At 40.5% G+C, this 144,179-nt stretch overlaps 3 protein-coding genes across 4 annotated transcripts; all 3 read left to right on the forward strand.

Annotated features, from left to right (window-relative positions):
• Positions 1-13,569: 13,569 nt before the first annotated feature.
• LOC115779881 (copine-9-like) lies at positions 13,570-68,693 on the forward strand. The gene is made up of 6 exons (XM_030728765.1): positions 13,570-13,734; positions 29,258-29,385; positions 42,481-42,583; positions 47,437-47,494; positions 67,742-67,815; positions 68,466-68,693. Exons 1-6 carry the CDS (start codon positions 13,585-13,587, stop codon positions 68,691-68,693), a joined length of 741 nt encoding a protein of 246 aa, XP_030584625.1. The 5' UTR covers positions 13,570-13,584.
• A 5,953-nt stretch (positions 68,694-74,646) lies between these two features.
• On the forward strand, positions 74,647-85,751 carry LOC115780500 (zinc finger protein ZXDC). The gene is made up of 10 exons (XM_030729720.1): positions 74,647-76,682; positions 77,226-77,378; positions 79,344-79,422; positions 80,184-80,314; positions 80,485-80,655; positions 80,986-81,770; positions 82,264-82,348; positions 82,444-82,616; positions 83,184-83,285; positions 84,666-85,751. Exons 1-10 carry the CDS (start codon positions 74,681-74,683, stop codon positions 84,750-84,752), a joined length of 3,768 nt encoding a protein of 1,255 aa, XP_030585580.1. The 5' UTR covers positions 74,647-74,680; the 3' UTR covers positions 84,753-85,751.
• Positions 85,752-110,488: 24,737 nt separating this feature from the next.
• On the forward strand, positions 110,489-126,529 carry klf15 (Kruppel like factor 15). Of its 2 annotated transcripts, XM_030729542.1 has the most exons (3): positions 110,489-110,633; positions 113,395-114,851; positions 124,718-124,886. In XM_030729542.1, the coding sequence occupies exons 2-3, from the start codon at positions 113,614-113,616 to the stop codon at positions 124,884-124,886; spliced, it is 1,407 nt and encodes a 468-aa protein (XP_030585402.1). In that variant the 5' UTR covers positions 110,489-110,633; positions 113,395-113,613. The 2 variants fall into 2 exon arrangements, with proteins under 2 accessions (XP_030585402.1, XP_030585403.1); XM_030729543.1 differs by lacking the exon at positions 110,489-110,633 and having other exon boundaries at positions 113,614-114,851; positions 124,718-126,529.
• The last annotated feature ends 17,650 nt before the right edge of the window (positions 126,530-144,179 follow it).

Genomic DNA, 144,179 nt, shown 5'->3' on the forward strand with positions numbered 1-144,179 from the left:
CAAGGTGGTTTAGCAGAACCATCTCAAATTTCACCTGGAAAGCCTTAAGAAGTTGGACTTACTGTGTTTTCAAAACTGTGACTTTTTGACAAAAGGGCGTGACCCTTATGGGACGGCAAAGTTCGATGATTCGCCATGAACACAAAAATGGCTGTAACTCAAAGCCAACTTGCCCAATCTGGCTCAAACTTCAGTGGTGTGATAAGCATGCTGCCCTGAACACATTCATATGCATAAAGTCCATAAACGTTAGAGCGCCGCCTAGTGGCAGCTCGGAATATCTTAAAATAGCATGTTTTTTGAGTAGCCCGGAGCTACGTTTTATCTACATGTATGAAAATGTACAGGCTCATGTAACATACTAAGACGTACAAAAAAGTCTCTTGGACCCATACCCCAAACCCTACAGGAAGTCGGCCATCTTCAATTGAAGGTGTCAATTTTTGCGATTTCCACGCCTGCTATTTGAACGAACTCGTCCTAGGGCATTTCACCCACTGACACCAAATTGGCTCCAGATCATCTACACAAGTAGCCCATCAAATATTGTGGAAATCTTTACAAAATATTAAACGGCCTTGTCACACCAGGCCATTAAATTTGGCCTTTGTTTTTCTCCCTCACCACCAAAATTGTTTGTGCACTTGTTCGCACATGCTTTGTCTGATCAGGCTGAAAATTTAATCACTCATGTACACACCCAGGCTGAATCCATAACTACAGATTCAAGACTGTAGGCGCAATAGCGCCCCCTACAGAAGCAAATGAAAATTTGTATGACCGTCCACAGAATTAGTTTTGCTCTGAAATACATGAAATATCTTTCACCATTCCTTACAAAATCCTCATCTATTTGATAAGCCTCCTGCCCTGAACACATTGATATGCATAAAGTCCATAAACGTTAGAGCGCCCCCTACTGGCAGCTTTAAATATCATAATATACCATGTTTTTTAGCTAGCCCCTGAGTTACATTTTATCTACAGCTCTGAAATTTTGCACACTCATGTAACATCCTAAGACATACAAAAAAGTCTCTTGGAGCCATACTCCAAACCCTACAGGAAGTCCAGCATCTTCAATTGAAAGTGTCAATTTTTGCCATTTTCAGGCCTGCTATTTGAATGAACTCCTCCTAGGGCATTTCACCCAGTGAGACCAAATTGGCTCCACATCATCTAGACAAACAGCCCATCAAAAAAGTCAATCAGACCCATGCCCTATTTTGCATGCTGGAGCCGTGACCACACCCCCAAATATTCCATTGCGTCTATGCCGAGAGCAAAAGATACCTTTTCCTATAAAAGAATTCAACTTTCTAGAGACCCATCACGATCACAAAACCTCCGAGTGCGGCACGGGTCGACGAGCGCCACAGGTCGACGCGCGCGGAGTGCGAGGGCCCGATATCACCGCTTGCGGTTTTAATTATTATTATTTTATTATTCAGGCAAATGAATTGGCTTTTTGGGGGCTTTATCATATTCAAAAACTCATGAAACTTTGCACATGCGTCACACCTGGTGAAAATTTAAGTATTTTAATGGGCTCGGGCAAGGGCGCGCCCAAATGGCTCGCTAGCGCCCCCTAAACTGGAGCCCCACCGCTGTGTTTCACGTACATGAATGAAACTTCATACACATGTATATCATGTCCAGGCGCACAAAAAATCCTCTTGGAGCCATGCCCTAAACCCAACAGGAAGTCCGCCATTTTGAATTAATTATGCAAATTTGGCGATTTGCAGCCCTCACACTTTTTCTAATAACTCAGAGGTTTTAGACGTTATCATCTTCATATTTGGTTTGTCTAACCTACACCCCCAGGGGAATCTAAATCTCGAAAATGGTGAGTTTTTGCCAAGGGGGAGGGGTCCTTATGCCCCTTTGAACTTTGATCATTCGCCATGAAATTTTGATTGCCTCTCATTCATACCTACATGATCCAATGTGCATCAAACTTCTCCAGTAGGATGAGGGTGCCCCTCTGAACACATACATATGACAATATTTAATATCAGTCGCAGCGCCACCTAGTGGGAACAGGAAATGTCATATTTTACACTTGGAGGTCCAGCTCCAAGGCGGTTTAGCAGAACCATCTCAAATTTCACCTGGAAAGCCTTAAGAAGTTGGACTTACTGTGTTTTCAAAACTGTGACTTTTTGACAAAAGGGCGTGACCCTTATGGGACGGCAAAGTTCGATGATTCGCCATGAACACAAAAATGGCTGTAACTCCAAGCCAACCTGCCCAATCTGGCTCAAACTTCAGTGGTGTGATAAGCATGCTGCCCTGAACACACTGACATGCATAAAGTCCATAAACGTTAGAGCGCCGCCTAGTGGCAGCTCGGAATATCTTAAAATAGCATGTTTTTTGAGTAGCCCCGGAGCTACGTTTTATCTACATGTATGAAAATGGACATGCTCATGTAACATACTAAGACGTACAAAAAAGTCTCTTGGACCCCTACCCCAAACCCTACAGGAAGTCGGCCATCTTCAATTGAAGGTGTCAATTTTTGCGATTTCCACGCCTGCTATTTGAACGAACTCGTCCTAGGGCATTTCACCCACTGACACCAAATTGGCTCCAGATCATCTACACAAGTAGCCCATCAAATATTGTGGAAATCTTTACAAAATATTAAACGGCCTTGTCACACCAGGCCATTAAATTTGGCCTTTGTTTTTCTCCCTCACCACCAAAATTGTTTGTGCACTTGTTCGCACATGCTTTGTCTGATCAGGCTGAAAATTTAATCACTCATGTACACACCCAGGCTGAATCCATAACTACAGATTCAAGACTGTAGGCGCAATAGCGCCCCCTACAGAAGCAAATGAAAATTTGTATGACCGTCCACAGAATTAGAATATCATAAAATAGCTTGTTTTTTAGCTAGCCCCAGAGCTACATTTTATCTACAGCTCTGAAATTGTGCACACTCATGTAACATCCTAAGACGTACAAAAAAGTCTCTTGGAGCCATACTCCCAACCCTACAGGAAGTCCGCCATCTTCAATTGAAAGTGTCAATTTTTGCCATTTTCAGGCCTGCTGTTTGAATGAACTCCTCCTAGGGCATTTTACACAGTGAGACCAAATTTGCTCCACATCATCTAGACAAGGCGCCCATCAAATATTGTGGAAATCTTGACAAAATATTAAATGGTGTTGTCACACCAGGCCATTGAATTTGGCCTTCATTTTTCTCAATCACGACCAAAATTGTTTGGGCACGTGTTCGTACATGCTTTGCCCAATCTGCCTGAAAATGTAATCACTCATGTACACAGCCACTCTGAACCGATAACTATGGATTCAAGGCTATACGTAGCTGCAAGAGCGCCCCCTACAGAAGCAAATGAAATTTTGTATAGCATCCACAAACTTAGTTTCTCGGAAATGTATGACAATGTGTTTCAACATTCTTGACATCATCCTGATCAAAACAGTCTATCAGACCCATGCCCTATTTTGCATGCTGGAGCCGTGACCCCACCCCCAAATATTCCATTGCGTCTATGCCGAGAGCAAAAGATATCTTTTCCTATAAAAGAATTCAACTTTCTACAGACCTTCTGTACACCATCGCGATCACAAGACCTCCGAGTGCGGCACGGGTCGACAAGCGCCACGGGTCGACGCGCAGGGAGTGCGAGGGCCCGATATCACCGCTTGCGGTTTTAATTAGGGCCCGAGCACGAACTGTGCGAAGGCCCTATTGTAATTGCTTCGTTTATTATTTTTATTATTATTAGGGCCCGAGCACGAACTGTGCGAAGGCCCTATTGTAATTGCTTCGTTTATTATTTTTTTTTTATTATTATTATTCAGGCAAATGAATTGGCTTTTTGGGGGCTTTATCATATTCAAAAACTCATGAAACTTTGCACATGCGTCACACCTGGTGAAAATTTAAGTATTTTAATGGGCTCGGGCAAGGGCGCGCCCAAATGGCTCGCTAGCGCCCCCTAAACTGGAGCCCCACCGCTGTGTTTCACGTACATGTATAAAACTTCATACACATGTATATCATGTCCAGGCGCACAAAACATCCTCTTGGAGCCATGCCCTAAACCCAACAGGAAGTCCGCCATTTTGAATTAATTATGCAAATTTGGCGATTTGCAGCCCTCACACTTTTTCTAATAACTCAGACGTTTTAGACGTTATCATCTTCATATTTGGTTTGTCTAACCTACACCCCCAGGGGAATCTAAATCTCGAAAATGGTGAGTTTTTGCCAAGGGGGAGGGGTCCTTATGCCCCTTTGAACTTTGATCATTCGCCATGAAATTTTGATTGCCTCTCATTCATACCTACATGATCCAATGTGCATCAAACTTCTCCAGTAGGATGAGGGTGCCCCCCTGAACACATACATATGACAATATTTAATATCAGTCGCAGCGCCACCTAGTGGGAACAGGAAATGTCATATTTTACACTTGGAGGTCCAGCTCCAAGGTGGTTTAGCAGAACCATCTCAAATTTCACCTGGAAAGCCTTAAGAAGTTGGACTTACTGTGTTTTCAAAACTGTGAGTTTTTGACAAAAGGGCGTGACCCTTATGGGACGGCAAAGTTCGATGATTCGCCATGAACACAAAAATGGCTGTAACTCAAAGCCAACTTGCCCAATCTGGCTCAAACTTCAGTGGTGTGATAAGCATGCTGCCCTGAACACACTCATATGCATAAAGTCCATAAACGTTAGAGCGCCGCCTAGTGGCAGCTCGGAATATCTTAAAATAGCAAGTTTTTTGAGTAGCCCCGGAGCTACGTTTTATCTACATGTATGAAAATGTACAGGCTCATCTAACATACTAAGACGTACAAAAAGTCTCTTGGACCCATACCCTAAACCCTACAGGAAGTCGGCCATCTTCAATTGAAGGTGTCAATTTTTGCGATTTCCACGCCTGCTATTTGAACGAACTTGTCCTAGGGCATTTCACCCAGTGACACCAAATTGGCTCCAGATCATCTACACAAGTAGCCCATCAAAAGTTATTCAGGGTTTTGTAGAATATTGAACGGTGTTGCCATGGCAACCCTCTGAATTTGGACTTTTTTCAATTTCAAATTCACAGAGATTCTAAACATCAGCCCCTGGGCTGTGCTTTCTCTATGTACCTGAAAATGTGCCTGCTGATGTAAGATGCTAACATCTACAAAAAACTCTCTTGGACCGATAGCCCAAACCCAACAGGAAGTCAGCCACGTTTACTTTAAAGTGTCATTTTTGCAGCATTTTTCGCCTTTTTCAGGCCTTTTTGCCTCAACTCCTCCTAGGGCATTTGACCCAGTGAGACCAAAATGGCTCCAGATCATCCACACAAGTAGCCCATCAAAAGATATTCATGGTTTTGTAGAATATTGAACGGTGTTGCCGTAGCAACCCTCTGAATTTGGACTTTTTTTCCATTTCAGGCCCAGATAGGTTCTAAACATCAGCCCCACGGCAGTGCTTGGTCTGTGTACCTGAAATCGTGCATGCTGAAGTAACATCCTAACACGTACAAAAAAGTCTCTTGGACCGATAGCCGAAATCCAACAGGAAGCCTGACATGTTCTAATTAAGGTGTCATTTTTGCAGCATTTTTCACATTTTTCAGGCCTGCTATTTGAATCATCTTCTACTACAGCTTTTCATCCAGTCACACCAAAATGGCTCCAGATCATCTACACAAGTAGCCCATCAAAAGATATTCATGGTTTTGTAGAATATTGAACGGTGTTGCCGTAGCAACCCTCTAAATATGGGCTTTTACTCATATACCACAGTGCACCAAATTGTTACATCTCTGACATACATTGTCCGATCTGCCTCAAACTTCACAGGCTTAATGGGAGGGTAAGGGAGACCGGACACACCCCTCTATCAGCTTTGTTTCACACTCATAACGCCACCTAGTGGCAACAGGAAATCAGTAGGACACTGATACTCATCATCCTATGGTCATTACAGTTTCATTGATGGCTGCAGGCATTACATAGAGCATTGTGACATATTAATTAGTGGGCACTCACCGACGCCACCTAGTGGAAGCGGGAGACGATCGACGCGAAGTACGGCTAGCCTGCTGAGCCGTCAGCAGCCGGGTGAGCCAGCTACTCTCTCGTCTGCGAGAACCTCCGAGCGCGGTTCGGCTGGAGCGTGCCACGGGTCGACGCGCGGCTTGGCTGGAGCGCGCCAGGGGTCGACGCGCGCCGGGTGCGAGGGCCCGCTCATCGCCGCTTGCGGCTTTAATTATTTTTATTTTTATTATTATTCAGGCAAATGAATTGGCTTTTTGGGGGCTTTATCATATTCAAAAACTCATGAAACTTTGCACATGCGTCACACCTGGTGAAAATTTAAGTATTTTAATGGGCTCGGGCAAGGGCGCGCCCAAATGGCTCGCTAGCGCCCCCTAAACTGGAGCCCCACCGCTGTGTTTCACGTACATGAATGAAACTTCATACACATGTATATCATGTCCACGCGCACAAAAAATCCTCTTGGAGCCATGCCCTAAACCCAACAGGAAGTCCGCCATTTTGAATTAATTATGCAAATTTGGCGATTTGCAGCCCTCACACTTTTTCTAATAACTCAGAGGTTTTAGACGTTATCATCTTCATATTTGGTTTGTCTAACCTACACCCCCAGGGGAATCTAAATCTCGAAAATGGTGAGTTTTTGCCAAGGGGGAGGGGTCCTTATGCCCCTTTGAACTTTGATCATTCGCCATGAAATTTTGATTGCCTCTCATTCATACCTACATGATCCAATGTGCATCAAACTTCTCCAGTAGGATGAGGGTGCCCCCCTGAACACATACATATGACAATATTTAATATCAGTCGCAGCGCCACCTAGTGGGAACAGGAAATGTCATATTTTACACTTGGAGGTCCAGCTCCAAGGTGGTTTAGCAGAACCATCTCAAATTTCACCTGGAAAGCCTTAAGAAGTTGGACTTACTGTGTTTTCAAAACTGTGAGTTTTTGACAAAAGGGCGTGACCCTTATGGGACGGCAAAGTTCGATGATTCGCCATGAACACAAAAATGGCTGTAACTCAAAGCCAACTTGCCCAATCTGGCTCAAACTTCAGTGGTGTGATAAGCACGCTGCCCTGAACACACTCATATGCATAAAGTCCATAAACGTTAGAGCGCCGCCTAGTGGCAGCTCGGAATATCTTAAAATAGCAAGTTTTTTGAGTAGCCCCGGAGCTACGTTTTATCTACATGTATGAAAATGTACATGCTCATGTAACATACTAAGACGTACAAAAAAGTCTCTTGGACCCATACCCTAAACCCTACAGGAAGTCGGCCATCTTCAATTGAAGGTGTCAATTTTTGCGATTTCCACGCCTGCTATTTGAACGAACTTGTCCTAGGGCATTTCACCCACTGACACCAAATTGGCTCCAGATCATCTACACAAGTAGCCCATCAAAAGTTATTCAGGGTTTTGTCGAATATTGAACGGTGTTGCCATGGCAACCCTCTGAATTTGGACTTTTTTCAATTTCAAATTCACAGAGATTCTAAACATCAGCCCCTGGGCTGTGCTTTCTCTATGTACCTGAAAATGTGCCTGCTGATGTAAGATGCTAACATCTACAAAAAACTCTCTTGGACCGATAGCCGAAACCCAACAGGAAGTCAGCCACGTTCACTTTAAAGTGTCATTTTTGCAGCATTTTTCGCCTTTTTCAGGCCTTTTTGCCTCAACTCCTCCTAGGGCATTTGACCCAGTGAGACCAAAATGGCTCCAGATCATCCACACAAGTAGCCCATCAAAAGATATTCATGGTTTTGTAGAATATTGAACGGTGTTGCCGTAGCAACCCTCTGAATTTGGACTTTTTTTCCATTTCAGGCCCAGATAGGTTCTAAACATCAGCCCCAGGGCAGTGCTTGGTCTGTGTACCTGAAATCGTGCATGCTGAAGTAACATCCTAAGACGTACAAAAAAGTCTCTTGGACCGATAGCCGAAATCCAACAGGAAGCCTGACATGTTCTAATTAAGGTGTCATTTTTGCAGCATTTTTCACATTTTTCAGGCCTGCTATTTGAATCATCTTCTACTACAGCTTTTCATCCAGTCACACCAAAATGGCTCCAGATCATCTACACAAGTAGCCCATCAAAAGATATTCATGGTTTTGTAGAATATTGAACGGTGTTGCCGTAGCAACCCTCTAAATGTGGGATTTTACTCATATACCACAGTGCACCAAATTGTTACATCTCTGACATACATTGTCCGATGTGCCTCAAACTTCACAGGCTTAATGGGAGGGTAAGGGAGACTGGACACACCCCTCTATCAGCTTTGTTTCACACTCATAACGCCACCTAGTGGCAACAGGAAATCAGTAGGACACTGATACTCATCATCCTATGGTCATTACAGTTTCATTGATGGCTGCAGGCATTACATAGAGCATTGTGACATATTAATTAGTGGGCACTCACCGACGCCACCTAGTGGAAGCGGGAGACGATCGACGCGAAGTACGGCTAGCCTGCTGAGCCGTCAGCAGCCGGGTGAGCCAGCTACTCTCTCGTCTGCGAGAACCTCCGAGCGCGGTTCGGCTGGAGCGTGCCACGGGTCGACGCGCGGCTTGGCTGGAGCGCGCCAGGGGTCGACGCGCGCCGGGTGCGAGGGCCCGCTCATCGCCGCTTGCGGCTTTAATTATTATTATTTTTTTTTTTATTATTCAGGCAAATGAATTGGCTTTTTGGGGGCTTTATCATATTCAAAAACTCATGAAACTTTGCACATGCGTCACACCTGGTGAAAATTTAAGTATTTTAATGGGCTCGGGCAAGGGCGCGCCCAAATGGCTCGCTAGCGCCCCCTAAACTGGAGCCCCACCGCTGTGTTTCACGTACATGAATGAAACTTCATACACATGTATATCATGTCCAGGCGCACAAAAAATCCTCTTGGAGCCATGCCCTAAACCCAACAGGAAGTCCGCCATTTTGAATTAATTATGCAAATTTGGCGATTTGCAGCCCTCACACTTTTTCTAATAACTCAGAGGTTTTAGACGTTATCATCTTCATATTTGGTTTGTCTAACCTACACCCCCAGGGGAATCTAAATCTCGAAAATGGTGAGTTTTTGCCAAGGGGGAGGGGTCCTTATGCCCCTTTGAACTTTGATCATTCGCCATGAAATTTTGATTGCCTCTCATTCATACCTACATGATCCAATGTGCATCAAACTTCTCCAGTAGGATGAGGGTGGCCCCCTGAACACATACATATGACAATATTTAATATCAGTCGCAGCGCCACCTAGTGGGAACAGGAAATGTCATATTTTACACTTGGAGGTCCAGCTCCAAGGTGGTTTAGCAGAACCATCTCAAATTTCACCTGGAAAGCCTTAAGAAGTTGGACTTACTGTGTTTTCAAAACTGTGAGTTTTTGGCAAAAGGGCGTGACCCTTATGGGACGGCAAAGTTCGATGATTCGCCATGAACACAAAAATGGCTGGAACTCAAAGCCAACTTGCCCAATCTGGCTCAAACTTCAGTGGTGTGATAAGCATGCTGCCCTGAACACACTCATATGCATAAAGTCCATAAACGTTAGAGCGCCGCCTAGTGGCAGCTCGGAATATCTTAAAATAGCAAGTTTTTTGAGTAGCCCCGGAGCTACGTTTTATCTACATGTATGAAAATGTACATGCTCATGTAACATACTAAGACGTACAAAAAAGTCTCTTGGACCCATACCCTAAACCCCACAGGAAGTCGGCCATCTTCAATTGAAGGTGTCAATTTTTGCGATTTCCACGCCTGCTATTTGAACGAACTTGTCCTAGGGCATTTCACCCAGTGACACCAAATTGGCTCCAGATCATCTACACAAGTAGCCCATCAAAAGTTATTCAGGGTTTTGTAGAATATTGAACGGTGTTGCCATGGCAACCGTCTGAATTTGGACTTTTTTCAATTTCAAATTCACAGAGATTCTAAACATCAGCCCCTGGGCTGTGCTTTCTCTATGTACCTGAAAATGTGCCTGCTGATGTAAGATGCTAACGTCTACAAAAAAGTCTCTTGGACCGATAGCCGAAACCCAACAGGAAGTCAGCCACGTTCACTTTAAAGTGTCATTTTTGCCGCATTTTTCGGCTTTTTCAGGCCTTTTTGCCTCAACTCCTCCTAGGGCATTTGACCCAGTGAGACCAAAATGGCTCCAGATCATCCACACAAGTAGCCCATCAACACATATTCATGGTTTTGTAGAATATTGAACGGTGTTGCCGTAGCAACCCTCTGAATTTGGACTTTTTTTCCATTTCAGGCCCAGATAGGTTCTAAACATCAGCCCCAGGGCAGTGCTTGGTCTGTGTACCTGAAATCGTGCATGCTGAAGTAACATCCTAAGACGTACAAAAAAGTCTCTTGGACCGATAGCCGAAATCCAACAGGAAGCCTGACATGTTCTAATTAAGGTGTCATTTTTGCAGCATTTTTCACATTTTTCAGGCCTGCTATTTGAATCATCTTCTACTACAGCTTTTCATCCAGTCACACCAAAATGGCTCCAGATCATCTACACAAGTAGCCCATCAAAAGATATTCATGGTTTTGTAGAATATTGAACGGTGTTGCCGTAGCAACCCTCTAAATGTGGGATTTTACTCATATACCACAGTGCACCAAATTGTTACATCTCTGACATACATTGTCCGATCTGCCTCACACTTCACAGGCTTAATGGGAGGGTAAGGGAGACTGGACACACCCCTCTATCAGCTTTGTTTCACACTCATAACGCCACCTAGTGGCAACAGGAAATCAGTAGGACACTGATACTCATCATCCTATGGTCATTACAGTTTCATTGATGGCTGCAGGCATTACATAGAGCATTGTGACATATTAATTAGTGGGCACTCACCGACACCACCTAGTGGAAGCGGGAGACGATCGACGCGAAGTACGGCTAGCCTGCTGAGCCGTCAGCAGCCGGGTGAGCCAGCTACTCTCTCGTCTGCGAGAACCACCGAGCGCGGTTCGGCTGGAGCGTGCCACGGGTCGACGCGCGGCTTGGCTGGAGCGCGCCAGGGGTCGACGCGCGCCGGGTGCGAGGGCCCGCTCATCGCCGCTTGCGGCTTTAATTATTATTGTGTTTAAAAAAAAGCACATTTTAAAATCCAAACCATGATCTTATTCAAACCTGTAATGAGTCAGTTATCCATGTATTTACTGATGCTGATACATGACAGCATGAATTATGTCTGCTTTCTGCCTTTTGCTCCATCGATGACTGTCAACACAGTGGACTACAGTACTTTTGAACTAGACACAGCCCAACCTCCTGCAGTCATGTCCACTGTGATGAGAGTTTGGCTGAGAGACCTGCCAGCTGCCAGGCAGGGTTAAGAGCTGAACTGCAGAAGACACACATTTTTTACTACTCTGACTACATGGAAATAATATGGACCAGAAAATACATTAATGGTAAATGAACTGGTTCTTATATAGCACTGGTGTGCTCTACATGAGCACTCGAAGCTCTTTATAACTCATTAAAGTGAAATAGCAAAAAGCAGAGGGATTAAAATCAGTGATGCTACAGTGAAACTGCTCTCAGAAACAACTGATGGTTATTCACGAGTCAAAAACTAAATTTAAAACTTAAGAAATATTAATGACTGTGAAAATTGAACAGAGGCAATAGTCATATCTATATCAAGATCTTAACAAAACACACTGGATTTCAAAGAAAGTGCTTCACTCCTGTACTTATAGTTGGTTTACTGATAACCAGAGATTGCATCAGATATGCCCGACAAGCGTAGCTGATGATGTTGGATTGCATCATCTGTGACTCTGAGCAACATAAGCAGTCTGAGCTGCATCAGCTGTGTCAGGGTCACACTCTGAACTTTTAATTTGTTAGCCATCTAAACCAATCAGCTGAATCAGCCGGGGCCTTTTACTAACATTTCACTCAAAAACTCTTTATTTTTTTATAATTTTATTTCTTTGTGATGAAAGTCATTAAACGTGTAAAGCATGAGAAAAACAGTTAGACCATCAGCGAGGCTTCTGCTGCTGCTTCACTACATTTGTTGTAGTTTTTCATATTACTGAATTTGTTTTTTCAGTCTTCCAGACAGCTCATGTTTTTATTAGTTTTTGTAATTTTTGTTGTGAGATGTAAGTTAGAGAAAACTAAAGAGTTCACTGAGCAGAAAAAAAATATTAAATACAATAATAATTTCTAGATTTCAGAGACTAGTTTGTTATCAGTGTTTCATAAATCCTGGTTATGGAAATATTTGAATGCTGTCACAGTTGTGTTTCTGGGTAGAACAAAATTTCAGCAAGTTGATCTGAAATTAGATTTTAAAATTTTGTGTCAGACTGACCTGGAATCAGTGACTATCTCTATGTAGAGCTGAATGGCATCACAGAACACTGGAAAACAATTTGAAAGCAGGGCTAGTGGACATGATGTACTGTTAGAATCATGCTTCACATCCCGTCTTACATTTTATAAATGACGTTAGTGTCCAGTTGATGAGTCTCTTGGTCTGGCCTGAAAATGTGCTCCTATCTGTCCACGCTGAGTGATACCGATGTGCTCAATTTCCCACCAGGACACAACTCAACTTCACTGTGGCCATAGACTTCACAGCATCCAATGGTAAGACAGCATTTCATCTTAATGCATGCAGGAAATGTCCACACATCTGTTTAGTGAGAAACTTGCTGCCCTCTTTGGGCAACAAAAAGAAAGCACTTTGTGATATTTTAATAGCAGTTCACTGTCACATTACACAGTTTGTTGTCTGTCTTGGTGTCTTGTATAGAGGGACACTACTTGTGTTATTATGTTCCCAACTGTCCATCATACTATTATTAATCATCACAAATATCTACAGTATACACTTCTATGGAAAGTGTGAAAACAGTGGAATATAGCTATATCCAAAACATAGCATAGCATATTAGCTCAACAGAAGAATGTAACACACAAGCTGCCTGTCCATTAATAGGACCTTCATGCAGTAACCTACGACGTAATCGGACCTCTCGAGAAATGCAACTACATGTCGGGTTGACGCAGGCCAGGATTGGTCTCACCTAGTAGGGATCAGAGGGGATTTCTGGTTACGTACCTAGGCCCAGACCCAGGCCTGACTGGGGAGCTAAAGAGGCACGTGGAAATATCCCTAGTCTGAGAGAAAATTGGCTACCTGAAACATACCAGAATCTGAGCCAGAGGCAGAGAGATCTCATGGAAAAAGTACATAACATCAGCTCTACAGGGGCTTCACAAAATTGAGAAACTTCATTAAAACTAATAAACTAATAAATCACTAATTATACTACATCGTGGTCCTGCATGATGTCTGCGTGCATGTTTTCTGCATGCGTCATAAATGTGTAATTGCTCTTCTTTCACTGATAAGAACACGATCATGCTAAAGTTGCTGCATGCTGTTTTTAATCCCTTTATATTTTCCATATGTATGCTGGCTGGGGCGGTGGTTTCTCTCTTTCTAGGTAACCCGTCCCAGCCCACATCTTTGCACTATATGAGTCCATACCAGATGAATGCATATGCCATGGCCCTGAAGGCTGTGGGGGAAATTATCCAGGACTATGACAGTGACAAACTCTTCCCTGCATACGGCTTTGGAGCTAAACTTCCCCCAGATGGCAAGATCTCCCACGCCTTTCCACTGGTAAGAGTCATGATTGAGACTGAGAGAGAGACCATTTTAATAGTTATTCCTTGATAGCAATGGATTTTGGGGCTATTTTGTTGATATTTTGAGCAATGAAAAGGGACTGTCTGTGTGCAGTAATTAATAAATTCACTCTTGGTCAGTCACATCACTGATATCACTGTTTGGATAACTGAGCTGATGTGGCAGCCAACGGATAGCTTCTTCTCCAGACATTACAGTTAGATCCATAAGTTTTTGGATGATGAAACTAGGTTTGACCCTGTGCACCACCACCACAGAGGATTTTAAATCAAACAATCAAGACGTGATTGAAGTGCAAACATTCAGCTCCACTTAAAGTATCACAGTAGATGTTTAGGAATTACAGCTATTATTATATTTTGGAGATCCAAACATAATTGAGCAGCTTAATGGCCAGGTGAAGCCTATTCTCTGATTGTTCCATAAAAAATGAATCGATAAAAGATCAGGAGTTGATCTGATTTAGGACGCCAAGATTGGGCTGAAAACCAGAATAAATCTATCAGAGAGACAGCAAAAACTTTAGGAGTGGCCAAGCCAACAATCTGGTGCATTCTTAAAAAGGAATGAAAGAAGGAATGCACTGGCTCAGCAGTATCAAAATGCCTGGAAGACCACAGAAGACAACTAAAGTGGATTATCACAGAAGTCTTTTCTCATTTAAGAAAACATCTAGCCTAGTTAAAACACAGTTTGTCAAAGTCTACAATCAAGAGACGTGTTCATGAATGGAAACACAGACGGTTTACAACAAGGTGCAAACCACTCAAGAACAAAACGGTCAGAACAGACTTTGCCAGAAAACATCTAACAGAGCCGCCTGACCTGTTATTGAAAAAAAATATGTGGACAGGAAAAACTAAGATGAATAATTTGTACCAGAATGATGGGAAGAGAAAAGTGTAGTGTTTATTGATGATGTGATTTTGAAAGAGGTAGTAGGATGAATTCTGAAGTGTATGGGGTTATGATCTCTGCTCAGATTCAGCCAGATGTTGAGAAACTGATTGGATGGTGATTAATAATGCAAATGGATAATGGCCCAAACCACAGCAACTCAAACTAGCCAAGCCAGTCACCTGAACTTCAATTCAATTCAATTCAATTTTATTTATACAGCGCCAAATCACAACAAACAGTCACCTCAAGATGCTTCATATTGTAAGGTAAAGACCCTACAATAATTACAGAGAAAACCCAACAGTCAAAACGACCTCCTATGAGCAGCACTTGGCTACAGTGGGAAGGAAAAACTTCCTTTTAACAGGAAGAAACCTCCAGCAGATCCAGACTCAGGGAGGGGCAGTCATCTGCCGAGACCAGTTGGGGCTGAGGGGAGATACAGCCTGACTGATCTTGACCAAACAAAGCATGATTTTCAGTTACTGAAGACAAAACTGAATGCAGAAACAAGCAGAAACTGAAGGTGTCTGTCGTAAAGGCCTAACAGAACATCTCAGGCGAGGAAATGCAGCATTTGGTGACGTCCATGAGTTCTAAACTTCTGGCAGTCATTGACTGCAGAAAACATTCATCCAATTATTAAAAACTATTTTTAGATTTATAATTGTTGCTTGTCCAAATAATTTTGAGTCTCTAAAAGTGGGCGCTACATATATAAACAGTCTTCAGCAGTTAATAAAATACTATTCTTAAAACTTTGTAATTAAAGCTGAAAGTCAGCCCTTCAGTCATACCTTGATGGTTGGATTTGAAATCCACTTTGTTGAAATATACAAATGACAACATGCATGCAGAAAAGCTTTCAAATTTATCTGACTCAAAAATAAATATTTACCACTGACAACAAACAAAAGTTTGTCATAACAACAAACTTGATCATGTAGTTGCCCTATTACAGAAGAATATTATAGAATAATATTATAGAAGACTGGGTTTCCCTTGAGGAAACCCCATAGGTAATGGCATCTTGTTTGTACACCTACTTTTGAGTGTATTTGCATGCACTTTGCACCTTATCTGAGTATTGATACCTCAGTATTTCTTTAGCACGAAGGTATTTCATATAAACTTTGTATATATATCTTAATAGTCATATTTTATTGCAAAATCATTTCATTAAAGGACTGCTTGCACCATAATGCATGTCATAAATAAAACATCAACCCTCATTCTTCCTTCAATCACACAATCATTTCCTGTATCATCAACAGAGCAGCAGTGGAATTTTGAGGGTTTTGTCAGAGTTTGGAGGAATTTGTTGTTCATGAAGGTAAACACAACAGGATTTATAAACATATGTTATATGTTCTGCAGCGTTTGGGTGGCTCCAGAGGAAAAGCTTTACATATAGCAGCTGCTGCAGCTGTGGATCATTCATTTAAATATACAAAAAGGTCTACTGTCTTTTCTATCTTAGCCATATATTACACACTTATATTTGATGTTAACCCATCTACTGGTTAGACCACATAAAGTCCAAGTATTTAGTATGAATGTTATAACATTCTGGCAAACAAATGTCAAAAAGGTTTACTAGATCAACCTCATTCTGAGATGTCTATTCTCAGTTCACGGCCATTTTCCAGCACTCTGCGTTTGGCAGTAAGTACTACGCTGTTGGAATGCTGAGTGATCCTTTAGGCTGTTTTAGTGCACTTGCATGTTATTTTGTAATATTCAGCGAACAGATGTTTCTGTTTTTGTGGAACCACAGAGACTTCAGTTAAACGTCTGCTTTCTCATGTTAACCACATTCTGCAAAAGCTTAAAAACAAGTGTGTCAAGTTGAACTAGCTTTTTTTTTTTTTTTTAAGGATTTATTTACATCTGACATGTGTCAGCTCTGAGTGAAAGCCTGCCAGGAGGTGAAATGTGTCCATCTGTCAGATGTAAGGTCTCATGGGCCACTGACAGAGAGCCCACTTCCATTTCTGGGACTTCTTCAAAATTCAAATAAACACACCCTCAAGGCAAAAAGGAGAATCAAGAAAAAATCTCTGCCAGTGCCCAACATTAACTCTGTTCATTGGTCTGGGAGCCCCTGCTGGATAATGACTTATGGGGCTTTCACTAGGAATGCACCAATCCAACTTTTCCAGTTTGGATCAAATACAGATACCTTGACTCACTGGGGAGTGAGTACCAATCTGATACCAGTGTTTAATTAATAAACTGTATTCCTCACTGTGAAGAAGAGACTGCGAATCATTGTTTTTATATCTAAGGCCTGATCAGGGTCAAATTAAACATTGCTTTCCTAACTTTGTAAAATAGCTGGGGTTCAGGAGGTAGAGGAGGTCATCTACTGATTGGAACGTTGGTGGTTTGATCCCTGGCTGCTACTGAACCCCAAGTTGCTCCTTATGCATTTATCGGGAGCAACTTGTTAGATACAGAAAAGCTCTTAGATGTAGAAAGTGCTGGCATGAATGGATAAATGAGACGTGCTGTATAAAGCACTTTGAGTGCTCATGTAGAGAAGAAAAGTGCAATAAAAGAACCAGTCGATGTAACATTTAAATAAATACAAAGAATACAAACTTACCGAATTGGTATTTATCAGGACCACAATAAATGACAAAAGACACAAGACAGATACAATGAAAAATCAAATCAAAGTCTCATTTCAGCTAACACACTACAGTCATGTGAAAAAGAAAGTACACCCTATTTCAGTTATAAAGCTTTTCATATCAGGGCATAATAAAAAATAATCTGGTCCCGAGGAGGTATTAAAATTAGGCAAATAAACCTCAGATAAATAAGAAAAATGCAGCATTGTAGCCTCCATTTCTACCTGTAGATGTTTCTACAGTAGAATTACTGTGGTGATCACTTTGAAATGTCTGTGGGCTGGTTTGTGTTGTCGGTTTTGTGTTCAAACCAAAAGAAAGACTCTAGTTGTCTTCTCATTAGAATAAGGATTTGTGTTGGTGTGTGGAACTGTAGCCTAAGGTAAGGTATAATATAAACTTATAACATATATTATATTATAATAACAAATTACTTTCTGCAGCAAGTAATTAAGTAACTTACTGCATAAATTAAAAAACAAAACAAAACGAGTAATGTGTAATACATAACTTTTTTTTGAGTAATGATCCGAATACTGATTACTATTAGTGGAAGCTATTTTAGTTCTCTCTCTGGGTCTGACCCAATGTGTTCTCCTGGTTGGACATGCCTGAAGTACCTCACTCCAGAGGTGTCCAGGAGCCATCCTTGTCAGATGCCCAAGCCACCTCAGCTGGCTATTTTTGATGCAGTGGAGCAGCAGCTCTACTCTGAGTCTTCCTGAATGACTGAGCTCCTCACCCTACCTGTGAACCCAGACTTTTGTCTCCTTTTGGAGAGAGCTCCTTTCTGCCACTTGTTTCCATGATTTTGGGCTTTCAGTCACTACTTGCAGCTCGTAACCATGAGTGTGAGTTTAAAAGTAGATTGACCATTGAATTCAGTGCTGCTGTCTTTTCGCCACAACAGTATCAACATCACTGTTGATGCCATACAAGTTTATCTGTCAAACTCCGGCGCAGCTCAAGGCAAAAAGGAGAATCAAGAAAAAATCTCTGCCAGTGCCCAACATTAACTCTGTTCATTGGTCTGGGAGCCCCTGCTGGATAATGACTTATGGGGCTTTCACTAGGAATGCACCAATCCAACTTTTCCAGTTTGGATCAAATACAGATACCTTGACTCACTGGGGAGTGAGTACCAATCTGATACCAGTGTTTAATTAATAAACTGTATTCCTCACTGTGAAGAAGAGACTGCGAATCATTGTTTTTATATCTAAGGCCTGATCAGGGTCAAATTAAACATTGCTTTCCTAACTTTGTAAAATAGCTGGGGTTCAGGAGGTAGAGGAGGTCATCTACTGATTGGAACGTTGGTGGTTTGATCCCTGGCTGCTACTGAACCCCAAGTTGCTCCTTATGCATTTATCGGGAGCAACTTGTTAGATACAGAAAAGCTCTTAGATGTAGAAAGTGCTGGCATGAATGGATAAATGAGACGTGCTGTATAAAGCACTTTGAGTGCTCATGTAGAGAAGAAAAGTGCAATAAAAGAACCAGTCGATGTAACATTTAAATAAATACAAAGAATACAAACTTACCGAATTGGTATTTATCAGGACCACAATAAATGACAAAAGACACAAGACAGATACAATGAAAAATCAAATCAAAGTCTCATTTCAGCTAACACACTACAGTCATGTGAAAAAGAAAGTACACCCTATTTCAGTTATAAAGCTTTTCATATCAGGGCATAATAAAAAATAATCTGGTCCCGAGGAGGTATTAAAATTAGGCAAATAAACCTCAGATAAATAAGAAAAATGCAGCATTGTAGCCTCCATTTTTACCTGTAGATGTTTCTACAGTAGAATTACTGTGGTGATCACTTTGAAATGTCTGTGGGCTGGTTTGTGTTGTCGGTTTTGTGTTCAAACCAAAAGAAAGACTCTAGTTGTCTTCTCATTAGAATAAGGATTTGTGTTGGTGTGTGGAACTGTAGCCTAAGGTTAGGTATAATATAAACTTATAACATATATTATATTATAATAACAAATTACTTTCTGCAGCAAGTAATTAAGTAACTTACTGCATAAATTAAAAAAACAAAACAAAACGAGTAATGTGTAATACATAACTTTTATTGAGTAATGATCCGAATACTGATTACTATTAGTGGAAGCTATTTTAGTTCTCTCTCTGGGTCTGACCCAATGTGTTCTCCTGGTTGGACATGCCTGAAGTACCTCACTCCAGAGGTGTCCAGGAGCCATCCTTGTCAGATGCCCAAGCCACCTCAGCTGGCTATTTTTGATGCAGTGGAGCAGCAGCTCTACTCTGAGTCTTCCTGAATGACTGAGCTCCTCACCCTACCTGTGAACCCAGACTTTTGTCTCCTTTTGGAGAGAGCTCCTTTCTGCCACTTGTTTCCATGATTTTGGGCTTTCAGTCACTACTTGCAGCTCGTAACCATGAGTGTGAGTTTAAAAGTAGATTGACCATTGAATTCAGTGCTGCTGTCTTTTCGCCACAACAGTATCAACATCACTGTTGATGCCATACAAGTTTATCTGTCAAACTCCGGCGCAGCTCTTCCCCAACAAATAAATGACAACCTAAGTGGTGACTGAGGGGTGGCTGTAGCTCAGGAGGTAGAGTAGATTATTTTCTAATTCTGAATACCAAAGTATCCCAGAACCCCAAGTTGCTCTCCGGTGTATCCATTGGAGTGTGAATGTGTGTGTAGAAAGAAGTACTTGTATGAATGTGTGAATGGAACGAATGAGGCGTGTTGTATAAAGAGCTTTGAGTGCTCAAAGTAGAGTAGAAAAGCATTATATAAGAACCAGTCCATTTACGATAACTGAACTTCTCTTGAGGTAGCAACTCCTCTCCAACCCACAACCATGGCCTCAGACTTGGAGCTACTAATTCTCATTCCAGCCATTATACTAATAATTTTTGTGAGCTGTCAAATCGTGTTTTCTAATGTCTAGAGCAACTCTGCCATCTCTGGATACCCTGAGGACATTTCACAAAATTATATATCATTTATAATCATTCAGTAATTGTTAGCAATTACAATTAATTTTAACTGTTATTACCTTTAAATCAGCAAGATAATATATTTGATGAGCTCAAATTACCCTTCACATTGTATGGAACATCAGAACAACTTGTCCAGTCAATGAAAAGCGAGCTTGTATAATCCCACAAGCTATAGGCATTGCGGAGTAGTCTTGTGAAGTGACTGAGACAGAGAAAAGGAACAAAAGGTGGGAGGGGAAAAAAACACAATGAATCATGCTGCACACTGAGAGAGAAGTTCATCTGTTTGATGGTTTAGGAGTGATGGAAGAAGAACAGACAGCAAACAGGAAGGCAGCTCCAGTGAGTGACATTTTCCAGAAGCACTGCTTAGCTCAGCATTGTCAGCCAGTCGGATGGCAATACTAACAATTAGAAAAACAGAAAAATGAAAAAAATATATTCACTTATGCTAGGATTCCAGGCAGTGGTCGCTTTAGACAGTTACTTCAGAAGAAAGGAGAGTCTTATTGTTGGTGTTGTTCCAAGGCTCCGGGCGAGGATTAGTAGGAGTATTTTAAGAAGACCATATAATGACCAAATCTTTTTATATGAGAGTAAATATCTCAGTGACACACTTTGTTTCATTAGCGTGCTGGAAATATTTTTTACCCAAGTTTTGCCTGACCTGAAACTGTCATTTCTAATAAGTTTTGCCAAATCCCAAGATCCCCTTGACTCTCCCCCAGTCAGAAGTCAGCGGTGTGTGAGTGAGTGTCAGCACATAGCTTGTCGAGATTCCTCACTTTGCACAACTTTTCCTCATTTCCATTTGAGCAGCCATTCAATCAGCTTTCCCAATTAGAGTTCACCTCAGCGTGACAAATCCCAGATCCACGCCACACGGGGGCAACTCTAATTAAGAATCTGTTGTTTAGAAACTGCTCCGAGCATGTTGGACTATCTAGAGTTCGTCAAATGTAAAGTTTTAGCATTTGGTCTCATTAAACATGACTTATGCAGGACAGATCATTGGTGCAGTGAAGTTTTAGTTGCTGAACAGCAAGACAATGGGATTTTTTTTTCCCAGAAAGAGACAACACAAAACCAAAAATATAAAAATATAAGTCATAAACTGACTTGCCTCTTAAGCAGGACAAAAAAAATGTCATGTGATAACAAAGCATCTGAACTTAGTATATACTTATATGCTCACATTTTGTTCTACAAAGTGCATTTGTCATTTACACATGCTAACCAATGAGTGGAGCTGCCACTGGGAGCAGCTACATAGGTGTCTTGCCCAAGGACATTGGATCAGGGGATCAGACCATCAACCCCAAGCTGCAGCTGACCAAAAAGAAAGAGCAATACTGTAAACCCAAAATACAACAAACTGAGTAATACTGGACTCAGACTGTAGAACATTTATGTCTATGTACAGTATTAGATCTGTTTTATTGTTTTGAATATTTTCATTCAATAATTTAAATTAACCCATTTAAAGAATATCCCAAACATGGTATAAATAATTTCTTATTATTATCAGTTCATAAATTCTCAGTGTGACATGCTGCATGCTGGCCCCTGACCCATTATAAGCCTGCCATTTATCATGCTGCCACTTCTAGAAAGAAAAAAACAGAGAGGAACTGTTTAAATGTACTTAATGCAATTAGCCTTATAATCTGTTTCCAGTGTTAAAAAGGTGTCTATTAAATGTTGCCTTTGAATCACATCCGTTGTATTATTGGATCATAACCAGTGATTCACTAATGTGCAGATAACTCTAATGTCACGGCTGGGTAGCTTTATCTACAGTAGGATCATATATTAGTAGATTTCTGTTCAAATCTGCAAAAAAATAAGTAACTAAAGCTTCAGAAGATATTGTCATTGTGAGACTGCTACAGTACTCGAGTCCAGTTGTACTGGTGTGGGGTTGCCCTTTCGGCCCCTCCCTTGGCACATTAGTGTTTCATTATATAAAATATACACTATATTGCCAAAAGTATTTACTCACCATCCAAATCACTGAATTCAGGTGTTCCAATCACTTCCACGGCCACAGGTGTATAAAATCAAGCACCTAGGCATGCAGACTGCTTCTACAAACATTGGTGAAAGGTTGCTGTCAGGAGCTCAGTGAATTCCAGAGTGATTCTGTGATAAGATGTACCTGTGCAACAAGTCCAGTTGTGAAATTTCCTCACTACTAAATATTCCACAGTCAACTGTTAGTGATGTTATAACAAAGTGGAAGCAAGTGGGAACGACAGCAACTCAGCCACAAAGCGCTAGGCTACGTAAAATCAGAGAGTAGGGTCAGCGGATGGTGAGGTGCATTGTTCAGTTCAATTCAATTTTATTTATGAATAGTCGCATCAAGACACTTTATATTGTAAGGTAAAGACTCTACAGTAATTACAGGGAAAACCGACAATAAAAACAACCCCCTATGAGCAGCACTTGGTGACAGTGGGAAGCAAAAACATCTTTTAACAGGAAGAAACCTCCAGCAGAACCAGGCTCAGGGAGGGGCAGTCATCTAAATATATTAAAATATATTTAATATATTTATCTCAATCGGACTCTGAGAATTTAGTCCTTACATTTATATCGAGCAGGTCAGATTATTGCGATGTTCTATTTGCAGGACTTTCCAAATCATCAGTGGGACAAATTCAGCTCCTTCAAAATGCAGCTGCCAGAATCCTCACAGGTTTATGACAATGTGACCATATTACCCAGTAATGAAGGCACTTTATTGGCTCCCAGTGCAATATAGAATTAAATACTTTTATTCGTTTCTAAAGCTCTCAGTGATTTGTCCTCCCAGAACATCTCTGACTTCCTCACTGTTTACAACCCAGTCAGACCTCTCAGGTCAGCAGGTGCAGCTCCTTTAACTGTTCCCAGAATTAGATCTAAATGTGCTGAAGGTGCTTTCAGTTATTGTGGTCCTGTTCTTTGGAACAAGCTGCCTGCTGACCTGAGATCAATTCCAGCTGTGCATACATTCAAAATCAAACTCATAACCTTATTATTTACACAGACCTACACTTAGTGTGGTGAACACAGAAGATAATGACATAAAAACCTGTACAGGTTTACAATGCCTTGAGACAGCAATAAATAAATTAATTAATTAAAAAAAAAAAAAAAAAAAAAAATATATATATATATATATATATATATATATATTTAAAAACCCGATTGATTGTGAAGTTTGCATGTAATGAAATCTGCTATATTAATACAATTATAGCTGCAAAGGGTGGGCGATATCATGGGATGTCACTCAAGTTCATATGTGTGTGAAGGCAGACAAGTGAATACTTTTGGCAATATAGTGTACCTCTACATCATAAGTTTATGAAATTACTATCAACAGCATAATGAAAGAATGCAGGTTTGTACAGCAATATATCAACATTGAATGTCAAAATGTTCTCTGCTTCACAAGGACACTAAATAAAATATTTGTCTCTAGTTAGGCTTCTAACTAACTAGTTCTTTGCCTCTACTGCTGCTAGCTGTTCTGTGCTAGTGCTTAAATAACAAAATCTTCAAAATCTGTTTCTGATACTTTAAAGAAACCTATATTAAACAGAGCCTTCAGTCTCAGTGGAAATAATTAAAAAGTATAGTCTTGGGGACAGATATCAGAAAGCCTCAGAGGTTTGAAAAAGAAGAGATGATTAACTGTGAGCAGCTACTGTATCAGGTCACTGCAACGGAAATGTCAGTATATGGTCTTTTAATATTATGTCACTAACAATGAGGGTAAAATGAGGTGACATGCATTCTGAATGGTTTCAGTTATTTTCACACTCACAACATAGAGGCCTGCTTCATGTTGGATAATCCCACTTTATTCAGCTTAGACTGTTTTCCTGCAATCTCAATATGAATAATATGCAAGGAAAATTTCAGCCATAACAGAGCACCAAGGACCTCAGCATTGGTAAACAAACACTGAAGATGTGTCCTAAATTTTATTTAGTGGGTTAATTCTGTTGCACAGTGGAAAATAGCAACATGTAGCATATGTAAAAATGATAGCACACAGAATAAAATCATGAAAATATAGCAGGAAAGCAAAATCTATTCATGCAGACAGTAGTGTGACACCCCCAAAATTATTCATTTTAAGGGAAGGTTATTATTACCACCATTTGGTTGTTATGGTTTTTCATTATTTCTTATCATCTATTCAGTTATTCCTAATAACTTATAAAGTTTTTGCTTGATTTCATTTCTGCATGTTTTTTTTTTCCCCAAAGGAAAACAGTTTAATTTGTTGTATCACAGAATATATCAAATTCAGAGAATAAACATCCTTACCGGCCTGGGCCCTGGTCCAGGAAGCAGGTTTAGCTAACATTCCTAAGTCTGAGATGAGGGAAATTCCAGGTTGTCTGTTCCAGAAGGAGCGTTAGCTTAAACTCAGAGTGAGCTACCAGGATTAGAGATTCTGCTACTGTAACACTCTGGTTCATTTCCTCATTTGTAAAATTGCTTTGAACAGCATAGCAGAGCAAATTCATTTCCATCCATCCATCCATCCATTCGCTTCCGCACATCCTGTTAAGGGTCGCGGGGGGGCTGGAGCCTATCCCAGCTGTCATAGGGCGAGAGGCAGGGTACACCCTGAACAGGTCGCCAGCCTGTTGCAGGGCCAACACAGAGGGACAGACGACCTTTCACACTCACATTCATGCTCTCATTCACACCTATGGGCAATTTAGATTAGCCAATTAACCTAACCCCAGTAAGTGCAAATTCATTTGCAGAAGTTTATGTTTTACAAACACTGAAATCCTGGTTAGACATTAGTTCACTATTTTTTTACTTATCATAAATGCTTTTATAAGCATTCAGTCATCGATATATAAGGACAGTGACAGAAATAACATTGCAGATTTATTATGAGCTCAGAATAAAATCTATAGTCTCTATTCTTCTAACTTTGTGATTGAAATACAGTTGTCAGTCAGTTTCTTTGCACTGGAAACAGTTACTGTACGTTATTGTTATTGGTTGGCAAAATGACTGTCACAGTTTGGATCTTAGAGACATTTATACTTGAGATGAGGCTAAATGAGTTTAAGGCTAAAACTGAACTAAATTATTTGAAAGTGAGTTTTTAAAAGCGTGTCGCAGACAGTCTGTCAGCTTGCTACATTTCATGTTGAGATTATTCACAGATTGAGATTAAGTCATTAAATGATGTGAAAAAAACATTTTGAAAAGTGCTGTATCTGTCAAATTGCTAGATAAGGACCCAAATGCACTCACAGGCAGGCAGATTTTACCTAAAACTTTGATTTTGGCCTTATTCCAGGATAAATGTTCAACAAAGCTGATTTAGTGTTAAACTCTAAATCAGCAGCTCAGAGTTTCCTGTTCCAGAAATGCTGATCAGAGTTAGTTCAATTAACTCTGAGTACGTTCACGTTGAGATAAACATGTGTGAGCGTAGAGAAAGAAAGCCACCATCACTGGAATCCCTGTCCCACGGTTCACCATGGCAACAGTTAAATAAAGAGTCTCCACTTTAATCCAGTGGACCGAGGAGCATGAACATGCGTCAGTGCTGACCATGATATTAATCTTAAAAATGGGCAGGAAGAAAAGAGTCATCATAGACAATGGAGTCACTTTACTGCCTACCGAGTTTGATATACTGTATATCATTTTTTGTACTGTCTGCGGTCATCATTCCCTCAGCCTGAATTTTGATTAGAAGCTGGAAACCTAATTTTACATTTAGTTTTCAAATCTTATTATTCAGCTGTAACCTGACACGGATAAAATGTGGGAGACAGAAACTGAAGATAAAACCTCGGAGAAAGCGATCAGACACAGTTTACTGATGGATCTGTGATATTGGTTACACAGACACTGATGGACCCAGATGAAATTATGAGTGGTTCGACTGATTAGAATTTTACTGTAAATCTCATTAAGCATTTTTATCCAGTAATGGCAGAAATTATGAAATTCACTGTTAAAACAAAACTGAGGCTGTTACGTCCCATCAGTACATTAAGCTTTTACTGAATAAAAAAAATAAGGAGAACGGCTCTGCTCCAGATTTTGTTGCTATCTGAGTAACTAATATCATAGGTCCATCAGTAAACTCTGTCTGTTTCTCCATTATTTCTATCTTCAGTTTCTCTATGTCGTTCCTGTCAGGGTCCTTAAATAATTAGCTTTAAAAATCAAATGTAAAATTAAGGTTTCAGCTTCATCTAATGAAAATCCACGATAGCTAAATAATGACCACTGACTGTATAAAAGAATGTATATAGCTATTTTATATCTAACTTTTATATTGTCTGTGATGATGACAGAGTTGACTAAGCTGTTGACTCTTTTCTTTCCTCTCACTATTTAAGATGAATATCACGGTCGTCGCTGACACATTCATATTCTTTGGGCCACTTCATTAAAATGAAGCCTCTGTTCTTTATTTACTTGTTGCCATGGTGAATCTGGTATCAGAGCTCCATTGATGATGGTTTTCTTCCTGCACTTAACTCAGGGTGAGCATACTCAGAGATGTTCTCTGATCAACTGCTCTGTCTGAATTCTCAGAGTTACTGATCTCAGAATTAATCAGCTGGGAGTTTGTGGTTAGACTTGGAGTTTGTTGAACATGCTTCCTGGAATAGGACCCGGGACTATATGTTCCTTTGGGAAAAAGCTCTGGATCCCTAATGACCCAAGGGAAGTGCTTAATAAAAATCCTTCAGGTCTGAGGACAGGGAAGCGCTGTGCAGGGTGCAGCATGACCTGAGGGTGATGGTATAACCAGACTTGTTCTTATCTAGCGCTTTTGTACTCGAGCATTCAAAGCACTTTATGCAACATGTCTTATTCACCCATTTATACAAGCACTTTTTTCAAAGTGCTTTCTATCTAACATCTACGTGCATCTGAAGCAACTCAGGGTCCAGTATCTTGCCCAAGGATACTATGGCATGCAGACTGGAGCAGCCAGTGATTGTACCACCAACCTTCCAATTAGTAAATAACTTCTAAGCCACACCCACCCCAAAAGGGGTGAGGCAGAGGAAATGCTAGGTCCCCCACAGGAGTAGTGATCAGGAAGAGGTTAAAAAGATGTTTGTGCGTTTAAATGTGTGGTGCATTATGATGAACTAAGCATTTACCAAAGTGATTGATCTCAGGAGAGTATATCAAGGAACCAAACAAAGCTCAACGCATATGTTTTCTCTGTACTTGTTAAAAATAAGAGGCTTAAGATGTCAATGCGATGTTTCTCTTCTCTGTCTTTTCATCAAATAAGATGAAAAGGATTCTAACAGGTCTGACACATGCTCGTCTTTAGGATTTGCTGTTAGCAGCAGACTTGTTCAGGCAGAACAAAGCAGAAAAACAGAACTGCCACAGTTCTTCAGATTAATACAACTGTTGTCAGAGAGAAAAATAGAGCTTATATATTACTTATTTTAGCCATGTGAGCTGCGTGGCTAATGTCAACATGAACTCCTCTCTGGCCTCTAAGGAATAGTTTCAGCATGTTGATGAATCCATGGCACAATCCTTTCAGGCTGAAAGAAACCATAGAAATTAAACCAGGTTGCTTGGGCTTGTGCCAGTGATCTTCCAGCTGAATACACAGAGCGTTGGAGAAAATCCTACCTTCAAAGGATTCAGCTGACCTGTGCAAGTTAATTAGCTACTGTCTTTCCTTGTTAAATTTCTGAATAAATAACCAAAATGTATCAAAGGTATGTGTCCCACATAGTAATATGTCCCAGAAATTGGTGTTATCCAAGCACTAAGCTTGTTTTAAAGATTTGAAGCGTTGTGTCTGGGTATAGGTGAGGCAGGGGAGTTTGGTCTGGGATGCTTTTATATTGTCATGGTGCCAACTCAGTGAAAAACCAGTTATTGTGAGGCTTTCTTTGATGATTCATAGCAACACTAGCAGCAACTTTGTAGCTAGACATACTACAAAACACAATGACTGTGTGCCTCTTTAACTGTAAACTTTTAAGGTCTAAAGGTTTCTACATACTGTGAGATTTTAGCAACCTTGTAAGTTAACTACAAACACTGTGAGAGCACAGATCTAATAAACTTAGGGCATCAAGTCTGAAACATGTAGACTACTCATTTGACAATACTTAGTCATGGCTGCAGTTCCTCTTCTTTTCTTTTCACTTTATATAGTTCTTGACTTGGTCATGATAACATCTGGAGGATGGAAGAAACAAACACATTTCTGCTGCCCAGTAGTGATGTGTCGTACGAGCCGGCTCTAACAGTCGATTCTTTATAGCAAACGAAAACAACCGAGTCCCTTCGGCGAACCGAATCTTCAGCCTCCTGCTCTGCTCTGCTGAGAATCCGTGCAGGCAGGGCCAGGACTTTATTTTGATGGGCACACCACGAGGCCAGTCACATACAGACTAGGATTATGCCATTATGTGAAAGAAGCAAGGGGGACAGACACTCGAAAGATTGCAAAACAAGCAGCCTTTATTTAGTTGATTTGTTTGCTATGGTTCTGTGTTCAGCTGTTTTAAAGTTTTGATTAAAGTGTCAAACAATGGTAACTGTAGGATTTTATGAAAAAGATGAATAAAAAAAAAAATTCCTTACCAACACACAAACCATTCATAACTGCTAAATTAGGCTCATGCAGAAGGCTCTGAATGAAGAGCCATTTGGCCGGCTCTTCCAAGGGAGCAGAGCCAAAAGAGCTGGACCTCCCGTCACTAAAACTCAACTAGATTTTGTTTTTAGTCAGAGCCAAACATTCGGTTTTGCATTTTTACTTCATTTATTCCTTTTGACTCCACCCCCCTTAATGCACCTTAAAAGTAAGAAAAAAGAATGGAGCTATCTGTAATGAGGATCACAGGTCAACGGTAGGTCAAAGCATCATTGAACATGGGCTTCAATATGAATGTTCTCTCACAATTTTTTCTTTCTTTTCTTTCTTACAGAACTTTAACACAGAGAACCCAAACTGTGTTGGGATTGAAGGTGTACTAGAGGCGTACTTTCAGAGCCTGCGAACTGTTCAGCTGTATGGCCCAACCAACTTTGCTCCTGTCATCAACCAAGTGGCTCGGTGAGAGACACGCCAAGATTCACTCACACACACACACACACACACTCTGTCATTGTAAGATAGAAATATGCCCTCATGCAGGAATGTGTACTGTTTACATTCAAACTCACACCGTGTGCACATAACTTCATATGTAGACACACTAATGAGTACATATCATCTCTCATACATAAAATCTGCAAGTTTCCATGTGCTTCACATGAACAGGTTATCTGGTGCAATCATGGAAAACTAGCTATTGTGTTATGCATATCATGAATATAAATAAGAACTATGTGAGCAAGAGAAAGCCAATAAAGGCATACCACAAAAACTGCCAATCTTAGAAATGACAACAAATGTTTTTCAGACTGTAATATGCTCCTTAAAGTATTCCTTCCATCCTCTTAACACACTCTTAGTCATCAGTGCATTCCAGCTCAATCGCTCTGCCTAGCCAATCAATACAAGTCCTTTTCTCTTTCCTAAGTGCCCAGCCTCACATACAGGCCTCTCCCTTTGCCTTTGCCACCTCTCTCTTTGCCATATACCTAGCCTCCCAGTACTAATTTCTTCATCTCTCTGATTATCCTACTTTGTCTTTGCTAACCTCTTTGAATACTTTCTTGTACTTCTTCATTCCCCCTCCAAGTCTCCTTGTCCTCTTACCTCTTCCCAGAGGACACACCTTCTTGGCATTTTCCCAGTCATCCGGGGACATTTCCCTACCACCCAGAGCATGTCTCATCTCCTTCCTGAACTCTATATAACATTCTTCTTCAGCTTCCACCATATAATCCTTGCTGCTGCCTTCACTTGTTTTCTCTTCTTGACTTCCAGAATCATCCTACAGATTACCGTCCAATGCTGCTTAGCCACATTCTCCCCCGACACCACCTTGCAGTCTCTTATCGCTTTCAGATTTAACCTTCTGGATAAAATGTAGTCCACCTGTGTGCACCTTCCTTCTCTCTTATACGTCACCCATATGTTCCTCCCTCTTCTCAAAATATGTTTTCACCACAGCCATTTTTTCCTTTTCTTTTCCTTAAGACCACTAACCAACACTTCCTCATTACCACCGTTCCCTTCACCTGCATGTCCACTGAAGTCTGCTCTAATCACCAATCTCTCCCCCCTGGAGACATTCTCTACCACTTCATCCAACTTACTTCAGCATTCCTCTTTCTCTTCTTACATTCAACTAGAGAAGGCATATGATTGTCATGGTCCTGGGTCAGGTTACTCAATGTTCGATTTGTTTGGACTTTCGACTTTTGTTTATTTACATATCCTATGTGATTCTTGATTTATTCAGTACTTATATTATTTCAACTATTTTCAATCCAATTTTATTGTCAATCAATTAATTTATCAACTTGTTTCATTTTATTTATATAACGCCAATATCACAACATCAGTCACCTCAAGGCACTTTATATTGTAAGGTAAAGACCCTGCAACAATAGAGATAAAACCCCAACAATCAGACAATCCCCTATGAGCAAGCACTTGGTGAAAGTGAGAAGGAAAAACTCCCCTTTAATTGGAAAAAACCTCCAGCAGAACCACGCTCAGGGAGGGACAGCCATCTGTTGTGACCAGTTGGGGTGATGGGAGGGAGACAGGACAAAAAACATGCTGTGGAAGAGAGCCAGAGATTAATAATAACTAATGAATAAATGCAGAATGGGATATAAAACAAAGTGAAAAGGGGTATGTGAAGAAGAAACACATCATGGGAACCCAGCAGCCTAGGCCTATTGCAGCATAACTAAGCGAGGGTTCAGGGTCGCCTGATCCAGCCCTAACTATAAGCTTTATCAAAAATGAGAGTTTTAAGCCTGATCTTTGATATAGAGAGGGGGTCTGTATTCTGAATCCAAATGGGAGCTGCTTCCACAAAAGAGGGGCCTGAAAGCTGAAGGCTCTGCCTTCCATTCTACTTTAAAATACTTTAGGAACCACAAGTAAGCCAGCAGTCTGAGAGCGAAGTGCTCTATTGGAGTGATGTGAGGCGTTTAAGATTAAAGATGGGACCTGATTATGGAATACTTTATATGTGAGGAGAAGAATTTGATTCTGGATTTAACAGGAAGCCAATGAAGAGAAGCCAATATGGGAGAAATCTGCTCTCTCTTTCTAGTCTCTGTCAGTACTCTAGCTGCAGCATTTTGGATCAACTGAAGGCTTTTCAGGGACTTTTTAGGACAGCCTGATAATCTTGAATTTGAATTTTCATCCTAGAAATAATAAATGCATCAATTAGTTTTTCAGCATCACTGTCAGACGGGATGTTTGTAATTTTGGAGATATTGTGCAAATGCAAGAAAGCAGTCCGCATTTTGTGTAGATTCATCTTTAAACATCCAGGTCACAGAAACTTTAAAAAAGGTTTTATTTTAAATAACTGGACTGAAAAAATACAAAACAAGATGTTCTGGTAATAAATACTGGGGACTGCACTCAAAAGGTAATCACACTGCTCAGTGATAACAATACAGTACATATGAAAATTTAAAGAGAGATCCCACCAACAAATACAAAAAGTAGGTGGACAGCAGTTTACATTTCTTGGAAAAACAGGAAGTCCTAAATCCAGAGGTGGGAAGTAACGAAGTACAAATACTTCGTTACTGTACTTAAGTAGATTTTTCAGGTATCTGTACTTTACTTAAGTATTTATTTTTCTGACTACTTTTACTTTTACGCCCTACATTTTTACACAAGTATCTGTACTTTCTACTTCTTACATTTTCAAACAGACTCGTTACTTTTTAACGTCAGAGAGAAGTTTGCATTTCCGGTCAGTGCGCCTTCAAACATAAAACGATCTGAGCCTAAATGGAGGAATAATAACATATAAGAGACAATCGTACTGCGTATCCTCCATCATCGGGGCTGATCTCGTACAAAGGGATTAAATACGCAAACCCATATAATTAATGTCTCATTTATAGCGTTATAATCGGGCCGGACCGAGTCCGTAAGTTGCGCTGCGGCACATAAACAGCTTAGCTAGCGCTACTGAAGAGGAGCGAGCATGAAGGGAGTAACGTGTGGCAGGTAAATGCAACGTTTCTAAATGCTCAACAAATATCAGCAAACACACAAAGTGTGTGCAGTTTGTCACACAGTGTGTCTGCTAGCTAAAAGAAGAGCTGCTGTATTTCAGGGAGAGCAAAGAGAGAAGTTCACTCAGAGATGGAGAAAGAGGACAGGAGAGGAAGAAGAGAGGTTAGATTTAAAGGTAAGGACTGGAAAATAAACTGAAGTATGCTGACTTTGTGTAATTCAAAGATTCTATGAAAATGCTGCAGTTTAGTGTTTAATAAATAGGTTAGTTTGTTGTACTGTATTTACAGTAAAGCTCTGTGTTGGACTGGAGCACAGTGTTTGTGTTCATGGTCAGAGTTACAGGTTACATCAGTGCAGCAGAGATGAGTTTGAATCAAAGCTGCTGATGCTGAGATTCATTCACTGAATCCAACATTTCTACAGCCTGTATGCTGTCAGTGTAGGGGATGGAGATCAGCTCAGAGAGCTGTGAAATACTGGGTTACATCTTTGTGAGTTCAGTTCATCCACACAGAGCAGTAAACCTCAGAGCAGCAGCAGCAGGTCAGCTGATCACAGCCTGAACACCAACATCATTTACTGCAGCTACAATACAAAGCTGTGATTCTTCTCCCCATGCAGAGCCACTACAGCTGATCTTAGGGTTCCTCCACCTTCTGAATCCCACTGTAACCCCTGAGTATCCTCATGTTTGTGTTTAGGTGGAGGCACAGTCACCCTCTACTATGGAGGACACAGAGAACAGAGCTGTGTTTAAATTCACTTTCACAGTTTGTGTCCTACATAACAGATTCAAGCTGAGTGCATTCATTAGGATTAAAGTTTAGATTGGAATAACATTTGTATTCTCATGTACTATTTTATATTATTACAATAATATATATATATATATATATATATATATATATATATATATATATGTTATGAGTCCAGTCCATATATATATATATGGACTGGACTCATAACACTGATGCGCTCTACAGGAAGGGTCAGAGCAGACTCTACCTGCTGAGAAGGCTGAGGTCTTTTGGAGTGCAGGGGACACTCCTGAAGACCTTCTATGACTCTGTAGTGGCATCAGCCATCTTCTATGCAGCAGTATGTTGGAGCAGCAGCTTGTCTACAGCTGAGAGGAAGAGGATAGACAAGCTCATCAGGAAAGCCAGCTCTGTCCTAGGATGTCCTCTCGACTCAGTGCAGGTGGTGGGAGACAGAAGGACTCTGACCAAAATAACATCACTGATGGACAAGGTCTCCCATCCCATGCATGAAACTGTTGCTGAGCTGGAGAGCTCCTTCAGTGACAGACTGCTGCATCCTAAATGCACAAAGGAGCGTTACCGCAGATCCTTCCTCCCAGAAGCTGTAAGACTTTATAACCATCACTGCTCCCAACAAAAACCACAATAACCTACACAATGTAGGATAATATATAATATACTGTAAATAGTCCTGCCTGTTAAGGTTCAACACACAGGCACATCATGTACATTGTATATAGTGTTATTATTAGTAGTATTAAGGTTAATCTTGTTTGTTGATTTTATATATATATATATTCTTTTCTTAATAGTGTAAATTATTATATTTTTATTTATATTTATAATAACTGCGGCTGCTGTTACACCCACATTTCCCCTCTGTGGGACAATAAAGGCTGTTTCTTCTTCTTCTTCTTCTTAATGAGGTTCGGTTTGTTTTACACAAAAATAGCAGGTAGAAACATCCTCCAAAAAACTACTTTTACTTTCTTACTTTGAGTACATTTCAGAGCCTGTACTTTTTTACTTTTACTTAAGTAGAGAAGTTGAACCAGTACTTCGACTTTTACTAAAGTATTTTGTAACATAAGTACTTGTACTTCTACTTAAGTACAGAATGTCAATACTTTTGCCACCTCTGCCTAAATCGGAGCCTATACTTCCACCATTGCACTGTAGAAATCATACTTTGTATAGATGGTCTTCCAAAAATGCATAAAGACAATATCCGTCTCAGACTAACTGTCAATTAACTCTAGCATTAACTCTGTGACATACAACATGGCAAAATACCTGGCCACCATTTTAACTCCACTAGGTGGCAACACCAAACATCACATTGAGAATTTTCAGGATTTTGTGAACAAGATTCATGGATAGATGAGATAATGATGTCACATGTCTGTTCAAATGTGTGCCAACAACGCAGGCAGTTGAAGTGGTGAGGGAACGGCTGTCCCAGGACCACACTTTAAATGAAAGAACAAAACTCACTCCAGAACAGGTGTGTTCACTGTTGGGACTGTGTTTGAACACCACCTATTTTAAATATCAGGGTATGTTTCACTGACAGAAACATGGCTGTGTGATGGGCTCGCTGATGTCCCCCAGTGTTGCTAATCTATACATGGAGGAAGTTGATGACTTCATGAAGCACATTACTTCTGTGGACAATTACATCAAAGTTCACTAAAGAGGAGATGAAGGAAAACTAACTCCCATTTCCGGACTATGGGATAAAGATCTGTGAAGGGCAGAGGTGGCAAAAGTACATTCTGTACGTAATTAGAAGTACAGATACTTGTGTTAAAAAGAAACTGTTGAAGTACTGGTTCAACTTCTGTACTCAAGTAAAAGTGAAAAAGTACAGGATCTGAAATCTACTCAAAGTAAGAAAGTAAAAGTAGCTCTTTGGAGGTCATTTTTGTGCAAAGCAAACTAAACCTTGCGCTATATTAATATAATAATAAAACAATATTATTATATGATAATGCAAACTTTATCTCAATCTAAATTCTAATTCTAATGAATGCACTCAGCTTGAACATTGTTATGTAGAACATGAGCAGAGACAGAGAGATTTTAAAAACAGTTCTATTTGCTCTCTATTTGACTCTGCCTCATCACCTAAACAGGGAAATGAGTACAGTCAGGGGTTACAGTGGGATTCAGCAGGCAGAGAAACCTAAGATCTGTTGTAGTTGCTCAGCATCGGGAAAAGAATCACTACTCACAATAATTTCTATTGTGAGCTACAGAAGATTTTCTTTGTGTGCAGGCTGTGATCAGCTGACCTGTGCTGCTGCTCTGAGGTTTACTGCTCTTTGTGGATTTACCCAGCTGAATTGAATTGAATTGAATTGAATGTTCTCCCTTGATTTTTTTTTTTTTTTGTTTATGGACATTTTCAATAACTAAAATATACAGCACACTTTCAGTTTAACCCTGTTTGCGTCCACACCTCTGCATTTGGGTCCTCCTTCACACTCCACACATTCTGAAGCATTTTCAGAATGTGAGAGTAATGGGGTCCCGGAAAAGGTCAGATAGATTTTGGGGTTTTATGTTATGTATAGTATAAGTGATCATGAATCTTATCTTACTGTGTAAGTAAAAAGCAAAACAAAACAAAAAAAATTATGGATAGATATATCCATAAGTTGTTTGAAAATACAAGTTAATGAACTCCATACAGTAATAACATTATTATAAATGTTACTTTTATACACTTTGTAAAACTCAAAAATCTTTTTATGACATCTGGCACAAATGCCACCTTCCTGGTATAAACATCATTCTTCAGAGATCCTGTTTGGGGTTAAAATACAAATAAAAAGATATTATTTTGACCATAAATTTTGTTAAATTGTGAGATGTTTATTTTATTGTGGTGTATTTTATAAGCACACTGGCAAACTAGTGGCTTTGTAGCATGTTGTTAGAAATGCGAAATCCAAACCACGGTCCACAATTTTCTTGCCTAAACCTTATCGTACGAGAGTGAAAATGGACAGCAAAAGTAAAGGAGTGTAAAATGAAACTTGAGTATTTGTGTCCTATGCATCACACACTAATTGAATTTTATTATTTTCCAATTGTTATGTTCTGACCAATCGACTTTATAGTCCTGCTGAAGGCTGCATCAGATCCTACCAACTCCTTGAAAAACAAATTAAATATCAAAACTTTTTCTGGAGGACAGCCGGTGTTATGTTTTTAATGGATTATGGCTGCTTATTACCAACTGTTGTATTTTTAGTCCCCATATAAAGCAATCATATCCTGTCCCAGTTAAGTGTGATTGTGGTTGCATAATCAAATGGAGTATAGCAGCACTGTTAAGCTGTGAGATTCAAAACTGCCAACGATTTAGAAAGAGAACAGAAAATGTATTCACTCTTTTTATTTTGCTTCCTGTACTCACACTTTTTTTTCTGAGTTTGTACTTTTCCTTTGATACATTTTTTTCTTCTGTCTCCATTTGCTCTTTATTGTCTTCCTCATTCTCCCACCTGTTTCTCATTTTCTTTGTACTGTGATTATTATTTACTGCATTTATACCACTCTTTTCGTTGCCTTTCTAGTACTTCCTCGCACTGCTCCTCCTCCGTGTCCTAATCTTCCGTCACCTCTTCACCTACCTCTTCTTTATTGTTATCTGTGTGGGAGGTGATGAAGACACAGAGCTGAGGAGGAGGAAGATTAATGGTATAATCCATATGTACATAAATACATATAGCCACACTTTCACCCTCTTATTGGAACAACAATGTTATTATCACAGACTATGAAAAATATGCTTTTTTTCTCAAACCAATGTGTGGTTTCACTTGTAGTTTTTATATGCTTGTGATGTTAGAGGTCACTTTTTGAGAATTCGTGGCAGAAAAGCTGGACTAATTATCTGTGATTTTCTATTAAAATATTGTTCTTTTAATGGACAAGTGTTTACCATGTTTGGCCATGTTTCAGAGACTATGAATGATGGTTGGGCATTGAATAAAGCCATTTACTATCAAACAATTGTGTTTGTGTTTCTAAATCATAATGACAACAGAAACAATCCAAATGACGTTGATCAAAAGTTTACATACCCTAGTTTTTAAATACTATGTATTGCCTCCTTTAACATCAGTGACAGCTTGAAGTCTTTTTGTGGTAGTTGTAGATGAGTCACTTTATTTACTCAGATGGTAAAGCTACCCATTCTTCTTGGCTAATGCCTCCAGTTGCTGTAAATTCTCAGGCTATCTTTCATGAACTGTATGTTTGAGATCTCCCCAAAGTGGTTCAATGATATTGAGGTCAGGAGACTGAGATGGCCACTCCAGAACCTTCACTTTTTTCTGCTGTTTCTAATGCCAGGTTGATTTGGCCTTGTGTTTTGGATCATTGTCATGCACAGTTTCTGGGCTGATAAATGCAATTTTTCTCCAGAATTTTCTGATAACCTGCTACATTCACATCTCCATCAATTTTGACCAAGTTCCCTGTGCCCATGTAGCTCACACATCCCCAAAACATCAGCGATCCACCTCCGTGTTTCACAGTATGGATGGTCTACATCACAGGCCTTCCTGACTCCTCTTCAAATATAGAGTTTATGTTTGTGGACAAAAACTTCAATTTTGGTCTCATCATTCCAAATAACTTTGTTCCAGAAGTTTAGAAGCTTGTCTCTGTGCTGTTTGGCATATTGTAAGCAGGCTGCTTTGTGGCATTGGTGCAGTAATGGCTTTCTTCTGGCAACTTTACTATGTAGCCCATTTTTCTTCAGGTGCCTCTTTATTGTGCATCTTGAAACAGCCACACCACTTTTTTTTCACAGTCCTGTATGTCAGCTGAAGTTATTTGTGGGTTTTTCTTTGCATCCTGAACAGTTTTCCTGGCAGTTGTGGCTGAAATGTTTATTGGCTTATTATCTTCTCCTGCAGATCCTTTGATAATTCTTTTCCTTTCCCCATGGCACAGAATCCAACAACAACAATATGCAGGGGTTTGTCAGAAACCCAGAAACTCACTGGATTTTTATACACACACTAATTACAAGCAAACAGATCACAGTGAGGATGGCGACCTTTAATAGCATTTAAACCTATGTGTCAACCTGAGTGTATATTATAATGACAAAACTTTCAGGTTATGTAAATTTTTGATCAGGGTTATTTTTCAGCTAGGTCATGTATTAAAAGATTAAAGAAGGTTATACAAAAGCTGGTTTTGAAAAAACGTTCACCTTACCCTTTACATGTATAGCTCCTTATTTTAAAGGGAGAGAAAAACCTGCTGACTGAATGGACAGATGGAAGGGTAGATTAATGGATTAATTAGTTTATGGATAGATGGATTGAATTTGAAAGAATCCCCAAATATATTTTTTTAAAAAGTCCTCAGGTCCCTCTTCTACCTACCATCTGAGAGGTGGTATACTGGTTGAGTATATAACCTGCTAGCCATTCACCAGATCCAACATCCACCGCCTACCTGCCCGAGCCTGCTTCCTCCATTCCAACACCTACTAAGAAAGATAGATAGATAGATAGATACCTTATTGATCCCACAAGGGAAATTATTGTGTGACAGTAGCAAGAAAATAGTATCATCTGCAATAATTAAACAACAAAGTAAGAATAAAAGTGGCACAGGCACACAGTGAGCCATTAAACTATGAGTGCAAAACTATACATATACAACAGTAATAAAAACAGAATTCATCAATTATAAAAATGTAGGCAAAGAAGAGTAAATGTAAGAGGAAGTGTATTCCTCAACAACAACAATGACTCATCTTTATTGTTGGCACTGAAGCAACCCAGCACCCTAGCCACACCTGGCCTTGCTGCTTCTAGGGCGACTGATGCTAAGGCCCCAGCCTGAAGCCTGGTTCACGCCAGTGTTTGAACAAGGGACAGGGTCTGTTTCAGCAGCTGGTTTCTGCCCTGCTCCACTTAGCCTCTGGAGGGTCTCCATGTCCTTCACCACCTGCCACCTGCCAAGCCACTGGAGGAGTTCTGTCTCCTCCACTGACACCGACAAGCCTCCAGAGGGGCTCCGTCACCGCTTCTGCCCTCCAGTCTTACCACCGGAGGGTCTTCACTGCTGACACCACTGGTCACTTCTACTTGCAATCAGAAGATCTTCACTGCCTCCCCCATAGAGGTCTATCAGCCCTGCTCTGTGTCCAGGCTGGTCTCCTTGTTCCTCCTCCAGATCAATCCCCTGAACTTTCCTTCTGCTCAGACTTCCCCTCAAACTCTTTCTCCATAGCTGGGCCAACCCCCTGTCATTCCTGTTCATTGGACTTTCTACTCCCTAATTTTGGTTTTGGTTCTGATTTGGACTTCAGTCTACACACTCCACATTATGACATCCTAAATCCTGGCAAAAGGGGGACATGGGGCAAAATAGTAATCATTCTAACAGACACACATAAACTCTATTCACTGCTCAAAAAATAATAAGGGAACACTGAAATAATCACAGATATCAACAATGATATGGACTGACAATTCTGGTATTCTATGGCAAATGCCGCTTGGGCTCCACAGAGCCAGGCAGTGAGCACAGGGCCTAATAGAGGGAATCATGTCCTCAATCCACCCTTGTGAATTCTGTTTCTCATTGTTTGATCAGAGACATTCACACCAGTGGCCTGCTGGAAGGCATTTTGTAGGACTCTGGCAGTGCTCATACTGTTCCTTCTTGCACAATGGAGCAGATACCGGTCATTCTCATGAGTTAAGGACCTTCCACGGCCCTGTCCAGCTCTCCTAAAGTAACTGCCTGTCCACTGTAATCTCCTAGACGCTCTCGAGACTTTGCTTGGAGATACAGTAAACCTTCTGGCAATGGCACGTATTGATGTGCCATCCTGGAGGAGTTGGACTACCTGTGAAATGTCTGTAGTGTCCAGGATTTTGAGCAGTATCACAATGATGAACAACTTCAAAGGAGTAAAAGAGAGAAACATAGCAGTCAAGAAATCCTCGATATTTTGGAACAAATTCAGCAAATGTTTACGATTCTTTTAAACTGTTTTGATATATGATGCATTTTTTTATGTCCCGGTGAAATTAAGATAACACTGCTCCTGCTAAATTTAGATAACACTAACCAGCAGGATGAACTTAGAGACTGCTAATCTGACTTCAAGCAAATCAAAGCATTACATAGCATTATGTCCTTGCTTTTCAGACCACCGCCAAATCACAGGGCATCTCCGTCTTGTTTTTCATGAATCTGCCTCACAACTTGATGATGTCACACTCCTTCAGTTGTTGCATTGTTGCTATAACAACAGGATATTCCATGCAAGAGGCATGCACAAAACATGTTCTGGAAACCCTACATGGAGAAATAAACCATGCACCCTAAAAGACTGTATTTTTCCCAAAGGTACACAAAAGAAAATGTCAAGAAATGGAGACCTTAATTGGAGAGTCTACAGCTCATGTTCCATTGTTTACCTGTTCACACACTTTTACATTATTCTGCAGATACAGGAAGTGATAAAGCAGGGGGGTTGGAAGCAGAGGATGAGAGAGAGAACCAGATAAAACCAAAGCAATGGATGTCAAGGCAGGCAGGAGAAAATAAAGAGAGCGAGCCAGCAGACAGGCAGGGATAGTTTGTCATTTTGTCTCAGCCTCGGGCCAGACTGAGAGTGTCAGCCAATCAAACAGTGAGTCAGACAGCAAGTTGTCCTACTCCCTGCTAGGAACCTACCATTACCTGTAGCACATGCAAACACACAAGCTCCAATGTAAAACAAAAATACTGGATGATGAAAAGCAGGTCATTCTTTTCCATGATACTGCCACATTAGTACAGCAAAGCTGCTGAAACTGAGGGTTGTGGGAGACAAGTTTTACTTGGTTCAAACAGCATATTTTTGCTCTCAGCTTGTCAAATGTTGACCCTTGGTTAGTATAGTGACAATGTATGATTCTTTTTTTTAAGCTGTGAATGTCTGATAAAAGTATATTTTATTGATGGTGGGTATGGAACGGGCTGTGTTATCAGCATTTCTTAAACAAAGAGGAAATCGTGAAAAGACAAAATATGAGTGAGAGCGCTACTCGACAGCTTTTTCCTTCAAGTGAGAAAAAGAATATTTTTATTTCACAGAAATAATCATAATCATAATCACTCTTTTAAGAGAAGAGTCAATCATCACTGAAGCATATTTCATGCATATTCTGGTACTTAAAAAATAGCTCTACAAAGAGGAGTTCTCCAAAGTCTAAATGACAGTGAGTCAATAAAATGCACCAGTTAGAATGATGACTTTTTTCTTCACCTGATTGTTCTTTCAAGTTTTGGAAATCTTTTAGGAAAATTAAAATGACATATTCTGATAGCATAGGGTTAGAGTGGGAGTCATCAGTGTTGACTTCAACCTCAGAGGGTTATCATCTTGGTGAATTAAATCTGAGCCCTCTGAGGTCTAAGTCATCATTGACGATGGCTCTGATGTTGTGCTATAAGAATATGTGCAAGTGGGTCTGTCTTTTCAAATGTCTTGCATGCTGGATGTATACCATCTAATTTATTAAGCTGAGATATTCATTACATGAAAGAGTTCTTAACCAGACATATAATTTTTCACCTTAGGAGCTTGCTTCAGGGCTTAGTATGCTTCATGAATAACTTTTGTCTAGATCAGGATTCAGAGCTGTTTAATGGCCATGCTATGATTCTAAGAATTTTCTTAGTTTCATAATGAACTTTTCTACTATACAAAGTATACCTGAAGGCTGTGGTTGTCACTCACTTCTTGTTTAGGGTTAGACGCAATACTTATGTTAAAATACATCCTTTCACAACATTAAACATATTAGCAGGTAAAAGCTTTTGCCAGCTTCACTGAGCTCCTCCTCCGCTTTCTTCATTACCGCAGTTACAAGTGCAGTAAAGATATGCAGATAAAGATGCAGAGAACATTTGGCTGTGGTCTCATATTGTGTATTTCAACCATCAAGGGACTTCTGCTACAGCAGAACAGACTAACCTTTGTGTTTATAAAGGAAAATAAAAGGTTAAAAGCAAAACATGTATCTTAGTCCCTTCAACAATTTTCCACTATGATTGAAAACTTTCAAAGATTAATTTAATCTTGTTTAACTTTACCGCGTGTGATGGTGATTTCCTTACACTAATTCAAACCTCCATTGGTGATCAGCTCTAGTTGAACATGCCCATATTATATACACATGGCTGCATGGAACATATTTGGGCTTAACTTCTGTTTGCATGCTTGTGTGTTTTATGATGTTAGGTGTGCTGCAGAAGTGACTGATGGCTCACAGTACTTTGTGCTGCTGATGATCACAGATGGTGTCATCTCGGACATGGCTCAGACCAAAGAGGCAGTGGTCAATGTGAGTAGATACAGCAAACTGTAGACAAAACATTAAATTGAATGTAGAAACAACACATAAGTGGGATACACATCAACCCAAGACATATGTATATGACATATAAAATACTGGATAATAGCATAGTCTGTAACAGATGAAGCTCTAACATAAGTCTAAAAAGTGAAGTCAGTATTTAAGTACTTCAAACCTGCATTCCTTTTGCAGGTACAGAAGTTATCCACTGCTAGCCTGAAGTCAGAAAAAGTACTTTTAACTCTGACCTAAATTTAAAAGATGAACCACAGAAATAAAAAAGTCTTGAAAAAAAAGAAGAAAATTCAGAAGCTGATGGCTGTGGGCCCATCATTCACAGAAGAGGCTGTAGGGTTTCAGTGCTTTGTGGGTCAGGCAGCAGTGAGAGACTGAGGTCCTGGTGGTCTGACTTTCGAAAGCTCACCTCTCTGGTGGGGAAGGCACCTGAGCTAGTGCATGAGGCTAAGAAATACCAGCTAGATATGATCAGGCTTGGGCTCTGGAGCCAGTCTCCTGGAGAGGGCCTGGACTTTGTACCACTCTGGAATTGCCCTCAGTGAGAAGCAGCAGGCAGGAGTGGGTATATCCTTCTGATTCAGTGCCTATATGATGGGATTTTTCCGGTGGAGGGTTGCTCATCTGCACCTTCAGGTCATAATGGGCAGCATAATGTTCTCGACAGCTTCTCCAGACCCCACATGTCTGTCACATGTGCTCAGGGTGAACCTGCTCTCATCTGTGAAAAGCATAGGGTGGCAGTGGTGGACCTGCCAATTCTGGTCGATGGTAAATGCCAATTGGACTCCATGATGCCAGGTAGTGAGCACGGGGCCCTCATGAAGTCAGTTTCTGATTATTTAGTCAGAGACAGTCATACCAGTTGAGGGTTGTCTCATTGGTTTGCCTGTAGTGCACCTGTTATTATTTTCAATATCACCAAATCAGCTGAAACTGATTAATAAACCCCTCTGCTAATTAAGTGACTGGACCTACATCCCAGAAGTTTAATTGATCTACTCTGATTAAAAAGTGTTCCTTTAATTTCATGAGAAACATAAACAGAAAAGTGACCCATATCTCAATCTAGCTTTAACAGATTGGTGACACCAAAATAATATATTGCATTTTCATGGTAATCACTTAAATTTACTGTAACTGAACTGAGTCTTTGTTTAATTATCCTTGTTATAAAACCCCCAATACCCTTTCATCCACAGATACAGTGGTTACGGAAAGTATTCAGACCCCTTTAAAATTTTCACTCTTTGCTTCATTGCAGCCATTTGCTAAAATCAAAAAAGTTCATTTTATTTCTCATTAATGTACACTCAGCACCCCATCCTGACAGAAAAAAACAGAAATGTAGGAATTTTTGCAAATTTATTAAAAAAGAAAAACTGAAATATCACATGGTCATAAGTATTCAGACCCTTTGCTGTGATACTCATATTTAACTCACATGCTGTCTATTTCTTCTGATCCTCCTTGAGATGGTTCTACTCCTTCACTGGAGTCCAGCTGTGTTTAATTAAACTGATTGGACTTCATTAGGAAAGGCACACACCTGTCTATATAAGACCTCACAGCTCACAGTGCATGTCAGAGCAAATGAGAATCATGAGGTCGAAGGAACTGCCCAAGGAGCTCAGAAACAGAATTGTGGCAAGACACAGACTTGGCCAAGGTTACAAAAGAATTTCTGCAGCACTCAAGGTTCCTAAGAGCACAGTGGCCTCCATAATCCTTAAATGGAAGAAGTTTGGGACAACCAGAACTCTGGAGCCTTGGTGAGAGAGGTAAAGAAGAACCCAAAGATCATTGTGGCTGAGCTCCAGAGATGCAGTAGGGAGATGGAAAGTTCCACAAAGTCAGCTATCACTGCAGCCCTCCATCAGTCGGGGCTTTATGGCAGAGTGGTCTGATGGAAGCCTCTCCTCATTGCAAGACATATGAAAGCCTGCATAGAGTTTGCCAAACAACACATGAAGGACTCCCAGACTATGAGAAATAATATTCTCTGATCTGATAAGACAAAGATTGAATTTTTTGGTGTTAATTCCAAGCGGTACGTGTGGAGAAAACCAGGCACTGCTCATCACCTGCCCAATACAATCCCAACAGTGAAACATGGTGGTGGCAGCATCATTCTGTGGGGGTGTTTTTCAGCTGCAGGGGCAGGACGACTGGTTGCAACTGAAGGAAAGATGAATGTGGCCAAGTACAGAGATATCCTGGAAGAAAACCTCTTCCAGAGTGCTCAGGACGTCAGACTGGGCCAAAGGTTCACCTTCCAACAAGACAATGACCCTAAGCACACAGCTAAAATAACAAAGGAGTGGCTTCAACAACTCTGTGACCATTCTTGACTGGCCCAGCCAGAGCCCTGACCTAAACCCAGTTGAGCATCTGTGGAGAGACCTGAAAATGGCTGTCCACCAATGTTCACCGTCCAACCTGACGGAACTGAAGAGGATCTGCAAGGAAGAATGGAAGAGGATCCCCAAATCCAGGTCTGAAAAACTTGTTGCATCATTCCCAAGAAAACTCATGGCTGTACTAGCTCAAAAGGGTGCTTCTACTCATAAATGAGCAAAGGGTCTGAATACTTATGACCATGTGATATTTCAGTGTTCCTTTTTTAATAAATTTGCAAAAATTTCTACATTTCTGTTTTTTTCTGTCAAGATGGGGTGCTGAGTGCACATTAATGAGAAATAAAATGAACTTTTTGATTTTAGCAAATGGCTGCAATGAAACAAAGAGTAAAAATTTTAAAGGGGTCTGAATACTTTCTGTGCCCACTGTATAGATATTTTTCTTTTTGCACATTTAGTTTTTTCTTTTTTTTTTTTAACCAACAAACCTGTTTGATAAACATGAGTATTATGATAAAATTGCATACATTTTTAAGGGTTTCTAATTTCTAACTTTCACTGACATCTTTACAGCTACTAAAACCTAATGATGGATATTATTTGCTTCTGTGGCTCTTGTCCATGTTAGGACATATAAGGAAATGACAAGACTCTGTGGAAGGGAATTGACCAACACCAGTCCTGTGCTGTGATTGTCCCCAGAAATCCTGGGGGATTAGCATTGGTGTCACTGTTTGGAAGATTTTGGAGTGATGGAGTCTCTAAGGATCATCTGAGTATGTGTGTGTGTGTGTGTGTGTGTGTGTGTGTGTGTGTGTGTGTGTGTGAAATAGGAGATTATGAGAATTAGCTGACATAAACACAGGCTTATAAAATTTAATCAGGAGAAAGCAGATGAATTAACATGGCGATTACTACAACAGTACCTGCTAAAACATTTGAAGAGAGGATCACAAAGTTTACTTTTTGGTATTATGCTCCAGTATGTTTCCAACTTATTTTGGATCAGCTAAATATGTTGGGTGTGTGGCAGGCAGAGTGTGAACCCAAATGCAGGACTCCAGAGGAAAATGTAGATTCAGCTTTATTGCTATTGTTAGCTGCAAATAAACCAAAACACACACAGAGCTAGGCAGGCACAAGCTGAAAACATGGAACTGAACAACTCACAACCATGAGGGCGAACACATAACCATGAGGGCGGACATGAAGAAGGCTGAGGACTTAAATACACACACAAGGTAATTAGGGGAAAACGGGTCACAGGTGAACAAAATCAATTGAACAAGACAAGGGGGAAGCAAAACTAAACACAATGCACATAAGACAAGAGGCTAGAAACCTTGGACCAGGCTCAGTATCAGGCAGCATAAAGACCCTCTGGCTTGGGCTTAGATTGAGCCAGAACCTAAGCCCGACCTAGGTTATGGGCTTTGGCTCATTGTCTACAAGCTCTGGACTCTCTGGCTCAGGCAGAGTGGGAGCCCTGGAGTCAGGTGGCTACAGCTCAGGCTCTGGGTTCTTGGGATGCTGCAGCTATAGTGCTCAACCCTGGGAACTGGAACAGGTGCAGGGACAAGCTGGGCCTTGGCCACACCCACCCTGAGAATTGGAGTTGGTGCAGGGTGCTCAGTCTCTAAGGAGGCCCTGGGTAGAGCTGCAGTCTCTTGGAGTGCCCCGAGCAGGACTACAGTCTCTAGCTGGAATGAGGCTTGTTTTGTGAATCTGCTGCTGTTGCTGCGATGAGGCTTGTGTGTGGAGCTGTTGGTGAGAAGTCTGGGCAGGGAAGCTACTGTTGCAGCAATGAGGGTGATGAGTGGCATCTTTGAGGTCCATGCCTCCTCTTAGGAGGAAGTGAGGTCAGGTAGGTAACACATGGCTGTCTTGGGGAGTGGAGTAAGGAGCCAAGGCAGGTAACGTGCAGTTTCTGTGGCAGCTGGGTGGTTAGCTGGCTCCATGCAGTCCACCGACTGTAGGTGAAGGGTGGTGATATTGGCCAGGCAACCTGCTGCTGCTCATACAGGTCTGAGTCTGCTGAGTCCATGATATGGTTGTGTTCTTCTGTCATATGTTGGCTGTGTGGCAGGCAGAATGTGGACCCAGATGCAGTTCTGAAAGATAAACAAATTAGGTCTCATGCAAACTGTGTCGGGTAAAGCTAGCTTGTCACAAGCATATCACAGCTACACAGTCATTTGAGAATGAGTGCAGGTGGTCTTAAAGAATAGTCAGTGGTTATCAGCGGAAATTGAAGTCACATGTAAGATGAGAGAAAGAAGCGTTCCAGAAAGTCACACCTTTTTTAAGTCATGCCTTTTATCCTTCAAGTTTTACAACAGTGATAAAATTTAAATGAATGTATGTACTGTACATACTGCATATTAGTGTATTTACCGTGCAAAACTGTGTTTCAACGAGTGGCGGAACCGTAGTTTGTCTCATATTCATTCTGTGCTTCTTCCACAGGCAGCCTCCCTGCCAATGTCTATCATTATAGTAGGAGTGGGCCCTGCTGAGTTTGATGGTAAGTGCTTGTGTGTGTGATGGAAGAAGATGTACTGATTTCTTTCATACTGACAGATGCATTTCAGAGATGTCATCATCTTTTTCACCACTACAATCGGGCATCTATTTTTTTGCTGTGCTCCATTATGGTGTACTGTTAAAATCAATCATGCAGGAGCAAAGCACATTTCAGCCTGTTTAAAGCATCATCCACAGCACAGATGTGTAAATTTGTTCCAGTCTCACCAGTTCCCACTTACAGCACATGTCTGTAGTATCAGTCAGTCCTCCTCATGGTTTAATAATTTAGAATGGAGCAGTGGTAACCCACAGAAAGACAGAAAATGTCAGCCTCAATACACCCAAAGAGATAAAAATGTCCCAGTGGAAAACCCAGCCCATTTAAAATGAATCGCAAATACGAACCTGCAGGAAAAGTCAAATGGCTCCAGGACATTACAAGAACTAATTAAATTTGGGCTCTTGAGAAAAAAAAAAATCACTGATGTAGTGGTTCCAAACAAGAGCTGAGATTTTCCTTATTAATCTCCTAATACTCCTGTGTTCTTAAATGTTTTATGGTTAATTATGGCAAGAGCGTGTCCTGAATAAAATTTCCTCTGATTGAAGCAAATACAAATTAATGACACATCTGCTTTTGACTCTATGACAGTTTTATATAACTTCTAAATTGTGTCAATAAAAACGAGCTCAGGTGAAGAATATTTTACATTGTAGTTGCTTCGAGCACTCAAGTAAAAAAGCACTATATAAGAACCAGTCCATTTACCATTTACCATAGGTCACAAATACAATGGGAGAAATTTGTCAGGTTTTTCATTCGTCCCATTCTTGTGCACAGTATCAAATTTGGCACTAATATCTGGTCGGACTACTCAGAATTAGGCTGTCAAAGGTTAATTTGAGTTCCCAAACCTTCATCCTATGGTCAGCAAACAGAGGATGAAGGTTTGCTGACCATAACTCAATGAATTCCTCATTCAAAGTAACATATCGTCACCCTCTTAAAATAATGGCCACTATCAGGTTTTTCAGAAAATACAAAAAAACTGATCCAAACACTAAAAATACGATGATTTAGGCAAAAGTAAAACTTTCGTTAAAAAAATTTAGGCCATAATTTTAGGACTGATATTGGGATATGTTTTCTACTTGAACTCTAGTGGTAGTAGAACTGTAGCGTAGAAGTAGTCTAGTAGTGTAGTAGTGGTCTGAGCTGTAATCTGTGGTGCTGTTAGTGATTTCTGAGGCTCTGATTCTGCCATCCTAACAGAGAAACCTTTGGTCTTCTTTTTCTGGCAAAATCAGAGACAGTTTTATCCATTTGAAGGTGCGGCAAAAACCTTGACAATTTACGATCTGCTCTGAGCTTTGTAGAACCTCCTCTTTCTAGTCATTCACACCCATGTAAGATAATTAACACTATAATTCAGAGAGCAGCTGGTAGTACCTGTTGGTTCATGGTCTTATCTTTAGATAAAGATTTCTTGTTGTTATCAGTCACTCTTAGATATGTTCCAAATGTTCTGAAGTTGTTGCTTTGACTGGCACAATTAAAATGTAGGATTTTCTATATACAGAAGTTGTATGGAACCAAGTTGTATGGAAAGAGTTTTTTTTAAAGTTTTTTCTTAAATAGTTTTACTGTGTTAAGATTGAAAAACTCAAATGTTGTGGTTTTATAATTCTGTAAAGCCATTGTGACATATTTTCACAATGGCACTTTTAAAAGTAAAATCTTTTTAGAATGCATTGGTTTCCCTTCATCGAAAGAGAGGTAAGATTTTACGCATGTCATCCGTGAACACAAATAAGCCTGGCACCCCTGCACTAAAGCATTAAAATATCACCTTTAGAACCACCTTTAAAAGTGATATTTGAAAACCACCTTTAATCTTTCAGTAATTAGAAATTTTGACATCTTAATACACTGGTTCAGATACCTAGAAGTATTTAATAAGCCAGTTTCTATGGAGATTTAAGAGGTTTGCTGCATAGACAACACATAGAAAAATGGGTTGTCTTTAGCACTAATCTGAAGAATTGCTTATTTTTCATATGGACAATGTACTACTTTATTCTCATAAAGTAGTACAAGTTGGAAATTGTGCAAAATGGTTTGAAGGCAACACAGAATATTTACTCCTCAGGCTTTCTGTCCTTGACATTATCTGTTAAGGACAAAGTACAAAGTTTTATTGTCTGTAAAACTTTGTACTTTGTTCTAATTAAAGCAAAAATGTGCTTAGACATTCTTTTGATCAGATATATGAAGCCAAGCACACACGGCTCTTTTTTCCCCTGAACAGGCATGAGCCTTATTTTTCCTCTCATCCTAATCGATGAATGGCTGTTCACAAGCTCTTGTTTCATTAACTGCATATAGTATCACAATGAAGTCAAAAACAGCACAATTTCACCAAGTTTGAAGCTGGAGAAATGTTTGTGTATTTGGCACTCTCTGATCATCAATAGAAGAAATACTACTGTACTACATAAAGTTGTAAAGTTTTTTTGGCAATGGAGAGCGACAGGAAATGGGAGAAAGATACAGGCAAGACACGTGGGCAAACCGGCAACGGGCCAGGACTCGAACCTGCGCCACCCGCACCGCAGCACGGCATCTGTATGTGGTCGCTGGCTTCACCACTAAGCCACCCAGGCACCCGTTGTAAAGTTTTTGTAGCATCTATAGTTCCCAGTAATAGTGTGATAATGATAAAAGGCCCAATTAAAATTTACTACGTTCCACAAAAATATTTGCAGTTTAAGTAGGAATAAGAATGAGGAATTAGAAATGCAGGAACTGCTTTATGAAATTTTCTGTTTTCTTTAACAATAAATTCTTTCACCTTTCCTTTTCATCTTCATCATATCAGGTTTGACTATCTCTGAAAAATGTGACTACACGTGATCTGTTTGTGCATTAAAATGTTTGGATGACATTTTTCTTTTATAATTCCCACTTTATGTGTGGGGGAACGGTGTACTGCCGTTTTATAAGAGATGTGATCAAAATATTCATTGAGTAAAAAAATTAAATTCATAAAAACCAGTAATGTTCCACTAAAAATGCAGAACTTTTCTGTAATTAAAATACAGAAAATTTGTTTTTTTATCCTTAATAAAAGCTATTTAATTTGTAAAAATGATTAAATGACCAAATAATATGATCAAATACTTCTGTACTGCAACTAATCAGGCTTAAAATTGCAGAAAAGTACTGTTATTACTTGGGTTTATTATTTAATTTTAATTAAATAAGCCAGATTTAATATAATAAAATGGCAAACCACTCAAAAAAAAGTCAAAATACTGGTGTAAAAATAGGTTCATAATTACAAAAATTGGCTGTTCATTGTTGATTATATCAGCTGTAATATGGGTCCAGTGTTTTATGTTTTTGTAGTTGAAGTCTGTTTAATTTCTCTAGTTGTGGTTCTAAGTTTGCTCACGGTTTAAGTTCTTAGTTTGTTATAGTTTTCTTGTTGTTGTCCCCGTGTTCTTGTGTTATCCCTCCTGTGTCTAGTTTTCAGTGTTTGTGCATCTGGTTTCTGTGTCTTCACCGTTTAGTCCCATGTGTAGATCCCCTCTGTGTGCCAGCCTCCCTATATGTCAAGTCTGCGTTGTCATGTTTGGTCACTTCCTGTTTTATTTTGACAGTCCTTTGTCCCATGTGCTTTGTATTTAGTCTCTGGAGCTTGAAAAAGGCGACTGGACTTCTTTTTGTTTCTTGAAAACGTTTCACCTCTCATCCGAAAGGCTTCTTCAGTTCTCAACCAAATGGTGGAGAACTGTTTGGTTGAGAACTGAAGAAGCCTTTCGGATGAGAGGTGAAACGTCTTCCGAAGAAGCCTTTCGGATGAGAGGTGAAACGTCTTCCGAAGAAGCCTTTCGGATGAGAGGTGAAACGTCTTCAAGAAACAAAAAGAAGTCCAGTCGCCTTTTTCAAGCTCCAGAGACTACTATGACCTGGATGACTGAGAATCTACACAGACATATTGCTTTGTATTTAGTTTGCTTCCTGTGTCTCATTAGTGTATTCTGTTCACCTGTGCTCCTCACCTGTTCCCCAATTATCCTCCTGTGGATTTATTTTCTCAGTCTTCCCCTTGTCTCTTGTTGGGTTCTTGTCACTGTGGCCGTGCTCTGTTCTTGTGTTCCCTGTGTTCCCTGTGTTCCCTGTGCTCCTTGTCTTCCTAGTGTCCCAGTTTAGTTTTCCTTAGTTTTGTAACCTGCCTTTTGTTCATTTTCTTACTACCATAATAAAGGTTCATTTTGTTCATTTTGAGTCCTGCATTTGGGTCCTCACCTCCACACACGCCACACAGTCTGCTCACACGCACCGTGACATAGCCATGCTCATAGCCCAGCGCCATGCAGGTCAATTGAAATTCCGCAGAGAATACTAGAACTGGCTGGTCTTCCACTGGCAAACTGTTGTCTGCACAAATGAGAGCATGGCGGGTGGGGGCTTTGATCGCCCTTGCTGTATAAAGTTTTTTGTTCTACTCTGCTTCTCCCTGTGTTATACTCATAGAAAACTACTGAAGCTTTCTATTTTCTGACAGGTGAGATGCTAATCAGTCATCAAAATGTGCTAATTTCCCACTGATTGTGTGAGTGGCATTACTGAATGTTTGCTAATTCTCCAAATCCCAAAGTTGGTATCTCTCTCAAATCTCTAACTGCCAACACGCAGAGCCATTCCTTTTTTCAAACATTTCTGCAAGAACATGATTAACTAACAGGCAGGAACAGCAAGCCTTTAATTAAAGTTTTTGTCTTTCATGGAGTGTTGAAGAAAAACTGCAGTTTGTTCCAGTTTGGGTTTTGTTTTTATAACTTCTGTTAATCCTGATAAGATTGTACTCATAGTCAAGAAAGTGTTGAAATCATTTAAAAAGAGATTATTGTACAGACCAATCATAATCAGCAGAATTGATGACCAAGGTTCAAAAAAGCTAATCATTATTTCTTGTTTAACAGTGGGTCAAAAGGTTTTTGGTGACAAAGTCCTATTGTGTGTGATATCTGCCTAGACACAAGAAAGTGGAGCATTTGTTTTACTTAGAGAGCGAAATAGTATACAATTTAAATATTCAGAGGGACTGCCTAACATTATTTGTGTTATGTAACTGTCAGATTACACAGATAATTGCAGTTATTGAGCCATAAGATGTGGTAGACTGCACAGTAAAAAAAAACAAAAAAAAAACTGTAATTTACAGAATTTATTCTATAAATTTTACAGAAATTGTTGAAATAAACCATTGTTCTGCAGACAATCAGATGTTTTACAACTACTCTGAAGAATTTTTGAGATAAAAGGAAGGCTGGAGATTGGCCTGTAGTTGGCTAAGACAGCTGGGTCGAGTGATGGTTTTTCTAAGTAATGGTTAATTACTGCCACCTAAAACGCCTGTAGTATGCAGCCCATTAGAGATAGAGAAGATTTCCACTCTCCTTTAACCTTTTAACTGGCTGCACCCAGTCTTTCCAGTGACTCACTCACACACACAAAATAAATAATTGGTATATCTAAAAAATGTTACAGTAAATGTAAACACTACATATACACATGGACTAACAAACACAATCCTCCCAAAAGTCCTTCTCTGATACACAACTTGCATTTGGAAGCACTACATACTTCCAACGAACGGGACGTAATGGGGGCGTGGCCAGTCAAAAGGTTAACCCTTTAAAGGCTCATTGAAAAACTTTGAAATTCAACCTTAGAGGACATAATTATTATAGACCTTATTAGAGGACATAACAAGACTTAATTACTTTTGTGACATTTATCAAAAGGTTTCATTTTTATATATAAATATCATAATAAGATCCAGACTGTGAATAAAGTGGTGAGTGGGCTCATTTACATTTTGAGAAAAACAAATTGAGTGTAATAATAGATTAAATGCAGTGTTGAGGCTGTCTGTTTCAGCCCCTACATGGATGTTAAAATCACCCACCATAATTATTTTATGTGAACTGAGAATTAAATCAGATTAAAAAGTTGGCGAAATCAGACAGAAACTCTGGGTAGGGTCAGGTAGATGATAGAGAACAACAACTGAAACTGTTTTTTGAGTTTTCCAGGGAGGGTGTACAAGGCTAAGAGTCAGGCTTTCAAATAAATCAACACTCTGTCTGGGTCTTTGGTTGATTTAATAAGCCTGAGTGGAAGATTACTGATACTACTACTCCTCGGCCTGTGCCTCTAGGATTCTGACAGTATGACTTGGGGGTGTTGATTCCTTTAAACTAATGTATTCATTCTATTGTAACCAGATTTCTGTAAGGCAGATTAAATCAATATGAAGCCATCATAGCTAAATAGATATTTTATAAATTAAGTAATGTAATATAATATCAGCATTTTTGTTTTTTCTATGAGGATTTCTGAAGGCAGACTTGAAGCTCATTGGTGTAAAATTGCTGGCTGAAGATGTGCCACACCATATATCTAAAAGTAACACTCATGGGAACAAACCAGTTACAAAAGTGTCCTGGCTTTAGGCTTGGCGTGTTGTAGAATCTGGTAGCTGAACCCTATTATTTATTGTAGACATAATTCTAGAATTGTGCAGATGATGAATCCATTTGCTCCCCACAGGAGTAAGATCTGTGAAGCCCTAAAAAAGTTCTTATTGCAATGTTAAGTCCATGTCAAAAGAGGCTTGTCGTCTTGTGCTCACCACCTGAGCAGAGCTATAAAGCGTTTAAAACGTAATTGGAAAAAAATATTGAAATTAAATTACTAGGTGAGGGAAGGTGAAGTCAGAATTTACTGAAGCTGTGCGGAGAGCATTTGGGTCCAGGGTGAACACTTGTGTGTGACAGGAAAAGTAAAAGTAAATCAAAGAGCTGAAGCCGTCTTCAGTTTGACTGAATTCTGTGTTGAAAATGTTGATTTTACTTGACAAGAAAAAAAAGCCAAGAGACTTAGGGAAATTAAAGTGACTAAAGCAGATCTTTGAATGTGAATTCAATAATCCTTTTACTGTCCTTCTATCGATGGCACTCTGGGCTCAACAAAGCAGTGCGCAGGTTGTGTCACTCGGCATGCAGCGCTTCATGGTGTGCGTCCCTCTGTGATGCATGAAAAGCTTCAAAAGCAGGAACACACTTAGGAAAGAGACTAAATCAAACACTCCTTGTTTTTGTGCTACAGAAATGTATTCAGCTGCAGTTCTACTCAGGTCTGCTCCTTGGTTGAGTAAAGCCTCCAAACAGTCAGACTGGACTCTTTCAGGGGGGTCTTGTGGGAATGAGCCTTTTGAAATCAAAATTTATAATAAACCATTCTTTTCTCTGTAGTTTCATCCTCTCCTTGTATCCTTTCTTTTTTTTTTTTTGTTGCCTCCATCTCATCTGCCTTCCCACGCTGCTAAAAATAACATCTTGCACTTATTTTAGAGATCTGTTCAAATGTCCAAAACTGGGCCACGTGTGTGTTTTATAATAGCTTTCATTCAAAAATTGTTGGATAATAGAAGATCAAAATGCCTTTTATTGATTCCTGTGGGCAGCTTGAGAAGAATATTTCACATTGGATAATGTTTCCTCATGAGAATTTATTATTTTTGAGCTATTTAGATAACTCATGTTATTATATCAATAAATGACTAAAAAAATAATAAAACAGCACAATATACATCTTTTTCTATGACTGTGACTCGTACACACCGATGTTATTGACAACGCTCTTGTGGCATCTCTTGATATATTCTGACACTTGCAGTATATCTTTATTTTGTGGGATTTCGTGTTTTTTGCCTTTTTTTGCCTTTATTAGGTCATCTGAGGTTAAAGGACACAAAGGACAGGATATGTAGGCTCTAACATGTGTAGGCTATACATGCTGTATATGGTGACCAAACCTTGTAGTTTGAATACATCACATTAAGGATGGAGGCAGGTTTCAGTATTTTTATAGCAGATCTTGTGGAAAAACAACAGGGATGTGGCTAAAGGGGTATAAAGATGGATATTACACTCACAGGTTAGTGTCTTATAGCTCACACAATAAAGGATACGCTGCTTTGTCCTCCTTTTTGACTCTAATTTATAACATGAACATCATGTTTTAAGTAAGGTAGTTTTAGGTATAAAATCTGATTGTGATTAAAGGTCTGAGTGGGCCACAGAGGATTTTGACATTTTCAAATGCACAGCAGTGGTCTTAGGTTTGGAAATGGATGACACAGGCTGCTATACAAATGGACATCGGTGAGAGGAATAGTTGATGTTTATTAGAAAGAAAGAACTATGCAGTCCTGTGAAAACTTTCTCTTTCACATGGCTGTGTATGGTAACGTGCAGAATAACAAATGGAAACTTATGGGGATAAAAGGAGACATGGAGTTCAATTTTTCTTGGAAAAATAGTGGTGTCCTCCTCAGTGCTTTATTAAAAATATAAAATAAACAAATACTCTTAATATGCACTGAAAGCTCTTTTCTTAAATATAGATGTTTAAGTTTTGAAAAAAATGATCTTATTGATTCAAAAGAATAATACATATCGATGATTATAGGCAGATGACACTTTGGTAGTTGCAGTACCTCACTGTTGAATGATGCATTTCACTGTGCCAGCAGGGCAGCCATGTAAACAAATGGATTTTTATCAAGGCTAGAAATTACTAGAATTCAGACAATCTCCAAGTGGTAGGATTTTGTAGTTGGTTTTGTATTGCTGAGACAGAGAACTGACAGAACTGGACCAGGTCAGCAGCATAAACTAGAAAACTCACTTTTAACTGCAAGGTCAAACTGATGGAGAGGCACACAGCGGGAGGAAAACCAATGATGATGATGACACAACAAAGGAAATGGGAAGACTGAGACAATAAATACACGGAGGGATAGTCGGAGAACAGGCAGCAGGTGGGGAGCACAGCTGAACGGAGTCACAGAAACAAGACCAGGAAGTAAACTAAACACAGAAGAGAAGAGACAAAGTCTGACAAGGTGTGAACGTAAACAAACACAGAGGCAGGAACCAAACTAAGGACAAGAAACCAAAAACCAGGAATCACAAAATAATGAGACAAAACCTCAAAACACAAGAACACTGAGCAAAAGGCCCAGGACCATGACAAACAGAGTTGGTAGAGAAGAACAGAGGTACTAGTGCAAAATTCAAACCTCTTATTAGCAAGAAAAATTCAAAAGCTGAATTTAAGTTTGAAAGAAAGAAAGAAATTAATCAATCAATCAATCAACCAAAGATGATCCAGGAAAGTTCTGGAGATGAGAACAAAATGAGCGTTCCCCAAAGTTAAGGAGAAGAAACAAAAACTGTTTTTTTACCAGTATCACAAACCATTTGTGGGTTGAGCTGCAGTTGAGTATGTGGGTTGCGCCCATGAAAAACTTGCCAAATCTTCTCTGCCAATACCAAACAGCTTATTCTGCTATTGACCCTTGTTTCAAGCTTCTGGTACCTCAGGTGCTGACAGGTGCTCAGGCTTGTGATCATTGGAGGCAATCTCAATGCACAGAGATCTCAAGATGAGGTTCTGCAACCAGTGGCATATCTACACAGTGTGGGACTGAACTCTACATCCAAGATGACAACACTCTCCCCACAGAGCGGAGACTACCTCCAGAATTTGGGACTGCCTGCAGTCCTGTCCTCATCCCCACTGAATACTTGTGGGATCGACTTGAGCGTGCTGTTCGTGCCAGAGTGACCAACACAGCCACATTGGCTGATTTATGACAAATGCTGATTGAAGAATGGGATGCCATCCCACAGCAGTGTGTGACCAAGCTGGTGACTAGCATGAGGAGGAGGTGCCAGGCTGTTGTGGCTGTGAATGATTCTTCCACATGCTGCTGAGGCCCCTGTTTATTAAAGGAATAACTTTTTTTTCTTCAGACTTCAATCATTCAATCCAATAAATGACACTAAACAAGAAATAAATTATAAAATGATACCCAGAGTGTCCCAAAATTGCTTGAAGGGCTTTATATCGGGCGAGTAATGAGGGCAGTCCAACACCCTGATGTTATTGTTCAGTTTGTTTTGCTATAGTTATTTGTATACTGTACATGAAAAATGTACATTGGTACTTGTTGTGTTTTTAATACCTCTTCATATACATAATGCACTTCAACAACAGACATAAGAAGCTTTTTTAAACAAGAAATGAGGAGGGCACAGGGGATGCCAGAGGAGGTGGAGAGTCGCTGTAGACACAGGACGTGAGATAATCGCTGCCTCAGACACAAACTCAGGTCAATGAATTAGAGTCTGCCAGTGCTTCTAGATGGCTTATTGTGGTAAGTTATGGCTGCCATCTCTGATGCACTTGAGGCTGATCCGGGTAGCTGACACGCTTTCATGTGTCCATTTTCTCATATTAGGCCTAATCAAAAAGCAAATTCATTGCACATAAAGATATTCAGACCATCAGGTGGATGACAATACTCTGACATTACTTTGAACAGCATGAATAAAATCATGCATGCTGCACACACACACACACACACACACACACACACACATTGAGGCCTGCATGTTATTCAGGGCAGCAGGAGGTTTTCTATCAGGCCCTGTGTCTCAGTGGGCTCCCCCCTCCCTGCCAGGGTTCACCCAACACACCTGAACCCTCCTTCACTACCACTTTTGAACACCTTCTGGCTGAATAGATTTCAGTTCTTTCTGTCTCTCTCATTTCCTCTCACATCTCTGTTCATCTGTCCCTCTGCCTTTTGCTCCCAACCACCATCTGCCATCTCTGTGTGACATGTGGAGCCCCACCAGCCGATCCTCAACATCCGTCACTCAGCATCTTCACACTTGTTCCTCTCCTTTATCTTCTTTGTCTTTCCTTCATTTCTTGTCCTTTCTATACCTTCATTTCCTTGTATTTATTTCCTTTATTGTTATTTCCTTTACATTTCTTATGTTTTGCTTTTTTCTATTGCTTTTTATTTCCTGTTGCGGTTTTGCTTTTACTTTCTCTAACTTTGCTTTTTTGCTTTTCCATTTTCTTCCTTTTCCTTCATTGTTTCCTTTTCTCTCCTTCGATGTCTTTCCTTCAGTCTTTTCTTTATTCTGACTTTCACTTGCCCGTTGATCTCCCATGTCTTTTTTCTTGTTCTTGTATTCTTTCCCTTCTTTTTTTTCTTTCTTTTATTTTCATTCCTTCTCTAATATTTTATTCTTTTCATTTCATTCATTTTCTTTTTCTTTCAGATCTTATCTTTTATTTTCATTGCTTCCCCTTCTTTATTTTATTATCATTTGTGTTTTCTTTTCTCCTCTCCTTCCCTCTGCTTTAAATTCAGATATGAAAAGATCTCTCTCGAGACTGTTGCAGATCGTTTGTCACTTGCTCATCTTGTTTGCCTTGTTGACAAACTATAAATAAAGTGATGTGGAGCTCAGGCGGCCCTCCACTCTTATATATTAACTTCCCGTGGCCTATATAAGCTCTAATGAGGCTGGTTTACACAATTTCTTCTTGTTTTCGTCCTCCACTTTGAGAGCAGCAGGGAACAGATGTGGTGCAGAAAGACCAAACCGACTTTGGTCTGTTCTTTTTGTCAGTCCCAGAGGACAGCTGAACGGCTTGTCAGTAGCTGGATCTGCATGTGTGCTCTCTCTGGATTTAGTTTGCATCAGCTTGAACATTGTGTTGAAGCTTCAGCATGAAGAGGACCTGCATGGATCTGGAAGAAAAACAAGATTAGGGCAGAATCAGCTCTGTGCTTGCTAACAGCTCATGATATAATCATATTGTCATCATATCTTCATGAGATAAAAGTGTAAAAAAGCCTAATAAAGTTTGACTAATTAAGTTTCTTTGTGTAGCACATATCAGAATCAGCATTTTACAGCTTAACTTAATAAGCACACGATAGAATCCAGTCATAAAGGCAGGGAAACAAAAAACCCCACAAGACTGTGTTGAATATTGTTTAGAGAACTAGTCCAAAGTAGAAGAGTTCTTTAAGTGAACTTTCTCCATTTTTCCTGTGAGATATAATTAATGTTGTTTACACGGGAAGTGAATCAACTTAGCCTGACAGCTGCTTATTTATAATGAATTTCTCTAATGATAAAGAAGCTGGATTCTTTTTGCAACAGTTGCAGCACAGAATAATGAGCCACACTGACCGCGGTGTTGGTTCATTTATGAAATGAACATCTGAAACAGCGATTCTCCACGGCCGTGCAAATACCCACACTGGCATTTATTCAGAAAAGAGCCGCAAACAATAAAAACACATAAACGACGACACAAAAATCGCACTAATGTGAGCTTCACTTTTTTGCTTCAAGCCAACAAAGCGGCACGACGGCTCCGTGTACACAAAGAGACGGTGACGGTGGAGAATTTCGCTAGTCGCATTACTAGCATACTTGCTAACGTATGCTAACATTCTTTCCATGTTCCCCCATGAGAATTAATCAGATGTTCAACATTTGTTTTGAATGACTTTTCTCCCAGGTTGTTCGCGCCCTTCCTGCCATGACCCTGCGCCCCACCAGTGGGGCGTGCCCCACAGTTTAATTAACACTGACTTAAATAATCTTAAGAGCACGGCCATCATCACCCATAGACCGTAAATAACAGACATAGCTTCTGAGTTCTGAGTTCTAGCTTGAACATTTACCTGATGACTTCAAACTCTAGTTCCGAGTCATACTGAACAAATGATGTTGTTGTTTTTTTTTTTGTAAATTATGGTCATTATTACAGTCAAGAAGGAGGATAATTCAGGGTGTGCTCATCAGGGTGTTCCACTGCTCATTTATCCACTTTCAAAACATGAAGCTAATGACAGTGACAATAATCAGCTTAAGGTTTCATAATGAGACTTCCACAATCAATCTGTCATATCACTGCGTCTTTTTACATGCATTCAGTATAGTTTTATAATATTAGAATCTACTAATAATGTCATAATGTAGAAGGGATCATTTTATAGGCCAATACAGAAGTTAGCTTCCCTCTGGTTCCCTCAACAAAAAGCCAATGAGATTTTAAACTCTGAGGGAAATAAAAGCTTTCTTTTATTATATTTTTTAGTTTAAATATTCTTTCCTAAAGTTATATATATAACATTAGGCTATACATAAATTGTGTAAGCCTAATGAGCTCCTGTATTTGGCATTTGACCATTTGTTACCAAACTTTAACAGTTATAAGGTAGGTATATATTTTTATGTTGTAGAACAAAACTTGAAACCATCTCAAGCTTTAATACGTCATTTTGTGCAGTGTACAAGAACGGTGCCAGTTATGTACTAAACTTTTTGTTAAGCTGAGTGACTTTTTTCTGACACCACACAAATGAACAATTACTGTTTTTATTTTTTCAACTGTCTCATATTTAGAGTCCAGTGTTTTGCATTGTTATGAATATTTATTCTTGACTTCACATCAAAAACATCATGAAGACAAAAAGATTTGGGGTTTTGTGTTAAAGAACAGATTCTTGCTAGATAAACCTACACTGCTATAATTTGCTGTATTTTAGATCAGTTTATTATTTTCTAGAAGATGGGATTTAATAAAGATGAAAAAGGTAAATAGAAATCTATTGTCATAAAAACACATTACTTCATTTTGAGATAAAGAAGTTAAAGAATTAAGATTAAGATGAACAAGCAGAAATATCAACCGTAAAAATTAAATTCATCTTCCTGGAGATTTATAATATATACTGTAGTTCACATCACAGGATAACATAATATAACATAATATAATATAATATAATATAATATAATATAATATAATATAATATAAATTAATATGTGCTACTCATACAAAAGCAGTCCAGTCCAGTGAGTAACAGGATTATTTTGTATATATTCATACACTGAAAAAAAAAGATTCTGCCCCATTTTAATTGTTGCATATTTTTAAGCTATTTTAAGCTTATTTCTTAGATTTAACATGTTAGTTTATTCTACACATATTAATTTATTAATTCCCGAGTATAAAACAAGCTAATTTTACTTGATTGACTGTAGCAAGAAAAGATTTGCAAAAACACGACGGGACTCTGTTTTCTTCATTTGCGTATGCCCAGACTCATGCTGCCATTTGAAGTCCCTTTTTTTCATGTGCTCTTTATTGAATGATGTTTTTAAATGTTTCTGAATTTGGTAAGTAAGCTCTTCATTATCTTTTTTTTTTTTTTGCATTAAGTGGGTCTGTTCTCATTTCAGAATGTGTTCTGATAGCAAAGTCAGTAGTTTCATCTGTGAGTTTCTCTTCAGCTAAATGTAGGCATAATCAGGGGTTAACTCTAGCACCACCAAGGGGGGGATTTTGACCCCTTTGCAGTTTAAAAATCATGTAACTCTGTTAAATTAAAACCCCATCATCTCTTATTTCATGACTTTTCCTAAAATGTGTTCATTCGTCATATAGTGAGTTTTGAGTTGTGTGGGACAAAAAGAAAAAAAAAATATGACCACTTATATCTAGAACTTCTGTCATGTCATTTTGAGCCCATAGAAATTGATGTATGATCCTGTATGGATTAGAGAAAATCCGGTATAAATTCACGTGTGTACACCCATAGGTTGTTTTTTAAAGTCATTAAAGATGCTGCACAATCATTCCACCCTGGAAAAAGAGCAGTTGAAAGAGATCATTAAAAGACCATTTTACATTCAGATGAGTGTATGTAACCTTTGACTATAAATGTAGTATTAGAAAAATAAGATGAATATTTAGCTTCTACATGAAATGACTTATTTGCCGTTACTGCTGCTGTAACATTTTTGTGTGTGTATAGCCTTTGATTAAATGACCTGCGCTGCTGCTCTCAGGTTTCCTGCTGTGTGTGGATTCAGCCAGCTAATTTCTACAAGATATAAGATGTTACATGTGGCTCATTTCCAACCCCTGGACAGTATCAAGCTGGTATAAAATGGTAACCAGTCTAACATAATAAACAGTGTAAATTTACTCACCACAATACTGCAGATTAACCAGTTTAACCTGCACTGAAGTGTACTAAACTCCTTAGCTTGCTTATTAACAACCTTTGAACAAAACAACAATTATACTTCAGTTTTAAAAGATATCTCACAGCAACATAATTCAGCAACACATCGTGTATAGATGCAGCATCTAAACTTTAAAATAAATTTGAACATTAAAAGTAAAATTTAAATTTCCAGTTTATTAACTTCCACTTGCTGAGCAGTCATTACCTTTGAAAATAATCTCTCATTTTCTTCTGCATTTCTCTCTTTCTTACATCTTTCTCCATCTCTGTGTCACACGTTAAAGTTTTTTCTCTCCCTGGGAAATACGGCAGCTGTAGATCAGCTAGCAGACACATTTTGTGACAAACTGTGCAGAAACCGTTTGTAAGCAGGATATGGGATGTCATTGTTTTCTTACTACGTGGTATATTGGTGCAGACAGCTGGAAGAAATGCCAGGCTGCAGCACACAAAAAAAATTAATTCACTTGACAGTAATATGTATTAACCTGCCCATCAAATGTAATTGCTAATTAACTGAAGGTGCCAGAGCACTGCTCAGGATCGCTCCGGCTCACTGCAGACCCTGGACGTAATGCAGACTAAATCTTTGTTTACAGTATAGGTTTGCTCTTATTTTCAGTGCAGTGTCTTTCCTGTTACACTTTTTTATTTTGTTAGTTTGGGGACAAAAAGAAGTCTGTTGATTTCAATTATTGATTCGATGCCTTATAGCATCATAACCGCTGTCTCAGCTTTTAGAGACGTTATTCCTGTCTGGCTGAAGGTATTTATCATCTTTGTTAATTAAGCATGAAAATGAATTTTGTGAAAATATGCACGTGAAAATATTTATGTGGGCTTTCTGAAAGTGAGGGGGGGGTAATGAGAATAACATCAGTCCTGTCACATCGTGAATATCTCCCCCATGTAGTGAAATGGATTTTTAATAACGTTAGGATGCAAATTGTTTAAAGCAAACATAATTTAAACAGTTACCAAAAGTTAGCTAAAAACATTTGTCTAAATTCTACTCAAAATAAATGAGCTAAATTAAGCTTAAGCAGAGTCAGCTAGAAAACTGTATCTGGAGTTTGATAAATTACTTTTGTGCATCTGGATCGATGCAATAAAGTTTAGTAATTTCAATGAAATTAGGTGCTATTGTAATTTTAAAAAAATTAAATCAATGTGTTAGGAAGACAAATCTATTTATTAAGAAGATCAATATTTGGATGCACCTTTTTCATGTCCTGTTGTAACTATAAACTATCCTTACACCAGTGAGTGAACACAGTTGTTTGTCATTCTTATCTGTCTATAACAGACAGCTGCCCCATCCTGCTACAGCACTGCTACAGATAACTTCATCGCACAGCTGGGTATTTTACCTCAGCTGTTTTCCAGCTTCCTGTTTAGACTGTAGCGTCACATCATCAACAGCTGCACAGTTTAAAAAGGTAACTATTTGTATACAGTGTTGTATAAAATTTTGAGATCACTGTCATACCATTTCATTTTCTCCCGTTTATCTGGGTCTGGAATTTGGGGCAGCAGTCTAAGCAGCGATACCCGGAACACCCCCAGCTCATCTGGGGTGATAGCTTTAAGTTCCTGAGCCGAAAGAGAGATATAATCTCTCCAGCGTGTCCTGGCTCTGCCCCAGGGCCTCTTCCTGGTAGGACATGCTCCTAAATGCCACCTTAACTGGTTTCTTTCAATGTGGAGGAGTAGCAACTCTACTCTGAACGCCTCCCAAATGACTGAACTCTTCACCCTCTCTCTAAGGTAGAGCCCACCTACCCTCACAAAGAAACCCATTTCTGCTGCTTGTATCTGTTACCTCATTCTTTTGGTCACTACCCAGAGCTCATGACCTTAGTTGAGGAACGTCGACTGACCGGGAAATCAACAGCTTCATTTTTACACTTAGCTCTCTCTTTACCATAACAGACAGCGTCTGCAACACTGCTGACACTGTACCAATCCATCTGTCAGTCTCCCACTCCACTCTCCCCTCACTCATGAACAAGGCCCCGGTAATCTTGAACTCCTCCACTTGGAGCAGCAGCTCCTCCCAGAGTGGTCATTCCACTCTTTTCTGGCTGAGGACCATTGCCTCAGACTTGGAGGAACTAATTCTCATGCTAGCCATTTCACACGGCTGCAAACTAGCCTAGTGGACACTGGAGGTCATTGCCTGATGAGGCCAGAAGAACCACATTGTTTGATAATAGCAGAGGCATGATCCAAAGCAGAAACCCTCTGCCACTTGGCTGCACCTGGAAATCTGGTCGCTGAAAATTATGAACAGAATCAGTGACAAAGGGCAGTCCAAGCACCTCCACTCAGGGAATCTAGTAAGGCTGGGTATGCTGATTTCTTGCTTGGTGCATTAACACAAATGACAGTCAGGACCTGTTCCTCAATCTAAAGGTGCAGTGGAGCAACCTTTCATCCACTGAGGAAAACCCCAAAGTACAGGCACATAACCGAGGGGGTACAAGTATACCCGCCCGTCCCCGCCATCTCCCTCACTGAGGGCAAATCCAGAGTGCCAGCCCTTCTCCATGAGACTGGTACTAGAGCCCAGGTTGTCCCAGGTTGTCCAGTATTTATCAACCTCATGCACTAGCTCAGGCTCCTTCCCCCAGCGGCGTTCCATGTTCCTAAAACCAGGTTCATCAGCTGGAGATTGGACCACCAGGACCTCTGTCCCGACTGCTGTCTGATCCATAGAGCACCAAATGCCTACAGTACCCCCTATGAGTGATGCTGTAGGTATATAATGCTTTTGGGCTAAGGTGAAGCCACTGGGTCTGACTCCAGCGTGGGGCCCCAAAACCTATCATGTCCCTTGGATGCCTTTTCATCATAGGAATTTTCTGAATCGCTCTTAATCTGGCCCTTCACCCACGACCAACTTGCCTAGGGAGACTCTACCAGGTGCAAATTAGCCCTGACAGCTTAGCTCCTGGGATCATGCAGGTGCACAAACCCCTGCACCACAAGAAGGTGACAATTCATGGAGGGGCATATAAAATGCAGTCATTTTTAAAAAGGAAGTTTTCACAGGACTGCACAGAGTCCTGTGAAAAAAATAAATACATGATTCAATAGCTTGTTGAGCCATTTTGTGGAGGAATTTTGGCCAACTCTTCTTTACAACGTTGATTCAGTTCATTGATGTGGCGAGAATTAATTTATGCACAGCTCTCCTAAGGGCCAAAACATTTCAGGGTTGATGTCTTGACTGGGCCATTGCAACACCTTGATTGTTCTTTTTCAGCCGTTCTGGTGTAGATTTGCTGGTGTGATTAGGATCATTATCCTGTTACATGACCCAATTTTGGTCGAGATTTAGATGTTGGACAGAGTTCATGGTTGACTCGATGACTGCGCAGTCCTGTAACTGCAAAACAGCCCAAATTATCCCCCCTTTCACCACGGTGCTTGACACAGCGTTGTGATGTGTTTGTGCTCATATTCTCTTTGGTTCTCACCAAACATGGTGCTGTGCATCATGGCCAAACATCTTCTCACTTTTCACCTTCAGTGACGAGATACACTTATAACATTAGCGTGCTTTCACCGTCCTCATTCAGACCTCTGAAATTGTAAAACAGACTGTGTCACAACTGTCATTTGTTAGTTAAATAGGAAAGGTCACTTACAGTTAATTTGACATCAGTTTGGGCAATATAAATATAAACTGATTTCAAGTAAGTAAATATATATTTATCAAATAAGTATAAATTTACTTTTTCTTTAAAATGTTACAAAGAGATGAAAATTTCACACAAATTTTGTCTTTATTTAAGATGTATTAATCATTTCACTCTCTTTACTCAGGCTACAAGTGATATTAATATGAAAACAGAAACACTTCACCTTCACTTTGAAAATGATGGACATCTAATTCAGGAATATATGGTAAGTCAGTGGAGTTGTATTTTCAGTCACATGTATGATGAAAATGTATTAAGGTTGTAATATTTTCTGTTTATTATAACACAAAGAACCTGTACTTTGTTCACAAAGTGAATAAAGCTGAGTTAAAGAAGTTAAAGAGTTACCCAAAATGTGGTCAGATTGTTTGATGCACAGGTGATTAAATAGCTTTTATTACCTGGCATTTTTGTTGTATTGGGCATATTTCAGATGTGTTAAAAATTTAGTGTTGTTGTGTATATGGCAAAACCAACATAGATGATTTTAATCTCTAATTTACACAGCATGAGTCACTCAATTTGGGGATTTTTAGGCATGTATGTTAGGAATGTTCATTATAAATCAAAGCTTGTGTCACATCATTTGTTCCCATTATTTTCTTGTTTTCTTTCTTTCTTTACATCCCAGGACCAAAACCATCAAGAATATTTATGTCATCAGTAAGGATCGAGTCAGTGGACAGAATGTTAAAGAGGACAATGTTTGTACTGCAGCCCGGGCTTGTGTGGTAATCACGCAAGTCAGTCAGAAAAGTCAACTTGGTCACATCAAGGAAATGAAACACTAAATTACCTTGAATTGTGCCCACTATGAACTACAAAGCAAATTCACTGTTGAACTCTAAGATTTCTTCAGCCACAATTTAAAGTATTGTTGCTGTTTCAGGTATTGCAAAAGCTTTGTAGTATCAATCTGATAAATCTAATACGCAGATCTACTTGCCGGGATGAATAAAGCAGCAGCTGAAAGTAGCTTTCTTTGCTTGATTCTGGTTTTGGGGGAAGGAGTACAGAACATTAGTGAGATGTCCAGTGTGAAATGCAGCTCCAGAAACTGTTGGAATATGATCAGAGGCAGAGTTAAAGATAGAAGTATTAATGCAGGTGAGAAAACCAATGTGCATTTTATACATGCTTGTGTTACTGAAGAAATGGTATTGTATGTGAAAACTGCTTTTATAGCTGTTATTGTTAAACGTGGCATATTAAAGGCTGAGTTGTTTAAATGTGTTGTCTCATTTTCTTGTCTAACTATTAAAAAGATAAAAAATCAGATGCATCTAAAGGTACAATAAAAATTGCTTCAAGCAAGCATAATTTATTTAAGTACAATTCCCATGATTAAGAAAATTCTACTCAAAATAATTGAGCTAAAACAAACAAACAAGAAAAAAATTAAGAACAGTTGATTAGAAAAATATATTTGATTTAGATGATTTTTCTGTTGTGTATCTAGATCAACGTAATGAAACAGTAATTTCAACTCAGTTTTTTCACTGTTTAGGTAAGTACAGTAATCATAATGCTGTTTGTTGTCTGCAGCTATGGAGGAGCTGGATGGAGATGAGGTCAGAGTGTCTTCCAGGGGACGCTTTGCTGAGAGAGACATCGTCCAGGTGCATTGTGTTCTACATCCACTCTTACTTGGTGTTTATCTGCAGAAAGCTGTTTAGAGTTCCTTTTTCATCAACTTCAAACTGTACAGAATACAGGCTCAATCAAAGTTCAAACTTTTTAATGTGCAAAACCTTCTGAAATATAATAAAAACACAGCCTTGGTAATACTTGTGAATCACAAGTTTTTAGCCAATGAGCATGCTGTTTCACAGTCAGCTCCACCCCTATTTCATTACATCAGGTTTCAAAACACCAACATGGCAACAGTGAAAATGCACATCTCATAGCTTCAGATCAGGATGTCACAGAAGTCACTGGTGACGTCACAGTGGCTGTGTCCATCTTTTACAGTGTCTGTTCCACGTCTGAAAATCGAAGCCCATTCGGCGGTGCCTTAAACCTGTAATTTTTTCTAGTGGCCAGCAGGAGGCCATTCCTTTCATTGCACAAATAATCAATAAAATGTTACCACACATAATCTGAACGCTCGCCATCTGAGTTTTAGTTGGAAGTATTGCTGTGTGCTGATCATCAAAATATCTGCACCATTAAAAATAATAACTCCTCAAGTAGATGGAAGAGTATTAGCAACATTGAATCTGCAGGAATCAGAGCGTAAACTGAACAGCCACTTTTCCTTCCTTTCCAGTTTGTTCCTTTCCGGGACTACATCGACCGGTCGGGAAACCAGGTCCTGAGCATGGCCCGTCTGGCTAAGGATGTCCTGGCAGAAATTCCCGACCAGTTGTTATCGTTCATGAAGAGTCGAGGGATTGAACCACGGCCCCCCCTGCCTGTCACCTCTGACTCCCCCTCAGTGTCCTCCATGACTGCAACCAACACTTCTACAATCAAGCACCACAACACTCAGGCCTGAGAGGAGGACAGCAAACAGTGGAGCAGGCTGTTTGAGCAAAGGAATGTGTGTGTGTGTGTGTGTGTGTGTGTGTGTGTGTGTGTGTGTGTGTGTGTGTGTGTGTGTGTGTGTGTGTGTGTTCCACAGTTTTCAAGGTTGTCTGACAGGAACCAAATCATCTGCAAGACAAGAATTCCTTCTTAAAGTGTTGATTGTGAGGATTTGTCTGCAAGCTGTGGACCAGAAGTATAGAAAATACATTTTTAAATCTTTATTTATGTTTCTGGTTCAGATTTCTGTCAACACCTACCACAAACACTGCAGGTACAACACACAACTCTGCACGGACACACAGGCTCCATTCAAATCAAAGGCTTCAAATGTTTAGCTCGTTCTCGTCACTCACCTCTTCTTTCATTTCCTATGTGTGTCGAAAGCCAGTGTGGACGTTCTTTGACTTCTCTTGCAAAGGGAAGAAGTCAAAAAAACTCTAGTACTGATCTTGCTCGCAGCCTGCTGTAACAGAATAATAAATGCTGTAGTCGCCAGCTAAACTGATTTCTGAAGAAAGACAGCGGTGAGGGTGATGTCCTGTCCTTGTCTGTTTATTCTCAGGGCATTTCAAAGGCTCAACAGTAACACAGAGGATCTGAAAACAAAGAATCATGAATTAACTCCTGTCTTGGCTCTGGAAACTGAGACCCAGAGAATACAAGCGCTTTTCATTACTTTCTTAAAATGATATGCTGTATATTACTGTAGAACATGGAAGTCATGTTTTGTTTTTTTTCTTTAGCAAAGGGGTGGAAATTGCTCTCCTTTTTTAAAGACGCTGCTAGAAGACAGAGCAAGTTTAAAGTAATCCCACATGGACATGAAGAGAGTTGCTTGTGAGCACCTCCTAAAAGAATGAAAGGACATGAAACCAGCTAGACATGGAGAACAGATTGAAATGTCCTCTGCTCCAGCACCTGCAACCACTGTTCAATTTGAAAATATGGAGGGGCAGATTTTTTTTTTTTTTTTTCAGCCCTGGCTGCAAAGTCGAACATAACCATGTCTGTGTGCTCTGCTGTCCCTAATCTTCCTCTAAATTGTAAATCTCCGGCTGGGGCTGTCATTTGGGATGAATCATGCATGAGGTAGGTGCCTCTGGTTCTAAAGCTGTCTGCAGCCTGTACCTGTTTAAAATGAAAGGGGTTGACCAGTGCAGATTTCACAGGGCAGAATCCTCATATGTAGCAGAAAATGTGTGAGAGGGTTAGGGTCAGCTTGAACTTTGAATTTTTCCAAGAGGGGAAAACACTGAGAAGATGAGTGAAAAGGAAAGTGAGGTTTGGTACTCGATGCTGCATCATTCAGTATGCACACTTTATCTTCATCATGAATGCAGATTTTTTTTTTTCTCACGTCTTGTATTTTTTATTTGCCCTGCATGAATGATTCAAGTAAAAGAGAGCAAGTGCTTGAATAGAAAATCTGCTTTGTATGGTGGTCCTGAAGAGCCCAACACTCTGCAGCTTAACATGACACAAGCAAATAGGGTTTTACGAGTTTGAGCTGAGTTATAAGTTAGTAATAAGCTATTTGGCGAGTTGATGGTGAAATATGATACTATATGCATGTAAAGAAATTTGTGGATCAGGATTAAATTTTGGTGTCAGTGAGGTAGGTTACAGCATCTGTGGATGCCTGAATCATAATAACAGTTACAATCATATAGAAAGAAAAAGAAATTACAAGTAGACACAATGACAGCAAAAAGAATGTCTGAGATGACATAATTTACAACCAGGTTAATAATTAATATGTTAATGTGTAGTTTGACTTTACACCCAAAGAGTAACAATCCTCAGTTTAATCTCTATATTCATATTATGGTTGGCAAGACCAGTGATGCATCTTTGCTGGAGAGTTAAAATATTAAAATAGACCCAAGTCCAAGACACAGTAAACCCAGGATGGGCGTAGACACTGCAACATAATCCATGCATTTGCATTTTGAGCCTCAACGTTAGCATTAAAATTACCGTCATGTCAGTTTTTGTTGGTATTTAGATAAAAGGCTGACTGCTAACTTATCAGCTAATGCTAGCAAGCTTTGTTTAGCAAACTGTATGGCTCAACAGGCATAGCACAGGTTAAGCAGTGACTCGAGTTCACTGTAGGTTACACATATATTAATCAAACCAGTATCCAGTATCCAAATGGATCAATAAAAAAAAAAAAAAAAAAAAAAAAAAGAACTACTATACAGTTTTTAATGAAAGGAAAACCTATTCATGGAAGCCAAAACAATTTTTAGTAGCAGGTTGTAAACATGCTTTTTAATGTTCTGGGCATTTTAACATGAGAGAAAATGGGGTTTGACTCGCTTTTGGAGCCAGCCTCAAGTGGCCACTCATGGAACTGCAGTTTTGGGACTTCAACAGTGGCTTAATTTTTTGAACCTCAGATATTGCTGCTAGTGTGTATACTGTCTGTTTTTAAAAGCCTGGCACAAAGGCATGCTACACATGAATACTGCTAGTAAAAAGGTTGCACTGTGCTACAATTAAAACCAAATAGTTTTTTTTAGGACTCGTGTCTTAAAACTGCAGCACGTTGAAGACTGAGAGGAACCGTCAATGCATTTGAGCTTCGAACCCAGAAACAGTCAGATCATAGCTGATAGTTGAACAGTTAAGAGGTGGAGACTAACTGACACAAGATCAGTTATCTTCCATTTGATCAGATAATTTATCTTTAAAGAGAATGAAATGAGATCTTATAAGTGAAAAGAATTTGATTTTGTGCGGGTTCTGACCAACTTGTAGCATTTTTGTATAAAAATGTGTTTTCAGTTTTTCAAATGCATTTCTGCATGTGCTTGCATTTTATTACTTTCTTCCATTTTTTTTCTCAGTGCTGCATGTGTTGTAAAATCATTTCATTGGCATTTGTTTTGTTCATTTTCATCTATATGTTTTAACATTGCACGGTGCTGAGCTTCTGTGGCCACCTTATCTTTACATTTAGATGTGCTCTTTTTTTTCCCGGTACAGTTGCACTACTCCACAACACTGTGGAGTTCCATCAGATCTTTCTGTCTCGGGCCTTTTACACTTGATGTAGGCTCAGCAACAATTTTAGAATGTTCAGCCTGGCCATGGCACAAAAACAGACAGTTGAGGAGGTCTGAACAACCAATAATAATGAATGGATTAAATGGGATTTATCTGGATTATTGAATATTTGTCACATTGTTTCAGGAAGGAAATGGATATGTGGCCTTATTTCTGTCATAATCCTGCAAGTATGTGCGAGGGAGGACTCTATTTTTATATGACATCACCAGGAGATATGTTATTTTGCATGCTTATATGGCTGTTATGCTGCCAATGATTGTACTATCTGTATTCATATCTGAAAATGATTTCAGACAACATTCCTATGTGTGTTGACTTGTGTACTGTGCAGGAGCAATCTTTCTATTTCTGCTGTTCGATTTTAGAACTGCCAGCCTAATAATCCAAAACATAAGAGATACATGAATATTAGGTTAGATTTGTATCAAACAGTGTTTAAAACATGCATGCATTTTTGTGTTATGATCATATGTACACCAACCCAAAGTCACATAGCCTGTTGGATATTTTTGTATGAAGCATGCTGAGCTTTCTACACAGTGTGTACAGTATGAGGTTATTATATACTGCTCACTAGTCTCGTTTGTTATGTAGAAGCTTTATGTAAATATGTTAAAGTGATGTACAGAATATTTTGTGAAGTCTTCCTTCTTTCCATTTTGCTCCACTCTGATGTTCCAAATATGTCTTTTATTTTTGTCTCCACTCGTGCTGGTCAAAATTTATAATTTTGTCACTGTTTTCTAGCTTTTGCTTAAAAACCAAATAAAGATATTATTAAAGGTTGAACTTTAGTCTGTGACTGGTTTACAGTATTATTGTGTTATAATGACAAACTTTGAATAATAACTCTCCATTCCTTTTTAAATTGATTTTTATGCTGTAAGAAATTAAATGTGTTAATAACATCAAACACATTTCACTATTACTATTGCATTAAATACTACAAAATATCCAGTTTTTGAAATATTAATTCTCCATGAACCAAATAACCAATTCTTTTGTTGTTGTTTGTTTGTTTTAATTACAGATAAACTTTTAAAAATTAGACAAATTGTTTTTTTCTTTTATTTTTTTAATAGTTTATTTAGGCTAGTGACAATGAAAAAAAAAGTTATTATTTACAGATTTTAAAAGGACCAAATTATTTCAGATGTATATAAGTTTGAAAATTGCAGTTTTTGAAATTATTGTACTTTATGTAACTAATTTTCCTCTTCTAGTTTTCAGCCAAAGATAAAAGAAGAGGAAAGGGGGAAGGTGTATTTTGAGGCAGTAGAGGCAGGAGTGTGGGGTGAGAGTAGGTGATGAGTGCAGGCAGGGTGCAGGAGGTGAAGATGAGTGTCGGGGTGATTGGTGACTGGACAGCAGCAAGAGTGAAAGGGAAGGTTTACAAGACACGAGTGAGACCTGCTATGATTTGCGGTTTGAAGATGGTGGTCTTAACAAAAAGACAGGAGGCTGAGTTGGAGGTGGCAGAGTTTAAGATGCTAAGATTTTCACTGGGAGTGACCAGGATGGACAGGATTATAAATGAGTATATCAAAGAGACAGCTCAGGGTGAGTGTTTTCGAGACAAAGTTAGAAAGGCAAGGCTGAGATGGTTTGGAGATGTGCAGAAAAAAGATAGTGGATACATTGGATAAGGGATACTAAATATGGAACTGCCAGGCAGGAGGAAAAGAGGAAGACCACAGGGAAGGCTCATGAATGTAGTTAAGGATGACATGCAGAGGGCTGGAGGATGCTGGGGATAAGGTGAGATGGAGACAGATGACCCGCTGTGGCGACCCATAAAAGGATCAGATGAAAGAAGAAGTTATCAGAGATTAAACTTGGCATTTTTATTTGTATTTTGTTTCATTTTTTATAAGGGAATATGAACATTATTAGCCAAATCGATAACTGTCAACTACTGCCCCTTGATCAGATGTTAAGTTACACTTTAAAACACATTAACTAATTCATATTAGAATGAATATGCATAAAATCTACCTTGTGAATTCAAATTCAACCTTTTTAACATATTACTTAAGTGTGGCGATTTTTCCATACAGTGATTTATTGCACATTCTCTATGTTCTGTAATACATGGTAATACCTGTGTCCAAAAAATTCATTAATACATTTTTTAAAAATCTATTGGTTTTAATACAGTGACTTTTAAGTGGTGTATAAACTCTTAGGAAATCGTGTTCATCAGATAAAGGTTTAAAAATGTAGCGGAATATCTGTAATGTTTCTTTAGAAGAAAAATATCCTGTTTTATAGCACTACACTGCCACTTAGTGGAAGAAACATCAACTAAAAACTGTACCAAACTGGAAAGGGTAATTTCTCAAGAGTTTTGGTTTCGCCTTTCAATTAAAAAAACAAACAAAAAAAAAAAAAAAAAAAAAACCTGCAGATTGGTTCTCTTAAATGTATCAATAAACGCTGCTGTCATTGACAAGAATCCGCACAAGTATCCACTTCTAGAATATCCACAATTTCACTATGGGATTCTCCTGCTGCCTTCAGGTACTCCTCGTGACTCCAAAAATTACTTTTACTGGACCTGCCAGCTGAGACATTTGCTTATCCCTGCATTGATAGTAGACTGTCAGTTTAGCCCTCAGCTGTGGCTTTATTAGTTTTCCTAAATGTAAGGCTTGGGTGGAGAAAACTGAAAAGTTGTTCTGCCAACCTTCACAAAGCTTTGGTAATTCCTAACAAGCACCCGACTACGCAGCATGTCGGTCCCTCCACCCCTAACGCTGAAATTTCAATGCCGGCCCTGAACGTAACACTCGGCCCGCTGGAAATCGCGTAGTGGCTCCATGGATCATATCCACTTAGTAGGGCGGGCCTTTTCCGTGTCGCTGCTACAGGGATACCAAGATGGAAATCCAGGGGCTTTCTGATGCCCAAAACATTCAGTCTCAACATGGCGCCCTACACAGAAGCATTTCGTCTCCACATCGATCAGCAGCAGGGTCAATACCTCATTTTATTTCCACCGAAAATGAAGCGGAAGGACTGTTGGAGTCGCTTGAGCTACACAGCGACAACAACAACAACACTAGGCCGAGAACATCACCGTTTCGCCTACTGGCGGAAAATGGTAGCGAGGTGGCTTGTTCGCCTGTCAGCACACCGCAAACAACTCTTAAAAGCGATTTACCGGGTAACAGACCGGGTGTCGGACTTCATAACGTGAACCCGGAGAAGGAAAATGACCTCAATGCCCTACTTGGTTCACAAGAATTTGTCAAGACAGCCTGGAAGTACGGATTAGATAGCGGGGATGTTGTAATGCAAATGGCGCTGCCTCTGTTTGAAGGGGAAGAGGAACCGATACCGCAGCGGCAGCCAACGTTTCCAGTTTTACGGCAGCAGCGTGAGGACGGTTCCTGCAAACAGCCTTCAGTAGCCAGCCATAGCATTACAGCCCCGGGGAACTCCAGCACGACAAACAGGCCGGAACAAACCGCCCAAGAATTTTATGTTCTTTTTAATGTCGTTCAAGAGGATGGCAGCAGCGAGACAAGCAAACATCAGCCGGATGTTTCTGAAGACAGCGATCAAATGAAAGGTAAAAAGCAAGACTGTTCCAAAGCAAGCCACTGTGGCTCCATGGAGGCTGGAAACAGCAGTAACGTTATTCTCTGTGAATCTAATGACAGCTTGAACTGCCTTGATGCACAAGTTTTGAAAACTGAGCATGTTTTTAATTTACTGAACGATAATTCCACGGTGGTTAATGTTAAACAGGCTGCGTACCACCACACAATCGAAGACGTTGTTTTGACTAACAAATATGGCGATAAGATTTGTGGCCAAATATGTACCGAAAGCAGCGACAGTAAATTGGTCAGGGAGCTCTCGTCGCAACCTCGCGTTGACGATAGCAGTGCCTTGATCTCAGGGACGGCGGGGATCGTGGAAGCCATGGACACATCGGACTTTATTACAGATTCAGCGGGGCCGCAGGGCGGTGCAAACCCGGTCACGGCCTCCACGAGTCCGCCTGCTAGCGAAACCTTTTCCGGAACTATCACAATAAACAACCAAAGTATCATAGTGACCATTGAAAACGGGGTACTAACTCTTGCTGCCCCGCCAGAGGGCTACGTGCACAAGGAGGATGATATGGTTAGCTTAAAGGAGCACTTGGGAATGAAAGATCATGAGGATATTGTCCTCCTCAACTATGACAGTGGTACTAAATCCATCGGGAAAATTAGCACGCTGGCAGTAGCCAGCTCCAGCCAGCAGGAAGAGCCCACGCCTGGTTTGTCTGTCAGTGACTCTGAGCTGGCTCTGGTGGATGACAGCTCCCTGTCAGAGCTAGGTACTTCACTGGACTCCTGTGCCATTGTCAAGCAGGAGGCAGGGTCGCTGTGTGCAGTCACAGAAGCTGATCTGGGCCCTCCACCCCCCGAAGCCACTGTGACAGGCTGTGGCAATGAGGACTGCCACTCTGTACCAATAATCAAGTCCAAGAAAGACACCGTGTCCACCTTTGGCTGCCCAGAACCAGGCTGCTCCTCCACATTTGACACAAGGCAGAAACTCAAGGTTCACCTCCTGAACCACGCGGAGGACCCACGACCATATCAGTGCACTGTGGAGGGCTGTGGCTGGGCATTTGCCACCTCCTACAAACTAAAGCGGCATCTCCAGTCACACAATAAGCAGCGGCCACATACATGCCAGTTTGAAGGGTGTGGGCGGCGTTTTACCACCGTCTATAACCTCAAGGCTCACGTCAAAGTCCACGAGCAGGATAACGCCTTTGTCTGTGAGGTCTGCAGCGAGAGGTTTCGCAGTGCTACCCGGCTCACCAATCACCAGAGGGTCCACTTTGAGCCACAGAGGCCCCACAAATGTGAATTCCCAGGTAACACATATTTAAATTTTGTGCTTTTAACATTTTGGAATTTCTACCATTTCGTTACACACTTGGAATTAGCTTATGGGCACTTTGCAACCTCACAATTACTGCATTTGGTATGAATCGGATTGCCACAAGGTTTGACCTGTTTCAAATTGCAGAGAGCATTTCCTTAAGTCCAGCCCCATATTTTTCTTCTTGTTCTCTGCTTGAATAGCTTTGCAAGCCTCACAATTCAAAATAATTGAAATTTATCTTGATGCATGCTTCAGTTCAACAAGCTGTTTTAACTCCCACACCCCTCACATTAAAGAAGCTCTTCTGATTGGGTTTTTGTCTTTTGTTACCTTCTATTTACCGTTCAGACTTTGATCATGTTTAATATAAGTGTACTTAATTATAACGGTTTATATTTAACAGAAAATAATTAAAAGCATAATATATATATATCGCTTTTTAGGATATTTACCCAGGACAATATATGCCTTTACAATACTGCTGTTGGCCTACGTTTTTGTTTTTTGTTTTGTTTTGTTTTGTCCTGTGCAGGCTGTGAAAAAACCTTCATCACCTTCAGTGCTCTGTTCTCCCACAATCGCACTCACTTCAGAGAAACAGGCCACTTCATGTGCACCTACCCAGGCTGTGACAAGACATACGACAAGGCCTGTCGCCTCAAGATCCACATGAGAAGTCACACTGGTAAGTTTAGAGTATATTCAAAGGTCAGTGATAACGATGTAACTCGTACCACAGCTGGGCCTGTTGTTGCTGTCTGTGGTCAATTCTTTTAAAGGCAGCATGTAGCCTACTAACATAACTCTGGCTTATTTACAGTAAATATTATATTTGATCGACGCTTTGTCTGTACAGAGGACAGTTGTTCATTTGGTGTATATGATGTAGTGATACAGAATGTATTGGTAGAAAAACAAAAATAAGAACGGCACGTTGCAGTTACGTTAACACTAAAGGTGTGACAGCACATATATTTGTTTCAAGCATTTTGATGTGACACTTCACGTGTCTGATGCGCCCCACAGTTTTTTTAAGTGGTGGAAGCTTAATGTTTCAGACTACTTTTGAGACGGGGAAATGCTGAAGTTATTGCTAGCTGTGCTACCAATAAATAAAAACACTCCTTTCTGTACTAGAACCCGCAACTTGTCTATTACAACATCCCTGTCCTCTGTTCATTTCACCATCTGACACTTCCTATAAAGAAAGGGCAGAGAAGATGGCTCTGACACCAATGTCAATTATCTTTGTTACTTTGCACATTTCTAAAGCAATCCAGGGTAATAACAGCCTTCAAACAGAATGATAGCAGAGAAAGCTAGATACCTCAAAGGCTTGTCAAATTTATGTATGGCCACAAAGTCTAGACAAACAAATTTATATCCAGTGCGCTCTAAAACACAGAAAATGTCAACAAAACAACCCTGAAATAGACCGATCAACATAACATTATGACCACCTGCCTAATATTGTGTTGGTCCCCCTTTTTGCTGCCCTGACTCATCGAGGTGTGGACTCCACTAGACCCCTGAAGGTGTGCTGTGGTATCTGTACCAAGATGTTAGCAACAGATCCTTTAAGTCCTGGATGTTGTGAGGTGGGACTTCCATGGATTGGACTTGTTTGTCCAGCACTTCTCACGGATGCTTTGACTGGATCAAGATCTGGGGAATTTTGAGGCCAAGTCAACACCTCAAACTTATTGTTATGCTCTTTGACCTACTCCTGAGCTATTTTTGCTTTGTGTCAGGCAGCATTTTCCTGATGAAAGATCCCACAGTGAGGATAGTTCCCGTGAAAGGGAGTACATAGTGTGAAACAATGCTTAGGTAGGTGCTACATGTCAAAGTAACATCCACACGGATGGCAGGATCCAAGGTTTCCCAGCAGAACGTTACCCAAAGCATCATGCTGCCTCAACCAGCATTCCTTCTTCCCGTAGTGCATCCTGGTGACAGGTATCCCCCAGGTAAATGACAGACATGCACCTGGCCATTTACATCCAAATGGCCTGCAGTTTTGTCGTCTAGTCATCACAATTTGTCCCATCTCAAACTCCCTCAAATCTTTACACTTGGCCATTTTTCCTGCTTCTAACACATCAGCTTAGAGGACAAAATGTTCTTTTGCTCCCTAATATATCCCAAACACTTAACAGGTGCCATGCTGAAGAGATAATCAATATAATCCACTTCACCGGTCAGTGGTCATAATGTTATATATATTCATAATAGACACTATGGACATTAAAGCAGTGAGCTGGAGATGTGAGGGGTTATTGCAGTGATTGCAGTGTAAAACAATTTGATAGAGATGCAACAATCGATCAGGACTGAAACAGCTGCCGTGCCACAAAGCAGAACACAATAGCTGCCACTGTTTCTCAGAATGCTAACACTAATGCAGCAGGAAGAACTTCCTTCTGAGATGTGACAGTGAGTTAGTGATCCATAAACCTGGTACAGTTATAGAGAAAATCTAAAGGTGTAAATTACTGAAAAGGGTCAATAATTGTTCTTTTTTTATGAACATTAAACTTTGAAAGACGACCTCAAATGTCTGAGGTGAGGCCCCTTGCAGTGATAGGTGTAGTGTACCTGCTTTATGTTGGTCACAGTTTTGGACCAAATGGGAATTTCCTTTTTCCAGGTGAAAGGCCATTTGTCTGTGACTCAGAGGGCTGCGGCTGGTCTTTCACGAGCATGTCAAAGTTGCTCCGACATAAGCGGTGAGTGCTTATTAATTTATGCTTCGATATTGGTATGACATACAGGAGACACAACAGTTACTGTGTGATAACATATAATAAAGGTAAAAAAAATACTGACTGTTCACATTGTGGTATATGAACAGAGCTTGTTATAAGCTAAGTTTTAGTTTTGTTAGTTTGGTTGGTTTAGACTATAAAAGTTGAATGTACTTGGTTATGAAAATATGAAGTGTTCTTTTGTAAAGGCCAGCGAGCGTCAAGTCTTTAGTAGAGTATGACTCTCATGTAGTAAATTATGGATATATGTAAAGCAATATAGAGTAAAGTAATGTTATGCTTTTAGGACCTTTTGATTGACAAGTTGCTACCCAGTCAGTGTGCATTAAGCTGTCAGATCTTTCCATCATATGCTACTTTTGTCTCAAAATACCCTAAATAATCTTAGCAAAATGTCATAATTGAGGCTTTCAGGCAGCATTCCAGTAACAACACAGTGTGTGTGCAATCTTCTGTGCTGTCCCAAATGGGAATGTTTTGCCACTGCATGAAGTGAGATGTGAACTAAGATTGCTGTTTTATACCTGTCTTTGTTTTACTGAACTTCAGCTTGTCACTGCAGTTGTGTTTTACTGGTGTAGCTTGGCAAAGCAAGGCTTTGGGTGCTTGTTAAGTTTAGCTTCCATTTGATGTAACAGAATCTAAATGAAATTCTGTTTTTTTAATATGACCTTTCTTACTTTGTTTTTACATGGGTTTGTGTGTATTTATGTGCATATAAGGAAACACGACGATGATCGACGCTTTGTCTGTACAGAGGACGGTTGTGGGAAGTCCTTCACCCGGGCCGAACACCTCAAGGGACACAGTATTACCCATCTGGGCACTAAGCCCTTTCAGTGCCATGCAGAAGGTACAAACAGTTGATTCAGGAATCACAGCAAAATATATCATAAGTTTCCCTGAGGCTGATTTTTTTTCTCCCTGAAATATTTACTTCAGTGTTTCATTGAGACTGACATCAGTAACATGTTCTGAGCAGCTCTTTACTTAAATGGCATTTGCCTCTTGTGTGTTCTTCAGGTTGTAATGCCAAATTCTCAGCACGTAGCAGCCTCTACATCCACTCCAAGAAGCATAAGCAGGATGCCAGCACCCTGAGGACTCGCTGTCCTGTGGCCAACTGCTCCAAGCATTTCTCCTCCCGCAGCAGCCTTAAGAGTCACATGCTCAAACACCACCACCTCAGTCCTGGTTAGTAACCACCTCTGCTGGATCATGACTGAAAAATTATATAGGGAGGACTTAAAGTTCTCCAGTACTGCTCAACATTCCAGTGTGGGTAAATGTGAGTCACCCAGCCATCTTGATGTGAGCACAAATCTTGTAGGAATAAACTTTACTGGAATTGTCATGTTTGCTAAAACAAACAACTTTTTCATGCTTTTAGTTTGAAGGATGAATGAAAGCTGCTTCTTCTTCCTTGTATGTAGCAGTTTTAGTGTCATTTATTGCACTTGCTTTTGTTTCTAGGAAAATGTTGACTGTCCTTTTAATCAAAGTTTTCCCCCTTCTCCATCCCAGATGTGCTTAGCCAAATGGAGACAACACCAACTTTGACTCCCAGCAACGAGCTCATCAGTTCCACACCTCCCACAGTTGTGGGGTCCGGTATTGCCGGGGGCGACCAGCTGACCAACTTGGACCTTAGCTCTCTGTTCTCTTCTGTGCCTGGAGGAACTGCACCCACTGCAGGTATTGGAGTGGGAATTCCAGTTGGTGGGGGCACCTCTAATGGCCCATTCACAATGGACCTCTCCTTGGTCAGCTCTGGCATCCTGACCATTGACCCCTCTTCAGTGGGGACTACTCTTGTTACCAGCAGTAACACCACATTGGCCAAGGCTGTGGACCCTCTTATACTGGCAGCCAATACTGACATGGGCCCCCACCACAACCTGGAGGGAACAGCGGGTGATGTCCTGCCTCCACAAGGCACCCTTAACCTGGATGATGTGCAGACGGTTACCCCAGAGGCCCTGGGAACCCTCACTTCTCTCACCATGCAGGGTGCTGGTGCCTCTGTGGACCCCACTCTGCAGCACCCACTCAGTTCATCCAACTCTCTGAGCGTGGAGGCCACAGCCTCCCTGGGTGTAGCCCCTGTTGCCGAGCTGCTGGCCTCACCCTCTAAGGTGGTGGAGGTGGGTGGCCAAGGAGGTGCGGGACCTCTGCTGGGTTGTGTGGAGGTGCTGGGACCCCAGGAGGGAGGAAAAGTGCTCACTCAGTTTGTTTTTCCTGGTCACAGCAGCAGCTTCAGCCCACAGAAAGAGCCGGAACTCAGTTCTGTGTCGCCAAGCAGCTTCCTGGTGAGCAGACGTACTCACAGAAAATATAAATAATTCGCAGCAGCTGAGACAGAAAATGTGCAGCTTTCAGACCTGCAAACTTTTCTATCTCACAGGGTACTTGTATGGGTAAAGACCTTGCTAACATTTCTGTAACAGACATAAAAGTCTCAATTTAATGAAGAAGATGACTGAAGAAGAGAGAATGCATGGTTCACAGCATTAACACTAGTTCAGCAGATGTCTTAAAGGTTTTTGTTAATCAGTTTCAGTCTGTTTGGGTTTTTTTTTCTTTCATCTAAAAATGAAAAAATATAGTGCTTCTCAGATTCTCAGATCTTTTTTTTTTTTTTTGGTCTTTCTAGCTTTGAATGAATATTTTTGGAATTGTATTATAAATATTCTTTACTGTTGGCTAACATTTATTAATCCAAACAATAGAGAAAGACATGAACAGGTTACCGGATGATAAATTTAGTTACAAACCTAATGTGCTCCTATTTTTCCATGACAGGAGAGTGGAGGCTCAGCTAGGACCGACTACAGAGCCATCCAGCTGGCTAAGAAGAAGAAGCAGAGAGGCCCGTCAGCCTCTTCAGGTAGCACACGTTCACCGTTTAATTCTTTGGTTTCATGATAACTAAAGCTGCAGTCACTGTGTGACTCATTACAGACTTCTTTTTGCCTTGTCCAGGGACTTCAAGCTCAAGTCAGAGAAAAGTTAAAGGAGCAAAAGCTGCCACAGCACCAGTGCCACTAGCTCCCTCTGGGGCTCGTTACAGTGATGGAGCTGCAGTAGCCAATGGGGGCCTGACCCTGCGTGACCCCATCACTGGGGCCCAATATGTCCAGATCCACCTGCTGCAGGTCAGATTTCCATGTATATCATTAAATGGCTCAGATTCTAAAACTTTGAGCTTTTGGAAACAAATGAGATGCTATTTGGGAACTAAGCAATACCAGTTAACAGTTGGTTCTGAGGTGTCAGTCCTCTACACCTCTGTGTGATGGGATACTGTAAACAAGCAAGGTGTAAATTAAAGCAGATGAGTGCAGTTATGCAGTAGTGACTAGGGATGCATCAATATTTTGATTGGATATTGACCCGAACCTGAGTCGAAAAGCAGGATCGTACCAATCTGTGAAAGATCCGTTCTGTGATGTTCGATGGTTACACGGCGAGGGCTAATATAGCATGGAGGAAGTTAACAGCAAAACGTCAGCTGTTTGGAGGCATTTTACTCTTCCAAAATCAAAAGCTTTTATTTATGTTTGCAAAACTGATGCGTGATGCTTTGGCTCCCCTCTCTTTCTCTCGCTTATCTGCTCATGAATTTCTGTGAGAGATTCTAATAGCTTAAGTACAGAGTGGATTGAACTGCTTAATGCACAGCTGTTGTTGAAGGGGAGTCTAATCAATGTGTGAACATGCAGGATGACCCAGCCAGTGATGGAGACCTGGCCTTCCAGTTGAGCTCTCAGCCCTCCAGCTCCCACTCTCAGCTCACTGTTGACCTGCCTGTCAATATTTTACAGGTGAGATTTCTGTTGCTACTCTTTTCTGTCTTTAAGGAGACATTAGACAGTATCTGTGATTTAACTATTTGTTATTAAATCTGTTCTTTGTCTTTGCATCACTGTAGGTAGAATTGTGTGGGAAATATAGACCTTTAAACATTGTGCCCAAATTGAAAGAGTTTATAACAGGACAGGTAGCTCCTTTGAGTTTAACACGTGAGATGTCACAAGCACTTTTATTCGATTAAACGGATCAATATAAAATGAAAAAAAAAATGTATTTTCATCGGTCATATTTAAAATTGGATGGTTTCTGTTAGGAGCTCCTCTAACTTAGAAAAACCATTTCCCATCTTTCTCTCGGCTATTTTAAAGTATGGTATGGTTACATTTCTTTTCACTGGGGTTGCATGACGTTCTGATCTAGTTACCTAGAGTTACCTGCAGCAGACACCTTAAGAGTGAGCTTGAAGTGCTGAGGGGGACTGCGAGCTGGGGAGAGCTGGCACAACTTTACTGAATAAATGCTTTAAGTAATGCAGCATCAGATTATATCAGTATTACAATATTGTTTTAATCTAAATCTCTTTGAATTGATATTGATTAAAAATTTATATCACCTGAGTGGAGTCGATATAAGGAAAGCGGAGACCACACAAGTGAGACTGTAAAAATGTTACACAATGGTAAAAATCTCAGATTTTTGTTGGTTTTATAAAGTGATTTGTAAAAGCAGGTGTTCACAGAAATGCATAATAAATGGCAGCCTAGCTGGTGGACAGAGAAGCTGAGAGTCGTGATAAATGGAAAGCCATGTACATGGGAAGAAAACTCTTTTCACGACTGAATAACAAACACCACGTACTCTAAAGGATGCGGGCAAACAGCAGAGCTCAGAGGATTGATAACAAGAGTTAAAAGCTTGTAAGACCAGATGGAGAGGGCCAGGTGATCACAAAAACATCCACAGAGTAACCGGGTCAGAGAGATGCCCATTTCTTCTGATTCAAAACTTCATGTAACAAAATATTTTTCACCCAAGTATGAAATGGGATGATTTAGTTTGTGTTGTGGATCTGTTCAGTTTTAACCCCCAACATGGTCGAGGTGTGTCAGGAGCTCCCAACGTGACTGAAGTTTCCATCAGTCTAAAAGCAGAGACTTTGCACACTAATCTCTAGTCATTGATTTTTATTTCAAGTATATCAAGAAAATAACTGTTCCTCGTTAGTGATGTTTGTTTGAGAGTTTAGTAAATGAAGAGCGCTGCTCACTAATGACTAAGCTGAGGGGAGCTATCACTTTTCCATCTGCTGAGTGACAGTGTGGTGGTTTCTGCTCGATTCGTTTTGATTGCTTCCATGTGAGAGAACTGAGCTGTGAGGCTTTTCTCTGCAGGAGTCTTCAGTGATTACAGAGGACGACAATGGCTCCGACAACTCCCAGTTCACAGGAAGCACAATCAACCTCCAGGACTTGGAGTGACCACCCATACTGCAGCGGGGTCAGGCGTCTACCAGCATTTGGCTACCATCCACAGTTTATGTCAACAAACATCCCCTGAGATGACAGATTTCATCAAGCAGTTGCCTCAACCTTGAAGGCCTTTTTTTGGACATGGGCTACGTGTAGTTTGTGGAGGGGGTAGACATGGCTCAGCAGATAATGCACCTTGAGAAAAAGAAAGGAAGATTCTTTGTTCAGAATATTGTCGTATTATTTTAAGTCCGGTTTGTACCAAATCAAAGCTGAGAGCACTGTTATGTCGGAGCCTCAGAGGGTGCTCCATCCTCTGAGGGTGTCAGCAGTAATGATGTCTGTTCCACAGTGCCACATTGCCACTCTCATGCGCACACACACAGTGCGCTGTCTTTGCTCCAGTTGCCTTATGGACTCATGCCTCACGCTGTGCACGCCTCCACAGGCAGGTTACCTGCTTTATTTGTTGATCTTTTCACTTTTTTTGTTTTGTTAGATTTATTTTTCTATTGCAGCAGTAATTCCATGTTGAAAACATGCCTGTACATGCATTTGTATACATGAGTAACTACCTTCTTATAATGATTTCAGTTTATTTATTAGCTACGGGTTTACAGAATGGCAGAGCCAAATACAGATGAATTAAAGACTCAAAGCACAATCAGAACAGTGTGTGTGGAACAGAGTCATCAAGGGAATAAAGTGTCTTTGCACAACCTGCGACCTCGAGAGCACTGGTGAAGCTTACCGTCAGCTTGTAGTCTCAGACTTGTCTACATGATCTTACGAGGTCTTGGAGCTGCATTTGGCACTGATGCCATCTTTACAGCACTGACTGAAGCCCTGTAGTAACTAGAAAATTCAACATTCCCAGGATGTCTCTCTTTGTCTGGCATTACTTGCACTGACCTCAACAGTGTTGCTAAGCTGTCACACAAAAGTATGCTGTCAAACACAGTTGTCAAACCCAGGGTTTCATAATTCAGCTATGAGCATATTCACATTAAAGAGGCGGAGTTTGGACCATGTGACAAATCACAGATATGAACAGTCAATGGCAGGAGATTAAAAAAAAAAATTTTTTTTTTAAAGAAAGCAAATCTGAGAAACATAATATAGACTGACGTCAAAGCAGCAGTGTGTGAGTGTAATGGAGAAAGTGCTGATAGCACACAAACAGCAAAGTTAGTCATGGAGTCACACAGGGTTTTGTGCTAAGTCCTATACTGTTCACTTTTGAAATGTTCAATTTAGCCAATATGAATAGAAAGCAATATATAACTGTACTGTTATATATTGCTGTGCTGCCAGCACTTAACTATGTTTATCTATGAACTCTAATTAACCCAGTTAAACTACAAGCAATTCTTGAAGATTTGGATAACCTTTATTTTTCCCCTGTCATCAGACAACATTGAAGTGGGCTTAAACACCCCAGAGATGAATGTTAATCCACTGACACTTTCAGGAAAAGGTTTGTGAACCCTATGGAAAGACCAGGATTGAGTCTTTAGAAAATGTTCTGATATTGATCTAAGTTATAGTTACAAACACAAGCTTACTGAGTCAGGTGTTTCAAATACTGAGATGAGATTGGAAGTGTGCGTTTTGAATTAGAATTTGGTAATCCTTAATCATAACAGGCGTGTCCATCAAGATGTCACCTATTGGTTATAAAGTCTCACCATTAGCATCTGGCAGTTGCCATGTTGTGTTTTGGAGACAGAAGTGACTATATTTGAATGAGAGGGTGGAATAAGTTATTAACCTCACTAGCAAGCCTGGTTGGGAAGCTACATCCATAAACTGTAGCACACACAAAGACACATCTGCAAACTGCCGCTGGAACAGATAAATGTCACTCACCAAAAACTGAAACTCCACAAAGCAGGTTATATTACTGGTCACATAATTCCAATAAAATTGCTCAAAAATACTCTAATGCACCAACAGCACAAACAAAAAGTAGTAGTCCAGTTCAGTGAGGTAAATGTGCAGTTACAGCTTCCTGTCTAGGTACATCTGTGAATTATGCAGCCACATGCCTAACTTTCAGCCTTTCCTGTATCCAGATGAGTTATACAAAAAAAAACAAACTTTGCTCTGTACAGTCTTCTAAGTCCCTTTGAAAATTGTGTTGCAGGCATTGTTCAAGCCAGACAGTCTTTCTTTAGAAGAACAAAATTTGTCAGGGTGAAATTATCCACAGATTGCATTTATTTTTAGCTCGACTGTTTAGAAGAAAAAGTCGTAGCTTTGGTGTCGGCGTCTGTTCCACAAAAACTTTAATGCTGCCCATAATTCGAGAACAATGTGACCTAGATTGTTCAGATTCACACCATAGATGCATCTGCTAAATGTCTCAGACGACTTTGAATCTCGGCAACCTTGAACTGAAGGTAAAGGTTAGAGGTCAAGTTCCACACAAACTTTAATGTTGGCTGTAAGTCCAGAATGTTATGACCTAGGATATTCAAACTCACACCATAAATGCATTCTGTTCAAGCTAGACCCATCAAACTTCACACACTTATTCACAGACTTTACAGTTTGACACACCCCTCCCCCTTCCACTGTTACAAATCTAAAACAGCCGAGCGTTGGCACCCGCTCAGCAATGCCCTTGTTGTACCATGCTGTGAACGTGCTTTTTAATGCTCTTTATTAGTGCATATCTTTGGAGATTTATTTGCTGTTTGGATCCAGCCTCAAGAGACCATTACAGGAACTAGTTTTTGACACGTCAGTGTTGGCTTCATTTTGCAGCCCTGCAGTGTGCTGCTTGCTTGTAACACCTCGTTTAGCATCAACAACTTGAAGCCAACATGTCTTGTAGCAGCAGAGCCTGTTTTCCTCCACACATACCAAAAAGTTCATCTTTTGTCACAGAAATGTTGTGAAAAATCCACGTTTGTTTTAGAGCAGTGACTTCCTTCATGAGTGTCCTTCCATTAACAACATTCTTATTGTTTTTCTTTCATTGTACACATGAACAAGATTTTAGGAAGTTGTAGAGTAGTAGAGATCTTTTTCATTTCTTTCATGAGTATGCACCTCTACAAGCAACACTTCCAATCTTATTTCCTTATCTTGAACACCCGACTCCAAGTACCTTATAGAGAAATCATTATCACAGATGATCACTTACTTTTTCCCAGTCATGTGTGACCAGGACGTGCCCTTTAACTTGCACTCAAAATGTGTCTAGGCTATCATCTTTCAACTGTGCATAATCACCAATGAATAATAATAATATTACGGACATACACATCCAAGTACTGGGAAAACCTATATAAGCCAAATATAACTGATCATTGTGCCACTGAATTAACATACCCAGGCTACAGAATGTAGTTGGGACAGACTCTGAATATTTGGAGTTGTTTAGAGAAATTTGATCACTTTCATAGTAATATTATCAGTGCTTGAGATTTTTTTGTTTAGATCATGTTTCTATATTTAACCCTTAAACTGTATACACTGTCCTCTCTCACCATTTCTCAAGGGGCCAAATATGTTGCAAATTATTTTTTGGTTGGTCTCCATCTTTTTCCATGCAGCCATGCCCCAGTACGTACAGTACTCATTTACACCAGTAGATGGAGTCCAAGTCATATGAAGCATCTCCATGACATCCATGGAGACAGCATCCGTCCATGTAAATCTTAATTAAAGCATCATACACTGCTCAAAAAAATAAAGGGAACACTCAAATAACACATCCTAGATCTGAATGAATGAAATATTTTCATTAAAACTTTCTTCTGTACAAAGATGAATGTACTGACAACAAAATCACACAAAAATCATCAATGGAAATCAAATTTATTAACCAATGGAGGCCTGGATTTGGAGTCACATACAAAATTAAATTGGAAAAACACACTACAGGCTGACCCAACTTTGATGTAATGTCCTTAAAACAAGTCAAAATAAGGCTCAGTATTGTGTGTGGCCTTCACGTGCCTGTATGACCTCCCTACAATGCCTGGGCATGCTCCTGATGAGGTGGCGGATGGTCTCCTGAGGGATCTCCTCCCAGACCTGGACTAAAGCATCCGCCAACTCCTGGACAGTCTGTGGTGCAATGTGATGTTGGTGGATGGAGCGAGACATGATGTCCCAGATGTGCTCAATTGGATTCAGGTCTGGGGAACGGGCGGGCCAGTCCATAGCTTCAATGCCTTCATCTTGCAGGAACTGCTGACACACTCCAGCCACATGAGGTCTAGCATTGTCCTGCATTAGGAGGAACCCAGGGCCAACTGCACCAGCATATGGTCTCACAAGGTGTCTGAGGATCTCATCTCAGTACCTAATGGCAGTCAATGCTACCTCTGGCGAGCACATGTAGGGTTGTGCGGCCCTCCAAAGAAATGCCACCCCACACCATTACTGACCAACTGTCAAACCGGTCATGCTGAAGGATGTTGCAGGCAGCAGATCGCTCTCCACGGCGTCTCCAGACTCTGTCACGTCTGTCACATGTGCTCAGTGTGAACCTGCTTTCATCTGTGAAGAGCACAGGGCGCCAGTGGCAAATTTGCCAATCCTGGTGTTCTCTGGCAAATGCCAAGCATCCTGCACGGTGTCGGGCTGTGAGCACAACCTCCATCTGTGGATGTCGGGCCCTCATACCATCCTCATGGAGTCGATTTCTAACAGTTTGTGCAGACACATGCACATTTGTGGCCTGCTGGAGGTCATTTTGCAGGGCTCTGGCAGTGCTCCTCCTGTTCCTCCTTGCACAAAGGCGGAGGTAGCGGTCCTGCTGCTGGGTTGTTGCCCTCCTACGGCCTCCTCCACGTCTTCTGGTGTACTGGCCTGTCTCCTGGTAGCGCCTCCAGCCTCTGGACACTATGCTGACAGACAGCAAACCTTCTTGCCACAGCTCACATTGATGTGCCATCCTGGATGATCTGCACTACCTGAGCCACTTGTGTGGGTTGTAGAGTCCATCTCATGCTACCACGAGTGTGAAAGCACCACCGACATTTAAAAGTGACCAAAACATCAGCCAGAAAGCATAGGTACTGAGAAGTGGTCTGTGGTCCCCACCTGCAGAACCACTCCTTTATTGAGTGTGTCCTGCTATACCTGTTGTCTATTCCATTTGCACAACAGCATGTGAAATTGTCAATCAGTGTTGCTTCCTAAGTGGACAGTTTGATTTCACACAAGTTTGATTTACTTATATTATTATATTGTGTTATATTGTGTTAAGTGTTCCCTTTATTTTTTTGAGCAGTGTATAAATCCAGAGAGGGCAAAAGTACAGATATGCTTTACTTAAGCAGAAGTACAGATAATTGTGTTAGAAAATACTCTCTCGACTGCTTTACTCGAGTAAAAGTGAAGAAGTGCAGGCTCTGAAATCTACTCAAAGCAAGAAAGTAAAAAGTTGCTCTTTGGAGGGTTAAAATCAGTTATAGTGGCTCAGCGTGGGGAAAAGAATTACAACTTTCTGTTGTAAGCCCCAATAAATTTTCTTTGTGCACAGGCTGTGATCAGCTGACCACTGCTCTGAGGTTTATTGTCCTGTGTGGATTAACTGAATTCAACAAGACCCCCTGCGACCCTGAAAAAGGATAAGAAGAAATTAGATGGATGGAAGCAGATATTTCACAAGCTATCTGATTTTATCCCCTACACTGACAGTACACAATTTATACTGTCTTTATACTGACAGTAGTACACTTGATGTAGCCTAATTCTGACCTTGAACACCACAGCTGCTCTGCACCAGTCCAACACAGAGCTTTACTGTAAATTCACCAAAGCACAGTAAGTAAACCTGCTCATCCTGCACTAAACTGCATGATTTTCATACAGCTGCTGAATAGCACAAGTTGGTATAGCTTTTTTGTTTTGGGATTGTATGAAAATACAAAACTTCACATCACACACAGATCCACTATCTGATTTATAAATGAGGACATTACATGCAAGCATGTCCCTGAGCAGTCCTTAGCTTTAAATCTAAGCTCTCTTCTTCCTTTCCTGTCCTCTTTCTTACATCTTTCTCCATCTCTGAGTAACGTCTCCCTCACTCTGGGAAATACAGCAGCTGGACCTTCAGCTCGCAGACACACTGTGTGACAAACTGCACACAAACAGTTTGTGTGTTTGCAGATATCTGTTGAGCTGATAGAAATTTTGCATTTGAAATTACCTCCATTTAAAATTCATTCCTCTCTTTATGCTTGCTCCTCTTCTGTAGTGCTAGCTACATGCTGAAGTACTGCAACCACAAATTATGGACATCTGCAGTAGTTCCCGCCCACTTTAACCCCTGAGTATAGCTATAAATGATACGTAAATTATATGTTTTTGCCTCTTTCATCTCTTTGTATGCAATAAGCTGCAGTGATGGAGGATACACTGAAAGGATTGTGTTTTATGTGTTATTGTCCCTTCATTTAGGCTCAAATCGATTTGATGTTGGAAGGCGGGCAGTGATGGGAAGTAAAAACTTCCTTCAAATGTCTTAAACCTAAAGTAACGAGCCTGTTCTGAACATGTAAGGAGTAGCTCTTCACTACTGTCTGTGATACTTCCACTATTCCCCCGACACTTAGGTATGAGAAATTGGTGACATCAGCGACCTATTATAGAGGCTTATCATAAATTCCTGCTAAATTTTAATGTATTGTCTTGCCTGACAGATGCCTAAATCTACATGCAGATCAGTGTACTACCATAGAATGTGGAGCCAAAGGCCAAATATTCATGAAAATGTTGGCGGTTTTCCCTCTTAGAAGCTCAAAATAAATACATTACAAAACACATTTTTCCTAACTCTAAACAAGCAATTTTTAGTGGCTAAATTTACACAAGTAGTCTTTGCTGCCTAAACCTAACCACAGTTGAAGCAAAAGTGAAAAGTGAGTGAGAAAAAAAAGCAAACTAAAGTGCACAATACAAACACGACGCTAGCCGCAGTTTCCTATGTGTGAATCCTGCAACTGTTGCTGCCACCACCCGTCAAAGATTATCTCTGAGCAGCTACTAGTAAAACAACACCTTACAGGCAACAAAAAGATGTAGGTGGTCTCTGACAAAACGCATTTAGTATTAAGTCCTTGGAAGAAAACAACAAAAGAAAACAATTTCCAAGGTCCATATATATATATATATATATATATACACACACATATTCCCATATGTGTGTCAAATATACATATATAGTTTTTAGTACCTAATTTGGTGAGAAATTGAATTATTCCAAAGGTGAACTTTATTGACACAAGTGCCATGTGAAAGAATGGCAGTTTTTGTCACCCTGGTGTGAGAATGCACTGGCACAACTATTACAAGGCCCAAATTTAACAAGGGACCTTGCTGAAAAGCATGAATCCTATTCTAGGGAGAAGTTGATAGTTTTTGAATGGGACTCAGTTGGAGGCAGCAGCTAACACCGGGCAGTGTTGCTGCATTTTAAGGTACTTCATCTTTAGTTTATACATTTTAACAGCTGTGCTTCTGTGCTTTCCAGCTGATACATAAGAAATAGAATACATGCACAAGATGACTATGCAAACTTGTTAAGATAGCAACATTTCCTAATGGTAAGTATTTGATGAGGCTCTTGTTCTGTCCTCAATACATGTGCTGTATATATCTCTGGACAGACAGATAAACTCTTTTCTACTTCAAGACTCTGAAGACGTTGTCAGCTTGTCCACAGGTTTATTGAAGACTCAGAAAAGTGTGAAACTAAAACACATGAAAACACAAATCAGTTATATACTAATTTCTCTTAACGTACGTAAGCACAACAGAAATATACACAATTACATGAACTGCATATCTTAACATCACTGTATCTATAACCTCTTCGGTCTAGAAGATATGTTAACTTTATCAACTAACAAGTTTAAACAGTTATCATAGCTTGTTGACACACTGAACAATGTGCTCCGGCACTAAGCCGTTCTGATCCAATTTCTCGTTACCGTCAACAAAATACACACTCGTTCCAAAAAATACACATCTCAAAATAAAGTTGTCTTAGTGTAAAGCGTACATACCCAAGATGCAATCACCACGCCTAAGATGAAAGGCAGATGTTACGCGATACTCTTACATGTGGTATCACAACTCCATGTTTCTTCCGTAGCCATGCTCTCACTTCCTGAGTTAGGTCACATGACCGGAAGCTCCGTAGCTCTCTTAAAGCGACAGTACAAAACTGAACTCAATACATCATGCACTAACGTATTCCGTTAATCGTGTAACAGAACACTCCCCGCCTGACGTGGTTACACGTCACCCAAACAGTTATCATCTTAACTAATACAAACATCTAAACATCAGGAGAAAAAAGAAGAACTGTCTCTGAAATAGGTCTAAGAAAGAACGCGTTTCCACCAGGTTTCATGGTTTTCACTTCCACCTGGCGTACTCTTCCGTCCTTACTCGGAAAAGTCTTGGTTACCAGTCCAAGGGGCCACTCATGTCTCGGTGCTTGCACGTTCTTGAGAAGAACAACACTTCCTTGTGTGATATCCGGATGAGTGGAATGCCACTTCTTGCGAGGCTGTAGAGTGGGTAGGAACTGCTTCCGCCACCTGTCCCAAAAGGTGTTGGACAAGTGTTGCACTTGACGCCACTGACGTTTGTAGAGGTCCGACTCTCCAAATTCTCCTGCAGGAACTGGAACACCGCTAACCTTCTGCGTTAGAAGAGCAGTTGGCGTAAGTATGAACCGATCATCAGGATCTGTTCCCACAGGAATGAGAGGTCTGGAATTTATAATAGCTGTGACCTCCGCCATGAAGGTCACCAACACTTCATGAGTGAGTTTGTCTTTGAGTTGAAAGAACATGGAATCCAGAATCCTTCGAGCAAGACCTATCATCCTTTCCCATGTACCACCAAAATGGGATGCGTGTGGTGGATTGAAGGTCCACGAACAACCTTGATTTGACAGGTAAGTCTTCACCTTCGTCCCGTCAATGTTCGAAGGAATCTTCAAGTCTTTACAGGCACGGACGAAGTTTGTGCCGCGGTCAGACCGAATGTGTTTCACAGGTCCCCGCACAGCGAGGAAGCGTCTCAGGGCGTTGATGAAACTAGAGGTGTCCAGAGTCTCGATGACCTCTATGTGAACTGCCCTTACACTCATGCATGTGAAGATCACCGCCCATCGCTTGCTGCATGAGAGACCTCCTCTAATATGCCGTGAGGCAACGACCCATGGACCAAACACATCCAAACCTACATTTGTAAAAGGTGGGTCTGTTGAAAGACGATCTGATGGCAGACTAGCCATTTTCTGAATGCAAGTTGGAGCTCTTAGCCGTCTACAGGTGACACAAGAGTAGACGATGCTGCTCACTTTCATTCTCCCGCCAACTATCCAATAGCCAGCTGCGCGGACAGCACCTTCTGTAAACAAACGCCCTTGGTGTTCAGTCTGTTTATGATAGTGTCTGATGAGCAGCGTAGCAACGTGATGTTTGCCAGGTATGATCAACGGATTCCTTTCATTTTGATCAAGGCTTGAATGGTCGAGACGTCCTCCGACTCTCAGAAGACCATGGTCGTCGATATAAGGACTCAGTTTCCTAATAGGATTGCTTTTGTTAATTTCCTCCTGCCTCTGGATGCATTTGATTTCTTGCTCATACTCTTCCTCTTGTGTGGCTCGGATGATGATTGTCAGTGCTTGTTCCGACTCGTCTGCTGTAAACTCTGAGTTGCAGTAATGCCAGCCCTTACAAGAGCCCTTTGCCTTCCCTGCGGTGTTGAAGGCTCGGACTATGTGTACAAGACGAGTAATAGCTCGAGTTACTGCCTTCCAACTGGAGAACTTGGCAAACCTTTGAGACCCAAGTTGGTTGGCTGAAGTTGCAGTACTCAGGGTAGACACAAGAGGTCGAATGTCTGGGTCTGAAGTAGGATCAACCAGACCAAAAGCATTTCCAGACTCGTTTGTTTTTCCTGAGGTCAAGAATGGTGGCCCGGTTAACCAGTTTGTGTCCGTCAAACGGCTTGCTGGGACAAAGCGTGTTGCATGGTCTGCCGGGTTTTTGTCCGTCGACACATAACACCACTGGTCTGGGCTGGAAGATCTCTGGATACGAAGTACCCTGTTGCTCACGTAGACGTAGAAACGTCTAGTCTCGTTATGTATATATCCCAAGACTACCTTGCTGTCTGAGTAGTAAGTCACTGCATCAAGCTTTAGGTCCAGTTCTGTTGAGATGAGTTCTGCTAGCTCCACAGCAAGTACTGCTGCACACAGCTCTAACCTAGGGATCGTGTGCTCTGGTCGGGGTGCTAGTTTTGCTTTCCCCATTACAAATCCCACGAAGTTGTTCCCAGCTGAATCTGTGACCTTCAAGTACGCGACTGCTGCGATGGCCTTAATTGAAGCATCACAAAACACACATAACTCTCTTCTCACAGCACCGGAGGTTGATGTTGGGGTGTAGGGCCTCGGAACTGAAAGTTTAGATAGCTCTGTCAAAGAGGCTCTCCATGATGTCCAAACTCCTTCCATCTCTTGAGGCAATGGAGCATCCCAATCCCCGTTCTCCGCTGTAAGCTCCCTGAGGATAGCTTTGCCTTGTATTGTGACTGGCGCTGCGAATCCTAAAGGATCATAGAGGCTGTTGATGGTGGACAAGACACCCCGTCGAGTGTATGGCTTAACCTCCTCTGAGACAGTGAAGAGGAAATAGTCGGTTTGGAGGTCCCACTTGATACCCAGACTGTGATCTTTAAAGTCGCTTGAATGATCGCTCTGCGGAAAAGCCTCCATGACCTTTCTATTGTTCGCTGCGATCTTGTGGAGTCTCAGGTTTGACTTTGAGAGAGTGTCTCGTGTCCTTCTCAACAAGCTAACAGCCTCCTCAACTGTGGGCAACGACGTCAAGCCATCATCCACATAAAAGTCTCGCATCACAAAGTGCTTGACATCTGGGTCCACATGGAAGTCGCTGAGCTGGACTGACTGGTGCAGGCAATGAATAGCCACAGAAGGTGATGGGCTGTTCCCAAACACGTGTACTCTCATGCGATATTCTACAACGTCTTTGCTAAGATCGTTGCCCTGGAACCAAAGGAACCGCAGGAAGTTCCTGTCTTCTTCCCTTACCAGGAAACAATAGAACATCTGTTCTACGTCTGCTGTGAACGCAATCGCTTCTCTTCTGAAACGAATCAGGACACCAAGCAGTGTGTTGTTCAAGTCAGGTCCCGTTAATAGGGTGTCGTTGAGCGACACACCATCGTATGGGGCGCTTGAATCGAACACCACCCGGATTTTGTCTGGTTTTCTTGGGTGGTAGACACCAAATATTGGCAGATACCAACGTTCTTCATCCTTGCCGAGAGGAGGAGCTAACTCCGCATGACCATTTTCAAACATCTGCTCCATGAACCTGAGAAAGTGATCCCTCATTTCGGGTTTCCTGTCGAGGTTGCGTTTAAGCGACATAAGACGTTTTAGTGCCTGGGGCCTGTTGCCAGGGAGACGTTGGCGTGGCGTTTTAAAGGGCAACGGAGCGATCCAACTACCGTCTGGGTCCCTTGTTAATCCTTCATCCATTATCCTTATGAATGCAATGTCCTGGACTGAGGGAGCCACTTGGTCATCATCCCTGCTGCGCTCAAACACTGTGCGTCCCAGGTGACCTGTGTCACAAGGACTGCTTTCTTCAGGTGATGCTGGCGGATGTTTGAGGACCTGAATGTCACTGTATTTCTCCTTAATGTGGAATACATTAGGACACGGATCAAAGAGGGTAGGACGTTCCAACTCTGTGGTGTGTGTATAGAACGCCCTGACTGTAGGTGGTCTGTGAACTCTTCCAAGACACACATTACCAACAATAACCCACCCAAGATCCAACTTCTGAGCATAGGGTTGGTTGTGCGAGCCATTCACCTGCTTGCGGACCTTATGGACTCTGATAATGTCTCTGCCCAAAAGGAGAATTATTTGAGCCTGTGAGTCAATCTCTGGGATGAGATGGGCTACTGATTTCAGGTGTGGGTGATGAACAGCTGCGCTGGGGGTTGGTATTTCATCCCGGTTGTTAGGAATGTCATTACATTCAATGAGACTTGATAGTGGGATCCTCACTGTTCCATCTAGTGATTCCACTTCAAAGCCACTGGCCCGTCTTCCCATAGTCTCCTTTTCTCCCGCACATGTCCTCAACACGTAAGGAGCACTTGGGCCTTGGTTGTTAAACAGATCGAAAAACTGAGAGCGAGCCAGCGAGCGGTTGCTCTGTTCATCCAATATTGCATACAGCTTCACTGCCTTTTCTCGCCGGCCGGCGGGGTACACATTCACAAGACAGATCTTAGAGCAAGATCTACCTGATAGATTTTCACCACAAACCTTAGTGCATTTGCTCGTGACTTGCGATTCCGAAAGGTTGTCCTCCTCCCCGCCGTGCTCTTGAGGCGAGGCTTCCTCTCTAGTCCATGGAGCAGGTCCGGGGTGAAGTGCTGAGTTATGCCTGTCACTCTTACATTCTGCACACTGGACTTTAGTTTTACAGTTTCTGGCGATGTGTGTGGATGAAGCGCAGCATTTGAAGCAGACATTCTTCTGTCTCAGAAATGTTTTACGCTCCTCAATGGTCTTTTCTCTGAATGCACGACATTTACTTAAGGGGTGTGGCTTCCTGTGGATAGGACACTGTTTCTCTATGTTTTCAGAGTTTGTTGGAGGCTCATCAGTCTCTGTCGCCGTTTTGAAAGACGTCTCAGTTTTGTGGACGGAGACCTCACTGTATTTGTTTTGTCTCCGGACTGACTTACCTGTCTTTGGGAGAATGTCTGTGTAAGAGGTGAATTTAAAGCTTGGGTCATTCCTTATCCTCGCTTCCTGACCGATGAACTCCACAAAGCACACAAAGGGTGGATAAGAAACACGATTTTGCTGCTTGTAACATGCACCAACTGAAGCCCACTTTTCCTGCAGATGAAATGGGAGTTTTTGAACAATCGGGTTGACCCCTCTTGCTGTGTCGAGGAAGGCAAGACCAGGTAAGTCTCCATCTGCTTTTGCTGCCTCGAGTTCCATCAGCAGATCACTTAACTTTGTCAGTTTTGAGTAATCCCGGCTTGTGATCTTAGGGAAAGAGTCAATACGCCTGAACAGGGCGTCCTCTATCGCTTCTGGTGATCCATATATTTGATCGAGTCTGTTCCATGTCATAGCAAGCCCTGCTGCTGGGTGGTTAATATGAATTGCTCTGATCTGCTCCACGTGCTCTGCAGACTCCTTACCAAGCCACCTGAGCAGTAGATCCATTTCCTCACTTGGCGAGAGGGTCAGACCTGCAGTCACGGTGAGAAAGGACCGTTTCCACGCTCTGTAATTCTGTGGCCTATCGTTGAACTGCAATAAGCCTGTAGCCACTAGCTCACGACGCGCTAAGTACTTCACAAAGTCGTTCGTGTTTATGCCACCGTCGTTGACGTCAGGAGATACTGGGTACGATGTCAAACTCGGGCGCTGCATGGGAGAGACAAAATCTCTATCAAACTTGACTTTACGTGATGCCGGGCTGTACTTATCTTCATAAGCGTAGGGCTGCTGTAAAGTAGAGTGAACTGCACCGTTTCGCCCTGGCACGAACGGTTTTGCTTTTGGCTTGAGGTGTGAGGCGCTGAAGCCTGTGCTTGGCTCTGCCTTTACGAGAGAAATGTCCTCGCCTAGCTGTTCAGAGTCCTGTGAAAGTTCTGAACCTTTGACTTTAGCCTGGTCGACCACATATTGTCTTGTGCGTTCCGTGGCTTCCAAGGGAGAGGAGTCGAGATTCAGTTTGCAGCTGTGTTTCTCACTTGCTCCATCGACAGCTGCTTCAAGTGCTTCTGCCTCTGCAATGGCTGCAGCAGCTTCTTTTTTATGACTCAGCATTTCTATGCTTGCTTCTAGCTTAGCTTTCTCCAGTTTTAAGCTTACTTCCTCTTCTAGAAAGGTAAGGCGTGTCTTAGCGGCCTCTGCTCTTGCCCTGGCCTTGGCTGCCGCTGAGCCAGTAGAAGATGCTCTGGATACTGATGTTGCAGCTGACACTTGAGAGCGTGTCTTTAACGATGAAGCTTTTTCTGCCATGGCGTAGGTTAGCGTTGTAGCTCCACTTTACTGCTTCCGTGATGACTATTCACATGCCACATGTGACCAGGTAAGTAACACTGCGCTTGTCTTGTCCGCTAGAAAGTCTTGGTTTCACTGTTCTGTCCTCAATACATGTGCTGTATATATCTCTGGACAGACAGATAAACTCTTTTCTACTTCAAGACTCTGAAGACGTTGTCAGCTTGTCCACAGGTTTATTGAAGACTCAGAAAAGTGTGAAACTAAAACACATGAAAACACAAATCAGTTATATACTAATTTCTCTTAACGTACGTAAGCACAACAGAAATATACACAATTACATGAACTGCATATCTTAACATCACTGTATCTATAACCTCTTCAGTCTAGAAGATATGTTAACTTTATCAACTAACAAGTTTAAACAGTTATCATAGCTTGTTGACACACTGAACAATGTGCTCCGGCGCTAAGCCGTTCCGATCCAATTTCTCGTTACCGTCAACAAAATACACACTCGTTCCAAAAAATACACATCTCAAAATAAAGTTGTCTTAGTGTAAAGCGTACATACCCAAGATGCAATCACCACGCCTAAGATGAAAGGCAGATGTTACGCGATACTCTTACATGTGGTATCACAACTCCATGTTTCTTCCGTAGCCATGCTCTCACTTCCTGAGTTAGGTCACATGACCGGAAGCTCCGTAGCTCTCTTAAAGCGACAGTACAAAACTGAACTCAATACATCATGCACTAACGTATTCCGTTAATCGTGTAACAGAACAGCTCTAGTGTTGAAATTTCTAAGTTAACCTCACAGTAGACATAGGACTGCTACCTTGGTTTGTCTAAGATTTAATTAGTGATACTGTCTGAGTAATTAATTATTTACAGCTGACAGTTTATCAAAGGATCAACTTTCCACGTGGAATTATAATGTTAATAATTGCTGCATTACGTTCAGGTGTGTCAGTTGCAGGGCTCCACTGGATATAACCCCAGATCGATCCCTCTCTTGCTCACAAAACTCCTTCACCCTTTCCAGCAAAACTGTACATGCAGTGTTTTATTCTGCAGTATTGCAAAAAAGCGTGTCTGAATATGGAAAAATGCCATTAAATGAAGCAAAATACAAAACTCAAAATCATCCAGACATGCATTAAATCCATCAGCACAACGCACTTCATCATACTCATCATGAAGCTCCAGTATGTGATGAAACATTTCCTTTAGAGCATCTCTCTTCTCATCCATTCTGGATGTGTATTGCCACCGCTTTGGTGCTACACAAGGAAGATGCTGCTGGCAGACTTTGTCCAGTAGTTACATACACTGAGGCGATCTGGAGAAAAACGCAGCAAGGCCACTGGGGTTTCCCTTATCATCGGTGAGACCCAGACCTGAAGTTGGTTGAATAAGCGTGAACGTTTGAGTGAAGCTGACCCGTCAGGATGAGGTTCTTCAGGTTGTGACATGTTGTATTTTTCAAGTACAGAGCCTGACAAAAATATCTCAGCTTGCTTTGACAAGCAATTTAAATGAGGTGGCAACAGCAACCAGCAATTTAGCTGCTTCTTACATACAGTTTACAAAAGGAATTCTCTATCAAGACAGCTTTTTACCACAGATGTTGAATGCCCGGTTTCTTTAAGTCTCAAGTTTGCAGTGTTCTAAATTTCCCTAAAAATATATTTTTGGAATTCTGAAAGGCTAGGCTGCTAACACCGAGACTCATTTGTCTTGTGCCATCCTTTGATTTTGACTTGCTTTTTTATTTTCCTGATATATTTTCACGAGAAAAATGAATGTTCACATAATTATTTATTTCTGTGAGATTGATAAGATGATAAGCAATAAGACTGACTGAGTTTTTAATTTTCTTAAAATCTGAGATGACGGTAATCCTAATATGAGATAGGATTTGTTTATGCTATTTGGGAAAAATCCTACCCTATACTCTTCCTATCTGAATTTAAGACTTACACAGGGCAGGCTGTTTGTGTAATGCAGTTCCAGATGGATGGCTACAATATGGCCTGAGGGCAGTGAGAGCTGGCTGAGAGGGACTAATTGTCAAATTTGAGCAGGTCTTGGTGGAGCTAAGATTGCATTTGCTGCTTCACTGGTGCTAACGACATTTCCAGACAGATTCCATCTTTTTATCTTTCAGTCTGATGGCTCTGTTGACTGAGTGAGGAAACAGAACTCATAAGGCCACAGACAAATCTCTAGCCTATGACAAAACATTCACTGTTTGCAGTTTTAGATAAGCATTTGAACTTGGCAGTATAAATCAGTAAATTACACCATAAACTATATTGCATTAGAATTTACCAAGACCTGCTGCAGCCTACTGAGGAATTAAGTAATGATGACCTTTAACTTGATCTCAGCTCACTAACAAAAATCAAAACTTGGAAAATGGGACATAATTACTTTATCCTTCAGTGTCATGCATTCAAGAACTGTGAGAATTTGGACAAGCTGACTGTGATAAGCATGTACAAACCTAAGACTTTGGATCAGTATATGAGCTGTATGGCTGCCATTACAAGGGCAGGAATAGATGCATCACATTAGTCCAGCATGGAGGCCTCCAGCATAGAGGCAGCTCTGTCTTGCTTTTGGGGTGTTTTACTGCTGCAGGAACTGGTACAGTAGATTATGTGACTGGCATCATGGACTTTTTGACTACCACTCAACTTCCTTATTGCTGGAAACCGCTGCAGTAAGTGTCTCAGACCTACTCTATACAACAACCAAACAAACTCGCAGGATTACGTAAAGTCATGTGGTAAGTTTAAGAGAGATATGTTGTCATTTATTTTAAAAGGAAAATGTGTATTTTTTGCAAATGCAGAAGAAGCTGGTGTGACTGACTTGGTTTACAACTGGAACATATCTGCAGTGGAAGCAGAAAAAAAAACACATTACATTTTTATTCTTCTATATTTGTCAGTGAATTAAAAGTCACTTCTTCTGCCTTGAAATCCCACATTTTGCATTTATTTAGAATACATCATCTCACATATTTACAACCAAAGCCTTTGGTCTTTACTAACGCAGCTTCCTCAGGCTTGTAGCCTCTTTGGATGAAAACAGTAACCAGATTTCAACATCCCACATGTGACAAGGAGAGACTGTATACATCCCTGGAGAAGCAAAGCAACAGAGAAAGAAGCAGGTCAAAGGCAAGTGACTAATCCTCGAACCAGCAGCATTTCCATCCCTCCTCAGTGAGCCTGTAATCTGTGGGCTAGGCAGGGGCAATCTGTAGGAGCACTCTTGCAGCTTTTGGCTTCAGCTGTTTGATGACTTAATAAGGAGGTCGAGTGGGATCAGTCAGACATGCTTTACTGCTTGTTGTAGGCTTAATAGCATCCAGTTACTGTAATGCTTTTTACATAGGTCTCATGCAGAGCCCAGTCAAACCCTTTACTTTATACTTCACTGGAGACAGTGTGAGATCAGAGGGGGAGGCAGGAGGTAAGTCAGCTGATTGCTGATTTTAGATTTTGCAATATTTGGATCACACTTGAATTTTTTAACTTTATTTACTCTTAACTTTGGTAGTATTCTATTTCAGTGAGCCACACTGATGAATTATATGTTCCAGCTCCACAGACAACATAATCCAATTTATTATGTGGTTTTATGTCCCATGCACTAAAGCAAACAATGATCATTCCAAACATGCATGGTCTTTAACAAGAACAATAATTCCTCCTGTTTGAGTAACACTTTTATACAGAAAGTAATTTCTATATAATAAAGTCCTCATCATTAACATGTTACCTGTCGACACATAAAATAATGTTATATCAATTCAGAATAGTAGCAAGCAATGCTGGTTGCTAACTAACCCTTAGATAAGTTGCAGCTAGCAACCTGTAGTGAATTCAGTCATGGTAGGAGCTGAGTGATGTTCCACTGTCAAAACAATCTTAATAATGCTTTATGAACCTGTTAAATATTGGTGTAGTTTTATGAGATTACTACAAACATTAGCTTGGGATCTGGCAAGGAGATATAACAAGGTGGGTTGGGGACCAATAAAAATCTGTTTTAAATTTGTATTATGGCGTCTCACAGAATGTATATGTGTTATATAACAGACCCTATTACATAATATTGTAGCCATCGTTTGTTGTACACATGTATTTTTCTACAAAGCCCTGTCTGTACACAAAAGAAGCAGAAATAATAACACAGACCAAGCTGGGAAGCTAAAACAAAGAAGGTATTTGAGACTTGCAGAAGAAAGCACTTTGAGTGCTCAATATTGAGGAGGAAGGTGCTATAGGAGTACACAACATCAGTCACCTCAAGGCCTTTATATTGTAAAGACCCCACAATAATACAGAGAAAACAACCAACAATCAGACAACCCTCTATATGAGTAAGCACTTGGTGACAGTGGGAAGGGAAAAAACCCCTTTCAACAGGAAGAAACCTCCAGCAAAACCAGGTTCAGGGAGGGGCAGCCATCTGCCACGACTGGGGGTGAGGGGAGGGAGACAGGGCAAAAGACACGCTGTGGAAGAGAGACAGAGATTGTTAATAACTAATGATTAAGTACAGAGTGGGGGTATAAACACAGAGTGAAAAGAGGTGAGTGAAGAAGAAACACTGATGCATCATGGGAAGCCCCCAGCAGCCGAGGCCTAATGCAGGAGTAAAAATGCTACTTGTGTGAAGTATCTGTAGGACTAGAAAAGTGCTATATTCTTAGTGCTACTGAATTACATGGAGACATTTTTCCCTACTTCTCATTAACCTCTTTTAGCTTGTTTTGGGTTTCAGGCCACTACTTTGCTGCTCTATTCTGTTGTGTTTCAGGTGAAAGGCTTTGATTTCCAGCTTCTACCCCCCAAAAGTACACAGGGTCACAAAGAACATTTAGCCATTGAAGAGCTAGTTTTCTTCCAAGCTGGTAGAGACCAAAACAGAGCTAAAAGAGGAGTTAACAGGTGGCCAGTAATATAGATTAATAGTAATGGTACATTGTGTCCTGTTACTGAGGAAACACATTAGACACTTCACCAACATGTTTTCTAACAAACAACAAGGTGTTTGTTTGCTTGTGTAGTTCAGTATGATATCTAATAATTCATCAGATCATATTCTTTGAATGAATATCAAATCTTGTATTTTACATGTGGCTTAATCAGTTGAAGTATTTAGCAGCTTAAGCATTTGTTGTATGTTTGAAAGTCTGTATATATTTCATCCTGTTAGCGTGCTCTATTTCCCTGCGGGAAAAAAAGAACAAAGGCTGATTACAAAAGATAAACTTTACTCCTGATCATCAAACCAATTATTATGAGGAAAGAATTACAAAGACAATGACACCTCAGAGGCTATTTTCAGCTCTTGTCCTAGCTGCTAAAATGTGGAACTGTGAGATAGAAAAACTCAAACACCTTGCAAGCCAATTATGTGGATACATCTAATTCCAGTTGCCATTCCTAAAACGATTCTCTCTCTCTCTATTTCTCTCTCTCTCACACACACACACACACACTCATTCTTACTCTTGCTCTTTTTATGATCCTGTGTCCTTCACAAACTTGGGCTGACTGCAAAACAAACAGCATATTAAAGATCAACCTAAAGCTTTTGTAACGCTTCCTGTAGAGCTGGTTCGCCCACATTGTTCCTGACAGAGTGAGTTCCTCTTTGTGTGAGGAAGTGTTGATGTTGCCGTGAGGCCTGCCTCACATGCTCCTGGTGCTTCTGACCCACAACGACTTACTGATAGCCAGTAACTGAGCTTATGTTACTGTTGTAGTGGTGCTGAGACAGATACATGGGGATAAGGTTACAGCAGAGAACTGGAAAAAACATTTCTGAGGTTGAGGTGCAAAGTTAATTCTTGACATTAAAAACATTCAGCAAAACCATCCCACCATGAGGACTGTTTAAAGATCAGAAGTGATTCCAAATAGTTTTTGAATCTACTGTGTATTCTATTCTCTTTATTGTGTATTCCCTTCTGCACACTGGACACAAACTTGCCGGGTAGTCAAAGGCTGTGATGACTACTTTAGAAAATGTAGAGTTTAGGCGCACAACAGCACAAAGCAACTTACAACCACACTGCATGTGTTACTTTGAACTTGTAGTTATTTTGACATATTAAATAATTGTTTCCATTACATTCTATATATAAAACATCTACAGCAGAACATTTACATTATTATGAATTTTAAAATCATGATACATTTTCGAGATCCCTTTACCTCAAACAATAATAAGATTTATACTGTACACATTAAAAAGATCATAAGTCCAACCACCTCCATTGGTTCCCATGTGGTAATCCATTTATGGTCTGTGCAGCATTCATAACTGACTAATATGTCTATGTTGAATTGAAGTATTTACAGTACATTGCTAAGTGAAACATAAACAGTGGAATATTCAAAAATGTAAAAATAACATGTTTATCCTTTGACTGCATAAAAGGCAGACAAATTACACCTGTGGGGAAAAAAAAAACACGCAACATGACCAAAAAGCTCCACTGGGGATTGATTTAACCTTTTAAGCTTCAGGTAATTTAGAAACTTTGTCCAGCAGAGTGCACTTGCAAGTTTTTACCCTCAAAAATGTCCTGCCCATTTTACAGTGTCATGACCAAAAGAGAAGAACAATGATCACTGTTACAGTACTGACATTAGTTTCACAGCTGCTAATGAAGTCATAGCTGGTTAAATAAAGGATAAAAAAGCAAAAACAAAAAAAAAAACATCATCTAAACTTTGCACGTGAGTAAAGAAGTGCAATAGCCACAGAGTCTATATAAAAGATGGACATAGCCATGACACATCAGTATCAAGAGGCACAGGTTATTTAAAACAAAATCTGCTCCATACAGTACAAAATCAGTTCTTTGGTTCTTCAAAATTGCTACCTAAATAGCTGGATCTACCAAAATGACCCCCGAGTGACAAGACCTACTTCTTGTGTTCTAAGGACTCTGGCACAGTCCTTAGAACACAAACATCAGAACCCAACAACAAAAACAAAACAAAAAACTAAAACTAATTTAAATGATGAATGAAAACTGCAGGTCAGGCAATGGCTTCTTTAATTGCTTTGATAAGATGTGTTGGTCCAGTGGTATCTCAGTCTGGGCAGGAGCCTGCAGCGCCTCTGATTGGAGGTACTTACAGAGGGTGGTGACGACAGCGGAGCGAATAATAGGAATCTCACTTTCACCCATTCAGGTCACGGCAACGAGTCGCTGTCTGAACAGAGCTCAAAACATCTACAAAGACCCCTCCCACCCTTACAACGGACTGTTTTCATTGCTGGCCTCTGGAAAGAGGCTCCGGAGTCTTAGACGCAGAACAGCCAGATTCAGAAACAGCTTTTTTCCATATGCCATAAGATTACTGAACACTAGATAAAATGCTGCTTATTAATCTTAACTACCTCATACAACTTACTTTGTGAAATATATTGTTGCTGTGAGCTTGCTGCTACCGTATATATTGTTATATTTTATTGCTAAATTTTTTGCACGATATTTTACACCCAACATTGACACTTTAAATTTTAGAATTTTAGACTATGTTGAGCCATAGCAACAAAATCTCATTCTGTACTGTGCAAATTTGAATGACACTAAAGTCTGTCTAAGTCTAAGTCTAAGGTAAGATATCTCTTGAATTGAGAACACGGGACTGGAAACAGGTTTTTATCTCCTTCATAGAAGGAGGCAGCTTCATATGAACAGCAGCAGGGTTGGGGATCTTTTTCAATTTCATTGGGACCAGTGAAAATACTTTTGCTTCAGAGCTGCTGCTCTGGTCTGTTGTGTTTCAGGTGAAAAGGCTTTGATTACCATCTCAGACCCTCAGTGAACCTTGGAGTTTGTTAGAGGACCATTTCAAAGGGATAGGCCAAACCTTCTGACCAGCAGTTATTGATAACCAATTGAGACTTCAAATCAATTGTGGATGAGGTGAATATGTTATGATCATTTCTGTCCTGGAAAGCCATGAGCTCCAGGAAGGAGGCTTAGTGGAAGCAACACAACATAAACCAGCTTCTAGTTCTTAATTTGCTCTTTTCATTCAATTATTTGACTGAGGGTGAAATCCAGAGTAGAGAATGACTTTTGCTCCTGCCGTTGAGAGACCATTGTCCCTGTTCCTGACATGGAGGCGATGCTGATCAAGATCCTTGGAAAGAAAAAATCAGCACAACAACAAGCACATTCAGGAAATCTCTGAGGACGTCATTAACAAGGACGTGAAATACTCAGGTGCATTTGTCAGGCCAAAAGACATCAGTGGGGTGCTGAACACAGTTGGTCCCCCTCTCTTATACAAACCACATGATAATCATTGCATAGAACTAATTTGGAGAAGATGGTAAACCCTGTGAAGAGGTTTGAAAGCAGAGCTGATTAATGTTAGTGAATATTTGTAATTGCGTATTTGTTTTGTTTGTACAAAGAAAAAGGCTTTATAGTGAGTCACGTGTGGTTTGACACTAAGAAAGGGGAAAAGGACTTGTATCAGTTGGCTGGACATAGAGATTGAGCTGGAAAAAATGTGCAGCTGGTTAGGGTGATTAAGGATATTGATGGAAATGTACTAATGAGTGAAGGAGTGTGCTGAGAAGGTGGGAGGAGGACTTTGAGGAGCTGATGAATGGAGAACGTGAGAGAGAGAGGAGGATGGATGGATTGATGGATGGATGGATTGATGGATGGATGGAGGACAGTTAGTGAATCAGGAAGTGCAGAGGATCAATAAGGAGGACGTGAGGGCAGTTATGAAGAATGGAAAGGAAGTTGGTCCAGATGACATACCCGTGGAGGTGTGGAGCTGTCTAAGGCAGAAGGCAGTGGACTTTCTTACCCTATGATTTAACACAGTTTTGGAGAGTGAAAGGGTTCCTGAGAAATGAAGAAAAAGAATCCTTGAGGAATGATACCAATTTTCAAGAACAAGGATAATGTGCAGAACTGTAGTAACTACAGAGGGATACAGCTGACAAGCCATATGATGAAGCCATGGGAAAGAGTTGTTGAAGCTAGATTAAGAAGCGAGGTGATGATCAGCAAGCAGCAGCATGGCTTCATGCCAAGAATGAGCACTTCACAGGTGATGTTTGCTTTGAGAGTGTCCATGAAGAAATATAGAGTAGGTTCAGAAGGAGCTGCACTGTGTCTTTGTGCAGGGGCGCAGCTATATAATTTCTGAGGTGTATGCGGACACATTTTTAGCCCCCCCAACCCTAGCAAGAAATTTCATCTGCACATTTTACCTTCCGTACTGCAGTTTTTCTCTATGTCACATGTGTCAGACTCAAGGCCTGCGGGCTACTTCCAGCCCACGATCTAATTTTATACGGCCAGCAAGATGATTTCATATAGCTATTATTAATAGCCAGTGGGTAAATGTGCTCCCACCACTTATACTACAAATCCCACTCATTGCAACAGTTGCCGGCAGGCCAAGAACTGTGCACCAGTTTTGCGTATTGCTGATTGATCAGCGGATAAAACATCAGTCAGCACTTTTTACAGTGACACAGGTGCGATGAGCTGCCTCAGGAAATCTGTCACTTCATAGAAAGTGAAGGAAACGGCACCAAACAATCACACAAACCAAACCAAACCAAACCAAACCACAATAGTGTGATTACCACCAGATTGTGGTTATAGTGATCGTTCTGGTGGCTACAGCTGATGTAAGGAAAAAAATAACAGCTGCCATTCTCTGCACAGTGAGTAAAACGACACAGACAATGGAGGCGTGGAAAAAACTTGTCAGCGATCATGCCTGAAATTTTCATTTGATCTTCGTTTTTCTTCTTACTTCTCATTCATGCTGGTTGTCATTTCCATTTCTGTAGCCGCGACATCAAGTGCGCGCATGACCTTAGGGACATCAGACGTGCACATTGTGAACTTTCCCTGCTGTGGTAGATTGTAAATTGCAGTGAAATAATAAAGGTGCAAGCAGCGATAAAAGCAGCGATCTAGCCGGTGCGGAGTCCGCGTGGCGGGCTCCTGTTTGCTAAATGCAGTGACAGCAGAGCTCCGAAAGTGAAGCGGTGAAATCCTCAGCCCGACTAAAGGGCGTCTCAGACCAGCGCTAGCTGAACACTGCGCGCGCGTGCCCGCGCGCACACACACACACACACACACCAGCCGCATCCTCTCAACATTTACTGTGTTCATGTGTGCAGATCACTTATTCATGGACTTATAAAATACAAGACTTCTATGACATAAGAAGTCATAAGAAGGGTGGCTGTAGCTCAGTAGGTAGAGCAGGTCACCTACTGATCAGAAGGTCAGCGGTTCGATTCCTGGCTACTCCAGGCTACATGCCAATGTATCCTTGGGCAAGATACTTAACCCCAAGTTGCTCTCCGACCGTCCCGTCGGAGTATGAATGTGTGTGAATGATAGTTAACTAAAAAGCACTTAGCTTAGCAAACATGGAAGTGCTTGTATGAATGGGAGTGCATGGGTGAATGTAAACATGTTGTAATAGCGCTTTGAGTGCTCATACTGAGTAGAAAAGCGCTATATAAGAGCTAGTCCATTTACCATAACTTACGACTGTCTTGAGGAGGGGAGGTGAAGGAGCGCAGGGGTGCCTAATCAGCGCCACGCCTCTGTTATTGATCATGTCATATGCACAGCTGTTAAATACAGAAAATGCAACTACAGAAATATTTTCCCACATTGTTTTGGCGCCCCCCTCTTGTGCGGCGCCCCTATGCATTGCATATAGTGCATACCCCCTTTTTGCGCCACTGTCTTTGTGGATTTAGAGAAATCGTATGATAGGGTGCCAAGAAAGGAACTGTGGTACTGCATGAGGAAGTCAGGAGTGGCAGAGAAATATGTGAGGCTGGTGCAGAGCATGTATGAGTCCAGTGTTTGTCCAGATTGTTCTGTCATAATTCAGACAGTAACCCAGAGACCAACAGCAGTTTTGAAAAGGTTTATTTATAAGAACTTTGATGCTTTTAAATCTAACAGCCATCTTTCTGTCTGTGGTAAGAAAGTTAAAAAAAAAATGAAGACCTCTTTAAAGGGACAGCACAAACATGCAAGACTCATTTGAGATTTGGTGCAATTTTTCCCTTATGGATTAAAAAAAACTATTCAATACTACAAATATTTGCTTTCTTTCTGTGAGTTATGCTGGGTTCAGATGACACAAAATCGGCAAATAGCCTGACCTTAAAGAGATGAGAATAAGAGTTGCATATGTTAAAAAAGATTGACAACTGATCATACATCATAGATGCTTTGTGATATTACATGTCTGACTTTGATTTTAACTTTTCAATCTCAGCAAGTTAAAGGTTGTGAGGTGCATCATGCCTCCACTTTGCATCCCTGAATGCAGCTGACCCACTTCTATAACTGCCCTTCCGTTAGTTATTCATCATAACAGGTTACCGTTCTGCTCCCTGCCTGCAAAACAGTCCCACATGCTGTTCCACGCAGCAGCACCTCGGAGTGACAGACCGGACGACCCGCCTCCCTCCCTGCAAAAAACCACCAATGAGGCTACAGAGCGGGGACGAGCCTTCAGCGGCAGCCTCTCGTTTCTCACTACGCTATGCCTGTAAGGCACACTGGCAGTCATGTGACGGTCATATAGTACAACTCAGTCAGCACCCAGTCCAGTCTGCACTCTGCCTCTCCCGCCGCCGCTGCAGCTGCATGGAGAACCTCAAGGGCAAATTGTGCCTTGTCGGATGCAACGGATAAAACAGATCCTCCTCGCGCATTTTGTATTATGGGATTATATTTTGTTTGAGAAATCAAGGTAAGGTGGAGTTCTTTTTTCCCAGTGTTGTTCAGAGCGCGCAGGGCGCGCGTTTCCCCTCCGTGCCATACGCTGCAGCAGGCAGGATGAAAACATGTTTACGTTGAGAGCGGAGACGCGTGCCTACTCGTGCGTTATGGATCGCAGAGGCGGACACACGGGAAAAACAAAGCACACAGACCTACATTGCGGACTTTTGGGGTTCACAGTTTGGTCAGTTCAAAACAGAGTGTAAATGAATGGAATCTGAATGAGTTTTACTGTCTTATTTTCAACTACGGCTGTGAGTTCTGCGGTCCACGCTGCCTGCGAAACCTGACGGTGTGGAAGAGTTAATGGTTAGACATGTCAATATAATTATTAAGGTAGTACAACCCCCCCCCCCCCCCAAAAAACAACAACAAAAAAACAAAAAACAAAACAAAACGGAGCTAAAATTACAAATTGAATGCGCCATTAAAATAAATAACCTAGAAATACGCACGAAACGTGACAACTGAAGAAACGGCATTCGGTAAATATGAATGCAGCATCCTAAATCTAAAATGATAATTTTTCCAATGTCAGAGGTGGCGCTGTGACCGATTTACTGATGTATTATCGTCCTGTAAACACGCGGAACAGGTGATTTACGCACGCAGAGGAGTGCTCCCGGCTGCCCCATGCGGTGTTTTTGGAGAATAATATTTTTTTCCTCTCTCTGGTCCGGGTTTACCCTCGGTCATTCAGACCACGCAGGGGCCCCTAAAAAGGGAGGGCTGATAGTTAATAGAGGGCAGCTGAGGGAGGGAGAGGGGAAGAGAGTATGTCCGACGCTCCTCGTTCCAGGAAAATAACCTATTTATGAAGTCTACACTAGGACATTGTGAACAATGTGATCATGTGAACTTTTACTGCGTACTATCAGCACCGATCTCCACACATGAAAAGAAACTACAGCCCACTGACCTGTGAACATATCTGATGCTTAGTAAAAATGATGTTATTGAACCATAATTCTGTTACGATATTAATGAAACTTCAGAAATGTATTCAAAACCAGAAATTTGTTTTTAATAAGTGTAAACAGTAGAGTGATATCGACATATAAAAGAAACCAAACTGAAGCAATCTGTTTGGTTTCTGTTCAATCTGTTTGGAACAACGGAAAAACCTCCGTTGCTCATAAATAAGCTTTGATTGTGTGATTGAAACACAGACTCAATCAGTTAAAGTACAAAGCTTTGTGACTAGTGTAAATATTGGTGATTCTATGGTCTGGGTCTGCGAAGTTAGCTGGATTTTATGTAGATGTTTGTTGCAGATTTTTTTTTTTTTTACAAATCTTCTAAATATCATATTGCAATCAAAAGTCATAGCACACTATTCCCAATCCAGCCACAAGTTTTGTTGTGTTTTGATGTCATTTTTGCACAGGGTTTCTCAGAACTACAGGATGAGTTACATTCCAAAATCAGCAAATGATCTGCAGTATTAACATATGTGCATTACTGACAGAATGTGGGTATTTATAGTCAATGTACAGGTATTGTGACACCTCTAGCAAAACAGGGAAAAAGAAAATAACACCCAATTAACTTAGTACTTAAGGGTTCCAACATTACTTTCACTATCAATGCAACTGAGCTTCTCAATTAAGTAATCAGTCTAAAAAAAAAAAGGAAAAACTATCCATCACCAAGAACAGAGACCTAAGAAAGTGTCCAAAACTAAAAGCCATAAAAACAACCTAAAAACTCACTTTATTGCACCATGTCTCTGATCTTTTGTACTTTGAACTTGGACCACTCAGGTTATTAAAAAGGTTATTAAAGTTTTTGCTTTCAGTCTTCCACTTTACATCCCCGAATCTAGCTGAATCCTGTGCTGGTTGTGTATTTGTATATAATAACATGTAGGACCAAGGAGCATCAAATTCAGGCATTTCTGCTATTATTGCTTCAAAAGGATAGGTAGATTATTAGTTGACCAATTGACTGATCATCAGCTAATTATTAAAGCTCTGCTTGTTGTGATAGTGTCTAAATACTGTTTTATATAAAAATGTCTACAGGAAACCTTGAGTCAGGACAAAATTATATTTTTCTTAATAATGATACATTACTGTATGCAGTAGGGCAGAGGTTCTTACCTTGAGGGCCAGGACCACCTCATGGAGGTTAAATGTGAGCTGTTAACTCAAAGTATTTCTGTCAGAGTCAAAAATAACCCTCAGTATTAGGCATTTTTCTCACACATATGTTCATTCCTATGTAGGCGTTTTTATGCACTTTAATAAAATGAATCCTTTTAAGAAGATAACACTATTCATCTGTTTAGACCTCAGAAATCTGTTAGCAGGGGTTATGAGTTGGCATTGTTTAGGCATTTGGGTGCAAGAGCAAGAGAAGCTGTGAATCGGTGCATTGTTGATACAGTTTAAGGAATTCTGTAACAATAAAGACATGGACACGATGACTTGGTATACATTTGTACATTTATCTTTTTTGTACTGACAAAATTTTAAGTGCTACAGCTGCATTTTGGAATTGGCACACACAAACTAGCATCACTAGCACATATATATATATATATATATATATATATATATATATATATATATATATATATATATATATATATATATATATATATATATATATATAGGCTGTGTATTTTCAAAGGCAATATAGTAACTTTATGCCTTTATTTTTTGTTGAATGTGCTGCTTGTGGCATGGAGATTAACTGACTTCTCATTATCTCTGTTTATTTCTTTTTAGATATATTGAATCCTGACTGGAGACCTTGGATTCTAAGCTTGTTTTTCCAGAGCTAACACCTGGAGTTTCACTGTCTCCCCTGCGTGAAAAGTGTGGCCTTCGTGACCTGGGTATATTTGGTCTAACTTCTCCACCAGCAGAAGGAAGAATTCTTTGCAAATCATCCCTAAACACAGACTCTGTGTCCAGAGAGAGACAGTGGTTTGGCAGTAATCAGGGATGGTAGATAACTCCCTTGTCAGTGAAGAGACTTTTCTTCTTTACAGTGGTGCTCCACCAGCCTACCAGCAATCTGACATGGTCACAGACCTGGGCTCCTATCAGGTTATGCCGTCACCATTTTCGGAGGAGGACCTGAGCGACTCATCCAGTCCTCGTTCCTGCTCCAGCCCAGACTCCCAGGTGCTCAGCTCCAGCTATGGTAGCAACTCCAGTGCTGAAAGCCAGGACAGTATCCTGGACCACCTGCTGTCCCAAGCCTCCCTAGGAGGTGCCAACAGTATTACTGCAGAATCCGAGGCCCCTATACCATTATCCACTTTCCTGTGGGACTCACGGAAAGAGGAGCCCTCCAAACGTGAGCAAGTAAAGGAGGAAAGTTTTGACTTCCTCACGTGGTCCCATGGGGAGCCAAAGGAACAGCTTGGAGGGTGTTTCCAGCCCACACTGGAAGAGATAGAAGAATTCCTGGAGGAGAATATGGAGGTGATGACAATGAAGCAGGAGGTTTGCCCAGAGTTGGGAATGACACAGGAGTCTTTTGGTCTAGAAGTTGGTCTGGAGTGGTGCAGGGAGGCCTCCCCTGAGCCTATAGTAGAGCCAGAGGCAAAGTATTCTGACCAAACTGTTCCCACTATCAGCACTGCTAGTCTGGTTGCTGCTGCCTCTAGTGAATCCAAAACCACAGCAGTTAACTCCACACATGAATCCAACGCAGGGGCCAAGAAGGAATCAACTAACAAACCTTCATCTGCAGACAGTGGTACAAATGGCAGTGGAATGCCGGTCATTCTACAAATCCAACCTATACAGATCAAGCAGGAGCCTACAGTGGCACCACTTACCCCAGTAGCCCATGCTCCACAGCCTGGCCCAGCCTCAGACATCAAAATTGCGCAGCTACTGGTCAATATCCAAGGTCAGACCTTTGCCCTGGTGCCCCACATCCTGCCCTCCCCCAGCCTTAATGTCTCCTCCAAGTTTGTTCGAATTGCTCCAGTCCCAATTGCAGCCAAACCTCTTGGGCACGGAGACAGCTCTACTAGCCAGGGATCAGGGATCCTTCTGGGAGGTCAAAAGTTCCAGAAGAACACAGTGGCGGATCTTATAAAAATGCACAAATGCACTTTTCCTGGCTGCACCAAGATGTACACCAAGAGCAGCCACCTGAAGGCCCACCTGAGGAGGCACACGGGAGAGAAGCCTTTTGCCTGCAACTGGCAGGGCTGCGGATGGAGGTGGGTACTGAGGAAACACAATTAATGTACATATAAACATGGAGGCTACCAGTTAACATCTCACAAACAAGATCTCTGCCCATACAACATTCCTGTACACTGCAGCCTTTTCTGTTTATGGGTTTGTTATCTTAGTAGATTAGATTCAGACACCGGCTCACTTATAAGTGGTTATATAAAACCTGTGCAAAGATTTGTTTATTTGCAGAGCAGAGCAATAAAGCAGCCTCTAGCATCCATCTGCATGATTTTAGAAGACTTAACCTTCATTTATTAGTCTGACCTGTCTGAAAGCAGCAGTGATTTTATGTCAGTGGGATGTACCTGTTCATCCAGTGTGGTGCAAAGTCCAACACTCCAGGCAACTTAAACTCTTACAGTCCACCAGGTTTTCCATCTAGTGTTAGTGTTAGGGTTCAATTTTGTTTTTGTCACATGTTCAGAGGGAAATTTTTCAAATAAATAGATGTTACATTTCAGGCTAAGTCTAATTCATTTTGGTATTACAGTTTTTCTCTTAATAAGTTTACTACTGTTCGGTATTTCAAACAGAGAGAAAACTTCAAACAAAATAAGAGGGGGGGGGGGGGGGGGGGGGGGGTGAATGTTAATCAAACCCTAAATATGGACGAGTCACCAGTTACAAGAGGTTAAAATAAGAGAAGCAGCTCTGCAGCATGAATGCCACTATTTGTAACCAAGTGAATTGCCCTTGTTGGTTTTCTGAAATGCCAGCAAAAATGTTGGAGCAATCAGACGGACCTTTCTCAGTTATTCAGGAATCTGTAGCAGAGAAGAAAATAGCTGCTGTCCTTTTTTCCTTCCCTTTACGCTCACCCATGCAGCTGAAGAGCTCTTAATGGCTGTATTTCAGTCTAGCAAGTGTTAATTGGAATTGTCTGAGGTGATGGCAACACAAACATTTTTCTTTGCACAATGCCATTTTGTCAGGTGGTGAGATATCTAGGATGGATAAAAATAGCCAGGGTGTCTTTTTCTGTGGATGCAAACTAAATCTGGCACAGTGCATGTGGCCTGGACTCACATGGTCACAACATGGACCCCTCCTGTTGAGACCTGACAGCTGTGCAGTTGCTGGGGAAGTATCAGTGTGTGTGTGTGTGTGTGTGTGTGTGTATTTGTGTTTTTTAAGTATAAAACAGCAAGAGCTCATTTAGAGCCTGCTGTGGGTAATGGCAGAGAAAGAAGGTAGATGTCTTCATCAGCGAGGCAGTTTCTTTGCTGATTAAAGTGTCTTTTTACTTTCATCAGTTTGAAAGTGTGTTTGCATGAATGTGTCGGGGTGTGGCTTGTGCTCAGAGTTGGCAGAGTTGAGCTGGCTGGTTCCCTAAGGACATCAGGTGAGGTGGTGAGACTGACTTCAAGGCAGTGAAGAGTACAACACTGACTTCGTGTCCTGTGTTCTTTTTAACCAGTATATTGAAAAAGGACTGGGAATGATTGGAAAAGTTAACCTTGTCAAAAACATTTTATTGTTAAATTAACTTAAAACAACCCCCTACTCTGCTCCGTCTGACTTGGAATTTTATATGATGCATTTTCCTTAAATGTTGCCAATGGATGACATATTCTTGCTTTTAAATGTTGATATCTTGTTGTTTATGGTATCTTTACAACCTTCAAGCAGATGCCCTGGCTGTTGTAGACATGATATTATATAGTTGGTGTAATGGTTTTTAGTGTCTGCCTTCATTCAGTGTGGACTTTGCTTAACTTTAGTGATAAATTATTGGAGCAGCAATACTTCAAGTTGAAAATTAATTCTAGCAACAACTACAAGCCATAAGACAAACCACCTCTAATAGATTTTTACATAGCGCAACTGATATTACTTTAAGCTTACATCTATCTATCTATCTATCTATCTATCTATCTATCTATCTATCTATCTATCTATCTATCTATCTATCTATCTATCTATCTATCTATCTATCTATCTATCTATCTATCTATCTATCTATCTATCTATCTATCTATCTATCTATCTATCTATCGTATATGGAAGGAGAGAGAGAAATGCATGCAGGTAATCTAATATTTCAAATGTTGCAGTGGAAAACAAAGCACACATTCGTCTATGCACTGCACACTGGGTGAGATTAGACACTTTCCCGTCTAATCTCACAGAAATGTATGAAATTAAAATAACGTGCAAACTTCACAGAAAGCAAGCTCCATTGTGTTGGTAGCCAGGTGACAAGTCCTGCCAGAGTGGTGGGGCTGGACTAGTCAAGGTGGCGACACCACCAGCTTTCAGAAAGGTTTGGCATTTAAGATACACGTTAATAGACGACTGCAATTTTGATGATCTATTTCTTAAACTAATGAAACTATAGCACCTTTCTAGTCTTACTGACCACTTAAAGCACTTAACAGTGCAAGCCACAGTCACATTTTCTAACGGCACTTTATTCTATACACTTAAATCTAAGTCTAAGTCATCATAGGCAATAACTGGTAACTAAACCTACCCTAACACTGCATTTATCAGAATGGCAAAACTGACCTTTAAAAAAAAAAAAAATAAATAAATAAATATTTTTAATGTTTGTTGGTTAGAATCATTGTTTTCTTTGTTCTCTGATTGCCAAGATTTGGGAGAACAATTTAATAAAGACAAAAAAAAAAAAAAAAGCATATTCTAATTACCCAGGGTTAGGTTGGGGTTGGGGGTTGCAGCTGTTGATGACTCAGATCTATTTAATTCAATTCAGTTCAATTCAGTTTCATTTATATTGTTCCAAATCACAACAAACAGTCACCTCAAAGCATTTTATATTGTAAGGTACAGACCCTACAATAATTATAGAAAAACCCCAAAAATCAAAACAAGCAAGTACTTGGTGACAGTGGGAAGGAAAATCACCCTTTTAACAGGAAGAAACCTCAGGGAGGGGCAGCCATCTGACTGGAGCTCAGGGGGAGCAAGAAGGAGGCTTAAGCACTTTGTGTACCTTGTATTCACACCTACAGCAAATTTAGAGTCATTAATTAACCCAGCATGTGTGTCTTTATACTGTGGCAGGCCATGCAGCCATGCAGGGACAGAGAGGCCATGCAGCCATGCAGGGACAGAGAGGCCATGCAGCCATGCAGGGACAGAGAGGCCATGCATACACAGACCATCCAACACAGAACTTTTTTTTACCTTAAGGCAAGAGTGCAGCACCCACCAGAGTAAAGCCCAAAAAACCCTGACCAACTTCTGACTACAAGTGAAAGTATAACTACTTGACTCAAAATAGTGGGCCCACAGAGGAGTTGAACTCCAATCTCCTAGGCGAGAGTCTTTCCTTTGGCTCAATGTACCACAATGCCCTCCACTTCTGAATGTAGCATTACGACAGCAAGCACCTATGTTATTTCCCACTGGCACAGTTTCTGTGGTGTAGCCACATAATTACAACATATAAACAAAGGTGGCAAAAGTACAGACATTCTGTACTTAAGTAGAAGTACACGTACTTGTGTTAAAAAATTCTTTGGTAAAAATTGAAGTACTGGTTCAACTTCTTTACTTAAGTTAAAGTTGAAAAGTACAGGCTCTGACATGTACTCAAAGTAAGAAAGTAAAAGCTGCAGGTTGTATAAATGTTGGATTCAGTGAATGAATCTCAGCATCAGCAGCTTTGATTCAAACTCATCTCTGCTGCACTGATGTAACCTGTAACTCTGACCATGAACACAGCCTCTGTGCACCAGTCCAACACAGCTTTACTCTAAATACAGTACAGCAAGTTGACCTGTTTATCATGCACTAAACTGCAGTATTTTCATACAATCTTTGAATTACACAAAGTTAGTACGTATACCTCAGTTTGTTTTGCTGACCTTACCTTTAAATCTAGCCTCTCTTCTTCCTCTCCTGTCCTCTTTCTTACATCTCTGAGTGAATTTCTCTCTTTCTTTTCTCTCCCTGGAAACACAGCAGCTCTTCTTTCAGCTAGCAGACACACCGTGTGACAAACTGCAGACACTTTTTGTGTGTTTGCTGATATTTGTTGAGCATTTAGAAACGTTGAATTTAAAATGATCTGCAGCACGTTATTTCCTTTATTTTTGCTCCTCTCCAGTAGCACTAGCTAAGATGCTGGACGTACCGCGAGCACAACTTACGGACATCTGTGGCCCTCTGTACCCCTGATTATAGCACTATAAATGATACATAAATTATATGTTTTAACTCTTTAATATCTTTGTATGCGATAAGCCCAGGTGATAGAGGATACTCCAGTAGGATTGTCTGTTATGTGCTATTGTTCCGCCATTTAGGCTCAGATAGTTTGATGTTTGACGGCGCAGTGACTGGAAATAAAAACTTTTCTCAGACGTCTTAAATCTAAAGTAACGAGTCAGTTTTGAAAATGTAAGAAGTAGAAAGTACAGATATATGTGTTAAAATGTAGTCAGTAAAAGTAAAAAGTAGTCAGAGAAATAAATACTCAGGTAAAGTACAGATACCTGAAAAATCTATTTAAGTACAGTAACGAAGTATTTATACTTTGTTACTTCCCACCTCTGCATATAAAATAACACCCACCATGTGGTATTTAAGAGGTCATGGTCATTTCACATATTTTTTTTAGGATCAGGTTGATTTTTGTACTGTATTTTGAGTGAATTTTGTGAAATTTGACCTCTTAGTACAATTTGCAATCACTGACAGTGCATATGATTATAATGTGATTTGCTCTGCATATAGCATGAACAGTAAAAGAAAATAAAAATACTCCAACCAATGTGTTTTTACAGAATCTGACTTCTACCTGTTACCCTTTACAAGAACCAGTCTTTCAAGAGACAACATGCAGTCACTCATAAACCCAAAGCATGCAGGTAGTAGGCAATAAATAATATCTTCTAAAAGCTTTGTGTTGACTGTATTCCCAACCTGGCAACCCGCCACCAGGCATGTACTCTACAGCAGGGCTGCTGTGTCCCGATACATGAGCTGCAGAAATTTGTGCAATAGTAATCCAGGCGGTGTGTCCCAGCTAACAAAGGGCTCTTGTCTGTACACAAAAGGCAGGATCTAGTTTGGATGGAAGTGCGTGTGTGTGTTTCAGAGAGAGAGAGAGAAAACTAATGTGTGTGAAATCCACTGTATGTGATGGGATAAATGAGGGGGCCTCCTGAAGGGGGAAAAATGGTTGGGAAAATTATTAAAGTAGAGGCTGATTGGAATGAGAAGCAAATACTAAGATTTAAAAAAAAACCGAAGAGAAAAATTGTTGCTTGTAATATTAGCTTAAGTGTGGTCAAGACAGTGGGAGGAAAAGGCCTGTCTCAGTTCTGCACACAGTCACTTGAAGGGAGCAGCAGTGAGGAAGTGGAGTGAACAAAGACAAAGTGTTGAATAGTTACCATGACTGTGGGCTAGGAACGTCCAGGCTGCACACTGCATGAAAGGGAAGCGCGGTATCAGGCAGGGACTCGGAGGAACAGGGAGGGAATGGCTGAAAGTACAAATATATATGGTACTGTATATTACAGTGTATAACAGTGTCACTCCAGATGTAACTGCATTTATAGTACAAAGAATGAAGGTTAGATTCATATCTACTCCTTAAATTGAATTTTCATGAATTTTTGTAAGGCAAGAACTGAGAACTGTGAAGCCAAATTGCAGGCATGACACTTGATTTCAAGGGTAACATCTGCTACTGTAGTTTCTTAAGTTGTGCTTGTTTAAAATGTGGCTAAAATGTAATCTAACCCCTATCCTACCCTTACAGGGATTGCCAGAGACCTGGTGGAAGTAAGGGGTTCAAGTAAGACAGCTGTAGCAGGGTTATTGTTAGTAGGTCCTGGGACCAACTTAATGGGCCTCTGATGACCCCTGCATCCAATAATTTTATTCAGGAATATGCTTCACCTGCATACAAACTAACATAATTTAGGTCTTAAGCTAAAATTTTGGCACAGGGTCTCATAATAAATGACCAAGAACAAAGCAAAACACAATGAACTTATGGACAGTGTTTTTCCCTATATGCTAAAACTTTACAGACGACCACCGTCAATCCAACAACTGGTGACTGCTGATACATGTGTGGAGACGTGTGTGCAGCACTTGTTTTTCCCAAAGATTTTAATTCAGAGAAGCCTTAGTGGTCAGTGAAACTCGAGCAACACAGACACAGGAATAAAGATGCTGCTTTGTTCTGTGGTACCTAACACCAAGCACACAATGCCACGTCTCCACAGTGTTACATTTGCAAGTCATACATGCTGGGAATCACTGTCAGTGTCTGTGTACTCTTGGTCAACACAACAAAATTGAAGAAGAAACAACTTTCTGGTGGCATTCAGCAACTGGTCTTTACAAGTTAAAAGCCACACAAACTCTACAAAAAGTCACCTTATGGGGGATTCGGACAAACACCGATAACCAAAATATTCATTCAGTCTGTTATGTGCTACGTTCCAGTGGTTAGTAGCTATAATACTATTAAGATTAGTTGTACTTGTGTGAGAATAACAAATGATAAATGATGTAGACATGCAATAAATAATGTTGAATTGCTACCAGTTTAGAATTTTTAAAGTGTATTTGATTAAATGAAAAATTAATCTTTTCCTTAGTGATTTGGAAACTGATTGGTAACACACGCCTCCAAAATCTTAGGCCTCCCTTAGTTGCAACTTTCCACTGCAATGAATGCCACGCATGGTTTTGACATTAACAGGTGTTAATATTGATCCCAATTTGGTCAAATACTGGGCCAGAGATCCTTTACCATGTCAGAAATGAAGACATAATTCAGAAATTCTGTTAAGGATAAATGATCTGGTCTGGCTCTGTGGAGGATCCAGGCTGGGTGAGTTGAAAAATACAAATATTTTTCCAAAAAACATTTGTGTTACTTTCAGTTTGAGTCAGTGCTGGAGAAATATACTGTAGTTGGGTAAACACTGAGCTGGATACAGTGCAGCCCTATAATTCAAGGTTAGAAGGAAATGACTGTAGAGGGCTGCTTTTAATTTTTCTCCTTTCTCACAGATGTCTCAACCCAATCCAGCATGTCTTTCTTTTCTTTCTACTGCAGTTCGCTTTAAGCACGATAAATATAGATGCTTTTTAGTCTAAAGAAAAGTACCTACAGTTGTTAGCTGAAATAATAGCAAATGAAGTCCATTGCAGAAACAAATGGATAAAAGCATTAGAAATCCTGTCACTGCTACGCTGGTATTCTGTCATTTCACAGAGCAACAGACCCAAACCAGATGTTGGAATGTCAGCGCGGCAGTGATAGTGTTTCTGTTTAGAAAATGAGCCCATCTATAAACGCTCTGTAAAACTGTTTGTTGACCAGATTTGAGTGCACGTGGTTTACTGAAAGACACTGAGAAAATTTGGTTAAGACTTTGGGCTCTGTTCACATGTGAAATTTCATCCCCACGCCCAACTCGCAATGAAGACACTACCTGCCACTACTCTAGAGATTGCCTGTGCCTTGATTGCAAACTTACGAGGCAATACTGATGTTTAACCCTGCCCCCCCCCCCCCCCCCCCCGGCCCCCAACCCTATCCTTATGCTTTCAGAATATATGATTTTGAGATAGTCCACTAGTAGTCAACAGTTAGCTTTTGAAAAGTGTAAATAAAAAAATAACTGATGCACACACACAAACAAATTTACGTGTTTGTTTTTTTTAGTGGGGGGTTAAGGGGGTTAGAATTGCCTCTTTGATTCCCTTCAATATTTTTATTTTTATTCTTGAACACTGCTAGAATAACTTTACATGATTCAGTTTTTCTTTTTTCTTTCTTTCTTTTTTTTTAAAGCCAATTTTTTTCTGATTGGCTGCTCCTAACAATCAGCAGGTGTATGGGCCTTCTGTGTCACAGCTGTTTGCCTGAGATTAACTTATTAGAGATATCTGTTCTCACTGACATCATACAGAGCCAGGCATAGAAAGCTGCCTCAAACAGATGTTTACAGCAGTCTGTATTCTGAGCTTTTTGCCCACTGGGAATATATATACATATTTAAAACTTTGGTCATGTTTACTATGGACGTCCACCACTGTAATGGTAAATGTATGGCAGAAAATAAGAAAAAACAGAATAGGTTGTGTTTAATTATTTTAAAATCTGTCAGCCCATACCACAGTATCTTTGACTGAAAAAAAGTTGGAACACAACAGATGAGATCACTATCAATAATTATTAATCTATTTGGTGATAGTCCAATAATCAACAGTTAGTTTATAGGCAGTGGGTCTGATATTCTGTCTATCCTACACATTAGAGTGCCAGTTATGTGGTCTCAGTCTCTGGGCCTCAGCAGACTGTTCTGGTCGGTAACTAGTCAATTACATGAGTCAATGTGTGGACTACTAGTTTCAAAGTGTTTTTATTGGCTAGATGTTCTGGAAGGGTTCCTTAGGCAGGATCCAGTTTTATAAACTGCTGTCAGGTGTTGCGTGTAATTTAACTTGCATGTCTGTTCTGCAGCAGCATTTTTTAAGCTCTAAACTTCTTCTATCTGCCAAGGATAGAGAGTAGATTGCATTTTAGTCCAGCTTTAAATGCTGCTGCTCAATTATAGAGTGCAATCGTACCGATTCATCATCTTGTCAGGTCAGCAGAGTAACATCTGGGAGGCAGAGCCCAGCTGGGGACAGTCAGTTTCACAGAACTAGGGTGCTGGGAAGAAACCTTGGAGCTGTCATCTCTGTGACTCCAGCCAAGTTTTTGTTTGTCCAAATGAGTAACAAGGAAATGAGTTGTAGCATCAACATTTGAAGGATTCTTGCTTGTGATGCAGTTGCAGTAAATATGTTGGGATTTGTAAGACTCTGTGTGTATGCTGAAGAAAAAACAAAACAAAGCGAGAGGACAAGGGCAGTAGATACAACTTTTTCTATTCTTTGCATTTGCACTTTAGTCTGATGCCTTGAAATATCCATGTACATCCAGGAATATTTACGTTATATGCATAGTAAGTGGTTTGCTCAGAGTGGCCATATTGAGTTCCATCAAAAAGGAAAAAAACAGGATGGATTATGCAGCTGGATTGGCACAGGTGAAGTAAAAGCTTCTTGAAACCACACACAGCTGAGACAAACCCATACATACACCTGGGCAGGTTGCCCTCGTATTTTGACAATCAAACAAATTCTGTGATTTATTTCTTCATCTGTTCGAGACAACAGCACCATTTATTTGCAACTGAACAATCCCCTCTTTTATTTATTTATTTTTTTTACAGCACAGTAGTTAGCTTCCACTGGGCCTTCCCTTGAGGCAGGTTGGTCAGGTCACTGTTGGGATGGTCCTCAATGTTATTGAGCTCTCTCTCAAAACGCCATCAGACAAACTCCAACAGTCTAATCGAACCCACAGCAAGTAAACAGCTGGTGTGAGCACACAGAGTTCACTGAGGCTGCAGAGCAGAATAAGGCAGCTATTCTTGCCAACTGCTGTCCAAGATGTTGGAGTTGAAGTCTGTCTGTGGGATGAGGAGCTTATTGGAGAGGAAGCTGATTACTGCTTTATTTGTTGTAACAAACCACATGTGTTATTTTACTAATTTTCTGCTGCACACACAATAGTGTATGTACGTGCATACAAGTTCCCTGCTTAGCTTTTGCCACAAATACATTCTAATTTTATAGGAAACACTGCAAACAATGTTTCCTGAGAACTACATTTCTCTAGAAATGGACAGGTTACTAGCCAGATTTGTGTTGAAATGTAGTGCAAATTTATTATAGAACTTACCAGACAATCAACAAAAGTGAAGTCTAAGGTCATCAGATTTGTGACCTGAGTACATGCCTCTGCCTTTCTCTGTTTGCCTTCACTGAAATATAAAAATTTCTCTTCTTCTTTCAGGTTTTCGCGGTCAGATGAACTGTCTCGTCACAGGCGGTCCCATTCGGGAGTCAAGCCCTACCAGTGTCCCGTATGTGAAAAGAAGTTTGCCCGGAGTGACCATCTGTCCAAACACATCAAAGTCCACCGTTTTCCACGAAGCAGCCGGACGGTCCGCTCAACAAACTGATGCTCAACTTGGTGGGATTACTGGGATCACTGAGAATTTCAGGAACACCCTCATACAGATATAGGCTAAGGGAGCAAATTGTGAGTGTTAAGGGTGTGTGAAGACATTTTTTTTTTTTTTTTTTTTTGCACCATCAGCAAGTCATTTCAAATATGTGAGTTGAAGCACGACTTGCTTTGTGTTTGAGCAATCTGTGATTGTTCTAATTTACTGTAAGAAACCAACACGGTTACCATCCTGTAATCAACTGAAGGTTGATGTTGGTGCTTTGGTCTGTTGGGTTCCTTACATTTGATCTGTTCTGTATTTTCATTCAGTCTGGATTATGTGAGAACTTTGGTAATAGCCTTGCATGTCCATTCTATCTGGATACAGAAACTGCCTTTTGCCTTCCTGAAAGCTGCTAATGTCTTGGACATTGTTAATTTTATGCAATGTTTTGGAAGTGAGACTCATTTGGATACTCATTAGCTACTACCAGAGTAGTAGTTACTTTTCCTCGGGGCCACAGAGGTTTCTCTCAAGGCTTTGTCCTGGATTTTTTGCTGCCTTGCACCACTGTTAGTTGACCAAGAAGGGTGGATAACTTCATTCAACTTGTGTCTGATGCACAAGGAGGGAACTGTTGTACTTGTGTACATGAACTACTGATTGCATAACAAAGGAAGAAAAACATGATAAGCTATCAGGACTCTTGTCACCTTTTACAGGAACTTTGTAAACAGATTGAGACATAAAGAGGAGAGTAAAGACAAGAAATGCAAAAGTGACATGACTCAATGGTTAAGCGCACAGTGATTGTCAAAATTGGCCTTCTGATCAGTGTTAAATGTTATTTGTTATTTTTAAGCTAAGTCATGTGTACCTGCTTGCTGATCATCTGTTTGTGTAATTTTTTTAAGCCTTACTGTAACACAGAATCATGGCTGGGAAATCAAGCTTCCAGTGGTTCTCATTTTAATTTGGTCTTTGACTGTTCATAACGTGGCCCTGTCATTCAGTACACAGCCAGATGAACTGAGCCAGAAATGAATGAATGCCTCCATCTGCTATTTTTACAGAAACAGTTACTTTTCTGATGACACAAATTCTGCCTCAACTCTGCTATATGTTACTCGATACACCCTGATAGCCTTCCGCCTCACCCAGCACTTATGTTACCTTGAGGTGACGTCACTGGATGCTCAACACACCATGGTGCTGACCTACTAGCACGAGCTTCTGGGAAATCATCACCTTTGAGGCCATGTCAAACTTTCTAATGTCCTTATTTCTCTTAAATATTATCTTGCTACATGTACGACACCCTGCTGTAAACATGTAGGGGTGCGACTATGCCGTCCATGTATAATTCATGTGTGTATAGTGACAACAAGCAGGGGTACACGACATTGTTCATCATTCCTTTTATTCAATTTTTGAATTTTGAATGCTTGTGTGAGCACAGGTGTTTTATCGCATCCTATGAATGTATGTAAATATACAGGAGCGTACATCGCTGCATCCAGGAAACACACAGAGACTATTCTGATACCATATCTTAAATCAGTGGTTCTGAAGATTTATAGTGTAGAACCCTAAATGTGTACATAACTTAGTATTTCAGTACATATGGATATATTATATATTTTCTCTTTGTTCTATCCAAGATACATTTACAAATAAAACTGAAAAGATTCACACACGTTTTAAGCGAGTTGTACATTGCTGTATTTATTACTTTGTGGTGCTATTTTTGGAAATAGGCTTCTCCAGGACTGCAGTCAACATTTTAAATATTTTATGATTGTAACGCTGAAACCCAGCAGATGTGTGAAAATTCAGGATGGATTATTTGCCAAGTTTGCCACCCCACAGCTAACTCAGTGAATTCAACACAATACTTTCTAATTATATGCCTCAAGCATTATAGGAACTGTAACTTGATTACTTATTGCAGTAGAAAGTCTGGTGATGGAACACTTTTAGTTGTTACATTTAACAGTAGTGGCATTGTACACTATATTGCCAAAAGTATTCACTCACCCAAATAATTGAATTCAGGTGTTCCAATCACGTCCGTGGCCACAGGCGTATAAACCAAGCACCTAGGCATGCAGACTGCTTCTACAAACATTTGTGAAAGAATGGGTCGCTCTCAGGAGCTCAGAGAATTCCAGTGTGGTGCTGTGATAGGATGCCACCTGTGCAACAAGTCCAGTCATGAAATTTCTTCACTACTAAATATTCCACAGTCAACTGTTAGTGGTATTATAACAAAGTGGAAGTGATTGGGAAGAACAGCAGCACACCTACAAAGTGGTAGGCCACATAAAATGACAGCGTGGTCAGCAGAGGTACATACCGTGCAGAAGTCGCCAACTTACTGCAGAGTCCGTCACTACAGACCTCCAAACTTCATGTGGCCCTCAGTGCATAAAGGGCTTCATGGAATGGGTTTCCATGGCAGCTGCATCCAAGCCTTACATCACTAAGCGCAATGCAAAGTGTCAGATGCAGTGGTGTAAAGCACACTGCCACTGGACTCTAGAGCAGTGGAGTGGCTCAAGAGTGCTGGCGCGGCCCCTTAGTTCCAGTGAAAGAATACCAAGACATTTTGGACAATTTCATACTTCCAAGTTTGTAGGAAAAGTTTGGGGATGGCCCCTTCCTGTTCTAACATGAGACTGCGCACCAGTGCAAAAAACAAGGTCCATAAAGACCTGGAGGAGCGAGTTTGGTGTGGAAGAACTTGACCGGCCTGCACAGAGTTGTGACGTCAACTCAAGAACAGCTTTGGGATGAATTAGAACGGAGAGCCAGGCATCATCCACACAAATGACCTCACAAATGGAGTTCTGGTCAAAATGGACATATGGAGAATGGTCAATAATTCCCATAAACACACTCCTAAACCTTGTGGAAATTCTATCCAGAAGAGTTGAAGCTGTTAAAGCTGCAAAGAGTGGCCAACATCATATTAAAGCCTATGGATTAAGAATGGGATACCACTCAAGTTTATGTGCGTGTGAAGGCAGATGAGAAAAAACTTTTGGCAATATACGCTCAGCCATTTTCTACTGTTGGTGTTGCTGCCTTCTGAGGAGTGATGAAGTCAGAGCTCACATTAAAATCCACTCCACATGTCTCCACACTGACTCTAAAATTATTTCTGGAATTTAACAAGTTTAATATATTTGAATTAGCAGGAATATCCTGGCAAAAAAATAATTTCATTCAGGACCAGTACAGTCAAAAGAAGACTGATATTTCCATCTGCAATAATTTGGCTGTCACACTGTTCTGGGGCCTTCCATATGTTGATTTATGCCTATGCATGTGTATAAATGGAAAGCCAGAGGTGGGAAGAGCAGCACAAGACTCCAGCACAGAGCAGAACAGGCATCAGTGATAAACAGATGTGACAGTGATTAAGTTAGAAATAACATGAAAGGTAGAGCTACCTGGAGGTGGGTTGCAAAGCAGCCTGTAGGTGTGCAATGACTATAGACAGAATAAAGCACCTTAAATAGTGTGCTATTTATGATATTTGCTGAGTCCCCAACATGACTGTTCCTTCTTCTCTTTATCATAGTTTCCATTTCAAAAATAACATTGTTCAAAGCATGCTGCCAATTAAGACTCTGCATGGCAACAACTCAGTGTACCTCAGGGAATAGTGACCTGATCTTGAAATATAGAGGGCAGCCTGAACACATACCAGAATCAAGTCCTCTTAAATTTAGACAACAGTTTGTGTCTTCTGTAATTACAGCCCTCTTGCTCATGTTACTTGGACTGGTCTTTCTACAATGAATGCTATACGGTACTACAACGATGATAAACTGAACATAAAACTGCACGCACAGAGTATTCTGTCAATTCTGATGAAAAATCCTTTGCTAACTGCCCAAAAAATGAGATTTTAAAATCCTTTTCCCCAGTGAATTTCTACCACCACTAGAAGTAGTTGGTATTGCAAAATTCTCCCATAAATTTCTGCTAGCCAGGGCCTAACCTAGCACTGACCATGGATACCACAGTCTGCAGTCTTTAGTAGAGCTAGCTAGATGGTAATGTACCACTACCTGCAACTTTACTGACATGTGCATGCATGAACCCATGACAGGGATACGAAGGAAAAAAGAGGATCTGTACAGGTGGGACCTTGTTCTGACTTAACAGTCTTGAAGAACTACCAGGCTGCAGCACAGGAAAAATGAAGTATTTTGTATCAGATAAGCATCTGATATCATTTAATTACTCGATTTAATTACTTATTAATTGAAAATGCATTAACACTGCTCCATGTCATTATGGCCCATTTTATTCCATGCTACATTGAAAATTGCATTATTTGTAATTAAAATAATGGCTGTTGCTAATGGTCGTCAACCCCGCAGACGACTTACTGCTTTCATGGGAGTTCATTAATTGAACTGAGCTTTTACTGTATAGCTACTTTATGACAAGCGTCATAAGCAGTAAATTAGGCAATTGATTGATTTGCCTCATTTCTCTCAGTGTAACACAAAGTGCATTCATTAAAAAAGATGAAATGCGAGCAGTGAGAGAACAGTGTGAGCTTTGTTTGAAATTTGCCTTACTGGTAGTTACGAGGAAGTCTCACAATCACATGCTCTCTAAGCAGCCATGTCGTTGTAAGTGTAATGGCCCACAGATGTGTTCTCAGCTCTCTGAAGAGGATATCCTGATGACTGCCTGGCGCAGCTGCCAAACCTTTACAGAAACACAACAAAAGGTAGACTGCACATGTGGCAGATGAGAACATTACTGAGGAAACATTTTTCTCTTGACATTTTTCAGACAGTAAGCTTTCGTCCGGTGAGGTCAACATGCTGCACATGATGGTGCTGAGATAGAGCGAAGTCTTTCTCTATGTGTCCTACGGATTCCTACAGTACTGCTCAAAAGTCTTGAGCCACTCCTCGTTTCTTTTCCTTGGAAAATGGGAAATAGGTGTAGCGATTTATTGAAACATGTACAAACATATATGGAGATACAGAGTATAGTGTAAAATCAGGGTTTGTACAGTTTTAATGAGCTTGAAAGTCAATAGTTGGAATAGCCACATTTAATCTTCAACATAGCCTTAACTCTATTAAGCAAGCTTTATTGTAATTTATTTAAATAGACATTCTAAAGCATTCTAGAACATTCCAAAGCTCTACAGGCACTCTAATTGGATGGTAAAATAAATGAAAATGATCTCATTTGGGTTGAAGAATAAACTCACAGTGGGATGTGGCAGATAATGGGAAAAGCAAACGAGAGAGTTATATTAACTGAATCGGCAGATCATAGAAATTGAATAATAATGATAACATATACACAAACACTTCCCAACACTCCCAGCAAACTTTCATTTATGGCAGCTGCCACCAGACTAAACCAGTAACAGTATTTAATCACTGACAGAGCATGTTTGTTTACTGATTTTGTTTAGCCTATGGCCACCAAAGAAGCTACAGTTTTCATAAGCTGTGAATGCATTGTTCAGATGTGCAGGAGGCAATGTGTTCAAAGCACATGGACAGGGATTAGTATGAGCTGCCTATTGTATGATTATTTCCCCTCAAACAGGAAACGTGGGTCCCTGTGAAAAACTGGGAGCTGTCTGTGCAGGCTGAGGTACTTCATGTTCCATGTTAAGCATACAGATACACGTGCACAGAACACATGGGGGCATGATCCAAAATAAATGTTCTCTCCTTGGTAGAGGAGACTCATCATTCCCATGCTACATCAGTCATCATGTCTGCACTATAAATGATAGATCACAGAGATTCTGAACAGCTCCTAACAACTGCAGCTCTCTGCAATACCCAGTGCCAACTAATCAGCCCAGACAATCTGTTCAGTCCTAATTCGCTCAACTCAACTCAGACATAAAGCCACCAGTGTGCAACCTTGAGCCTCTCTGAACACTGTACAGCCAGCATGAACAATGATAAGATACTGCATGTTTCCTGTGTGTGTGGCACCAATAATAGAACACAGCAATGTTAAAGAGCAGACTGACTGTAAATAGGGCTGCAGTGTCTTTGAGTCACACCATAACAATCAAGGGCTAAAACAGTATTAAGATTTTCAGGTGACAAATTTAGCAGAAATTTAAATTATACGCTGGTGTGCAACATACACTAAGCCTTACAGATTACATTTGTGGACATCTAGTGTACCATAGTGGACAACCAATTTCAACATGAAGCCCCAATAAAAAGGCCATCCTGTCAGAAATTGTTGAATGTGTTTGACGTTTTATGTGTTGCTCGATTCTGACTGGTACTAAATGCTAAAGGATAGGAAGCCTCAAACTGGGCCTCTGGCGCTAACAAGCAGCAACCTACAAGGCTGAAAAACATAGCCAGAACTGCCAAAAACTGTGGTCCCTGAAGTGGCCACTAGAGGCTAGCACCAAAAGCAAGTCAATTCTCATGGACGCACATGTTAAAATGATGTTTTCTCCATTAAAAAGCATTTTTACAGATCTGACTGTAAAACTAAGGGACAGTGCATTGTCATTAACTAGCTTGTAGTTGAAAAGTCATTAGCCAGTGAGCATATCCTGCTTTACCCTCTTTTCTTACTCTAATAATTGCTGTATTTTACAAACTAAACTTCATGTTTTACTCAATATGATTTGAAACTTGTGATTGAGCCTATAAAGTCATCTACTGAGCTCACAGAGCAGTCGGGCCAAGGGTCTGCAGTCATTATGCAACCACAGGAGCTGCCCCCCTGCCAACCATCGCTTCAAGGCCCGTTCTCACTGGCTTTACTTTTCAAACCTGGAATCTATGTCCATCTTTTATATACAGTATATGGCACTTATACAGGTAGCTGTAGCCAGTCAGTGTCTGCTTAAGCCTACTATAGAACTGACCTCTCCACCATTTGTACTGTTGGTGCCTTTTGGAGATTTAAAAAAACATTTTTTTGCTGGAATTCATTCATGAAATTTGTGCTTCAGTTTGGGTAATTCTAGTATAAATCTAGTGAAATTCTAGTATTTCATTAGTTTGTTATTGTAGTACTTAGCAGATATTCAGTATGTGTCTATGCACTGCACAAGTAAAGTGAATGCAGCTTCTAACCAAGCTTCCTGATTAACTGACAACCTAGTACTCTGACCTCGCATCTGTCTTCAAAAAAACAACACCCCAAAACAAACAAACAAACAAACAAAAACCCAAGCAAACATGCTAATCCTTATGCTGTTGTAACCCACAGGAGTTACAAAATGTAACTCCTGTGGTAATGTCACAGTGGGATTTTTTTTAACAGCCTGTGAATATAGCAGTTTTTTTTTTTCTTTTGCCTCTAACTTACAAACACAGTCAGCCAGTGTACAGATAACACTGTTTACATTCTTACTTCTCCAAGATGAGCCTTCAATCCCCATAAAAGTCATCAGCCAATGACTGGCTGGGGACCAAAGTGTACTCTGTCATGTTCTGGGCTGACAGAATTTATGACTCCACAATGCCTAATCTGACACAGTGACCATCTTATCAGACACAGACATTGTGTAATCTGACTTGAGTATTGGTAAAATGGCGTAAACATCATTACATAAGTGACTGTCAAGCCCCTTCTCTATCTTGTTTTTATACATCACTCTTGTTATCCTGACAGCAGCAGGTTTGTCTCATTATTCAATTTGCAGACACAAAAGGTTCCAGGTGGGTTTCCACACTGCAAGCATGCAAAAACAATGCAAATCCCTTTAGTTTTAGTGTTTTTAAGGACCTAAACACAAAATTGTACCTATGAATCAGTCAGGCTGGTGTTTTTAGCCCTATTCTGTGGCTGCAGCTATGATGTCAGCACTGGCTCTATGTTTGATATCGTCTTTCATATAGTATTTGTTGTTACTCAACAGCATTGGTATTTGAAAAATTATGAAACTTTTTGTGTGGAATAATCAAAATATGGCTGCCAGTGTCCTACTAACCTACTATATCCAGGCAGCTGTTAAATAGAATGAAAAACATTAACCCCTGACCTTCACAGCAAGGGGATCTCACTTGTGTTATAGTGTGTGGAGACATTTTTCCTGGGATTGATTCCTCCTGTCTTCCTTTCAGGCGATTGTAAATGATGTAAATCTTATTCAATGACCTTTGCAGTCTCAGCCCAATTCAACGCATAAGGGAGATTTGTGACCAGCTTGACAGCAGTCTCCAACACCATCGCCTAAAGGGTGCACTATGAACAGGTCATTAGTGTGTCACAGGGCTAGATATAGCCCAAAGCAGGCGATAGTTTCAGATGTGTTTTCACTACTTGAAATAGTCAATTTGGTGTCCGGGAGGGTGCCGTAGATCAAGCAGGGCAGAAGACCGTTCACTAGTTATTAATCTTTTGTTTTCATGCATCTCAGTCAGAAAATGTCAGGGCTGCTGTGCACGTATGAAATAGCTTAAAAGCTTTCATGTTGGTATTTCCTTTCATTTTCCCCATCTATCTAGTCTATACAATTTTGAACATTACAGTCCAAAATAAGCAAGCCTTCACCTTTGCTATACATTGTTCCCTAAACCTGCATCTCATTCAAGATTAATGGGGCCTTCACAGATGTACTGCAAAGCACCTGCAGAAAACCTGCTTGTGGGACACTTTTTGTGCATAATTTTCAATATTGGTTCTGATACTCTATTCATAGTGCATATTAAATACTACAATACTCACTCCACTACTATGAGCAGGACAACAAAACTAGTTGTGTTTTGGGCTGCAGCCCAGTCCTGCTGTAGTATTTAACTTACATAAGTTTAACGTAGAAGCTTCAAGTCAGCATTATATAAACACTGAGAATCAATTTTCTGTGACACAGGAAACATTTTACATCTTTTTTAAAAGAACAGTATTTGCAGAGTCATGGACTCTGAATTTTACAGGTCATTAAAAAAAAAAGAAAAAAAAAGTAGCAGACCTTTTTATGGCAAATGTAATATTATTTATGACTGTTTGGGGTGGGGTGGCTGTAGCTCAGAAGGTAAAGCAGGTCGCTTACAAATCAGAAGGTTGGTGGGTCAATTCCTGGCTGCTCCCACCAAAGTTTCCTTGGGCAAGATGCTGAACCCCAAGTTGCTGAATGTGTGTGAATGTTAGACAATAAAAGCACTTAGCCTAGTTATATATGGAAGTAAATGTGTTGTATAAGAACTAGTCCATTTATATTATTCCATACTAAAAGTTTTCATACATGCTTGAATTCTTGAATCCTGTCAGTCTTAGGCTTTTTTGCCCTTAAAAAAAAACACAAAAGCAGGAATCAGTAGCTCCGCAGCTCTTTTCTTACCTGCAGTATTTGAGGACTGATTGTTACAACAGGCAATGTGTTTCAATGAAAGTGCTTCCTGCTGGCTATGCTTGGGATCTCTTGTACTTATCTGTGATTCTCCTTGTGTATAATCCATCCATCCATCCATCCACCTACTAACCAACCAACCAACCAACCAACTAATCACTTTCAATATGGAGGAGTCGCAGCTCTTTTCTGACCTTATCTCTAATGGAAAGCCCAGACGCCCTAAAGAGGAATCTCATGTACACCACTTGTATGTGCTATGCCGTTCTTTTAGTTTTGACATAGGTGAGGTTAGGAAAGTAAATCATCCAGAAAACTGTAGAAACCTACCTGCTTGCTGATTTTCCATTGCTCCTCACTGATCCAGCCACAGACTCAACTTTTTAGAAACTAATCAGCACGTTCTCTAGATTTGTGAATAAAGATGGACATAAACATTTTTTCTCTCCACATTTTTCATTTTTTAGTCCATCATTTCTGGTGAAATCATTTCAAACTTGGCATCTGTGGAGAAGAGATACTTGGAAGAACTCTGAAAAAGGATTCATTCTTCTTAGACAGTCATTGGGTCTTGACAGTGTCTGAGTTTACAGCACATTTGTTGTGGAAATCTTTGGGTTTTGGGTTTAGGACTGTTTTTTTTTTTGTTTGTTTGTTTTGTTTTTTATCTAAACTATTACCACCATAATCAGAAGCCTATAGCTGTCTGAGCCACTCTGTGTGCAACCTTGTGAATAAATAAAGGACAACAGAACTGCCTTTAAAGCACAATATATTATACATGGACAGAGGCTGCTTGGAACAATTCTTTTGCCCATAATAATAAAGTAACGTATGACCCAAACCAGCTGTGGCCTCCTGTACAGTTTTTATGAACAGTTGTTAAGGGTCAGGTCATATGGGAGTAGTTATCACCTCCCTCACCTCACAACTATTTTTGCACTCAGTAATCTTTCTTCCTAAAGTAATTCGCACACACAGAGATGCACATCACAGAGTTTCACAAACTACACCTATAAAGAGTACAAAGTGTATATTATATCTTCTCTAGAGAGCCTTGCTGTCTGTTATAATCTTCATCAACTGTAACACATGGTTGTATGTGCAGTGTTTTTGTTTTTTTAATACAACAGCACAATCTGGTCATTAGGAATTCACCAGGACTGAACTTCAACATGCAAACCAACTAATGCAATTTAGCACAAAGCCACCGCGGGGGGTAGCAGAATAGTGTGCAAACTGCTGCCTGTTTGGAGTACAACATGCAAACAGCTGCAGAAGAGGCCACTGCATGCATCACCCAGCATTTTTAAATTTTATTTATCATGCCTATTTTTTAACGTGTGTGGTCAGTTAGCTCATTAGGATGACAAATGGGTCTCACAGTTTCTTTTTGTGTCAATTACATTGGTTTTAATATGGTTTCAACCACAGGAAATGACCCACTATTTGATCATACTGTACGAGAATGAATGAGGTTAAAAGCCTTTGCCAACATGTATTCCTCTTACTACATTTACAAAAATTCTTCTTAACTCATATTTATGTCCACTGGCAGAAAAAGCGCATAACTCAAGCCTATATAAAAACTTGGCACCATCTATTTAAAGCAACCCAGCAGATTTCTGGGTCCATCTAGTCTGAGAAAGGTCCAATTTACAGTGGTTTTTTTTGTTGAAATCTACTCATCTTGTGTGGTTTCAAGAGCACAAAAAGACAGAAAAGTCAATCTAGATGCTGCAGACACCTCAGTGGACAGACAATTGCCTGAGGTTGCATATCGGTGTAGGAGAAGTCTGGCTGGCGAAAAAAAAGTAAAAGGAGATGTTTTAAAACAGAGAAAGAGATGCTAAAGGGCCTAAAGACGATGCTAAATGCTAAAGAATGCTAAAGAAGAGCTGATAAAGTAGTTAACACATAAACTTAAAACTAAGATAAAATCAGCCTTTGTTTTTATAAAACATACTTGAGTACCTTAGACCTAAATGTTGTTTAACCTTAGGCCATCATCAGTGATGACTTTAACCCTAAGTTTTGGAGACAAGCAAAATGTATTTTTGGGAATGATGACTTCGATCTCTGAGGGATTTTTTTTTTCCTTTGAGTGTTCCATATAGATAAATAGCAAAATGAATATAAGATTTCCTCTGAAAGATAACAGTAGTTTATGCTAAGGAAACACTAACCCCTGCCCCTATGCAGGTTTCCAATCACCTCATGGATAGGTTTAGAGGTTAAGATTAAACATTGTGACCTTGTGAGGCTGTAGCCATCATCGGTGATGACCCTGACCTTGACCCTGACCCTATGCTTTCAGAATATGTTCTCTCAAGTCTTGGAAATCAGTGGACTGAGAGAGAGCGAGAGAGAGAGAGATGCATTCTTAGGATTGGGATTCAGGGATACAGCTGAGGTCATCACCAATGAGTCAGACCGCCAAGGGTTCGTGAATGAAGGAAGTCATTTATGGTGAACCAGAAATCTAAAAAATCTTGGTGTTAAACTCTGAACCAAATTAATTGGTTCCGTTATTTTTCCACTTTGGTATCTTTTTTTTTTTTTTTAATTTCAAATCATCAAACCTGCTGCAGCATTCAAACATGATAGATTTCTAACTAAGAGTCTGTCAGGTAAAAAATTATGTGAAGGATGGTCCTGTGTATCATCACTCATGGCTTCTCAGTGATCGTCCTTCATCCTGGCCCCCTCACTGAGCTTTGGGATGGGCTTCGTGGTGGAAGATTATATTGATTTCTGGGTCAAGTAAGAAACAAATAAAGGATATGCAATGGATGAGCCTCAAAGAGCTGCTACATTTATAAAAGAAATGTCTCCATTTTAAAACAGATATGAAAAAATTGGGATTCAGGAATAATTTTCCAACTTTAATATTTTCAGAAGAGAAGTAGTACTTGAAATGTCTAATATAACCCAACTGAAGTTGAAATAGAAATAAAATATGAATAATAAATATTAGTGTGATAAAGGACAATAATGAATAATGAAATAGCTTGACACTATTGTTGTAGCAACAAAGGGCATATGCACATGTAGAGGAGATCTCAATGTGACTTTGACCTGAACGCTAGTTTTAACACAAAAAAAAAAGCATGCACAGAATTCATAAAAATGCATGAGAAGATACTGTTTAATGTCCATGCATCCATTCTCTTCCGCTTATCCTGTTCAGGGTCGCGGGAGCGCTGGAGCCTATCCCAGCTGACACAGGGTGAGAGGTAGGGTACAGGGCAGGGTACTGGTTTAATGTATGGAGCTTTTTTCATACAGAAACAGGTGGGCTATCAGGGTGTCAAACTGGAGCAACTGACATTTCTAATCATAGCACCATTTACCTGAAGACTGGGCTGCAGGGGGGATGATATAATACAGACTGTGAACAAATTATAGCTTCTATACCTGCTGCTACAGCCGCTGAGAGTCTGACAGTTTGTGAACTATCAGATCATTTTTGGGCCGCCAAGGTGAGCAGGGTAGCCCGGTCCTATGAAATCACACTGGCTCTTATGTAATGAACAGGAACATTGCACAATTCTGTTGACACTGAATTGCTGTAAAATTTTGAAATGCACTGTCAGCTGTCTGTGTAGCTGTTACTCAATGGTAAAAGGGTGTGGGCAAGTGAGTGTGCGTGCATGTGTGTGTGACTCAAAGACATTTGATATCCCTGCTGGTTGGACTGCACTGACTTCCACACGAGGCCTTTCAGCACTACCATAAAAGGCAAATATATTTCCAATCTATTTCTTTTCAGCCCAGGTTATAAATTTATGCATGATTGGATGGTTCTTTTCTAACATTAAAAAAAAAAAAAAAAACACGTGTGGTTTGCAGTGCATGCTGTGAACCACAGTGTCACAGAGTGTCACAGACCTGCACATGGAGGTCTTTTCACCTCCATGCTGAAAAGACCTCCTCAGTAGGATTCAGGAATGGAGAGTATGGTGGAAGGTAAAGGCCAACAAGTTGAGGATGATCAGTGAACCAGTTTTGTACCACAACAGCCCGTTGGACACTAACATTTTCATCTGGTCCCTCCCCCTGGTGATGGGAATAAGACTGTTGTGCAGTGTGTCAAGGAAGGTGTTGTAGGGACCAAGGGTGGTATGATGATGAACAATGCCATTCTGGCTTATAGCTGCACGCATTGCAATGTTGCCACCAAAAAACCCAAAAACTAATATTAAAAAAAGCAGAAAAACCCAGGGACCATGGCCAGTTCAGGTGATCCTTAGTTACACTGCAATAGGCTTCTGGGGAACATCCCAGGATGAACTGAACATTTCTTCTTCACTCACTTCCTTTCACTCTCTATGTGGTTATACACATAGAGAGTTATTTTTTAACTTTCACAGTTCTGTCTTCTTGAATAAAAATTAAGTAGTGTTTGTTGTGGCAAGTAATAGTTTACAGTAACTTTGCTGATCAGCTTGCAGTATCTGGTCTGGTTACTCACCATCCTGTTATGTCAATTTGTTTCTGCAAATGTGAGCTATTAGTTGAACACAAAAATTCTAGGAGGTCCTGTTTGTCAAGAAGTTACAGCAAATTGTGTAACACTGGGAACACACTGAGTGGGGGTCTGTGGTTTTGTTTCATCCTTCGAAGCACACTGTTTCAGAAGTGCAGCATTTAGCCTGTAAAGTTAGTTATCATGAAAACTGACCAGATACTCTTGCCAATCCTGTCTGAATGTCTAATCCTTTTCATCTGTTCTGTGCAGCTTGGTGTGGCTTCCATTATAAATAGACTTAGTGTATTTGTGGGATGCTTTTAAAGCTCTCTGTGGTGCATCACATGGCATCACAAGAACTGGCTTGAGTGGGAGCAACTATCAAGAATCCACATTGTAACCAAATGCGGGATTGAGGATTTCGCACAGTAATGACTGTTCTGAGACTTTTCTCCAAAACAGACAAGGACAGTGGGCATGTATCTAATGTGGTTTAAACCACATTAAGAAATTTGTTTGCACATATTTAATGAAGCATGATGCATCTGTCTATTATATTTCATTGGAGACACAGAACTGGGCTGCATATTTTTCACAAGGGTAAATAGTTGGCTACTATTGTACAGGTCATTTCTATATATGAACTACTTTCTGAGTAATTTAGAGAAAATATTTTCAGTTTTCAAACACATTTCTTGTTACCTGGGACTCTCCTCCCTAAAGAACAATTTCTTATAGGTCTCCTGTGTTGGTTTTGGGTTTTTTGGTAGCTTTGGTTGTTTTTCAGTCCCGTGGGTTGCAGAGTAAGGCCTCCTTGAACTGGAATTATTCTGGTGATTAAAGTAGATGCTCAATCAGATTGGGATATGGGGGATGGAATCCTTTTTCCCTATGCAGACCTACAATGTACATGTTCATATAACTGCAATGCAAAATTATATCTTTCTAGTAGCAGAAAATCAAAGAGGACATTTTTGTGTTGTGTGGAGGGAGTTGGGATGGTGGCTGCAGCATGTGTTTCTGATAAGAACAAAAAAAAAACTTGCTTTAAATTAGCCTTTTGTCCACATGAAAACTCAGTGAAAAGGATAACAATATATGTCTTCAATTACAATCAAAAGAACACAAGAACTAAAGCGATGGCAAAGTTTTCCATGTGAGGAATGTGCAGTTCCAGTGTTGCATGGTCTCTTTGTTGAATGAAGTCTGAAATATTCTTTGAAGACATTTCCAGCCATCTCAGACAGCCAAAACTTATGTAATAACCCAATGATACAGCAGATTTGTGTGTGTGTGTGTGTGTGTGTGTGTGTGTGTGTGTGTGTGTGTGTGTGTGTGTGTGTGTGTGTGTGTGTGTGTGTGTGTGTGTGTGTGAGTGTGTGTGTGTGTGTGTGTGTTACAAGAAAGTGTGGTTTGGTAATGTTATCCTCTAGATAATAATTACAAACTAGACAGGCATTACTTTTAAGCAAAAACATAAGCATCTTGAGGCCACTGTTGTGATTTGGTAATAAATAAATAAAATTGAATTGAATTGAATTCATGCAGAAACTGGTATTTTGGCAAAGTCCTCTTTAATAAAGCTGGAAAACAGTGCAAGCACAAAGATTCTGATCTTCCTGATGAACTGGCATTCAGAACAACACTTTCAGCAGGAATTTCAGAGTATTATTTGCCAGAATTTATGAGAAAAGAAGTCAAACCTGCTCTCACCATCTGATAAAATGTAGTTTCACTTCAATGTCCTTAAAGGCTTTCCTAGAACCCAAATTAAAAGCACAGGGTCAAAAAAATCCTGGACCACTGGTAAAGATAATATAATAATATCAGGTAAAACATTTGAGTGAAATGTTGGACCTGTGAAAAATGCTTGTGAATTTTCCAGCAAATCTTTGCATTTGTTGATACCTTCAAGCTACAGTCATAGCCATAATGTTTTATTACAGACATTAGAACATGGTATTAAATGTACTGTTGGAAGATCCTTGACAAAACTGGCTTTTGTGTGTGTGTGTGTCTGTGTGTGTGTGTGTGTGTGTGTGTGTGTGTGTGTGTGTGTGTGTGTGTGTGTGTGTGTGTGTGCGTATGTTTATAATACCTTGTGGGGACAATTTTCCTGACATATACTACGTTGTGGGGACCAATTGCTCCTTGTGGGGACTGGAACCTTGTCCCCACAAGGAAAAACCCTGTTTTTGGGTCAGGGGTCAGAGTTAGGGCTAAGGTATGAATTGAGTTTAGGTTAGGGTTAGGGTTAGGTATGTGATGGTTAGGGTTAGGAAAAGGGTAAAGGTAAGGTTTAGGCTGTAGAAATGAATGGAAGTCAATGGAAATTCCCCACAAAGATAGCAAAACACACTTGTGTGTGTGTGTGTGTGTGTGTTTGTTTTTCTGTTACTTTTGTTGTCTTTGACACCGTGAATCAGTTAACACACAAAATCGATATGACAACTTTGACTATTTGTCTGTCTCTTGTATCAGATACGTTTTGAACACTGCATGCATCAAAATTCAAGCATGAATTGTGATTATGCCAGGTAAACATAAAGACTGTGAAAGACTTTAAGCGTTAAGGGCTCGACACACGGGGAGCGACGTCGCTCGCTCTCCATTCATTTCCTATGGAGCTTGTGCGATGAGGCGACAATCGCTTGCCCTCCTCCAGCTAAGCGACCGGCGACATTCATGCATGTGAAATTTCGAGCTCGTACACGTAGACGTGCACACGCGACCAGGCGACGCGACGCAACAAAGTTGGAAAATGTTCTACTTTTGTCGCTGTCGCGTGGCACTAAACCAATCAGCAAGAGTTTCATTGACTGACCAATGAGCGAAGAGTATGCTACACGCTGCAGTCTGCAACCACTTTCAGCAGGAAGGAAAGCATCGTTTTAGCTGTTTGACTTTCCTATATTATATGACACTTCACGCAGTGATTATCGAGTTAAACATAAAAGGCAGCCATATGAGAACGTGTTGGCGCAAGACTAACGTTAAACAGACCGCTAGAGAGGACTTTTGTGCTAATATAGGATGAACACGTCTTTTTCTTTTGTAGAGGAGCCTTAACAGCAAGATTTCTGTCAGTTCCAATAAAATCTTCAGACTCCTCATCTTTATTGCCGTGTCTGACACGGACTGCTTTTAAAATGTCTAAATCCCTCCAGTTTCATAACCAATCACATTTCTTGGAGACGAGTGACGTAAGAGCGCGATTCGCAAAGCTGCCGTCGCTATCGCGTCCCGTGTGTTCGGTTTCACCCCAGTGGCGATGCAACCCATTCGTCGCTGTCGTTTGTCGCTCCCCGTGTGTCGAGCCCATTAGGTGTCAGACACTTGGACCAAACAGCACGTCTAATTGCGTTTTATTGATGTTCCTGCATGCAGTTTCAATAGAGAGCTAGTGCTAGCTTGGCTCAGTTATTGAATCTGTGGGATCAGGAAGCAGCTCTGCTTACATTAAAGAAAACAGCTCTCCTTAACTGAAGATAATACTTTATACTGCTTGTTTAGGATTAATCCTTGGACACTGATGTATGGCTTTGTTGTGGAGCGATGCTGTTATTTGATCTATCAGGATACTCACAACATGACTATTATACAGATCACATTTATTGTCTCGGAGCATGCACTACTTAGCAAAGCAGTGGTTAAAGGCAAAATCAAATTCTTCCTACAATCCTACATTGTAAAAATACTCACAAATACTAGCTTCTAAAAAAAAATTCAGAAGTTCATTATGTAACAAATTTATTTTAATTCTCTTAGTTCTCACTAAGTAAGTCAGCCTTTTATTTAACGTTGGTGTTGACATCCCTCTGAAGTGTAGCGGCATACAGGTGTAGAATGGTCCACAGTGGTGCACAGTGGAAATACTAAAGATGTGCATAAAAAGTATATTAGAGTACTAAAGTGGTCCCTTTACAGCAATGCTTATCAGTGTGTACATCCAGAGATGTTGCAACACACCACTCTCCATCCAACATGCCTGACTCTCCTCAGTGAACCACATGCCACTGACCTGCTTGCAGCCCATGATGTTAGTGGCTCTGTGCTCCAGTCAAATATTTGTACAGGCAGACATTGTACCAGAAGGTCTTCTCAGGACCAGGTCAGACTGTTTATTGATATACAAGGCCAAAACAAACACAGGTAAATAGCTGATGACGGCAGCAGAGATATTGCCATCAGCCTGTCAAACACTCATCCTTTTCACTGATCTGTGAGTGAGTGTGAGTCCATATCAACTGATTGTTCTCTTGACAGATATGAGTATCCCTGCTGTACATACAGTATATGTGCAGAAGATGAGGCTGCGGCTCAGGAGGTAGAGTTGATTGTCTACCAATCTAAAGGTCGGTGTTTCTCTTCCTGGCTCCTCCAGTCTGCATCTCAAAGTATCTTTGGGCAAGATACAGAATCCCGAGTTGCCTCCATTGCATCCACTGGAGTTTGAGTGTGTGCGCGAATGTTAGATAAGGTGCTTAGGCACAGAGAACAGCGCTGTGTGATTGGGTGAATGAAGCTGGTAGTAAAATGTGCTTTGAGTGCTCAGTTAGAGTAGAAAAGTGTAATAAAAGTACCAGTCCAGTTCATTTATATTTAGGTGCAGTATGCTAGTTACATTGAAAGGGGAAATAATGGGGTCAGTGTTTATTAACTTCAGACATGCTCCACAAAGTAGTTAGGAACTTAACATGTTTGACTCCAAACCACCATCTCCTCTGCTGTGATGGTGCTCTGCTCTACGTGCTGCAGTCTGCATTGAGAGGAATCTGAACAGTTGAGCGAGGACCACAAAGAATGTGAAAATTACCCAGATCAGCTTTTTTGACATTTGTGATAGATTTGTGACCTGTCCAGAGCGCACCCCATTTCTCACCCTATAACAGCTGGTATATGCTTATGTTGACAAAAACATCCCTGCACATCGTTCTGTCATAATATATGAAAGGTTTCCTTTCATGCCTTTTAGTTTAGTTTAGTTTAGTTTATTCCGATTCATCATGCCAGAACACGAAAAACATAAACAAAAACAAAAAACTTGGCATAAGAAACCAGGATTGCACAATAAAGTGCAAACACTTATTTTTGATGACGCCCTGATGAAGAAATGTACCACTCTTACATTTTGAACATTGAGTGCTGTATTTCCATGCAATGTACATATGTACATTGGCAGCTGATACTATTATGTTTGTCACTGGCTCTTTCTTTAATCTGTTAATTAGCAAATCTCCTGCCTGCTTTTTGATACATTTCAGAAATCTTTCATCAAACACAAGTTTGTTATAAACTCTGATACAATCAAGTGCATGCTATTCACTGATTTTCAGCCAAACCCTTCATGTGCCTGGCCTTAGCCCATTAGGCCCAGCTGGTCACAACCTGAAAGCAATACACGGGTCTGCCTTCCTGCATCCACCACTTGCAGAAGGAGCCATTAAGGTTCAGTACTTTGTGGATCGGGCAGCAGTTGGGGGCAAAGGCCCTGGTGGTTTAATCC

The sequence above is a fragment of the Archocentrus centrarchus genome, chromosome 5, assembly GCF_007364275.1.
Source record: "Archocentrus centrarchus isolate MPI-CPG fArcCen1 chromosome 5, fArcCen1, whole genome shotgun sequence".
NCBI lineage: Eukaryota > Metazoa > Chordata > Actinopteri > Cichliformes > Cichlidae > Archocentrus > Archocentrus centrarchus.

Excerpts from the sequence above, each read along its gene's own strand:
- LOC115779881 (XM_030728765.1), top strand. The coding sequence starts at position 13,585 with ATGAGTCCATACCAGATGAATGCATATGCCATGGCCCTGAAGGCTGTG. Across the intron at positions 13,735-29,257 it reads TCTCCCACGCCTTTCCACTG|AACTTTAACACAGAGAACCC; the intron begins GTAAGAGTCATG and ends TCTTTCTTACAG. Across the intron at positions 29,386-42,480 it reads GTCATCAACCAAGTGGCTCG|GTGTGCTGCAGAAGTGACTG; the intron begins GTGAGAGACACG and ends TTATGATGTTAG.
- klf15 (XM_030729542.1), top strand. The coding sequence starts at position 113,614 with ATGGTAGATAACTCCCTTGTCAGTGAAGAGACTTTTCTTCTTTACAGT. Across the intron at positions 114,852-124,717 it reads TGGCAGGGCTGCGGATGGAG|GTTTTCGCGGTCAGATGAAC; the intron begins GTGGGTACTGAG and ends TTCTTCTTTCAG.
- LOC115780500 (XM_030729720.1), top strand. The coding sequence starts at position 74,681 with ATGGAAATCCAGGGGCTTTCTGATGCCCAAAACATTCAGTCTCAACAT. Across the intron at positions 79,423-80,183 it reads AAGTTGCTCCGACATAAGCG|GAAACACGACGATGATCGAC; the intron begins GTGAGTGCTTAT and ends TGTGCATATAAG. Across the intron at positions 80,315-80,484 it reads CTTTCAGTGCCATGCAGAAG|GTTGTAATGCCAAATTCTCA; the intron begins GTACAAACAGTT and ends TGTGTTCTTCAG.